This window comes from Alligator mississippiensis, chromosome 3 (genome assembly GCF_030867095.1).
Source record: "Alligator mississippiensis isolate rAllMis1 chromosome 3, rAllMis1, whole genome shotgun sequence".
Lineage (NCBI taxonomy): Eukaryota > Metazoa > Chordata > Crocodylia > Alligatoridae > Alligator > Alligator mississippiensis.
The window spans coordinates 130,257,367-130,401,545 of record NC_081826.1 but is presented as its reverse complement, the minus strand read 5'-3'; the positions used below and the strand labels follow the sequence as shown (position 1 = coordinate 130,401,545).

General features: G+C 44.4%; 2 protein-coding genes across 3 annotated transcripts; both read right to left on the bottom strand.

The window, feature by feature from the left end:
* Positions 1 to 15,110: 15,110 nt before the first annotated feature.
* LOC109285929 (uncharacterized) lies at positions 15,111 to 18,797 on the bottom strand. Its single transcript, XM_059724403.1, has 6 exons — positions 18,479 to 18,797; positions 17,934 to 18,049; positions 17,482 to 17,760; positions 16,987 to 17,066; positions 16,263 to 16,559; positions 15,111 to 15,749 (listed from the first exon to the last, which is right to left on the bottom strand). The coding sequence occupies exons 1-5, from the start codon at positions 18,483 to 18,485 to the stop codon at positions 16,316 to 16,318; spliced, it is 726 nt and encodes a 241-aa protein (XP_059580386.1). The 5' UTR covers positions 18,486 to 18,797; the 3' UTR covers positions 15,111 to 15,749; positions 16,263 to 16,315.
* Positions 18,798 to 29,466: 10,669 nt separating this feature from the next.
* Positions 29,467 to 124,047, bottom strand: CAP2 (cyclase associated actin cytoskeleton regulatory protein 2). 2 transcript variants are annotated; one of them, XM_006273051.4, is made up of 13 exons: positions 123,946 to 124,047; positions 105,593 to 105,725; positions 97,555 to 97,655; positions 73,431 to 73,508; positions 58,519 to 58,662; positions 58,221 to 58,306; positions 55,526 to 55,631; positions 40,308 to 40,497; positions 38,822 to 38,997; positions 36,516 to 36,639; positions 36,204 to 36,286; positions 33,083 to 33,223; positions 29,467 to 31,063 (listed from the first exon to the last, which is right to left on the bottom strand). In XM_006273051.4, exons 2-13 carry the CDS (start codon positions 105,714 to 105,716, stop codon positions 30,980 to 30,982), a joined length of 1,437 nt encoding a protein of 478 aa, XP_006273113.1. In that variant the 5' UTR covers positions 105,717 to 105,725; positions 123,946 to 124,047; the 3' UTR covers positions 29,467 to 30,979. The 2 variants fall into 2 exon arrangements, with proteins under 2 accessions (XP_006273113.1, XP_059580385.1); XM_059724402.1 differs by lacking the exons at positions 55,526 to 55,631; positions 58,221 to 58,306; positions 58,519 to 58,662.
* Between the last annotated feature and the right edge of the window lie 20,132 nt (positions 124,048 to 144,179).

Sequence of the window (144,179 nt, the reverse complement as noted above, 5' to 3'; positions counted from 1 at the left end):
GATTAAGCCCATTTGAGATAATGTATGGTAAGCCTTACCCTCTGAGTCTGCCCATGGGTACTGAACAACAGTTACATGTTTTAGGAGAGGGAATGATTAGAGAATATGTATGGTCTTTGGTTTCTGTTTTGTCTTCCATTCATCAGCAGGTACGGGACGTGCTGCAGACACAGAACCAGTCTCCTACCCCGGAAAATCGATTATTACCTGGAAGTTACGCTCTTGTGAAAGATTGGAACGAGGAACTACTTCGAGCCAGATGGAAGGGCCCATATAGAGTACTTTTAACGACCCCGACGGCAGCAAAGCTCGAAGGAATCAAGACTTGGATACATTCCAGTCGCCTAAAGCCGGTGGCTGAACCAGAACAAGAAGAAACTCCTGCAAACTCCGGGACCGGAGGCAGAGAACAGTGGAAGGTGGAGCCAATAAGGGACTTAAAATTCCTATTCAAAAGAAAGGAACTTTGAATAATTTGTCAATCTTTGATCAAGTTTTACAAGCCTTATTATGAAATTGTTCAAGGTTTTAGTGTGGGGCACCCTAATTTGTCCACTCCTACTTATAGGAGGGGAAAATCTTTTACCACAAGAATTTGACCCTCAGGAAAATGTCTGGATTTATCTGGCCCGGGAAATATTAAATAGAACAGACTTCTGCTTGGCAGGAGGGATCAATGCTCATCTGGTTTTTACCTCATGCTTAATTGCAGTACCTACCCCTTTGAAAATTTTACAGAATTATACTATGCTGAAAGATGTAAAGAAGGAAAATACATATCAGGATATATATAAGTAGGGGACTATTGTAAAAGAGAAAAGCAGAGACATGTTTTCTGTACGGGTTCAGGCAACAGCTAATGCTTCTGAATGTTTCTTAATAGTGAATTGTACCAGTAATTGCTTTAAATTGAACCAAGGTAGAAAAATCTTCTGTAATAAGACCAGTCAAATATCCTATGTATATACACATACCATCCTTCCTCAAGGATGGTTTCTGGCCTGCGGGAGAATGATATATTCATACCTTCCAGCAAATGCTACTGGGGGACCATGCACCATTGCCCGGGTAACTGCAGCTCTTCCAAGGAAGTCTGACCTAATGCACACTGAACAAACCCCTCTTGGTGGGAGGTTTAAACGAGCATACACTACTCTCACTGCTGATTGTGACGAGAATGATTCCCCTGGACTATTAGCTAAGGCAGAATACATAGCATTAGCTGCATCTATGGTGGGGGTTCCGGGTCTTGCTGTAAGTAATAGCAGAAATCTTAATGCAGTAGCCTGTGTTTTAGCAAAAGGACTAAATGCTACATCTCGAGCGCTCTCAGCCTTGAATGCTGAACAAAAACAACTAAGGGACGCTGTCTTAGAGAATAGAGCCGCTATTGATTATCTCTTGTTACGACACAATCTGGGGTGTGAAACCTTAAAAGGAATGTGCTGCTTCAACCTCACTGATAATTCTGTGCTAATTGAAGACAAAATTGGTGCCTTACAACGATTGACACAGACATTGAAAGAAACATCTGGCTTAGACTTTTCCTGGTTAACTTCCTGGCTTCCCAATTTTGGATGGTTGAAGCAGTTGTTTTGTATGGTTATTCTGTTTTGCTTTATAGGGATTATGATCTGTTTCTGTATCCATTGTATACCGGTTTGTATCGCATCTATCTTCAGGCCTAAGGTAAATCAAATGATTTTGCAAAAAAAGAAAGCTGAGAATACTAGATTTGTGTTAAGTCAAATTGAATGGAGCAATCATAATTAATAATAATTATAAATGCTCCAGATGAGGGAAATGTAAGGTTTGACCTAGAAACTACTATGCAAAGCCTAAGCAAAAGTGAATGTTGTGTGTCGAATGCCCATCTGCAATGATAAGGGGCAGACAGTCTTAGAGGAAGCTTGAAAACAAAAAAACAGAATCAGAGGTACTGGAGCAAAGAGCTCATTATAATACTAAAAATCACACCCCGAGGCGGGGAAGATATATGCTAATGGAACATATATGTACGTTAATGAGATACATAGCTAAAACACAGGTATAGAGACATGCTCAGTAAAGAACTCCTTGCGTCACTCCTTTATAACCAATTAGCAAACAAGGATGCCTATGAAGATTCAACCTCTGGTATATAAGGGGCTCAGTATTGAATGGGCTTGTGCTTGTCTTGGGAGATTATTCCGCTTGCACCTTTTATTGCTAGCAATAAATCATTTTTATACTTTCACCCCTGGTATCTTTATTGGCCTTTGCATACCGGGCACGAACCCAGACTTGAGCTGGGGCCCAACACCCTAGGTGGGCACCCTGCAAAGTTCCCCAGAGCTGTGAGCTCTCCTGAACTGGAGAGGGAGGCAGGTCCCAGGGGAGAGTCTTGTCTCCTGCTGGGACCTTGGTGGTCCCCTGCCAGTGCCCCGCACTCCCGACTCACAGCCCCTGCCCCCCAACCCTGCCAGTGCCCCCACTCCCCACCCACCCTGCCTGTTGGGGCTCGGATACAAATTTAATAAGATTTAATAAAAATGAGCCCCCGACACCGGAGCGGAGCGGGGAGCAGCCGCGGGCCCCAGGGCAGCCCCTCCCTGAGCCCCGGCCCCGGGGCTGCCCCCGCCGACCTGCCGCGGGGCGGGGCGGGAGAGAGGCCGGTGCCCACAGCCGGGAGCTGGGGCCGGGCCGGGCCGGGCCGGCGGGCACGACTGGAGCCGTCGCACGTCCCTGCTCGGCGCCGGGCGCAGGTTTGCTCCCCAGGAGCCGCCGGGCAGACGCGCGGGCAGCAGGCAGCGGAGGGCTCTCGGGGCGGGCAGGGGCAGGTTGCCGCCGGGCGGGGGGGGCGAGGCGAAGGACGCGGGCAGGCACGGGGCTTTGGCTCAGTCCGGCTTGCATTAGACTCACTAATACACGTTTCATGGGACCCACAATAAAAGTTGGTCAACTAGAAGTTAGCAGCGTGACCCAAAGCCTCTTGTCTGCACCAGGGCCAAGCGCTGGACCCCCGCCCTGGGCGTCCATGATCTTACCTACACGGGACAGTTTTAAGAAAATGCCTTCCAGTTTGGTCATTATTTTTGCAGTCATCCTTGTGAAAAGAAGAAAAAATATCATGGGCGTCCCAGTGTAGAAAGGGTTTCAATGAGCAGAGATGATTTTTTCAAGCTTTATTGTTGTTGGTAGTTGATGATTTTTCAAGCTTTGCTGACCTGTTGTTCGGTAGATGTAACAAAACATAGTTGACTGTCGAAACTCTGCCCCCATCAGTCTCGGTAATGGGGCAGTTGAAATGTTATGAGACCCAAGGGATATTTCCGCCCCCGCTAAACTTGCTTTACTGCAGATTTGGTCTGAAATCCTGCAGGATGCAGGGCTCTTCTGTTCAGGTACCTAGGAGAGGTCATCAAAACCTTTCCTTAATATTCATGGTCCTTATTGCTAACTCAAGCTGACTTGGGAACTCAGCTCCAAAAGGAACAGCAAGGATCTGGGAAAGTGTCTGCTTCCCCGAGAGAACAGGGACAGAAGAGGTCGTGGGGAAAATCCAAGAAATATTCAAGTTTGGAGAGGAGGAGTCAGCTGAGACTTACATTCACGTTTGACTTTTCAGTAAAATCACAAGGCAGGTGGCGAATTTGGATATGAAGCACTTGTTTTCATTACAGAGTTCGCTCAGGGTAGATTTCAAAGATTGCCCTTGACTCCCGCACCCAAAAACTCCTAGGTGGAAGGAAGGCGTGTTTCCAGCTTGGGCTGGCTGATCCATCGAGGGATATCGGCAACACTTCTCACTAGCACAGGTCACCGGTTGCTGAGAGAATCACTCTGTGCGTCTCAGATGCAGTTCAAATGCTGTTTGTGCCCTGGCCACTTTCTCTCCAGTTAGGTTAACTCGGGAGCTGCTATCTTACTTAGATGAACTCTGTGGGGAAGACATAGCTAAGGGTTTGTCTATAACGCAGGCTAAGAGGTAGGTAGGTAATCTAGAGTTTACCAACCCTTGGTTTCCTACCCTGTTGCTGTGCATTATCAATGCCAGCATGCTGCTGTTGGGGCCTGCTGTACGTGTCCGAGACAAGCCATACAGCTATGTGGGGCCCTATCCCACGAATCGGAGCCCCGCGATTCAACACTTGGAGTGGGGCAACTTGTCCGTTTTGCTCCTGGAGCTGCGGAGGGAAATGGACTACAACAGCCGTTTCCTTGCTGTAACCAGTGAATATGCTTGCATGCTGCTCGGTGCCAAAAATGGGATATTGCCCTCTGCCATTACCAGGACCGAAAGCTGCTACTTTTTATGCAGGTAGTGTTTTTTTCTTTATGTCTGCCCAAGTTCCTCCGAAGAGAAGATGGCAAGGAGTTCAGAGGTGATTTGGGGATCCACTAGAGATGGAGGCAGAGGGTGCAGACAGATGTTACAATGGAAACATGTTCAAGTGAAGCACACTTGGATCCATTTCCTGCAGGAAACTTCAGCCAGGGACCCCTGTGCCATCCTGTCTGCCTGGAGGGTGTCTGAAAACCCTGCAGCCTGCTCTGCTGCTCAACAGGGAGCAGTAGAGCTCACCCCCACTTCCAAGATGGGGAACTGGAAGGAAGTGGGAAGCAGACGGATAAGCAGGAGGGGTTGAGGGTCCGTAGCCCCATCATGAATGTGAGAATGAACCTTGGGTTATTTATTGTTGGTTGTTAGCCGACATTATTAGCTTAGTTATGCATTTTCCTTTTCGTGTCATTTATAAATTCATGCCTATAATTTATCTGTGTGTGTCTGTATACATTTGTGTGTGTGTATAGTATTAAGTACTATATCTAGTTTGAATAAACGCGCCCGCGCGCGCGCACACACACACACGCACACACACACATGTTAAAGTTTGTACATGTATATATCAGTTTGAACCGTGTCTTGCACTGGAGGAGGGAACCTCCAGGCACTCTACTTCTCAGCTGATACTATTTCTTTGGTGGGCTGGTAGAAAGGCTGAAGCCATTGGCACCCCAGTGATCTGACATCGTCAGCAGGACGCCCCTAGCATGGTGGACCAGGGTGACAGTACTATAGTATGGTATCATGTAGACATGCTACAGAGCACTAAAAGTGTATTCAAAAGCACTTTTAGTCTGAAGAGTTCATTAAAAACATCCAGGGAGCGACTGTGCTCTGGAATCATTTCCTTTTGCCCACAGCTGCATTTTGCGTCAAGCAGTGTAGACACAACTTCAGCCCCCGAACTTTCCCAAAGTTTTGTATACTGAAAGAATAACACGTTCATAAAATAATGATCCTGATTGCTATACAGACACCTGTAAATATTAGCTGAAGGGCATGTTTTAATGATTATAGATTCATAGACATTAGGGTCAGAAGGGACCTCAGTAGGACAGCAAGTCCGACCTGCTACTCTGGGCAAGACAGAGCACTGGGGTCAGACGACCCCAGCTAGGTGCTTGTCCAGTCTCCTCTTGAAGACCCCCAGGGTAGGGGAGAGCACCACCTCCCTTGGCAGCCCGTTCCAGATTCTGGCAACCCTTACTGTGAAGAAGTTCTTCCTAATGTCTAACCTAAATCTGCTCTCCATCAATTTGTGGCCATTGTTCCTAGTTACTCCAGGAGGTGCCCTAGTAAATAGAGCATCTCCTATTCCCTGCTGCCCTCCCCTGATGAAATTATGGCAGCCCCCAGGCCCTGCAGAGAGGACCTAACTCTCCTCTCCCCGCAGCGGCATGGGGGTTTTAGCACAAGCACATGGGGGGCTAGTGGCGGGTGTGGGCAGCACACCCTGTACTCTTCCTGTGCTATGAGGATCTCAAGGAGGTCAGTGGCTGCGAGCTACCCCTTGCGGTGCCCTGAAGCCGTGAGCTTCCCCAGCAGTGCCCTGAGGGGAGAGGCAGTGGGATGAGGCTCTTCTGCTGGGACCCTGGTGGTCCTGACCGCCGGCGCTCCCCAGCCTTCCCGGTGCTCCGCACTCCAGACCTGCTCCCAGCCCCCTCGCTTGGAGCTGCGCTGCAATCCCAGCCATGGTTTTAAACTTGGCATCATATTTTGTCTTCTTGCTGAAAGACAAAACCATGCCAAATTTAAAACCCTCTGACCTTCCCCCTCTAGTTTGCAAGTGGCCCAATTTCCTGCCTATCACAGGTGGATGGTGTCTTACCAGGTGTCTGCTTTTTTTTTTTTTTTTTTTTTGCACCAGGTCAAGGGCTTTGTTTTGGCTAGAGAAAAAGCAAGAAAAATGGTGTCCCTCAATCCTGACCCACAGCCCCATCCCCGTCGCTGGTGCCTCGCACTCCTGCCCTGCAGTCCTTGTCCACCACCGACCTGCCAGTGCCCTGCGCTCTGGACCTGATCCCGACCCAGTGCGTGGCGCCATGCTGCAATCCCGGCTCTGGTTTTAAACTTGGCACCGCTTCCCTCACGGAAGACAAAAACCACACCAAGTTTAAAACCCTGGGGGACAGACCTAGACCAGCATGGTTACAACCAAATACCCAGTCCAACAAAAAATAATGTTAGTTAACCAGATTCTTGCCGGGCCTGATCCCTAACAATTTTCGTCCTTTCCACCAGGGTGTAATGGCCAGATTGCAACAGAGATTGCATGGATTTCTCAGTGAATCCGAGTGCCACCTGATGGACAAATCGTGGCAGAGCAGGGAAAATGCCATTTTTGCCTGCATCTCGGATACGCATTTAAAACCTATTACGATAAAAATAATCCTGTTGGCACAATTTCTCACGCTAAAATAAAACATGTCAGAGGTGATTTAATTTACCATGATAAAAAATGACTAACACGATAAAACGAGGTCAGAACATCTACCTTCAGACACGATTAAACTAGCAAAATGGCGATTTTTGTCACACGGATGTTGGAAAAACGCTATGTGGACGAGCGCCCTAGTGAGAAGGTTTTTTCTCCTATCCAGCCTAAACCTTCTTTGCTGCAACTTGAAAGCATTGGTCCTTGTTCTGTCACCTGCCACCGCTGAGAACAGTCCAGCTCCATCCTCTTTTGAACCCTGCTTCAGGTAGTTGAAGGCTGCTATTCAATCCCCCCACAGTCTTCTCTTGTCCAGACTAGGTAAGCCCCGTTCCCTCAGCCGCTCCACAGAAGTCATGTACCTCAGCCCCCAAACCTTTTCCGTTGCTGTCCATTCGACTGTCTCCAACTTTTCCACATGCTTCCTGTAGTGGGGGGCCCAAAAGTGGACACAGTACTGCAGATGTGGCCTCACCAGTGCAGAATGGAGCAAAATAATCACTTCTTCAGATGTCCTGGCATTGCTCCTATTAATGCAGTCCAGTATGCTGTTAGCCCTCTTGGCAACAAGGGCACACTGCTGACTCATATCCAGCTTCTTGTCCACTGTAACCCCCAGGCCATGGGCGACTGATGCCACCTTAGTCGGCGGGACACGTGCCCCCGACCCTCCAGCATATCTACTCCACCCCCCAGCTTGGTATCATCCGTGAATTTTCTGAGGATGCAATGCGTCCCATCTTCCAGATCATTAACAAAACTTCCTATCTTCCAGATTGAACAGAACTGGCCAAGACCGAGCCCTGGGGCACTCGATTTGATACTGGCTGCCAACTAGACTTCAAGCCATTAATCACTACCCGTTGAGCCGGATGATCCAGCCAGCTTTCTAGCCACCTTACAGTTCATTCATCCAACCAGCCCATACTTCCTCAGCTTGCTTGCAAGAATGATGTGGGAGGCTGTATCAAAAGTGTTGCTAAAGTCAAGGTATATTATGTCTATGACTTTCTCCGCATCCACAGAGCCAGTTATCTCATCATAAAAAGTAACGAGGTTGGCCAGGCATGACTTGTCCTCGGTGAATTTATGCTGACTGTTCCTGATCACTTTCTCCTCCTCCAAGTGCTTAGATATGGATTCCTTGAGGATCTGCTCCATGATTTTTCCGGAGACTGAGGTGTGACTGACAGGTCTGTAGTTCCCTGAATCCTCCTTCTTCCCTTTCTTAAAGATGGGAACTATATTTGCCCTTTTCCAGTTGTCCATGGCTATCCTCCAATCATCACAAGTTTTTAAAGATCGTGGCCAGTGGGTCTGCAATCACATCAGCCAACTTCCTCAACACCCTCGGATGCATTGCATCCAGCCCCATGGACTTGCACATGTCCAGTTTTTCTAAATAGTCCCTAATCAGTTCTTTTTTGTGTTTAAGCTCATGGAAAAACGTCTCTGCAAAGTCAAGCTGGTCGCTTGCCACATTTACTGTTGTGACCCAGGGCCTGTGATGTGGAAAGTTACAGTAGTTGTCTGAAGAAAGCCTCAATTACCTCGTCCTCCTGGTCTGGTGGTCTGCAGCACACACCCACCATGACATCCCCCTTGTTGGTTTCTGCTCTAACCCTAAGCCAGAGACTTTCAGCAGGTCTATCTCCAGTTTCATACCGGAGCTCTGAGCAATCATACAGCTCTTTTACACACAGCACAACTCCTCCTCCTCTTCTCCCCTGCCTGTCCTTCCTGAACTGTTTATTCCCATCCATGACAGAGCTCCCTCCATGCGAGCTATCCCACCAGGTCTCTGTTATTGCAATCACGTCGTTGTTCCTTGACTGTGCAGGGCCTTCCAGTTCTTCTACTTGTTTCCCAGGCTCCGTGCATTCATGTGTAGCCACCCGAGGTGACTAGCCAATTGCCCTAGTTTCTCAGGCCTCCTCTGCTGAGGCCGCCTCTGTTGCCATCTCCTCCTCCTGCTTTCTCCAGGGCCCTCCACTTCCCCACTTCCCTCAGGCCTTTGTTCTCCATCTGCCAGTGAGCCTAGCTTAAAGTGTTGCTCCCCAGGTTAGCAAGGCTGTCGGCAGGATGTTGGCTGTCATGGTCCCTGTGCTTTGCCTGTGACAGGTTAGGGGTTCAGGTCTGTGTTGTTTCTGGGTTCATGGTAGTCTTCTGTAGAATATGGACTGTATAGGATGGTTTGCATAGGGATGATCCTGGTTCAGGCAGGTGATTGGACTAGGTGACCTCTGGAGTTCCCTCCCAGCCCTACTTCTCTAGGACGCTAGACTCCAGTTCTAGTGATACAGTATCATTTGATGACTTTCTGCCCACTTGGTTGTCTTTTTGATCTATTCTTCAAATCGCTAGTCATAATTGTGTTTGCTTTGATCTGAATAATATAGATCTGCTATACTAAGAAATCTTCTACTTTCTCTTTAACTGGAGAAAAATGTGTTGTGTTACATGGGATGAGGCACCACACCACCTGCACCCTGCTTTTCAAAGTCCTAAATCTGCCCATGGGGCTGAACGTGTCATTCTAGGGCTAGGTTAGATGCAGATTTGTACAGGATGATTTGGAGAGGGATGCTGCTGCTTCAGGCAGCAGGTTGGACTAGAGGTGACCTTTAGATGTCCCTTCTAGCCCTGGGCAGATCTAGGATAATGCAAAGGGGGATGCACATGGTGAGGTGCATCATCACCTAGAAAACAACACCTTCTTCTCCATTTAAAAATCAACTAAGAGCTTTACTAATACACTAGGTGCCTAGGGCTGGATAATTCAGTTTAAGGTGGAAGCAGAAACAGATCTAGTGTCAATGAAATGGGTTAAAAACAATCTTCAGGGCTGTAAAAGAGGACCTCCACTGCCAGAAGCAGCAAACAGACAACAGAATGGCAGAAGGGATAGGTTGATTGCGGGAAAGGATATCTTCATTGGAGCAACATCAAGCCCATTACCATGAAGAGAGAGTCAGTAACAATTTGGGTGAAGAGTTTAGAAGGGACCAGGTAGATCAGTGGTCTCCAACCTTTTAAAGTAGGAGATCACCTTTAGTATTTAGAAGCAACCCAAGATGAACCGTGTTCAATGCCCCGCTTCCTGTCCACCCAGCGTGTGCCCCCAGATATGTACGTTGGCCAGGCCGGCTGTACTGTGGGCTGGGGTTGGGACTGCGCTGGGCTGTGCTCAGGCCAGGTGGTGGCGGTGCTGGGTGCAGGACTACAGGGGTGGTGGCAAGCACCCAAAAATTTGCTGTAGCCCCTCCATAGCTCCCCCTAGCAGTGTCTCCACTGCTGCCCGATCCAAGTGCAGCGTGGCCCAGACCGCTGCCATGAAGAGCCCGGTGCTGCCTTTCAGCCCCTGCCTGCCCTCCTGCTGTGCAGATCCCGAGAGGGATGGGGTGGGGGGAGGCAGCACTGCACTCTACACAGCAGGGAGCTGGGCAATGCTATGCTGGGGCTGGGCAGGGGCACTGGGAGGGGGAGCTATGGGTGAGCTATGGTGAATTTTTGGGTGCCTGCGGCACCTCCCTGCCCACCCATAGCCCTGCTCCCAGCGCCGCCCAGGCTGAGTGCAGCAGGTACACATCTGGTGGCACATGCCCTCCAGGGCTGCGTGCTCCCTCCTTCCCGCGCCTCCCAGACGAGCCACTTGCGCTTCCATCCTGCACCCTGGATTTACAGGGCCTGCCCCTGCTCCAGCCCCACTCCCTCCCTCACAGCTGCTGCAGCTGCCTGTGCTGTCCAGCATTAATGGGGTGGGGGGGCACCTGCCCTCTCATCTGTGTGCAGTGGAGGCAGCTACCATTGCAGGCTGGGTTTTGTGCCCCGAGCCTCGCTGCAGCCCACCCGGAAGTGGCTCAACGCCACATGCTTTCTGACGCTGGGGTGAGTCTTGTCCCCTGCCTGCCCAGCAGCTGGACAGACGTGGTGCTGGGCCACTCCTGGGCGGGTTGCAGTGAGGTTTGGGGTGCAAAGCCCAGCCCACAGCGGTGGCTACCTCTGCTGCTAGGCACTTCATTTTAAACTTTGAGTAGAGCAGGAATCTGGGTTCCTAATCCACCAGAGCAACACCCCGGCCCGGGCCCCACGTCTGCCCCTGCTTCCAGCCCTACTCTCTATGGTTCTACCCCCACCACTTAGTTTGCTTTGATCCTGGTATATGCTTTTTTCATACTTCCCTCCCCTTTTTCTGACATCCCTACCAGAACGCTGTGCTTCTCATCATGAGACAGTGCTCCTATCTAAATGCATAGGAATAAAATTTCCTCATAAGGTTGAGACAGAAAAAAATCCAAGAGTGATCATACATCAAGTGTGGGCAATCAAGAGCCATTGTGTTAAGTGCTTGTATAAATATAGACAGCGAGAGCCCCTGCCTCTAAGTCTCACAATATAGGTACAGGAGAAAGGGTAAATACAGAAGAAACAGGAGGAAAAGCACGAGGTAACAATGCCACGATCATTAACTGCTGGGTATGACCACCTGGTCCAGTTGGCTGCTGCGGTTAGATGCAACCACTGCCCACAACTGCTTCAGTGCCACTGGCTCAGTTGAAATGGTCTCAGTCACTCTTGTTACCCACGTGCTATAAATAGAGGGGAAGCCAGCCCCCAGGCCCAATTTGGCTTCTGTGAAGACAAGCATTTCAAGTCCGTGGTCCTGCTTGTAGAAACTCCACTGCTCTACCAACGTAAAAGCAGTCAATGTCAATAGGCCTTGACCTTTCTGTGAGAGTATAGAAACAGTCTTTGCTATATAATAGATCAGGGCTTCTCGACCCCTGTCCTGTGGGCCAGGTCCAACCTGCAAAGCCATGTAATTAGGCCTGCAGGACTCCCCACAGGTCTGGAAAGCTGGGAGAGGAGCAAGAGCAATTTACATTGCCACCGCTCCCCTACCACTGAACTTGTCAAGCCCTGCACAGCTGGATTGGCCTTGCTGGGCTGGCCCTGAGTGGAAGGAACCAAGCCCTGTTTCTATGTGGCTGGATCAGGCCTGGCTGGGCCATTTCTGCACAGCTGCAGTGGATCCTGGGGCCTCTGTGGTCCCAAATGGTTATGGTTGGAGGAAGAATCATATAGCCATATATTTGGAAGGGCCATGTAATCCAAACCTCTACAGAAATACAAGAGTATTCCTCTTCAAAGATCCCTGCACGGTGCTTTTCCAGCCTGCTCTTGAAAACCTCCAATAAAGGAGTTTCAACACCATTTTTTGGCAGTTCTGCTGTCGTACTGTTCTAGGAGCCAGGAAGATCTTAGCTGCCATCTAATCTAAATCTACTTCAATTTATAGTCATTGCTTTGTGTCTTGCCCTCTGAGCCAAGGCAGAATGGGTGTTTTCCCTCTTTATGGCAGCCTTGCAGATTTTGAAGACTGTATTATGACCCATGAACCTTGGCTGCTGACAGACATGAAACAAAAACAAAACATGCTTTACTGGAAGAGGCAGAGCGTTAGTTTGACCCAGCTCCCCAGTATCTGTATGGAACGCATGCTTCAGTATGGCTTTTTGGCACTTTTATCTAGAGCTAATTCTGATTCAATCAGGAATTAATTAAAGGTGGTAAAACAGCACTGCTTTAGCACCGGAGCGGTACAGACGTTGGGTGAGCTGGGTCCGACTAATGTGCTGTCTCTTCTGTGCACGTGCTGGGTTTGGCACAGGGGCACATGGGCTTTAAAATAATGTGCCATCTTTGTTTTTTAAGTCTGTAAGCAGCACTTTTGTCCAAGCTAAATATGTCTAGTTCTCTCAACCTTTCCTCATAGGGCTTACTTTCCAACCCCTTTCGCATTTTTGTCTCTCCCTTCTGGAGCCTTGACAACTTCTCCAATTTCTGTCTGAAAGGTGGAAGCCAGAACTTCAAACACTCTCAGTGAGACATAACTGGCAGTGAGTACACTATCGAGCCTCTTGCACAATCGGATTATATTGCTGACGTGTGTTGATGCTGTGATCTACCAGCCCTCTAGCTCCTTCCCAGCAGTGTCCCACCCAGACAGTTAATTTCCATTCTGTATTTCTGCTGTTGACGATTCTTACCATAAGTGTAGCACCTTACATCTCTCTGTGCGCAACCTCATCATGTCATCTGCAGACTTGGCCTATTCCAGTATGCAGATCATTGATACATTTGTTAACTAGCACCAGACCCAGAGCAGACGCCTGTGGAACATCACACAAAACCTCCTGCCAATCCAACATTGATTCACTGATGATTTCTCCTGCTTGTGGTTATTGAGTCAATGATCTATGTGCCTTGCAGCAGTGCTATCAGGGTGAAATGTCTCCAACTTGCTTGTGGTGAGGCCATTGGATTATAGAAAAGGAGGGATGGAAGAGACCTTAGGAGGTCATCTAACCTAGGGTCACACTCCTGAATAAACCATCTGAGTCAAGTGCTATCTGCCTAGGCCACTCTTGAAAATGGAAAATACTTCACCACCTTCACAGCAGGAAAGTTCTTCCTAATCTCCAACCGAAACTTGCTGTGCCGCAGTTTGAGGTCATTGCTTCTTGTCCTGTCCCCTACAACTGCAGAGAAAAGTCTGTCTCCATCCACTTTATAATCTCCCTTCAGGTATTTGCAGACTATTATAAAATCTTCCCTTCAGTCTTCTCTTCTCCAGACTAGATAACCCTACTTCTTTCAACCTCTCCTCATTAAGTCATGCTTCTCACACCTCGAACCATTTTTGTCACTCTCCACCGGACTCGTTGTAATGTCTCCCCAACTTTCTGGAAGGGGGGTTGAATAACAGGACCCCACCTTTGAAGGTGGCTTTGCCCCCCCTGGGAACCACAGTACGCCCCGTCTTCACCCTGGCTTATCAGGGTCACCTCCTGTACTCTTCTTGGCGTGTTTATAAATTCAGGAGGCTGCCCTCAGACCACCAGAATGACCCTTTAGGTACTTTACTCTGCCTGGCTCATAATGGCAGTCTTCTGCCTGACCCAGTTGGTCTCTCTAGGGCCTGTCTGCCTCGCACTCAGGCTCAGTCCTGGGGCTTAGTAGCTCACATCCCGTCCTTCTAACACCTTGGGCTGAGAGCCTTCCAATCTATTTCCTCCCCCACACCAGACTAGTGGCACCCACAGTCCAATAGTGCAATCCATGCCCTCCCTCTGGGCATCTTCAGTGGGCTCCCATGCCTCATGGCTTAGGAACAAAACTCACCAAAGAAACAACCAAACGCATTGTGTGGGGCACTCTCTTGCAGTCCCTGCACAGCTCCATCCTTGAGCCCAGCCTGGCTCAGATCTGACTCCTCAGCTTAGAAGCTCCATTTCAATTCCCTGCTTGGCCCCACACCTTCCAGTAGCCAGGCCCGCTTTCCGGACTGGGCACAGGAACGGCTCCTTTCTAATGAGCAGGCTTAATGCCCCCGCAGTCTGCACCCTACTAGCAGGCTTACAACTCTGCAGTTTGCCTTCCTGCAGCTTTCACCCTGCACCCAGTAACAGAGGTAAGGGCCCCTGTTGCAGGGGTCCAAAGCTGGAAATTAGTCTACGTGAGGCCTCAGCAGTGCCAAATAGGGCAGAAAAATGACTTCCTTTGATTTTCAAGGGACACTCCTGTTAATACAAACTGGTGTGCTAATGGCATTTTTAGCAACAACAGCACATTGTTCACTCATATTCAGATTATGGTAAAGCCCAGGTCCTTCTCTGCAGTTGGTGCATGGACATTTTATGTGGGGACCTGATTTTGGCTTGGGCCAGGGCTGGGCAGTGGGCTTGGTCTGGCATGCGCAGCACTGAGGTCTCGTCCTGCATGGTGGTGGGGCCCCATGCAGGCTCACGGGGCAGGCTTGGCACAACTGTAGAGTCCTGGAGTCCTGACGGTCAGTTCTGTGCCAGGCGGCCAGCACAAAAACACTGCCAGAAAACGCCTCCTCCGCCCCTCACCTGGAAGCTGCTTCTCAGGCAGCTTTTCCTCTTAGTGGGACAGGCACACCCTAGTGCCCTGTCACAGAGACCGATTCACAAAGATTGCCCTCTTCCCACCCTGAGCCCAGCTCTCGCCTGCAGAGGCTACAGCCTCCCTTCTGCTCTGCATGTCTTTTGCTGACATGGTTTTCAAGATGATATCAGTTCTTGTAATGGGTGCGAGAGCACACCCCATGTTTAGCTAAGGGTGACCACTTCTTAGATGATTGCCTCCAGCTTTCAACAGCACACTGCCCTCCAACCCCCAAGCAGACGGCAATCAGAATGAGTAAACCAGATCCTAAAGCAGTAACTAAGATGCTTTCGGAGTTATCAGGACTATTAGTCCTGAAGTTCCTTTGTTGGCAGTAGGTCAGTCGTTATGTCCAGTAAGAAGAAGGGCAATCAACAGTTATCAGAAAAGGAAAACAATATTTAATTTATTACACTACAACAATTTAATATGACGGATAGGACACCGCATTTGCTGCTTCTTTCTCTCTCCTCCACCCAACGAGTATTCATGTTTTGGCCAGGTGTAGTAAGTCCTGCTGTTTGGAGAACTGACACCGCTGTGATTCTCACTGTGCCCCAATACCTCAGAGGAAGGCAAAAAAACCCCCACAGCCAGTATGATCTTCAAGGGGAACGGAGGGAAAAATTCCTTCCTAGCCCCAGCTGGTGACCGGCAAAAGCCCTGAGGCCTGGGATTGCAAAATGCCACACACACTGCAAGAGCTACCTGGATCCCGCAACTGAGGGGTCAGAAATTCATGACACCAGTTTGTTGCCCCCAGCACCTTGATGGGCAAAGTGGGTGGAAGAATAAGCCAAAGTCTCCACCCACTGGTAACTTCTCAAGTCCGGGCAGATGTCTCTCTGGGGAAAGGCTAGCTCTGACTGATTCAAGGGGTGTTCACATCAGTTGATGACCCTAGCGTGGTGGCTGATTCTGGGCTAGAGGTTCCCTCTGGGGCCGTCTTGCTGCCTGTGAGGCTCTGGATGGTGCATTTGCTCAGGGAGGTTCTGTCAGCCTCGCTGTTGGTTGAAGCTGTCACCATAAAGGATGAGAATAAGCAAAGGGTGATCAGATATGCACGTTGGTGAATTTAAGTCTTCTAAACAGAAGACTTAATGGTGATGGGCTGTATGGCTGCCCTGTGCTTGAGGCATAGTCAAATGCCTAAATGGTTTCAGCAATCATATAGGATGAGGGAGACCTGTTTTCTAGCCCCGTTCATCCATGGGGAGATGAACACACACTGCCTGGTGCAGGTGCTGTGGGAGAAACAGGGTCAATGGCCACTGGCCCCTGCAGTACCCACAAGCCCAGGCCTTTCCTTTGCCTTGAGCCTATCTTGGAGGTTGGAGGATCTGCCGCATGGTCCGAGGCTCTGAAAAGAGCTTTTCAGGTCTGGTACAGACAATACAGATGCCTCAGGACAAATCTGTCTCTCTCCTGACAGGGCAGGGATGCATCCCTGGGGACAACCTTGGGCAGCTCACAGGGCACTGGGCTCACAGGGCACCTCCCCAGAGCCCAGCTCCTCTGCACTGTGCTCACCTCCCAAAGGAACTGCAGCCTGCCCAAGCTGGGTGCGGTGGCCAACAGGCTCCTCAGCATGGCCTCCAGGTCCTCCATGTGCTTCTGCTGTTTGGTCTGGAGGGGAAGGATAGCCAAGGCTCAGTACCATGCAGCCTGGGGCTGCACTTGCCAGGGGACGGTGCGCAGGACTGTGTAGGGGGAGGAGGACTGACCCTGACATAAAGGCTGTTGTGTCTTGGGGACATCAGGCAGATCTTCAGGGTGGTCTGCAGCAGGCACGACTCCATGGCTGGCTCCAGGGCTGGCTTCAGCTCGCTGTCAGGAGAGAGGAGCCTGTGTGAGCCTGAGCTCTGTGGGGCTGGTGGGGGCACTGCTCTGGGCTGGACGGAGGTGCTGGAGTCGGCACCAGTTGGCAAGAGTGGAAGGAGGAGCTGACGTGGTTACGACCCATCTGAAGTCTCCCAGCCCATCAGCATCTGGCCTGCAATAGAGCCCCCTCTCCCACTGCCCCTGTGACCCTGCTGCCCTCCTGCAAGACCCCCACAGCTATCCTCTCTTCAAGGCCCTCCTGATACCCCTGGAGGGAAATGCTTTTCAGTCAGGAGAAAGAGATGCCCATGCTGTATTGCAAAATTGTACAATAGCCACTGGGGGCATGTGATTTGGGTGGGGTGGGTGAGGAACTCTGACCAAGGCCAGAGCCAATATTGGGGCTGGAAGTGTTGGGCCGGGACACGAGTACCTGAGGCTGCAGATGGCAGCTATGCTGTTGCACAGGATCCTGTTTGGCTCTTCATCCTGTGTCACTGTCTCCATCAGGCCCTGCGAGACCCAAAGGACCATGTGAGATTAGGGCCCCACAGGCCTATCCTGCAGGGGAGACCACCCAGTGCTCCAGGCACAGGCAGATGGATCCTGCTTGCTATGGCAGGACCCCTCCCACATTTCCCTCGCACCCACCCAACCAACGTGGCCAGCCCTTCCCTTCCAACTCCCTCTCACACTTACCCCTGGACCCAAATGCTCACACCCTGATCCCACCTCAGCTGCCCTCCAGATGCAGGATTCGCTCACTGTCCTATATGGCTTTAGCCCAGAATTTCCCTTCCTCATGCTCACACGTCAAGGCCCGGGCATGCCTGCCCTCCCCTGTGCGCTCCCTGCCTTCCTGGCCTTGGGAACCCCTGTCTCTTCTCCCTCCCACTCTCCACAGTGCCCAGTGCATGGCCAAGCTCACCATGATCTTCTGTAGCAGAACCACTTGGCAGGTCTCCGGCTCCAGGGTGTCCTCTCCCCTCTGCTTGGTGGCTCTGCAGAGTGCGGGGATGGCGAGAAGGAAGCGCTCTCCATGCTTCTTGTCCTGCATCGCCCCGGAGCGGTATAGGAGGAAAGACAGGGTCTTGGCCAGGGACCTTCCCATCCTGCCCAAATCAAATGTGGGACTAAGACCCCTTGGATGTCCCCCTTTCCTTGCACTGGTCTGCTGGGGAAGCAGAGTGAGAAGCAGAGGCGGCACCTGTGATGGGAGGCTGGCTGTCAGACCAACGCACACAAATGGATGTGTCAGAGCCCGTGGGCTGAGTGTCTCCACTGGGGAGACTTGGGTTCATATGGTATGACTGCCATAAAGGCTGAATGTTGGGAGTCAAGGGTGGTCTGGTGGCCAGTTCTCTTAGGGGACTTTCCTACCTTTCCTTGGCCCTGGAGGTGCAGCATGATGTCTGTGAGGGCTTCTTCCTCCAGCATCATCACGTCTTCATCCTCCTGCTCTTCTTCCACCTCCTCGCCTTGCCGGTAGGGAATCACTTCACAAGGATGGAAAGAGAGAGGGTGACTGCTGCTGCAGCTTGGAGGGTGTAAAGGGGCACAAGGGGCGCAGAGATGCTTTCATCTTCCTTCTGGAGCCTAGGGCCCTATCCCAGAGCAAGTATCACACAGCCTCCCCATGCGCCGACTCTGTATTTTCAACCTCATGCCCCCATTACTAAGGAGGACCAGACTGTCCCTGCTTCCCTGGCAGCTGCTGGCCCCTGCACTGACCATGGTTCCCCCTATGCCAAACCCCACGGCGCCCTCCTGCAGGGAATGGTGCCCATGACCCTGGGATCACTGGAGATGTGTGGCTCAGGCCCTTTGTCCTGGCTAAGATTTGACTGCGTAATGCTGGGGATGGATGGATTGGTCTGAGTGAGCCCATTGTTCCCAGGTTTTTGGCACCCAGGCTGTCTCCGCACCTTTCATGGTGGTGCCATGGGGCGGGTTGCTCCCGGACTCCACAGAGCTCTCAAGGTCTCCCCGGGAGGAGCTGGAGCTGAGGCTGGGGCTCGGGCAGGGCTTGCTGACCTCCTGCCCCAGGGAAGCTGGGTCCCCCTCCGTGGCAATGCAGGGGGCCACCTCCTCTGGCCTGGTTTTAAGGCACAGCTCCTGGTAGCTGGGTGCCCTGGGAGGAGAGCTGCATGGCAGCCCTGCCTGGTGCTCTTCCTGTGCTGGGTCCCGCCTGTCCAGCCAGAGCCAGGGCACCTCCCTGCTTTCCAAGAGGGCTCCTCTGCCTCCTCAGTGTTTGTTCCAGGAGCTGCGGGTTTCCCTCTCCAGCACAGCAGGCATGTCCACCACCTGGTTTTGACTGTCTCCACTACACCAATTGGGCTGCTCTCCTCCTCTGGCACAGGCCTCCTGCTGCTGACCTCCTCCCCTGGGGACACCTTGGGCATCCTGTGCTTCAGCATCCACCTCAGCCTGTCCATCCTGGCAGGGAGCAGAAGCAGTTGTGAGCCACACATCAAAGCATCTTCTCCCTAACCACCTGTCTGCCCTCCCTGGCCACCTCAGCCAGTCTCTCTTGTCCAGGAGACAGGCAGCTCGCTCAGCTTTTCCCTCCCCATCCTAGCAGCTTTGGTCCTAGGGGTCTCAGGCTTTGAGAGCTGCATGGTCAGGGACAAAGACCTTCAGTTGGTTTGGACATGCACTTCCCTCCCACTGCCGCAGCCCACTCCCTGCTCCTGACTGGGATGGACTAAAACCCGGGAGTCCAGGCCTCCCCTCAGATGTGGTCTCTGGCTGGGACACAGGAGCACCAAACCAATGACATGTGCAGCCCCTTGCATGAGAGCTGTGGGTGCTCAGCAGCACCACAGGTTTAGGCTCTCACCGCACTTGTGGTTAATTGTGTCACACTCAGCAATCCCTTGCAGTCCAGGATGACTGCCTTATGTGTCGCGAAATGGCTGCTGAGGCCTATCCAGGACTGACAGACTCCGGTGCGCCTCGGGCACACGTTTCCACGGGGGCGGGTGGCACTGCGTTCTGTCTCCTGTTGTTGTTGCAAAGTTTCAAAGTATTGAGATCCCTGCAGCAGAGTCCTCCTCCATTTGGGGCAGCCCGGGGCAATGGAGTCCCACCACGATGTCAATGTTATGTTTTTTCAAATTGGCCTTAAAGAGGTCCTCGAGGTGCTTTCTCTGCCCTCCTCTTGAGCGTACACCTGCCTGGACAGCTGGGAGAATAAGACCCACTTCGGGATTCTGCAGTCAGGGGATGTGGCCGGCCCAGCAAAGATGATGCCGGACAATCGTTGCCTCAGTGCTCATGGTGTTTGCTTCCGAGAGGATGCTAATGTTGGCTTGTCGATCTTCCCACTGGATTCAAAGGATCTTCTGCCATCAGAGTTGATGCTACTCTCATCCTGTCACACTCAAGGCATAATCCCATAGTATCACACTCAAGGGGTAGTGGCACACTCAGGGTAATCCCATAGTATCTCACACTCAAGGCACAATCCCATAGTGTCATGCTTGGGGGGCAATCCCACAGTATCATGCTCAGGATGCAATTTTGTAGCGTTAGCTTGTTGCCAAGAGCACAAGTTCAGCTGCTAACAGAGAAAGGACCTGAGGAGTTCTGCTGTAAAGCATCTAAGAGGACAAAATAATGCCACAAATGCTGGTTAGAGCCACTAGCACAGCAGATCCAATGGGGAGAGTGTTGCTGAAATGTTTCCTATCGAAAACAGGTGTATTTTGAGACATTTTGTCTTTAGCAAATGCTTTAGTATAAAGCATTTCTGAGAGACAAGTTCATGTCCCATGTTCCTTTAAACAAGTTCTCAAATGACTACACGGGCTGCCTTCATCACACTGCAGATACCACATGCAGAAAGATTTTATGTCGGATGGAAGGGGAATGTTAATGTCCAGCTGGAACACAAGTAATCAAATCCTTCAATCCCAAACACCTTCAATTTTATTTCTTTATTAAAATGTGTCCCCTTCTAATCAAAAAAAGAGAGGCTTTAGGGGTTGGTCCCTTGGTAAGCAAGCTAACTTGCTTTCATTGTTCCTGTCACTTCACATACTCTTGTACATGACAGTCCCAAAAGCTATTCAATGTTATGCTCGTGTAACACAGGGTGGATAAAAATCAATCATTTAAAATAAATTAAAAATCAGATTTTTTAAAATTGGATTTTTTATTTAATCACATTTTTATTTTTGTTAAGATTTTTTTTATAAAATAAACTTATATAGTTTTAATTCAATATATGTTAAAGCTCAAAGATATCACCATGGAGTAGGAATTATAACTTCTAATTATATACTATTTGAGACAATATATTCATGTAACCTTTTTAGAAGAGTTATAAATAGGTCACAACAGGCCATGGACTGTATTAGGGGCCCAATCTTATGGGGTTCCAGAGGCTCCTCTATAGATTAGTAAAGATTAAAGAAAACCACTCTACCTAATGGGACTCAATGCTCAGTCTAGAAGATCCCATTAAGCTTAGTGATGCTTAGTTTCAGTTCTCAAACTGTGGATTTTTGACTCCAGAGATCACAGGCAAACACGGTTCTTTGGGGAGTTGTGATATCTTTTATTAGACCAACTAAATAGAGAAATTGTTCTTTGCAAGCTTTTGGGCACAAACACCTTTCTTCAGGCATAGGGAGAGTTTGTTGTCTCCAGAGATATTAGCATCCTTGTTAACAGCAGTACATGGAGATGAAAGATAATAGACCCAATTCCCATCATCCCTCTCATCTCACTGCAAGTTTGTGTACACACAGTCAAGCCCTCACCTTTCTCAACAAGAATGCACTTTTTGTAGAAAACTATGATTAAATCAAGGCTTCCTGAACAGTGATTTAAATCGTGATTTAAATCATGATTCAAATTGATTTGGTTTAAATCAACTCCACCGTGGTGTAGCATTGATTTCAGCAGTATTGCATGTAACATTATAAAGTTAAGATCAAGTGAATCTTTTGTCTGAAACTCTTACTAAGGTGAAATGACATTCTGAATTCAAACTCAAATTTAAACTGGTATAACAGGTTGTAGCTTACACTAAACATCTTTGGATTCCCTTAAACTCGCTTGTGAATATGGCCAAGATCACTGCTATATTGATTTTAATGTGCCCTGTCAACAAAGTTGTCGCTATTTTTGCTGCCACTTGCTGTCTACATTTCTAAGTTCATGTAACTGGATAAATTTAATTTTCCGTTTTTGTTCTTGCTCTCACACATGTGCTTTCAGCTGCAGATAGTGACCTCTGGTTCCTTGCAAATCACTTTCTGTTCTGAAAACAAAATTAGGCTTGTAATTATGAGTTTTCAAATACGAAAGGAGTTAAAATTAACTAGAGGCTACATATTGAAATATATACCAGGGCACAAAGGGAAGGTGTTAGCTTAAAACTGTGACTTTGCTGTTTCCCCTAGTTGTTTCTAACTCATTGGTCATCTTGGTAGCTATAGCCAAGTACCCTTTTCCTTCACTTTCTGTCCCTTTGTGTCTTTTCCTGTCTCCCTTTTTTTTACCTCTGGGCAAAACTTTCAAGTTTGAGAAACTGAACTGAGAGTTTTAAGGCAACTTCCAACTCAGCAGTCTAAAAGTATCTTTAGGCTAGGTGGCTTCTGAACACTATAACCAGACCACATGTTGTGTAATACAGTTCCATTAGTCTCATGATGTGCAGATAGATAGATCTGGTGATTACAGACAGGTACTGCAATACTTAGGTTTCCCTCTGAACAACGCCATTAGCAGAGCTGATAATGGTATCAGAAGACAAAACCACAGCTTCCCTTCATTGCCAAATTATGGAGCCCATAAAACGAGAATCATGCCCATAACAGAATTCTCTCTCTCTCTCTCTTTCAGAACAATCATACAAACCTTGAGCTGGTGCAACTATAGACATTTTTAAACTGACTTACTTAGTCTGCACATCCCTAAGGCAGACAGACTGAAACACATTTATATTGCAGTTGGATTGCTGCCAGCCCCATCAAGGTAAATCAGATTAAGTGTATCTAAATTAAGAGGTGGCACTTGTATAAATACATCAGTTTAAAATGGATTTAGCTGTGCTGATGTACATTTTCAAATACAGTCCACATCAAAGTTCAGGATGCATTTAGGTCAGTGGTTCTCAACATTTTTAGCCTCAAGGCACCCCTCGTTAGCCTTTAAGCACCCCTCAAAAATGCCACCTCTTAGTTTTCACTCATTTTTTTGACTACAGAAAAATAATAAGAGCAATTTTTCTGTTGCAAAGAACTCAAAGAGACCACAACAGGTCAGAATATTTTTACACTGGATTCCTATTTGAAATCTATGGCTGGGTCCACACAAGCAAGGGTGTACCTTTGCAGCAGCGCATATAGTAGCAGTACAAATTTGTGCCATAACTTTGTGCCCCAGCGCATGCCCCTGCCCATGTATTTTGCAGCAGGACACACTGTCCCACTGCTCCATGTGCTGGGGGGGGGCACAAGGTGCCTAAGCAGGGGCCAGCCATCCCCTGCACTGAGGTACCCTGTGCCCTGGTCAGCTGGGGAACAGCACATAGAGATTGGGGAGCAGGCAGCCCAAGACTGTGGAGCCCCCGCATTGAGGCACCCTGTGCCCCAGTCAGCCACTCCCTGGCTGGCTAGGGTGCAGGGTGCCTCAAGATAGGGGAGCAGGTAGCCCTGGGCTGGCTGCTCCTATCTCTGTATGCCTCAACACAGGGACTCCACTGCAGAATGCCCATGCTGAGGCACCTTGCACCCCAGCCAGTCATTCACTCCCCATCTGGCTGGGTTCAGTGTACCCTGAGATAGGGGAGCAGGCAGCCTTTGGCTGGCTGCTCCTATCTCCACATGCCACCACACTGAGGCACGTGGAGATAGGGGAGCAGCCAGCCCAGAGCTGCCTGCTCCCCCATCTCGGGGTACACTGCACCCAGCCAGATGGGGAGTAAATGATTACAGACAGGTACTGCAATACTTAGGTTTTCCTCTGAACAACCCCTTTAGCAGAGCTAATAATGGTATCAGAAGCCACAGCTTCCCTTCATTGCCAAATGATGGTGCTCATAACTCGAGAATCATGCCCATAACGGACTTCTCTCTCTATCTTTTAGAACAATCATACAAACCTTGAGCTGGTGCAACTATAGACATTTTTAAACTGACCTACTTAGTCTGCACCCCGTGCCCCAGCCAACCAAGGAACGGCTGGTTGGGGCACGGGGTGCCTCAGCATGGGGGCTCCACAGTATGCAGAGATGGAAGAGCAGGCAGCTCTGGGCTGCCTGTTTCCCTGTGTCTGTGTTTGTCCCAGCACTCATGACTTTGGCCTGGTTTGCGCCGCTTTTTTTCCAGGTTTTGTTTTGGGTTTTTTTGCTACCAGGAAATCCCAGTAGCAAATTTTGCCCTGGCACTCCAAATTAGCAGTGCTGAGCACTGATTAATGTGCAAGTCATGCAGTTTGTGTCTACAAACTACACATGCCTGCAAATCTGGATCCAGCCTCTGGGTTTATCGTGTGAATCATATTTGCATACCTAACAGTGCTAGCATTGCACAGCACCCTGCAGCACCCTTGAAAAGATCTTAGGGCACCACAAGGTGCCACAACATCCTGGTTGAGAACAATGGGTTTAGGTAAATGAACTGGGTATTTCTTACACTGTACAGATTGGCATAATGGAGAAAAATACAGGAGGAGAACAGAAAAGAGAAGGGAAGGTGAGAGGCAAAGGGAGGATAGAGTACTGGACAAAAGAAAACTACATAACATGACATAGCTGAAATAATCTTTTAAATGAGAGACTAGAAAGTCTTACAGAAGAGGAAAGAAATGTCCCACTGGTGAATGACTTCTACAATTGCATTGCTAGGTTTTTTTTACGAACTCCAGAAAAACAGTATTTTAAAACGACTATTTACTCATAAAAGAAGAAAAGAACTGTACTTTAGAAAAGAAATGTGAAAGTGCTACAATTAAACTCCCAATTCATTATATTCAACAGGTTTCTACATATTGAGTTCTACTGAAATTAAAAAACAGGTTTATATTCTACTAGCCATTCAAACTGACTGAAAGCCAGTAAGTTTAATTTTTCATGTGATTGTTACCAGTAAAAAGAAACCTTAACGCCAGCTGAGACCCTCAGTTACATCTGTACTACCTCACAGGCTTCGAACTAATCCATCAGTGGTTTTATACAGATGCAATGGATTGCAAATTGGAACACAATTCTTCTATCAAGGCAAAGAGGAATCCAGCTGTACTTTTAAATAGGAAATCAATTTGGTTCATAAACATATAGCTCTTATGTGTTCTCTGATTAATAACAACGTTTGAAATTGTGTGCACAGCTTTCTGCCACCTGCTGGATATATAGGGTTAATACCTCAACACTTCCAATTATATTTTGCTGTATTTCTAATAGACAGTATAACTAATTAAATGGAGGTGTTTACAGACCCTCTGTTTTAAGATAATATGAAACCAAACAGTAGCTATTCCATCTTTTTATAAACAATAGCTAAGGAATTATTTCATTTACTCCTTGTATTTTTTTCTTTCAGGGTTATTTCCTGTAATCAATCTGTATACAGTTTGGTTCAGATATTATTATGTAAGGTTGGAATTTATCTAGAGCTAGGAATTATTTCTAAACCCCTTAAAGTATGATGGCCTGCTCACATTAAAACCAGTGCCAAAACTCATGTTGGCTTTCAATCTAGAGAACCTACCCTTGTCAAACCCTACCCAAGGTGCACAACAGTGGGGAAGAAAAGGTACAGTATTTACAAAAGAGCTGAACTTCATCTAGGATCCAGGATGTTCCTGCCATAGCATTAAGCAGCAGAATCTTTATTGTGTGGCTTTCAACAAACTGGGTCATTTTACAAACTATTATTTAAACAGATGCCCACCTTGTGGGGGGAGGAAAATTATCACATTGTTGATGAAGAATCACACATTCAACTAAGTCTGATATTCATTAAATGTTGCAGCTATTTTAATAGTGCTATCATGGAATACACCCATTTGAATTGTACTGCCCTTCTCATTTTTCTTGTCCGTATCAGTGGGCACATCTACACATGCAATTAACGTGCCTGACTTTTCTGTGCAGGCACATTAATGCATTCATCTATCCAGAAAAGTCAGGCTCATTAATGTACTCCCAGGTGTATGTCTACATGTACAACTCTGTCAGGAGCGAATTGCTTCTGACAGGAGCAGGCCTGTCCAGGGCTGATCCTGCTTTGCTCTGCCCCCTGCAAGAGCCAGGAGGAGCTCCAGGCTCCCCTGGGTGTCAGCCAGGAGGGATAACAGGGGGCACGGGAGCCAGTCCCAATCTCTGCCAGGCAGGGAGAGCTGTGCCAGCTGCAGGGGCAGCTGTCTTCCTGCCATATGGGGATTGGGATGGGTCCTGGTCCCCATGTGGCCAGGACAGTTGTGCCAGCTGCAGAGGCAGCTATCTCCCTGCCATGTGGACATGGTGAGGACACAGCTGCCCCTGCAGCCAGCACAGTTCCCTTCACAATGGGGCTTAGCCCGGCAGCAGCAGGCCCCCTGCTACCTGGGCTGACCAGGAGCAAATTGCTTCCGATCTGTGTCTACACATGCGCTACAGCACATGTCTAGTACCTGTATGTGTTGGTATTAGGAAATGGTGCATTAGACTAATTTAATGTGCAGTAAGTCCTGCACATGTGTAGAAAGTGATGCTTTACTGTGCATTAGATGAGTCTAACATGCAGTGAGGTGTCTTTTGTAGATGCACCCTATATGCTTGTTTGCTAATAGAAAGTGATGGCAAGTTTGGCAAATGAAGCTAAAAGCTTCATTATGTACTCCCCAATTGCAGTATCCGCTGAAATGGATTCTAAGTAGCATGATGTGGCAATCAGAACAGGGAATAATCTTGATAAGCAAAATAGGGGTGTTACTGGGATGTAGGTAAGCTGGAATCAGGAAGAAAACTAGTGAGGCAGTACTGGATAATAAAAAACAAGTCATAGCACATTACGGTTGCACAAAGTTCATTTGCTTATGTCTCATCTGAAATCACAATCTATAGTTGCGGTATCAAACCTGGAGGAGGCGTTAAATGAAGACCAAGCCAGCAGACTGCTTTAATATTATCAGATCATTATTTTGCAGAACACCCAAACGTGTAGACATTTACACGCACGATTTTCATGAGAGGAGTATTCTCCAGAGGCAACAACACAGAGATTATATAAAGTGAAGTTAGAAGCTGTTTTTAAAATATGTTAAAAATGAGTTGCCATCATAGGTGAAAGGGCAGTCCAACCTACTTGAGGACTGATGGCAAGGAAGCTTAACAACTGTTTTTTAAAAACATATTAAAGGAGCTCGTGTCTGATATCAGCATCTAAGAGGATCATTTCTTCTGTGTCATTTCCACAGTATTTATGGAATATTTGCAGGAACATAATTCATTTACAGAAATCTGTACCACAGGGGTAAATATTCTCTGTAAATATTTAGGAGAAGAGTCATACAAGTATACGTCTCTTCAAAGAGTAATCACCTCTGTCCCTAGAAATTTTCAAGAGTAGGTTAGACAGACACTTGACTGGGATGGTTTGAGTCAGGGATGACTACCTTGAGCAGGGGGCTGAATTTATGACCTCATAGACCATATCCACACATGGCATGGACATTTGGTTTCCCAGGGATAACTAATAGCGGCATACCTTGAACCGCCACTAGTTGTCCCTGGGGAACACCCATGCCATGCACACTCTGGCACATGTCAAGTTACTCCACATGGGTGGTAAGGGAGGCTGTGGCCAGCACTGGGCTGGCCCCACCAGCCTTACCTGGGGTCCTCCTGCGGTTGCAGCAGTGGCAAATCTGCCATGCAGAACCTGGCTGGCAGCTGCAGCGTGGCTCTGGGTGGCCCAGCTCCGCTTTTGAGCAGCACGTGCTGCCCGTGCACGTGCTGCTCCACTTTTTTTCTCCACAGGTTTTTTGACTACTGGATATCCAGGGGTCAAAAAAACCCTCCACGTTGCTCGCTTGCAGTGCGGAGAACAACTGAACATGCAGTATGTGGTGCTGCAGACACGTTTGCAGTGTCACATACCACATGGCTGCACGTGTCTGGATGCATCCATAAGCTCCCTTCCACCTCATATTATTTCCTATGATCCTATTTGAGGTGAGAGCTGATACTACTAGCTCCCCTTAGGCATATGACTTGACTGAGTAATAAATTAAGGATGCACCTCTGCTTTCTGCTGATTCTTGAGCATTTACACCTTGTTTTGGGTCAGGAATTCAAATGTTTAGTTGGTATTGTGCTGCTGAGGAATGATATTTCTAATCTTAATATTAGATGCTAGATAAAAAGAGAATCTGTACTATTCAGATTCAGAATGCTCCAATATGTAATTAGTTCATTGCAGAAATTATTATTGTGCCCTGAAGGTAAATAAAGCTGTTCTGTCATGCCAATTATCCAATTTATTCTACTAGTGGATCACTCCCTGCTGTACGCCTCTGAAAATAAGACCCACAGCAACACACTCATGTTCATACAGCGAGTCAGTGGCACAGACAGATCCAGGATCGCAGCAAAGAGGGGTGGCTCCACCTCATTTGGCAGTGCAGCACATGCACAGTGAGTTCTGAGGTCACTGGCATGTCAGTGCAGCTCCTACCTGAACTCTGTACATGCCATGAGCTCTCTGGGCTCACCGACTGATTGGCATGGGCTCCGGTTGGAGCCCCTGCTTTCGCACTGACTGTAGAGTCCAAGAGGTGAACACCATCACTGTTCAGCCTCTCTTCTTCCTGTACTCCCTCTCACTGAATTCAGCAGTAGGGAAAAAGAGGGAATTAGTGGCGGCAGCAGTGCTCACCCCCATGGATCCAGAGCTGTATGAAAGCCAGAGCTCCAGCCAGAGCCTGCATTAGTCAGGCTGCTGCTGAGCTCAGAACTCATGGCACATGCAGGGATCTTGCAGAAGCCCTTCTTACATTCTGGTACGTGCACCACACAGCTGAAGGTAGGAGACAGGGGGCATGACCATGCTGTCAGACCTCCCCTGCTCCACAATGAATCCGCCTTTCGTCAGTCAGTGGCAAAGCTGAGAAAAGAAATCAAGGTTTACTGTGCGCACCTGCACAAAACGTTTACTGCAGAGCTGACCAATTAGCTCCACAGTAAAGTCTCCGTGTCTGCAAGTGCAACCCTATTAGGTCGCACTAAACTAATGAACTCCATTGTAAAAACAAGTATCATCCTGTGGTGGAGATAGTTAGTGTGCCGCAACCCACATGCAGACACTGATGGGGCTGGCTGGGGCACGAAGGTGCTTCAGTGTAAGGGCTGCCTGCTGGCTAGCCCTGCACTGGAGCAGCCTCATGCCCCAGCCAGCTCTTCCACAGCACATTGAGCTGGGTCAGAACAACTGAGCCCTGGGCACTCTGCCAGCCAGGGCTGCTCCAATCCAGCTCAACGCGCTGCAGACCCAGGCACATATTCAAATGCTGCACCCGGGAGCAATACACTCCTGTGTGAACTGCGCCAGAGTTTATTGCTTCGAATTAACTGCACGTGTAGACGTGCCTGCTGACTCCCACTGGACCATGATCATTTCAGTATACGTGCCATTGGGTTTGTCTAGGTGCACTAAAAGATGAGGAGGTTAAACCATGAATTACAGAAAGCAGAGGTTTCTGCTAAGGCTGTATGTATTAAATTATAAGTTTGTCTGTTGTCCCACTACAGAATACACACACTATTCTCTGGGAGGAGTGAGGTGGGATATGGTACAAAAGAGTCTCAGTCAACAGCAGGGAGAGCTGCCTCTGCTCCTTCCAACTTTCTCAAATGGCATTTAAGGAAATAGAAACCCATAGAAGGAAAACATTTTGAGGAAGTACACACTGAACAAATCACTGTTTTTAAACATGTACAGTTTCCTTTTTTTTTAATTTCAGAATAGGTTTACTGTTGAAAAATGGTATGTACTAAAGCCACCACATTATACATATAGATAAAATATCAGATAGCAAAATCTTACTGTATGAGCAATTAGTTGTAGTACTGTATAGATGATACAATCAAAGATATTTAAAAAAACCTAAATGAGTTATGTACTTTGAAAGGTGCATTAGGCACAATGTGCATCCTGTAACTAGCTTTGCAAGCATATAACCATGATTTCACTGTTACAAAGTATTACAAGTGATCAAAAACATGAGCTGATTTTTAGTACTATGTGCTGAAATTGTACAAATGTATACAACACTCCACCTTAGTGTTATAAAAGCATGTACAGTAAGGACTACAAAGTAGAATCAAGGAGTTAAACTAAGAAATTATCCCTTTAGTTTCGATTCAGAATTAATACGGAATAAATCTATGGCTTTACTTCATGGACGCATGTGAAGATTAATATGCAAGTCTTGCAAGTGGCGGAAGAAGCAAAACTTTATCCCCAACAAATATGACCTACTATATAATAGTTCAATGAAATACAATTAGTATGAAAACCAGTTCTAAGGCATCTGACATATGGCATGTGCCTCAAATCACAAAATAACCCCCTCTCAGTCATCAGAGCCAGACGTGAGATTATGTATTTGTTAAGGGGGGAAAAGAACCACAGAAGAAAATAGCAAGAGAATGAACCACAAATAGAGGAGATGAGAGAAATCAGAGGAGTGAAGAACTTCTAAACAATGTCCCGAAAGGCTTTAGCTTAAGTAACATCTTCTAAAAAGGATTATAAATCTACAATTAGCAAAACAAAACAATTAGTCTGTGTAGAGTGAAATAAAAACTTGGCTGGTTGAAATTTGAGGGATATTCTACATAGACATACTAGAAAAATGTTTGATTAAAATATCCTGCTTTTATTTTCCACTAGCAAAATGTATTGCTGAGAGATGTACTTTTTGCTGTTTTGAAATAAAAACCATGATGGTTAGGACAGAGCTACAAGAATCACACACTTTCTAGGGATACATGTTCATCACATCAGACATGAATCATCTAAAAGGTAAAAATAAACATCTTACTGTTTTAAATATTATTTTTGATTAGCAGAAACATAAAAAGGAATGCATTGGAACATGATTGTAACAGAGTATACCATGCAGAATTTTGGCTTATTGTGTGCAGTGTACAAGCCAATGATGTGAATGAAGTATTTTGTATTTTAATCCCTTACATTTGCATGACATGAGGTCGAATCAAAATTATAAATGAAGGCAAACTGTGTAGAAACTGAAAATATCAGAATACCTATGAAAATCATGCCGGACATGTTTATTGTTTTTAACATAGGATCTGCTGCTTGAAGACCTACTACAGCAAGCATGCTGTACTGCTACTTCTAGTTCTTTATGCTGCTAAAATGACCTTAGTCTGTGATCATGGCCAGCAGGTGCTGTATGGCATTAGGAAGTTAACACATAATCTCTGCAGGTTCAGTGACCAACTTGGAGCCATCCCATGCTGTCTTGAACTGTTCAGGAACAGGAAATTCTTTCTGGTAAAGGGCAGAATCAACAATGACAGTTAGATAAACAATGGACATTTTATGCAAACTGATGGAATACTATTAGTGCAGCATGATTGACAAGGCATTTATAACTCAGCCATGCGTGGATTAAGGAGAGGCCTTCTTCATTACCCCAGGAAGCGGTTTCAATGCCACAAGGAGAACAGACACATTATTACCATAGTTCATATGGCTTTGTTAATGCACTGGTTTGTTACAGTGCCCCTCTCCCATTATTTGGAACAGCTAGGCAAATGAATCTTGTTTCAGAAAATACTCCAGATTCGATAAACTGCCAGTCAAGCTAACTCAGTGGGAATGCAGTAAAAAGAATTTAAATTTGAATATTTAGTGACAAGGCTGATAAGAATTTTAAAGAGGAAGATGATATTCTGAAAAGCAAATGCTGTGGCCAATCCCCAGGATTTGTGGAAGGTTTAATCCCTAATCTCTGGCTAATTATTCAGCAATTTTTCCTTGACAGGCCATAGCGCCCATAAAAACACAACAGTGCTATTACTTTAAAAGTGAGGCGTTCCAAAGGCCATAATATCCCCTGCAAAGCAAAGTCAATAAAGCAGGACTTGACAGGAAACCTCCCTCTGTTTGTTCAGTGTGTATCTGTCAAGGCATACAGGGACACTGCTGGAACCCTTGCCTCAATCCTAGCACATCTTGTATGGTAAAAAATATATGCCACTTCTAAAGTGTGGAGGAAAAAGTTCCTTCTTACAGACTTTATTAAGAGTGCTTCGGTAGACTTCCTCTTCTGAAGTAACTGGATAGTCATCCTAAAGACACATTCATTAAAGGGCTCTGAATTTCAGAAAACGTTAAATACCCATCCTCTGGAAATTAGATGCTTTATGGCATCTGAAATTGGGCTTCCAAAATATGGAGTTATTTTTAAATATTTGAACATGGTGCATGGTTTCTTTCTATTGTCCTTTCTCCTTCTTTACAAAAACAAAAATACATAATAAATACATACATAAAAAATCCACTGAAGGAAATTCCAGTACAAAAAAGTTGTAAGATCAAGAAGAATGCTTGGTTAAACCTTGTACTCACAATTTTAAATCTGACCATTTGAGGGGGACAGTGGGTGCAACAATGCAGTTCGACAATAATATCAATTTCTATTGTGTGTACTGAATAATGCTAGCAGCAAAAGAAAATGCTGTGATACTACAGACCTGACCGTAGTTGAAGAGCCTTAGCAGACACGAGTAGGAGCCCTTGCTTCAGGCAATGTACATCTTATATTTGAATGGCTTTCATACATATATGTTATAATGTACTGTATTGTATTTGTACACTAAAATACATTGCAATATATTATAACATAGTACAAAAATGTTGATCTTAACATTGGGTTTTCTATAATTATGTGTATGAGAGTGGCTTTTTTGGTTTTGTGGGGGGGTTGTTTGTTTTAAATGGGAGATTATATTTAGAATCATAGAACAATAGGGCTGGAAGGGATTCCAAAGGATCATCAGGTCCAGCCCCCTGAATAAGCAGGAAAGACATCTGGGGTCAGGCGACCCCAGCCAGGTGACCGTCCAGTCTTCTCTTGAAGACTGCTAGGGTAGATGATTACACCACTTCTGGGGGGAGCTTGTTCCATAGTATGGACACCCTAGTTGTGAAAAAGTTTTTCCTAATGTTCAGCCTGAAACTATCTTCCAGGAGTTTGTGGCGGTTGTAGATACCTGTTTCATTTAGGATAAAAACTCAATTGATATAGGAGGACATAAAGGCTCTTTTAATGTAAGGAGTTACCTTTCACCCTGGAAAAAGATATCCCTTGATGACTCATGACTGAGACTACTGGTATATAAGGGAGGCTATATTTCTGTGTATTTCTGTCTAGAAGAGGCTATATTTAAAGTTTACTATTTAAAAAATCTGGCACCTTTTGCTGGAAAGTATAAAAGGCTAATAAACTACAAAGACTACAAGTGGGGGAAGAACTGTGACAGTCTTTAAAAATATCCCACTTACATAGTCACTGTCTTGGGGGATGAGGATGTTCATTTCAGAGGACTTGGCACTCACAATCTCACAGTCTAAGGATTCTTCGCTGAGGTATATGTGGCAGCCTTCTGTCTTATTAATAGAAATGGTTGGCACTTTTCCCATCACCTGAGGAGGAAAATATATATCTAATACCAAATCCAGATTATTAACACTACTAGTAAAACAACAACAAAAAAACAAACCTTCTCCACCTGCCAGGGCTGTCTTTGTTCACTTGTATCAGATGTATATCAGCTGTCTGTATGATATTTTTATTTGGAAGCTTAATTATATTTATTCTGTTCCTTTGATACGCTAGTAGAAAGCTGCTGTGTCAGTGGTTCTCAACCTTGTTAGACTCGAATCAAGGCATAACTCAGAAAATGCCAGCTCCTAGGGCACCTATACACGTGCCAGACATCTGCTCTGACACATGCTAATTAGCCCACTCCAGCAGCCTCCCTGTCATGTGTATTCAGCATCTCCACGCTTCAAAATGGTGGCGGGGGTGCTTTAACTTAAGCTTGTCGAACAAGCTTAAGTTAAAGCATCACCGTTGCCATTTTAAAGTGTGGGACACTGAATACACGTGGCACTGTGGGTGCTTTAATTAGAGCGGCTCTTGGAGACACTCTAATTAAAGCGCCTCCACCTCAAGCCCGGAGCATATGTAAAGACACCCTTAATTTTCACTCCTCTTTTGACTATGGAAAAATAATAGAACAATTCTCCTGCTGCAAAGAACAAAGGAAGATCACAGCAGGGCAGAATGGGATTACCACCATGGATTTCTTTTTGAGATCTCTGGGTTTATCCTGTGAATCATGCCTGCACACCTAACAGTACTGATACTGTGCAGCTCCCCATGGCACCTTTGAAAGGATCTCAAGGCACCAGAGGGTGCTGTGGCACCCTAGGTGAGAAGCCATTGTGCTAAGATTTGCAACTATATTAAATTTTTCCTCCAGACCCCAAAGTTCTAAAATACCAAGTATTAACTTAAACATACATACAAACTGAAGTCCCCAACCCTAATTGTCTTTACCAAAGGGGAAAACATGACAGAATCCATGTACAGTCCCACTGACACATATGTGCAACTGCAAGGTTCCTCACTGAGATCCAGACTTCCTTATTTCCAGTGATGCCAAATACTCCTGAGCTAGAGAACCACTCCAAAAGTTTCTTGCTGCAGGCTGGAGGGGTCTCCAAGGTCTTAGGAAAGGGGTTTTCCCTCCAGCCACACTGCAGCTCTAAATGTACACTGAAATCAACTCTCATTAAAATGATAAAGGTGCTTCCTTATATCCCTCTAAAAGCAACTGCAAAGGCTTTCTTGGAGGGAGATGGGAAAACAAGCCTGCTCTTGTTTACAATCCTGCAGAACTCAATATCTCTACAGGGCAGGCTGCCTGAGTCACCACTTGTCAATATTCCTACTCCTCTTTCCACCCCTCCATAACTGAAACTAGAGATAGCAATATACTCTGGTCAGCAGATCAGCCAGGAAGAGGTTATTCAAAGTCATCACACTAAAACAGTGTGTGATCACTGATAAATACAGAGGTCATCCAGTGCCTAACAGCCCATCATTGCATCCAGCTATCTTTGACTTTCCAATCTGAATTACCAGTACCCATTTGCAGCTAGGTCAGCTGAGGGCAGCCCTTAGACTAAGTGCAGAAGAAAGCTTGAACTCATGCCTCTAGAGCTGTAGCAAGAAGTCTTAACTGCTTTGCCACATGTGAACCTTATGATAAGCACATACATAACAATTTTAAAAAGTGTCCCCTTTTCATTCCTGTTAAGACTTCATTTTCAGCATCAGTCTCCTACTACAATGATGATCACCGAATCATAGAAAGTGAGGGTTGGAAGGGACCTCAGGAGGTCACATCTAATCCAATCTCTGCTCAAAGCAGGACCAGTCCTACTAGATCATCCCAGCCAAGGCTTTGTCTAGCCAGGTCCTAAAAACCTCCAAGGATGGAGAATCCACAACCTCTCTGGGTAGCCTGTTCCACTACTTTACTACCTTTCTAGTGAGAAGATAATATCTAATACATAATATCTAACTAAATTTCCCTTGCTGCAATTTGAGACCATTGGTCCTTGTTCTGTCATTTGCCACCACTAAGAAATGAACATAATCAAGGGTGCCTATACATCTAATTACAATGCATCACAGCAGACTTGATTAATCGAGTCAGCTCTGACTCTCAATTAGTCAAGTCTGCTGGCATGTTCTAATTAGGAGACTCCAGCATGTTGCAGTGTCTCAAGTGTTCAGCATCCCATGATTCAAGATTCAAAATGGCAGCAGGGGTGCTTTAAGTAAAAACTTGGGGGCGCTTTAGTTAAAGCACCCCATAGCCATCTTGAAATGCAGGATGCTAGATACACATGATGCTGCAGCGTTTTAATTAGAGTGGCTGTCTATGAGCCGCTTTAATTAAAATGCCCCCTCCAACCCTGGAGCATGTGTATAAACAACCCAAGTGTCCATTGTCACATACAGTCTCTTGTCTCATCTTTGCAAGTAGGCCATTGCAGCTAGGTTGATTGTAATGTCAATCAATGGGTTGTATCATTTTAAGTAGAAGAATCAATCACTATCAGTGGGGAATGTTTGCCTAAAGATTAGCATCAAGGTGGGAAATAATGCATTTCTCCTGTCATACCAACAAAAATGCTGGAATACTTACTGGCCACATCTACATGACAGCCACTGTATCTAACCTAAAATTAATTGAATAAGCTTGAGGTAAAGAGCCCGCGCCATCATTTTAAAGCACAGGGACGCTGATACATGAGATGTGGACACTGGCTAGAGGCTAGTTAGCACACTCCAGCAGACTCTATTAATCAAGTCTGCTCCAATGCACTGTAATTACAGCACTCTGGAGCAGCCTCCCAGCATGTTTACAAGCACCCACAATCAAGAGTCACTCGCAACCTTTTTCTAGGCAAGTTGGAAGAATTTCATGAATCTTAAGGTAATTTCAATAGCATATGGTACACTCTAGATAGTATAAAAAATCTCTAATAACTGAATGTTATTTTAATTTTCTTCTTTTTAATCTTTGTTTTCCAAATGGCTATTTACCTGAATCTGAATATCTCTGGAATTGATCACTTCCACAATGCCCACGACATTGTCAAACACGAGGCCAAACTTTTTGCAGTTGTCTGAAGAAAAAACAAACAAATGAAGGAAAATAAAAATTGCTTCTTTAAAACAAACAAACAAAAAATCATCTTACATTACAACACTTATACTCATTCCTGAAAAAAGTTAGATATGTGAATAACTTTAAGCATATAAGTAGTTCCATTAAGCAGAATTATTCGAATGCATAAAGTTTACTTGCACGTGCCAGTTTTAACAAAATGATTTCATATGACACTGTCCACTCACCAACTGTAATGGAATTTATTTTTCCTTTTATCTGTAGTGTAGATTTGTTGCACTTAAAAATGTATGCCACTTGCTTGAGTTCGGTGTCAGTAATAACAAGGTCATTCTTATCGTCTTGGTATTCCTGGTTTTTTTTAAAAATGCATACGTTTGTTTAATTGATTATTGTCTTAAAGCATCAATAAGAGAGCAGATTTTAACATGACTCATCTTCCAGTAACTGCACTTTTAATTCAAAGGGAAATATCCTAGAATCATAGAATCACAGACAATTAGGGTTGGAAGGGACTTCAAGAGGTCATCTAATCCAACCTCCTGCTCCAAGCAGGACCATCCCCAACTAAAACATCCCAGCCAAGGCTTTATTTATCTGGGTCTTAAAAACCTCCAAGGAAGGAAATTCCATCATCTCACTGAGCAACCTGTTCCAGTGCTTACTAGCCTCCCAGTGAGAAAGATTTTCCTAATAGCTAACCTAAACTTCCCTTGCTGCAACTTGAAACAATTGCTCCTTGTTCTGTCATCTGCCATCACTGAAAACAGTTTGGCTCCATCCTCTTTGTAACTACCCTTCAGGTAGTTGAAGGCTTATTAAATGCCTTCTCAGTCTTCTCTTCTTTCCAAACTAAATAAACCCAGTTCCTTCAGCCTCTCCTGAGGAGTCATGTATCCCTGCCCTCTAACCATTTTTGTGGCCCTCCACTAGACTCTCCCCAATTTGTCTGAATCCTTTCTGTAGTGGGAGGTCCAAAACTGTACACAGTACTCCAGATGTGGCCTCACCAGTGCCAAATAGAGAGTAAGAATCACTTTCCTCGATCTGCTAGCAACACTCCTACTAATGCAACCTAGTATGCTGCTAACCTTCTTCCCAACAAAGGCACACTGTTGGCTCATATTCTGCTTTCTGTCTACTGTAACCCCTAGGTCCTTTTCTGAAGAGCTGCTGCCCAGCCAGTCAGCCTCCAGCCTATACTGGTGCATGGGATTGTTTCATCCTAAGTATAGAACTTTGCACTCGTCCTTAATGAACCTCATGAGATTTCTTTCAGTCTAATCCTCCTATTTGCCAAGGTCTCTCTGAATCCTAGTCTTATCCTACAGTGTATCTACTAATCCCCCCAGCTGGGTGTCATCTGCAAACTTGCTGAGGGTCCACTCCATCCTCACTGAAGGCTGACTGAAACTAACTGATGGTGCCCATGAGGAGACCTTGAGTGGGAGGTGTGCAGAGGGCTTAGTGCTGTGGAGTTCTGCATTTTGGAGAACTTAGTACAGACCAGGTCAAAAAGCCTGTTTATTTTGGAATTAAATATTTATACATAAAACTATTTAAAGTTACACCAGTGCAGTTGCTTGGTTACCACTCAATTTTAGAACAAGTAGGCGCCTTCAGAAAGAACAATTTTTTGCCATACTATTACATAATGCATCGGTGTTAGGTGTGGGCAGCACAGTATACAACAATGATTAGAACATGAATACGTCTCCTTTCATTTGTAATGTACCAAGGGCTCAGTGACATCCTACTTCAATAAAAAGACTCTGATTATACCAGCAGTTTCTAAGTGTTTTTAAATTAGCATAGGCCAGTCGATGCAAACACTGTATATATTTCATGTGAACTGTGATCCATGGAAACAAGAGCTCATGATATTCCAATGCAAACTTACAACTATGTAAACTACATTTTGTCTTTTCCTTCTTATAACCAGCACAGCCAAGCAGCCACATAATTTTCCCTGAATAACTTATTTGCACGTCCCTACAAAAACCAACACCAACATCTTTAAACCAATCAAACTATTTCTTCTACAGACTGGGTAAGAAGATGGAGAACAAATATTTTCTTTGTTTTTAAATAAATGAATAGGGGACGGTGATACTTAAAATATAAGTACTTAAGCAGCAATATTCCCATCTGCTAATAGAGGGAAATAACATTCCCACTGTATCATAAGAGTATCATTCACATATAAGAACACCTTGCAAGATGAAACCTTAATAGCAGTTCTCTTTAATTTTTCTCTCAGGGTCCTTCAGACTGAGTGAAGAAATGAAGTATTGGTTCAGGAATGTATAACTATATTCTCCGATTTAGGTAAAATATTGTCCTAATCTCACAGATACATGAACTAACTCTAAATCCTATAGAATGTCAAGGGCTAATCTGTGGCCAGATGGGGCAGCGGAGAACCACTCTGTTCTAGGAAAAGCACTGAGATTGCCATCCCTCTGAGGATGTTGCCTGTGCAAGTGGTCATTGTACATGTGTAAGATGCCTCATAGACATGACCTGAACTTACCACTCTCCATTTTTTTCCTTCTAGTTCTAACACAGGTGAATGGCTTTGCCGAGGAGGAGTCTTGGGAGAAGTGGGGCTTGGCGTATGACTTTTTGTAGGAGAACGCACTGGTGGACCCTGGGCACGTAGACTAGGATTCTTGTGAGTCTTCTGGTCATCAGAGACATGTCGGAGTCCTAAAAAATTGGAGGCACTCAAATGAAAAAAATCTCTTTTCCAGTGCTAAGCTCCCAAGAAGGTTGATGTGTAAACAGGGAAGAGAATATTTTAATTAGTTTGGTTATAGCAGTATTAAAAAATTCCCTACACTTTTACTTTAAGTATTTACCCACAAGGGGAATTATTTGTCCTCATACCTTTAAAAAAGTTTTAACTAAAGTTATTTTACTGTAGATGGCCTGTCACAAAGAAACTCAGCAATACCTACTGGCATCTATCCACACGCAGATCTAAATACTTGTTATAGCTGCAATGAACCATGTACTGTGCCACTTCATTCATTTTATAGTTTCATCTGTGACAATTAAATCCTCTCTCTCACCCACATTTTGTATTGCAACCCCTCCCCATAAGACCTTGTGCTAAAAGTCTTATTTCATTGCATGTATTTCACCTCAAAGTCATATATTCTAAATAAGATTGTCTAGTCTTATTGGAAAAAGCTTAAAAGCTGTACCTACATGTACTGGCAACATTACAGACTAGTATAGTAATAAGCACCTCTTTATCTAACACAATAACATTTCAGTACAAATCAGCATACTGTGTGTGACTTTGCAGAGTGGGCAAATTCTGGTCTATGTTACATCTGGACACTGCCACTGAAGTCAGCATGAACAAGAATCACAAACTTGAGTGTTCATAATCCTTTCCTTTCATTCCCATTCATCAGCTCAGCAGCAATGATGGGGGGTGAATGAAGTCTTATCAATTTATTTGGTTTCTATGGTCTAATATTTGTCAAGCATTCAGCCATAAGTCCTTTTCTTGTATCTACAGTGCCACAGTTTCAAGGTGGTCTCCAATCCAAGTGCTGGCCTGGCCCATGATACTTAAGACTTGAATCCTATTTTACCTTTATATACTTATATGATACTTACAGGGCTGCTTAAGTGAAATTTTTGGGACTTATGAAGAATTTAGATTATCTTTCCACTTGCGTTCCACTTTCAGTTCTACAGGGCTATTTTTTGATGTCTGTAATATGGTGCCTAAATTCATACTGAGCCCTGAATTTCAAAAGTGCTGAGTACCTTCAGGTCCTACTTATTTCTATGGGAGTTATAGGTACAGAGTTCTGCTGAAAATTCAGCTATTTATTTGGGTACCTCAACCTGAATTTAATCATCAAATTTAGTCTTCTAAGCTCAAAAATGCTGGCCTGGCAATCTCTAGGTGTGACCACAGACAGAATTTGGCTAAGTACATGTAGCAGTAGCTCTCTCAGTTGGCCAAATAGTGACAGACTGAATTATTTTCCTCTGACCTCTGGTAATTGCCTCTCCCTGGTTAAGCTGGGCAAATAAGGCTGAGCGAGATGCAGTTGCTTCATCCTTGGGGTTTTCTGTATCAAAGAGAGGAGGAGGTCCTGGTGGTGGTGGTGGAGGTGGAGGCAGCGAGACGCACTGTCCACTCGTTAGAATGGATCGCATAGACATTGTTGATGCAACTGGTCCCTGTAAGAAAGAGATGGAAATTATTTTCAAAATAGAGTTTTAGGGAACACTTCGTCATTTCTTCCATTCTTGGACTTAGATTTTGACCAGCTTAGACTCAGGAAGACTTCTGGCACCAATGAATGAACAAGTATTCTTTCTCATATATAAGAGAAAGTGTTTTCTTTCCCCAAATACTCAGATAAAATAAAACAGAATGCTGTACATTTAGCAGAATCCAGACAGATATCGATTTTGTTTTTCCACACACACAACATACAACGCTTTTGACAGCCATCTATGTACCGCTAAACTGTCTATGAACAATGTTTGGTGCTTGCATCTTTCTTGCAAATATATAAATTACAACATAGTGAAAAATTATGGTAACTCCGGCTGGTGAAATTCAATGCTGCACCTTAGAAATTACAATTTGTCTGGTTTTAAAACTTCTAAAATTACAAGCATTTCTATCGCAACAGCTGCCTGGATTATACTGTCTATGGACTGCATTATCAAATGAGTTGTTTTGGTAAGGTTCTAACTAAGATTTGAGATTTCTAATTTGTATGACCAATGGGGACCACAGAAAGAATCTAAAGAACTGTTATTTATTTGTTCTATCTTGCCACTGAGTGTCACTCTGACTCCAAGAATCATTCCTCTGGGCAGCACTCTACGGAGCAGGGCATAGACTACTGTAAAATTTTAAGGACCCTCTGTGATAGATGAGATTGGCTCTTATCAGTATGGTTAGGGATACAGTCATTATGAGCGTAATTATCTATATATTCACTAGACAAACAAATACATGAAAAAATAAGAGAAATTTAGTCTGAACTGCCGTAATTGGATTCCTTTTTTAAAAAGTTATGTCCAACTAGGCATGCATGTTATGCTGATACTGAAAAGTTAAAAAGTTAGTATTCTTGGTTAGATTTAGAGGGTATTTAACCCTTTAAGGTGCTGTATATTCCTGTACTCCATTAACATAAAAAGAATAAGTGACTGAATATCTCATTTTCTTCATGCTTTTGTCAAAAAAAATGGAAGTCCTATCGAATAATTTTAAAAAAGAGTTCAAGGCACTGTAAAAAATACTACCCTTTGATCCCCCAGTAACAATGATCAGGGGGAATACAGCATTTTTTCTTGCTGTAAAAAAAGATGGGCCTGTCCCCCAGTGACTACATCATGTGATCATATTCTAGTTTCATACCCCTGACCCTCCCTGGAGTAACATTAAAAAAGGAAGCCATAAAACTGCACTGGTTAAAGTTGTATCTTTGCCTGTTGTTATGTGGGAACAGAGTAAATACTCATGATGGTGTTACATATTTGAGTTGAAAGACTGTTAGCATCCATGGGACGTTTTTCTGCTTAATATATGGGTAGATGTTTTCATACAGATAATATTAGAATTGTACTGTCCACATCTGTGGAATACTATCTATATGCAAAGAGAAACTGGCGCTTGGGGCAGTATCAACGAGTAGGGGGCACAGTCATCTCTACAGGGATCCAAGCTCTCTTCCGGATACGATTCCTGCTTGCTGACAGTGTTGCTGATGCCTCTGGAGTGAATGTAACCACAGATTTCAGTTCCAACATTGTGCATGTCAGTGAGAACAATGCCCTCTAGAGCCAAGCAGCATGCATGTATGCAGCGAAACTAATTCCAGATGTACATCACTGTTGTACACATTAAACTGTTGTTTGGACATGGGAATTATTAGCTAAGAAGGAAGAACTCGATAAACTTGATGACTAAAATAACAGGAACAGCATGAAACTCAGCAGTACCAAGCAGAAGACTAACAAGAATTACTGCTATAAGCTGGGAGCTCATCAGTCGGAAATGACAGCAGAGGAAAAAGATCTTAGCTGATAACAGGAATAACTATGAAACACCAATGCAATGTGCCTGCGAAAAAGGCAGATGCAATTCTAGGATGTACCAGGTGAGGTATTTCCAGCAGACAGAGAAATATTAATGCCATTGTCTAAGGCATGGTGATCCTCATCTGGAATACTGCAATCTGATCACCCATGTTCTACAGAAATTAATTCAAACTGGAACAGGTACAGAAAAGGGCTGCTAGAAAGATCAGGGGAATGAACAGGAGAGTCCTAACTCTCATGAACAGAGACCAAGAGTGCTCAGCTCGTTTCATCTAGTAGAATGCCAACTGAGAAGGCGATATGACTCCATTCAATAACTATGTCTGTGTGCTAAACACCAGGGAGGGAGAGGCACTATTTAACCTAGTGGACAACATTGGCAAAAGGGTAAATTGTATAAAATGGCCACAAATACATTTTGGCTAGGAATAGGAAGAAAGTTTCTAATCATGTAAGCAGGGAGATTCTTGAAAAACCTTCAAGTAAGTGTAAGTGAGCGATGAACTTGGATAAATTCATGATTGGAATTACATCGTGTTGTTGTTTGTAATGCCAGGTGACTGGACTTGATTCAGGAGATCTGTATCTCCTGTCCTATGTCTCTGTGAGGCTGAGTCCACACCAAAGCTGTATTACAGTCCACAGCCTCAAACAGTAGCCATTGCAAATAAAGTCTGCTCTGGACAACGCGGTAGCCCAAAACATTGAGTTAAGAGATCCATTTCACTTCCACGGTTGCTCTACCTACACTAAGCACATATACTGCGGCCTTATACACACCCAGTGGATTTAATCTGCAAATGACCATTTTTTCTGCATCATTTCTCCATGCTGCTGGACTGCTTTTCCATCCAAAAACAGACCTGGTCCAGAACCCATTGGAGTCTACAGGAATCCTTTTATTAAGTTCAATAGGTTTTGGATCAGGCTCTATAGCACAGGGGAGCACAGTGGCAATTCTGTCAGAAGCAGAAAATGTTGCATTAACTGCCAAAATTATGTTAATACCACTATATATTTGTCTATCCAACAATACATCTGAAATGTTATTTTTAGCTCTTTTACTCTAGGATATTCTTACATACTGTATATTATGTTTCTTGCAGTAAGTAAAGGGTCAGAAAGCTAATCGTTTAAAACCAGTGTAGCTTTGTATTCTTCCTATTCTGTAGTACGAGCAGACAATAGAGGTGACAAAAAACCTGCACTTCCACTACTTGTCTAGAATTGGCTGCAGTTCTCAATGATTAGGGATCAAAAGGGCAAATTTGTTGCAGTTCCTTTTCTCTTAACTAGCATACATTTCGGTAGCCTGGGAAAGTGGAGCCAAGAATATGCCAGGTCAAAGACACAAAATTTACAGTAAACCTCTGTGGTAAACTTTTATCCTGCCACCCCAGATTCTCTCCTTCACAGCCATGAAACTCAAGAGCAGAACTTACTCCTGTCTTTTAGATTCTTAAAAGCTAATTTCATGTTAGTGTTATTCCAGCTAGTTCCAGTTATAATTCAGGCCATTAGGATATCCAACAGCAACAAATCTCAGACACTGGATTTGCTGATAATTAGCTCAGGACTGAGTTTGCTCCATTATGCATGCACATCTCAGACCCCAGAGGGATAGAGTGTACGCCAAATACAGTGAAATCACAGTAGGGAAAGAATGGGAAGAAATAAAGCAGGCCCATTTAAATTAGGTGGCAAAAAGAATTGCACTGCAAACACCGTAAACCCTTTTAAAAAAAATATTTTACTTGACCAACTGATATCAAGCAAACTCTCCTACTCGATAAAGTTCACACCAAGAAAAAGTGCTCATATGAGGCCCTGCATGCCTTAGAAATCCTGGATGCTTGTGAGCAAAGAGACAGGGGGCAGGCAAGCTGACAATGTTTAAGAAAGGTCTCCTCTCTCGCATACCTGGCACACTGGTGCTGTATTGCCACCAAGCAGGCAGCTTTGGAAGGGTCAGGGCCTGTCAGTTGTGCTCATATTTAAGAAAACCTGTGCAGGTATTAGCATGGGGGAGCTGTTCCTATAGGAGATGAAATATTAGCCATAGAGGGGGTTTATTATGGGAGTGATATCACCAACATTGGAGTTGGAGGGGGGGTGGAATTCTATAACTATCCAATTTCCACTAAGTTCTCTTCACAAAGTCCTTTTTTGTGCTTTGTATAGGGTGGTACATGCATGACCCTTTGGGAATAGGAAAAACAGCACATTATATACGCACAAAAGTTCATCTTTTCTAAGGCAGCAGGTGCTTAAAAGCTTTGCTATTTGCAAACAACTCTTAGATTAACTTTGAGCAGATGTTAACAACAATGTATCTTCACACAAAGAGTATTTAAAAGCCATTTGACTAGCAAGGACTGTTATCTGCAAGCCCCCTTTCTTCTAGGTTTATTTCAGCTGTTTGCCGTGGTAACAGCTGCTCCCCTCCGCGCTGTGGTTTATATACATCAACTCAAGTTGTACTCATGGACGCTTGTTCTCATTAACATCTTTGGGTGGTCAGTTTTCACCACTTGCAAGTGCTCGCCTTATTTAAAAAAAATATGAGGGAAATCAATTAGTTAAAATGACAATTTTATACAAACATGTGCTTCCTTTCAATATACTCCTATCTCATTCACTTCAAAGCCAACCTCTCTTCATCAGACAGTAAAAGCAATACTAACATGATTTAAATCTCGCCTTCAAGAGACTTCATAATTGAACAAGGTGCTTGTGTAATGTCCTGTGAATAATGCAAAGTCTGGAAAAATCCAAAGGCTCTCAAGCTTTTTGGATTTCAGGCACTCCTCCAAAACTTTTCTGAAAAGTGTACACCCAATTTCAAAAACTAATTGATATGTTACAGTGCTTACATCCTCGCAGAAGGGGCCAGGCAGTGGGAGTGGGGGAACAAGCTTGAGGCTGAACTTATTTGCTTATTTTCTCACATGTCTGGGCACCCTTCAAAGAATCTGGCATAGGTGACTGGCCTCTCAGGGGGTACAATTTGGGGGCAGGCCTGGGGGCAGGGCAAAACCCCCACACTCACTCCTATACTTCTGTGCTGCAGCTTAGTGCCCCCCCCCCAACACACTGCCAGCCCGCACAACAAGAAAGCTGCCCCGTTCTGAGTGGTGCTGAGTTGGGGGTCAATCTCAGGGGGGACATGTGCCCCTCTGTACCCCCTCCCCACCAGTCACCTGTGATCTGGCAACACCCGAAGATGCTTCAGCATCTGAGTTAAGAATCACTAGTCTAGAATGTGCCTTTACATAGCTTTAACAGCTTGGTAAGGGACAAAAAAACTCCACATTTTCTTGCCCTGGAATTTCTTTGGCAGTTTTCTGTCAGGGGAACAAACTGTTCCCTGCTACAAACCCCATGTAGATCAGGACCAACAGCAAAAGACCTTGGGCCAGATTCTATTCTATGACTAGGTGCATAAGTGGACTTGGGCACCTAGGTGTGATTTTCTTCCATCCTGATTGAGTCCCAGAAAAACAGTTAATGAAAAATGCAAATTGTTCCTCCCCCTGCTTGATTTTTTTCTTGCGACTGAATTGTAAAGTTAAGAAGGCAGCATGTTAAAAAACTAAATGTGTTAATGGATTTTTAAGACTTGAACACGGTGGAATAGACCTGCGCAGAAGTCAACTCAGGCTCCCAATAGGTAGAACAGAGCCTGGCCCCTTATGTCTTATATACTGACTCGGCATTCTCACATGCTTACAAGGCTCCTGCAGTTTATAACTTCCTAGGGGAGATCATTCAAAGGGGGATATCACCCTCCTGGCCTGGCCACAGGGGAAAGAGGAGAAAGTTGCTCAAACGCAGCTGACTCCCCTACACTGTATCGGGGGTAGAGCGGGATGAACTAACTTTATGTGTCGTGTGCAAATCTAGAGGGATGTCTGGACCCAAAGCTGTTTTTCTGAAGTAGCCATTCTATGTAGATCTTGGTAAATAATTTAAGCAGTACAACATGCCAGAGAACTTCAGCATTTGGTATACAACAGCAACAGGCACAAAGAACCAAATTCATCTTCACTGTAACTCCTTTGACTTCACTGGAATGATACCAGAGACAAATGTGGTCCTTTATTTCTTGTAGTTTATGTCCTGATTATAACAACTTCCTTTTTTTGGGGGGTGAGGGGGGAATAACATCTATAAGCTTCAACTGCACATGTAGGATGCTATGGACACACAACATCAGTATTTCATCTGTGCGCCACTTGCTAAATACAATTCAAGATGTTTTTTATATCTTTAGACTTAAATCATTAGGGACAGCGTTCTCAACCAGTGTGTCATGACCCAAAAATGGGTTGCAAGAATATTTCAAAGGGTTGCTAGCAAGTTGCAAAAAGTGTGGGTTTCACAAAAAATGCGCAAAAGTGTGGGTGTCCCCTTGCAGGCTGGCAGCATTCCAGCCTGAAAAGGGCCAGCCAGACAGGGTTGTGGGAACAGCCCCAGCAGCCGGATGAAGGTAAGTGTATGGGGAGCAGGGGTTGGAGGGCCAGGGCCTGGGGACTATCAGGGTTGGGGAGGCAGCCTGTGCGTGCGTCCGTGCATGCGTGCGTGTGTTGGGGTGGGTGGGCAGGTGCCTGCTGACACTGAGGGAAGGTGGCTGCGTGGCCAGGAGCTGAAACTGGGGGGGGGACGGACAGGGACAGACGACTGTGGGTTGGGCACCAGCAGGGCCATCGGGGTGTGGGTCAGGACAAGCCATCGATCTTTGCAAATGGGTCCCAGTATGAAAAAGACTGAGAACCGCTGATCTAGGATCCTACCATAGAGAGAGTCTCTTTATGTCCATTACAGGATTTACAGTCTCCTGGACCATTCTTGTTGCCACTTCCCAAAGCTCACGTGCAGGCAGTCCTAATCACGCTCCAGGCCCATTTGTTCCCTATGGCAGTTGGTCAGAATTCAGATGTAAAGAACCACAGAATATTGTTATTATGGTGATGTTCGAGTGCCCTAATCAAGTGAAATCATCTGTGGTAGGCACCATACAAGCACAGAGGAAGACACAGACATGTATCTATATTTCAAGGTTTTTTGTATAATGTATTCTATTTACAACTACAGGGAAGATGGTAGGGTGAGAGTACTTATGCAGTGGGAGATGGTTATGGGGCATTTAAATGGGAACACAGCTATTACAGTTTTACCAATTTCTTTTACTGAGGAAAGCAATGGGTGCAATTAAATTTCTAAATGCCATACACAATTAATTATAAATAGCTATATTAAGTTATACACGGATACATTTGATTAACATATGTGAAAACAGGGGCATCTAACTGTAGGTGAAGAGACAGGTGGTTACGGGAGGCAAGCCCTTCCCCCTTGAAAAAAGTTTGCTTTTCAAGGCAGTTGAATAAAAATCCCAATTGGGGATGGAAGGTGGGGGGTTACATTCTCCTTATAGAACAATACGCCACCCTTTTTATAATCTTAGTTACACACCTAAAATGATTACAGCGCTCTATACTGTTCTTTTCATACATGTGGACACACAAAGATGAGGATCATGGAGCTCAAAATATCAAGTATCAGCCTTTGGGAACAGGTGGACTATGACATGGACACACAGATCTTTTGTTAAGGTGTTTCTTCTGTAAAAGTAGCTTAGGAGTACAGCCCTATGAACTGGAACATTTCAGGCCACCTGTCTGCAAGTATTCATGCTGCCCAGTGATACGCAATTTACAAGATGAAACAGCTGACATGCAGGATCCACAGCCTTTTGTGAATTAGAAAAAGAAAAAAACCCCCTCTTATTCTGATTCTTGGCAGGATTATGTATCAGTTTGGCTCTTAAGCCCAGAAGCCCCCTTTTAACACACCAGTGGCATTTATCTTCTGTTCAGAATTTAAGTTCATGCTTATATCACCACTGAGTAATAACAGCATTCAGTCACCCCATCAAAGACATTCTGCTGTGTCTGGGCCATCTACATCAGTCTGAAGCGGAATGCTGATATGCTATTGCTGAGTAATTTGTCTAATAGGACCACTGAAGCTCATCCATAAATACCAAAAAAAGATACTCAGAACTGTATACATTTTTTACGTAGAATCTAATTACTGGAGCATCATATTAAATTCAAAGTCATCTTGGATTTGGGTAAATACACTACTGTTGAAAAAAAAGTATCTATTTCACAGATAACAGAGATGAATGCTTTGGCTCATAATCCTCAAGTACTGTTTCTTTCATAGCACTTATTTGATATATAGGAAGCTACAGCAAGCTCTCCTTACTGTCAATTGTTTTCATGTCATAAAGTTATAAGAGCAAGAATGTCAATCTGCCCCCAGCCCGTTCATACAAGCCTTTTGCAAACAAACTTTTACGAGACATTCCTGCTGGTTTATACTACAGCTGTTGAGTCCTCTTCTACACAGACAGACACACAGACAGACACGGCAGAGATCCATAGCTCAAGAGGATCACTCTCTTTAAACAAAAAGAGGCTCTTGCAATTTCATCTGTGACAAGTAAAAGAAGAAATAGGTTACTATTACAGCTGCACACTTGAAAGTCAAAAAGTATAATAAGAAAACCTGACAACTAACTGATCTTTCAGATAATTTCTGAAACCTCACACCTTCTAATCAATTTGCTGAACCTTAGAAAGCATCTTTTTAGCTAAGTGATTGCAGGGTGAATGCTTTGGGATCATAAGGACAAGAGCATTCTTTTTAGTTGGATGTGCACAGTACTGGTAATATTAAGAGTTCTGCCTCCGCATCATGAAAAAATATATAGAATAGTATTTTAAATTATATTCTATTGCATGGAGCAGCTTTCCTGCTAAACACACATATACTTGTGTAAACATGCTTCATTGTGACCATGCCATATTTTTTCAGTAAGCACATAGCCAAGATTTAATATTAAGCCTTTTCATTATATTTTTTAAAAGCAGTAGTTACATAAGGCCAACACTACGTAGACCAAATAGCAGTATACTTCTCAAGCAGTGATATGTGTTTCCATGAGAATATTCAAGGGACAAGGTAGAACTCAATAGATTGACAGAATCAGGACCAATGTGAGTAAGGGTGACAGAATAGGTCCCATTATCAGAATCTTTCAAAACCTAAAACCTCAAATTACACCAGCAGAAACATAAATAATATTATGAAAGCTAACTGCTTGCTTGCATTTTCATTCTGTCATGCCTTGCATTAACGCCCTTATCCTGTATCCTCATAAGTTATTGCTCGTGTCTGCCTCTGTTGCAGATGCAAGTGACTAGTGCCAGAGACAGGGATACTGAATGAAATGCCCTAATGCTTGGATTTAGTCTGACACAACCCCTTATCTCCTTGATTTTGTATGTTTTGCAAGCTAATTATGAATTGGCTGAAATTGGTAGTTGCTACAGTTTATCCAAGAGTCCTTGCATCTCCTTAAAATCCCCACACATAGGGTTTTCATACATATTACATAAATTGATATATATAAATATAAAAGTAAAAGTAAACTAGAGATTTTTATATATCATATATATAATACACAGGGTGGGTGTGAATGTGTGTGTGTATATACACATATGCACACACACTCCCGCACACCTAGGTATAATATATAATATTATTATATATAGATATGCCTGTGTATATCTCTAGGACTAGCTTGCCTACTTTTGCCAGTGTTCTGTAATATTCACAGGAAAAATTACTAGCATAACATGCATTTATACCTATACACTCAAACTGGTCAAGAATCCCTTGTGTGTACAAAGCATTTCTGCATAAACATGTTCGTTTACAGACATTCATCTTTGTCAATCCCAAGCCAAAGTACCACATATGAGAATGACACAGTCTGCTACAATTAGCAATTTAGCTTAGAATATCCCTTTGGACCTACCTAGGACCCATATCCTGCAAACACCTATGCCCATGCTTTGCTTTGTGCAGTACAGATCTGATCCTGGGTCAACAAAAAACAATGCCAAATCTTCACTGACTAAAAGAGCAGAGGAACAGATCCTGTATTTTGCTGACTGCACCAGGAGAACAAATTAATGTAAAGTAAGGTGGAGGCATAAATGTTTGCAGGATCATGGCCTAAGATGGTCAAAAGTTCCTTTCTGCATGCTGTATCTTTGTGACAATTACTTTACTTGTGACCAGACTCTTTGGATATAGACAGAAGTTACACATAAACCAGTTTCAGTGATCAGAAACTGGTTTAAACCTGTAATAGAACAGAAGCTCAATGCTCATAAACCAGTTTCAAAATAGCTAAAACTGGTTCAAGATAAACCTGGTTGAATGTAGTATCAGACTTAACTGATTTGGGTCAAACCAATTTATGAAAATTCTGTCCCAGACCCCCTCCTGGTTCAAGTTAAATCAGAGTCCCACTGCATCCCAGCATGCTTTCCAGCCCTTGGCTGGGCTGGGCTGTCTGCCCCTCTGCTTCCCAGCTGGAGCAGTGAGGGCTGGCTGACAAGAGGCTGAGGGAAGCAAGCCCATGCAGCCCAGGCTACAGGGTGGGGACTGCCCTCGCCCTCCCACCCCGGCAAACCCCGGCTGGGGTCTGGGGCCAGGGAGGGGGGTTAAACACTGCTTCCCCTACTCAAACTTACTGCTGGCTGCAACTGTGGATTACGAGTCCCAGAGGCACCTGGAAGCAGGAAAAGGAAGTGATGATGAGCAATCCTTCAGAGTCCTGCTGCGGTAATTCTGGACTGCAAATCCCAGAGACCTCAGGGACAGCAAGAAAACGAAGTGAACACACAGCCAGCAAACCTTGCTGTACTGCTTCCCTCGGCTTCTGGCCTGAGCCACTGCAGGCATGTGGCTGCATTTCCTGAATCAAAGGTAACTGTCTGTTCACTTCTGTTTCAGTTTAATCTGTGCATCTCAAACTAACCTGAAAAGACTGAATTGATTCAGCCTTGAGTTTTTTGACTGTCAGTACCTAGCCTTTGGGGTATCACTTCTAAGAGCATACAGAAACATTCAGAGACAAAATGCTGCAAAACCAGTAAAAATCAAATTACCATTTCTAGGACTAATGGTTAATATTGAGAGTGCCTTTTGCCAATCTTAATAAAAATATCTAAACAGCAAAGATGTGTCCTGATGTATTAACTTCTGATTTGTTTGGCTCATCGACATAACAGCATGTCACGATTTATATATTGCATCAATATAAAAACTTGTCTGGAATTACATTTCTGAGTCTCATTAACAAATGATATTCTCAGAAACTCATTTCAGGTACAAGGATATGCCCAAACTGAGTAAAAATGACACTGCTTCAGATGTAGTAAATGGTTTCTAGTGGTGATGGATTGAGCACTCTCTGTGGATAATTTATGTTATGTACATCTGCCTGTATTTATATTACAGCACTCTGATTAACAATTAAACAGAGGAAATAGAGAGCCTCTGGTGGTGATTGAGTTGTTCTCTTAAGATCAGTCAAATGAATTCTGTAGTAGCTACTGTTTTGGCAAAGACTACAGATACCCACAGAGTTGATGATGGCTCCTATTTGACAAAATGCCAATGACATAGCTTTGTCTTATAATGTTATTTTTAAATTTGTAAAGTTCCATTATGTAAAATTAAAAGTGTTTCTTTTATATAACAGCAGACACAAAAATTGGCCCATATTCTAAGCCTCATTCTGCTAACAGAGTAATATAGTTCTTTTAGTCTTGTCTTATAATCACTTCAAAACTTAATTCTTTGCACACCCACTAAGTAGATTAAAATAAAATAGGACATAGAAAGGGTGTAATTTTGTGCTAAATGCAGAGAGTCAAGTTTAACGCTTTAAATCTTTGCTAGAGAAAGGCACTTATATAGAGCTGGCTAACTTCTCAGATACCATCAAAAGTTTTACCTTTAATTTTGTTCAAGTTAAAAAGCATATGCAAATGATAGTTTCACCTTTGAATTTGCACCTCACTGACACAGGGGTTGGCAACCTACAGCTTGTGAACTGTGTGATCTGGCCTGTGGAGCCAGGGGCTTCTGTGGTGTTTTAATAAAATGAGGGGACTTTAACAGTATTTCTATAGCAAGGAGCTTTGCCTGCACAGCTGCTGGGTGGTAGCATTGCAGGGGAGGAGCACTGACGGCAGAAGTGACATTGTGGGCAGGTTGGAAGAGGCCCCTGCTCAAAGCTAAACTCTATTAAAACAGCCCACTACTCCGAAACACTGCCAACTGCTGCTTTAAGGTCTTGCCCAGTGCCCAGGAAAGACTGCAAAGTCCATCCCTGGGCATTAGTAAAGTTAAACACTAGCCACAGCTGTTGTCACTAAATAGAAATAAGGGTATGTCTACACCACAGGCACTTTCTAACAACTGGCTCAAAAACTGCAAGAAGTCTAGATGTAGACTTGGAGCTCAGCATGGGCTAACCACTACAGTGTTAACCCAGCTTCTTGGGTGGGTTTTGCAGCCTTTTCTGAGTTCCACATTGTCGTGGCTAAACTACCCAAAGGGGCTAGGTATGTCTACACTTTCCTAGACCTATCCTAAGTTTCATGCTGCTTGGTGTGGACAGTGAATGCATACGTCTCAGGACACATGTGAAGAATGACTGTTCCTTTCTCTGGGCAACTTTAACTCCCATGCACTACCATGAGAGTCAAATCAGGATCTTTATGATTATTCCTAACTACCTGACAGGTGTAATGTGGCAGCAATGAGTTTGTAATATTAATATAAGTCTCAAAGGAGATTACTTAGTGGGTAGGAAGCAGGTGAGGTGTCGATCATTAGAGATTAATATATTTTATCACATGGAAATCATCTCCATATATGTAGCATTTATTTCAGGAAGATGAGGTAATGTCTCCATATCTGAAGTTAAAACTTCTATTTCAGCCCTTCTACGTCTCTGGACTGAAAAACTGGTTTGGTGTGAACATTTAATTATGTTATTTAAATTAACACCCATATTAAACCTGCCTTTTCTGCCTACACAGAAAAAAAAAATCTATGACCAATGTTGCCAATTTTTTAAACCTAGGAACCTCCAAAAGCTAGAGAACTACTAATGCAATTTTAAGGCTTAATATACTTTGAGTCACCTCAGGAATTCCACTAAATAGGTAAGAAAAGTAAGTTAATTTTATAACTCCAATGTTATACTCTTACAATTAAATGTAGAACGTGGATCAAAATCCTTGCTTGTGTGTTACACAGGGTACATTAATCTTAAAGTTTAAAGTTCTCTAAAAGAAAAAAGTAGATAGATTGCTAGGAGAGTATTTCGTGTAGTCCTACTTCACAAAGAAACACACTGAAAGCTTAGATATACTGTGCATATGTACATACATGCAATATATTCACAGCATGCAATTAAACGTCCTGTATATTTATAGACTACTAGAGAATTGCCCGTCAAGAATGACGGGGGGGGCAGGGACAGAATGCCACCACCCAGCACCCCGCGTTGCCACTGCTCTGCATCCAACCCCATGCCCCTTCCCTCTCCCCCACTCTGCGTCCACCTGGCCTGCTCCACTGGGGTGGAGCTACCACCCCGCGTCACCGCTGCCTCCCTGGAGCAGGGTGGGGGGAAGCTTGCCCCGCCATCCCTTCCATCTCCCTCCGCTGGCTCTAAGGAGCAGGGGCAGGGGGTGGGGTTGAGGTCAGCACTGCTGGCCTACTCCCTTCTCCCCCTGCTCCATCCTCTCCATCATGGTGGTGCTCTGTCACCACCACCTCCTGTCTGTCTCTGTGGAGCACTCTGATTGGTTGTTTACAGACAACCAATCAGAGTGCTCCAAGAGCATTATGGACAGACAGACAAACAGATGGACTAAGCCCTTTATTATATTAGAACTGTATGTGTATGTATGTGTCCTTTGTGTTTCTCTTTCTTATTATTAAGCATTCCTCTTTCTCCTAAGTCTTTTTCTGCCATCATTCCACCTTCCATTTCACTCTCTGTCAATCTCTTTCTAGTTTATCCTCCCTTTTTAATCTTAATGTTGCTCACTCTTTATATCACCTAACAATAGAGCCCAGAGAACCTGATCTCTCTTCTTTTCCTCCACAGCTATTGAGGACTAAGTCTAGAATTGATCTACAGAATTTCTCCACCTCTCAAGCAGAACTGGCCTGAAGAGTCTTTCCATCCATCTTTCACACCTGTTTCTGCTTTTCACACCTGTTCTCAGCTGAAAGTGCAAAGAATGTCACTTAGCTGTTGACTAAAAACAGTGAGTTGCTACTATGACCTGCTCTATCTGGGAGAAGCACAGTTGTGTGGGAACACAGCCAGCCCCACTTAGTCTCTAATTTCTGTACAGCATAAAATTTCTAGGGAAGGCTTATCCTCCCTGTGTCTCTTAGATCATGATGGTCAAGCCATGACAAAGGAAAGGGAGGGGCTTAAAATAAAAGGGAGGAAGGTACAGACAGTCTAACAATACAGCTAAAACAGGGGGTGCTCAACCTTTTGGTGCTGTGGGCTGGATGAGTGGCACAGGCCTGGATGGGCTGCATGTGCCAGGATTAGGTCCCATGCTGTCTCCACCCAGCCCACCACTGGATCTGGGCCCATGCCACCTCCCTGGGGCCCCTGTGTGTCTGGATTAGGCCCCAGGCCATATCTGCATGGTAACCTAGCATGCTACCTGGCTGGTGAAGCCCCTCATGGGTCTGTAAATTTGGCAGCAGGGGAGTTGCAGTTGTTGCTGCTGCTCCCCCAAATTTTCAGACTTGTGGGGACCCCTGAGGGCCAGATGGCATGGCTCTGTAGGCCAGATCTGGCTTTCAAGCCAGGGGCTGAGCACCCCAGTCTAAAAAAAAAAAGGAAAGGCCTGAAGCCAGTGTGAACCAAGCCTCATGCGCATCTGCTGGCCTCCAACCACTGCACTCACCATGGTCATTTTATCTGTACACTTAGTCTTTGCTAATACCAGACTGAAAGGCTGTCTAACAGCAACCCATTCCCAGCTTTGCACAGAGGATCAGTGACTGATGTTACTTGATTCCTTGCTTTATCACAGTTTTAAATACAGAAATGTTTTTCTTATTTTTGCCCTTTCTCTTCCAGAGATGCTGTCTGGATTCGCTGCACCTGCCACAAGGAGAATCTGTTAGTGATATTTTACCATTCCAGCAGCAAAAAGGAAAGAGCACTTACGGTTTTACTCCAGCTGAGACCTGTGGTATGATGCTCTTTAATGTAAGCTTGGAGCTCAGACCAAATGTTCAAGTATGACTTCACCCAATCAACATGACGTGAATCACTGTAAAGACAGGAAATAATTGTGTGTGTGAATGTTTGTGTTTGCCCACAGAGCCTTGTTCCCCAATGCTTCAAGTACACTACGGATTGTGTCTGTCACTGGCCACATACAATTAAGTCAGAAGACTTCTCTCAAGCAAGCAGCACAGCAAACATTGAGGCCTGGCAGATTGATGAGTCCTAAAGTCTTTAATGAGGGAAAGATTAGAGCATAATAGGGCTCTAAGACAGACTTCCTGCAAACACATCATTTTTTCTGACCAGGCTCAAAGTCAATAAAGCCAAATGAAGCCCTGCACCAGATATCCACACTTGGCTATATTTTGTGCTGGCTCTTGACTTCAAATACAGCTGTCACTTCCTTACTGCCCTCAAACCAGTACGCTCTCTGAAACCTGCCCCCCTCCCAGAACTTTTAATAGGGACCATGAAAACTCTTAAACAACACAATGTATATACACAACTTCTCATAATGGAGAACAGGTCAGGCAGCGAAAATTTCATAAATGCTTGGGGTAGACAGGCTAATCTCATGTTTAAAGTTTGTTAGACTCAAATAAGTGCAAACCAAGCTTTTTTAAAACAGGAGCCTAAACTTAGGCTCCTAAATCATTCATTTAGGGTGTATTTACATGTGCTTCAGGAGGGACAACACACTTTAATTAGAACAGCTTCAGGGTGAGGAGGGGTGCTTTAATTAGAATGTAATTAAAGTGCCCACAGTGTCACATGTATTCAGCATTCAAAATGGCAGTGGGGGCACTCTAACTAAAGCTTATTTGATGAGCTTTAGTTAAAGCACCCTACCGCCATTTTAAAGCATGGAGACGCCGAATACATAGGATGTGGAGGCTGCTGGAGCATGCTAATTACCACACTCCAACAGACTTCATTAATTGCATTGGAGCAGACATCTGGCACATATATAGATGCCCTTAGGCACTAAAGTAAGTGGCCCAACTTTCCAAAATTCCATGTGCTTGCCATTGGCTGTAATGGGACAGAAAGTGGGACTAAGAAAATGCCTGGAAGTAACTGATTGTGGGCTCAAATCCTTCATGGTAAAAATCCAGTGAAAAGTAATGGCTGAGAGACCCTGACCCTCAAAGGTTTTTAGCTGGTTAATTCCCAGCAAAGGCAATAGCTAGGGACCTCTGAGGACTTGGGCCTAAAGGCCTGGTCCAAAGCCCACTGCAATGAGTGAAAAGCTTCCCATCAATCCAGTGGGAACTGCAAGCAGGTCAAATGTGCAAAGAAACATTTTAGCCTGACAAATTAAGCAAAAAGAAAAATAAAAGAGAGAAATGAAGAATTACCCAAACTAAGTACCTATGGGCTCCAGCAAGCATTCAGAATTACAATTTTAAAAGCTTTGCCAAAACTCATATCCATGCACTGATTTTGCCCAGGGGAAATGATTAGATGATCCATATGCTATTTGATCTCTGCTGAGCTTTGTGCAAGTATCACCTAGACCAGGGGTTTCCAAACAGAGGTACACGTACCCATGGGGGTATGCAGGACATCTCTGGGGGGGTAAGTGGGAAAAATTGTGTAACGGCAGATTTAATTTTCATTATAATAATCATTGGCATTAAGGAGTTAAAATATGAAAGGTATGCTGGTAGGGCTATGCAGGCAGCTGGTAAATCTGGAAGGGGGTATACAATAAGAAAAAGTTTGGGAACCTCTGACCTAGACAGATACCAAGGCTCACATCTGATAGAACTGGGTTTACATGAGCCTAATTTACCCTGTCAGATGATGGCCAAGAAAAAAGCCTGATCTGCCCATAATGATATGATGGATGATACTGGAATGATAATACAGTACTAAGGGCCAAAACCTGACCCCTTTGCAAAGGTGAAATCAATGGTATTTGGGCAAAGGTTCTCTGTAGGGGTGCTCAGGGAAGGTACCAGCCTCTCTCTTGCAGCCTACTAAATGCATATGAATCTGCTCCATGGCTGTTACTGTAGTTACATAAGATCTTTAGGGTCAAGGCCTTCAAGATGACCTGTGCAGCAGTGAACAGGGCATGCTGTCAGTCTGGGGCAGCTAGGCTTTGGCTGCAGAGCCAGGTGCAGGAACTAGGTGGTAGAGACAAAAGGTAAATTTTCAATTAGAAAATGTCAAGACAGTTAGGGAATTCAGTCCTTCCAGGATACAAGTCAGAGTAGTGCTGTGGCTGGCAGTGTGTGTGTGTGTGTGTGTGTGTGTGTGTGTGTGTGTGTGTGTGTGTGTGTGTGCGCGCACGCGCGCGCACACATGCATACATGCACACTTGCGTACACTTGGCCCAAATGCCAGCACAAAGTTGTAGAAGTCTAAGACCAGCACTGTGAGTGCTAATTTACAGTGTATGAGTGCTAATTTACAGTGCAATACACCACGGTACCTAAAGGCAATAGGGAAGGAGTGGGATACTGAAATTAGAGCCATGTTAATCAAATTAGTAATAGTCAAATTGCACTAAGTGCTTTTCAATTTCCAGAACATTTTTTGTGGTGGGTCTTCTCTACTCTCTCGCAATACAGCTAGTTCTAAGCTGTCCTCAAAACAGTGAGGACATTCACATTCAGCAACATACCTGTTTTTGTAGTCCTTTAACACCCTGTTAGTATAAAAGGTAGCAGCATCGTTCATCTCCTTGACATAAGGGCCTGGTTTAGGAGACTAAGAGAGCAGGACCATCACCCAAGGATAGCAGGAAAAAATGAAAGAAGAGAAGACGTAAAACATTAGTCACAAACCTCCACCAGTTGACTGTAGAGATAAAGAGATAGGAAGGCAGAGTTACACGATATTGCCAGTATTATTTGTTTTGGAGGTATTAGGGTATTAAGATGTGTGTTTAAAGATGCTCAACTTTACTGTGAGTAACTCACCGCTGCTATCCAGCCAAGGGCCGGTATGCTTTCACTGACAGCGGAGAGGTGATTGAACATTTTGCTTCCTCGGTTTCTCTCTCTGAAGTTCTGGATTTCCTGAATCTTGTCTGATATTGGTTTAAGAAGCATTGCCACCTCATTCTGCAGCAAAACAGAGAACTACTGTTACTTTGGGAAACCACGGCTACTGCTGTAACCTTGACAAACACTCAGGATTCTGTCTGCAGTGCCATCAATTTGAGGGGAGGAGATTAAGGTATTCTTTAAATGCAAAGCATACAACACACCTTCATCTCATTAGAACAGCACAGACTAATGTGCACTGCCACATAGATCCCTGTCAACTTCAACATGTGCTTCTTGAGACCCTGAACATGAAGTGATCACATATCTTGGTGTTACTGGGACTGGTATGGTTTTTCATAGGATACCCCAGAAACTTCTTCAGAATGCAAAATGACCTGGTTTATCCATCAAAATTATTTAGCATCTTTTTTGAAAGAAATAAAAGTTATTTTTGGAGACCAGCTTGGGAGCCCTGCAGGTAGGGTGTGCTCGGCCAGGAGGATGGGATTGGGGCTGAGGGTGGATGGGTAGCAGTGTTCAGGAGCGGGATGGCTGGGTGGGACCAGGGCTGAGATCAAGGGGGCAGTGACACCTCAAAACCACGCTGAGAGCAGATTGTGGCTCTGCCTCAGGCTCGGACTCCAACCCCAGCCCACACTGTCATCACTTTGCAATCCTGGCCCTGGCCCCACCTACTCATCCTGCTCCTGGACACTGCTCCCTGCCTGCCCACAGCCCCATACCATCTGTCTGGCCAAGTGCACCTTGCCCACGGGGGTCCCAGGCTAATCTCCATACAGACCCCACCTGCCTGCTCCATCCAGTGCCTCCAGATCAGTCTAGTAATCCAGCACTTAGGGAGTTTTGATGAGCTGTTGTGGGTGGGGTGGGGAGTGCTGACCTGGCCCTCAACAGCTCACTGAAACACCCCAAGTGGCCCTCCAGCAAAATAACTACTCACCCCTGGATTAAACCAACTGAAAGATACTGATGGACAAACAATAATACATCTGCTTAAATGGGGCAGAAGAATGCTAGTCAATTCTGCCAGCAATCCTGGCATGTTTGACTCTACAGTAGAAGGAATATGGATCTGTTTGTGCTGAGGATCCTAAAGAATGATCTCTTTATTGCAATGGATATTAAAACAGCTGGTAGTTATTAAAGTGAATGTCTATACTGTATCTGCAACAAAAAACAGTTCAAAGAGATGAATCAGAACAGTCTGGTTGGAAAAGTCTTTAACATGCCTTTGGCTTGTGATACATAAAGTTTCTTGTCATTTAACACAAGGCACAGTTGTTTAAAAGTAATCTAAGAATCTTTGTATAAATACTTGATGCGGTCCTATTAAACTATCTTTTTTCTGGAATTATTAAAATGAATCAGTTAAACAACTTCAAAATACTAAATTTAATTCTGGTCTCTACACTTTAACCTTACTCTTATAATTATTAGTGCCAAACAGGACTCTTTCTACAGATACTAATAAATAGCCCCTAAATGCATTGCTATATTGGCTTCTGCTTTAGTCTACATTGCAAGGTTAAATGGGAGCAATAACGCTTTTGAATTGGCTAGCCAAAAACTTTCCAGAAAAGTCATAAGATACAAAAGAGTCTGGATGCTGGCTTCAGGGAACTGTTTAACCCTTGACACTAAGTCATACAAAATTACACTGTGCATCCATGAGCACTGTTATCTCCTTACCCCTCCTCATTTGTCTGCAAACATTTAACTTTACCCAAAGGAAAGATCCAGAGCTGCACTGGTTTAGAGGAGCAGGGCCTGAGAGTGGGAGTTCAGGTGAAATCCTGAGGCAGTGTCATCAATCTGTGCAATTTTATTCACATTCACCATATTTAGTAGTAATCTCTACCATCTGGAGCTGGGTAATCAGTTGTGCTGAAAAGTTGGAAAACATGGATACTAAAAGCTCAATCCAGAAGACAAATAAAAAGAACCCAACATGCATTTCTTTCTAAACTGCATGGTTTTTATGCTGAGTTCATAGTGCTTGTGGGGCTTAACAATTGGCATTTTATGCATGGAGTTGGCAATGCTGAGTTCACTCAGTTCCACAGTGTCTCCACAAACCATAGCTCCGCTATCTTTTTTCCATGCAGTTACATAAAGTCTATCATGCTTATACTATATTTTTACCTGCGACTGTGGAGTTGATTTCACACATTAGGGAAATTGCTATCTTTGCAAGTAGTAGCTGGGATCTTCCCCATCACAGATTCTAAAATACAGTTTCCCACACCTCCATCAAGGAGTAAAGTGTAAGTGAATTAATGCAGTCAATGGGGATCATGGGAAGTCACAAACAAGTTCCTTGTGACAGACCCCACTTGTCATCCCGCTGCCTTTGAACTATCGTGGTGAGACTGGTCCCTGCTAAACAGGTTTAGGACAGGCCAAGGCCCCTGCGCAGCCAACCTTCACCACTGGGGCCTCAATGCTAACCCATCCTGCACTTATGGAAATTTACAAACAACGCTGCACATCACTGAGGAGTGTCCCCTCTACAAACGAAGAGGTGGATTAATAACTTTGAACTCAGCTAAATAAGAGGCTATCGCTTGCCCTCACAGATTTGCAGTTGCTAAATAAATAAATGCAATCAATGCATGTGTAGGAATAAAATAGGCGATCTATTGTGATCATCAGTGAGATGAAAAGTGTTATGGATAGGTAAGATCATCCCAGAGTTTCTGGCAACCGGGGCAGAGGTAAGATAGTTTGGGTCCATCGACTGTGATTTTCTCCATACTTTCCAATGCCTGAATTCCTTTTACGGGCAAAATGCAAAAGGGATTTTTTAAATAAAATTTATTTATTTGGTTGGTTTGGATTGTTTTGTCTTTTGTATACTTTGGTAATCTCAACAGGGTAAGCAGTGTGATAGAATAATTATTCTACTTAATCTTATTAATAATCTGATTTGCAGGAGTGCTCACATCAAGCTGAGAAATTACTTTCAGAAATGAATCAAAATAAAACCAAAGCAAATAACTAAACTCACTTAAACCTCCAAGAAACTGCAGCCAAGGGAGGGGGAGGGATCTCTGTCTCCAGTAGAGTTACAATTTTCTTTTTTTTTTTCCTAGCAAAATATTTCCAGCTTTCAAAAGCAGTTGCCAAACGGATCTTTTTGGACAGCTCCTCTCCATGAGGTAAAATTCCCCCCATTCTTGCACAAAAGGGCCTTGTGTGCCATTTAAGGTTTTAGTCTGAAGGGGATGGAACTGAATCTCCTCTGCATCCGCTACTGCAGCCTCTGGGGCCAAAACAGCATCTGTTGCCCTCGTGCACCAGGAAGGAAGTAGGTTGGGATACTGAGTACGTGTAAATGCAGTTTCAGGAGAACCTCCATCCTGACCCAACAGTCCTCCAAACAAAAGCTTATTCAAATACAACTGCATTTAGGGCTCTTTTGCTGAATTTAATGGTATAGTCCCCACTGACCTTAATAGCGCAGTATCTGGACCTTACCATTCTGAGACAAATCTCAGGAAAAACTGCAGGTCTTACCAAATCAGTGGCCTATTGCTAGCTGCATGTTATTCAGCAATGACTTAAACAACATTTAACATATATTTCCCTTAAAAACCATACAAAGCCCCAAATTCATAAGGAACGCTAGTGACTGATGCAATTGCTCTGCTTTAAACACTGACGAGTTGGCCATTTTAATTTTAGGCATTACAATTTAGGAGACAAATTGGAGAGGAACAGGATAAATGTGGATGGTATAAACAGAGAACCAGGCTGAACAGATTTATCCTGTAGGCTGGAGTCAGTCTGACTATTTTTATAATTAGAATTGAATGTTACAGCACAGTGCATCCCCCCTGCTATAATTTAGCTAGGCAAATCTACAGTACATCCAACAAAGGGGCAGACAGGCCAGGAAGGGCTAACTAGCTGCTCTCGTGCCCTGGACAAAACAGGAAATATTCCATACCCAAGAGTCAAGAGTTCCCCAAATGAAGCTTTTGATTTGCTTCAAACCAGTTGCTGCTATAGATTATCACAGGTTCTGTTTCTGTGGTAGATGGCAATGCATATAACAGAATTTCAGTAGTGTAACTGAAGGGAGTAATCAGGACAGCAGCCCTGGGCACCGTTTTGGTGGGGGAGGAGGGAGGCACAAAAATAACCAACACGGCCACAGAGTGCAGAGCTGTCCCGTTATGCCTCCGCAGAATTTTGCCAGCCAGCTTGACATGTCCAGAATGCTTTGTTGGAAACATCTTGAGTTTGCTATTCCTCAGCTGAATCCACAGCAGGGCTCAGGGATGTTGGAAGTTGCGAGTCCCCGGCCCCAGGGCTGCTCGATGAAATGGTAAAAAAGTGCGTTTTCTACAAAAATGCGTTTGTAGAAAGTTTCAGTCTGTTTGGTGTTGTTGCTGTTTCAATCCAATTCAGGCTGGAATCAAAATTTCATGAAAAAACCTCCCCATTTCTCAAAAACCAGAAACCCTGCTTTTCAGCCAGCTCTCCCTACAACATCAAGACACCGGGAGAGTTAAGTATGGCTTGAGGTGTTTGCTCATGTGTGCATGTGTGTGTTTGTGCCTGCATGTGTGTGCAAATACAACTACCAAGGAAGCATGGGTGGATCTAGGAGAGGAGGATGGGGGCTGCAGCTACTCCTCCTTTGGCCATGTGATGTCAATGCAATGAATACATTGAGCCCTTAGCTGGTCAGTGTGGCCTTCTGCCCAAGCTCTGCCCTTGTAGGGAGGCAGCTGATCAGTGCAGGCTCTTTCCAGAGCCATTACTTTCACTTGCTGAATGCACTTCATAGAGCCATTCCTCTTCCCCATGCCACATTTGGGGTAGGGGAATGGGGGAAATGATCATGGCACCCACCCTAAGGCTCTGGAGCCATGCAAAGCAAGGCAAGAGCCCATGCAGACCAGCTGATAACCTCATCTGCATGTAATCATAGAAGGGGAGTACAACCACACCACCACATCCCCACCCTACCGTAGCACTCAAGAATATGAGCCAATTTAATTTTGGGGCAGTATAAAACCCCCCAAAGAACATGGGTTCTAGTAGACAGGGGAATCTTACCATTGCATCAGAATGGCTTAATGGAAGCTTCTCTTGCATTAGTGCATGAATAAGAGCATGACTGCAGGGACTGAAAACTGGCTGAAGGACTGGAGAGAAAGGGCTGTAATAAATGGAAGCATTTCAGACTGGGGCAGATCTCCAGGAAGGTGAGAACAGATCACAGATTAGTATTCTCTATCTTTATTAACAATCTCCAAGATGTAATAAGTAGCATTTTTCTTGAAGGGCAAAATTGCATTCAGTCACTGCCTGGGTGTCCTAAACAGCAAAAGGATGCAAGGAGCCTCCTCTTAGATATGCCTGGTCCCTGAATAAGTTTGCAGGTTAATCCTGGCTTTCAGGGACTGTCAAGTCTGCAAGACGTTCATGTTGCTGCTGGTGCTCTTGGGGCCAGCACTTTCAATGGTTGTAAAGAAGCAGGATCATGGTCCCACTCCACTCTGGCACTATTTAAAAGAGCTGATGTGATGAGGTAGGGAGTGGGGAAACAAACTTTGCACCTGTTTTAAGGGTAGTGCAGTGACTGTGGTACTTTCTCTAGACCAGGGGTTCTCAATCTTTCTGCATCAGAACCCATTTGTAAACATCAACAGCCAGTTCTGACCCACAGCTCCTGGCCCTGCTGGTGCCCCTCACTCCCCACCCACAGCCCCCTGCCCTGCCCCTCATTCCCCACCCACAGCCCCCCGGCCTTGCTGGTGCCCTCACTCCCAAGCCACAGTCCCCTTCTCCCCTGGGCCATGCTGGTGCCCCTCATTCCCAACCCACAGGCCCCTGCAGCCCTGCCAGAGGGGACCCCCCAGCTGCCCCCAACCTGCTCGGGACCTTTCCTTTTGGACCCCGTGCTTTCCCATGTTTTGCTTGGATTTGCTCACGACCCTTTCGAATATTCTTGCGACCAACTTTTGGGTCATGACCCACAGGTTGAGAAACAATGCTCTAGACCAGCATGGCTTCCCACAGCTACATGCAATGCTCCCAGTGCAGGGCTGGATCTTAAATGCATCAGACTTTTAAGCTGCATGTGCACACATTCCCCACCCCCCCACCCAACATGGGAGGTTTTGCACACATCAGCAATACTGCCCATGGTGGTTAGTTACCTGCAGAAAATACCACATGTGTGCAGCTGGTAAAATGTAATCAAGTGCATCAGAGGAAGTTATGGGAAATATATAACAACAGCTACATGTTTGGAAAGCAGCAATGCCTTGAAACAAAATAAAACAAAATTTGGGAGAGCAGCTGACATCAAATTGGATACGAGTCTGCAATGCTGACCAATAAGGAGCTCACAAATAGGGACCTACTGTATTTGGGGCAGCTGCCCACCAATTTCACGGGCAGAACACAAGGCTCGGCAGCCATTTCGTGGGCAGAGTACGACAGGCCCCCCATGCCTCTGATCAGCTGAGGGGCCCAGGTGGCCCTGATCCTTACCACTGATTGGCTGTGTGGGCTGCCTGTCATACAGCCCAGCCAATCAGTGGCCAAGGAGGCAGCCATCTTGCTGGCAGCCCTTTGGACAGGCACATCTTCCCTCACCCCCTCCCCATCCTGGCAGGCCCTGAGGATGGCTGGCTCCCTCTGGAGAGCCAGCATTTTATTTTCAGTAAGTTTCCCCCACCCCCATGGATTCCACAGATTTCACGGGCATTGCCCACTTTTGTGGATTTTACAAAAACTATGACATCGCATTTTGGTAGGTCCCTACGTATAAACTTTAGTGACTGCCTATACAAGGGTATAATACTCAGGAGCTGAACATGACACGCTATCAGGGGTCACTCTCCATGTGATCTTGCCGAGACCACGTACAGCGCAGAGTTTTAGGCTTACTGACACCAGAAATGTGCCAACAACTAAGAAGGAATTTAAAGAACAGGGCAAAAAAAAAGTAATGTTGCAAGGAGCTGCGTGCCTCCTGTTTGGGGTTCAAGGCTCTCAACTCCCATTTATAATACACTAGTATATTATTTTATGTAACATAAAATCTCCAGTATTATTTCATCCACTTTTGTCTACACACACATTATATATTAACCGTTGCATGGGGGTTTTTAAAGACACTTGAGGATCAAATGCTATTCCTGCCTGCAGAGGCACAGCCCTAGTGACATCAATAACATGAGTAAGATTATAGCAAAATTTGACCCACATTATTTAGTGTTGCTGAGCAATCGCTAAAGAGGTCAACAATTTCCTTATCTACAGTAAATAGGTAATGGTGGCTCACAATGGCATTATTAGTAGCACAATGGAAATGGATAATAATAAGCAAAAGTAACATTTTAATTAAGACCAAGATCCTGTTGGCTTGGGGAGTAGTCTTCCAAGGGAAATGGAGAAGGCCCTGTCACTGTAGTCATTTATGAAATAAATGGAGAAAAAATCCAAGTTACAGAGAGAAACTGTACTGACAGCTACTGGATGGCAGAAAAGCTTCCTCTTCATTTCTACGAACCAATTCGGAGACCGAGTAAAATCCTCCACTGGGGCATCCCCATTGACTTTAAGGGAAATGACCCTTTTAAAATCTTCAGGTTTGGTTCCTACAGTTTTAATTCTAAAGCCATCAGTTTGTTGTGAGTGTTTGAATAGAGTTTATTATGATTTGCTTTTTTCTAGATGAGCCCAATCCCTCTGCCCTGAATTACACAGAGAGTCTGAGCACTAAAGGAAGGTATTTGACTGGAATGTTCGTCTCCAGAATGTTAATAATCAGACCAGCTGGGCATTGGCAGCCATATGAATTCAATCAGCACTTTTTTGGCGTGTGCCTGAAATTATATTCTAACACCTTTTATAATCTTAACTGCACCTGTCATTTAAATCTGGTTGAGAGTATCTCTTATCACAAGTTTTTTTTGCATTGATAGTTGTGTTTATTTGCAAGGATGATACCTCTTTAGTTTGCAGGAAGATGGGAATTACATCAGAAATACTGTAGCATAACTTTAAATGCAGGGACTTAATGGCAAGATGCACACTGTTACATCATAAAAACCAGAATAGTTGTTATAACTGTTCCCTGATGAACAGGGCAGTAACATATCTCAGTCCACAATTTTTGCTGCAATGAGTTTGCCATAGATATGAATCTGATATGGTGTATATGTATAATCATTCACATAAAAAGTAGCCCATTAACTCCTGCCCAGTGGGAGAACAATGGTTCAAACAGCATATCAAAATGACACTCAAAATGATATCGTGGTTTTTAAAAAATACTGAACATTTAAAGTGAAAGGTGGCATATAATTCACTGTGCACTGAATATTTACTGCTATGACCCTGAACAGTATTTATGTATTTGATACAATCTGGGGAGGGATCATAAAGTGTTGTTAAACAGATAAAGTTCCTCAGGGTAATTAATAATTTTAAAGTGAGTACACCACAAAATCATATTGTGTTTATTCCAGAATTATATTTGGATATTTGGATTAACATACGTGGAAATTGGAAATTCAGATCAAAATTGTTTTATGATGTTTATTGGTTAAGAATATACAATTATCTTTTGAATGGTTCAGAAAGCATATAAACAGGAGCTCTCAAAATGCTTTTAAAATAATTTCCCCAAGAAGAGAAAACAGTTACTTTTATCTCTCCCCCTCTTTCCTTCCCCTTTTCACCCTCCACATGTAAATAATTTATGTCAGTCAGTTCTTACAGTTTTAACATTTAAACTGTGGCGTCAGAAAATTATTTCTAATAAGTGGATGAGCTAAAAAATCACATCTTTGAAGAATGAGTCTGCATCCAGCAGCCATTAGCTGGGACACACAAACACTAATATCAAATGATAGTTTTGTCATGTGATCTTTTCCATTGCACACACAAATATAGAACATGACCATAAAAAGTAACAGAGCATGCACTCTGCTAAGTAATTTATTGCAGTTGATGCTGGACTGGTATGCCAGCTGGAATTACCTTCTCTGCTCCTACTATTTTCACATATACAGATGATAAAGGCTCTGCACCACAAATTCCAAGAGGAAAACATGCAGAGACTATTAACAAGAAACAAATCTGAACAAATCTAAAGTTAAACAAGCTTAACTATTAGGACATTTGCTAGTGTCTCAGTGACCTCAGATGCTGAAGAAATTAAATGTGTATCAACTTCAATATTTCCCGAAATAAAAGAGGAGGAAAATCCCTGCCTCTACATATATCTTTCTCCATCTATTGACCAGTAAGCCTCCTTTTATATCACAATAGCCATCTTTTCATTTTCATGCCTCCTTCACTAAATTTTTAAGTAAAAAGAATTGAACTAATTTATTTTTTTCAGGGTTTTTCCTCTTTTTTTTTTTTTTTGAAATAGTGCCATGTGCAACATCTCAACATGACAGGAACTCAGTAAATCCCTTCGGTCTCCATGCCGCTGTCTGAATATCTACAAAGCTACTATGCCATAATGGCAATTCACTGGATCATTCACAGCTTTACATTACTAAAGCAAACAGTCTAGACAGCTGAATGACAGAATTACTCTCTGTTCTCTTGCATTTACAGATATGCTGTCATCTTCATTTGCTTTTCTCTGTTCTGTGCATTCTGATACACGAATGATTAGCTTTCCTGTTTGGATTCCACATTGACTCTGTAGCTTTAGGCTAGAAATACAAGCAGAATGAGATGACATCACACTGATATAGTCACAGGGGATCCTGATTCCTTTTATCTCCTGGACTATGCAATGCTTACCAGTTTTCAGATGTGGTGCAGAAAGCAATCTGCAAACCTGTGGCTTTAGAAACACAAGGGGTTTTTTTCTCCCCCATCACTGACATGCAGATATGAAAGAAACAAGTATGGTACGTGGAACTACACTTTATATTGGAAAACAGTATTCAAGCTGCATCAAAATATGTAAAATAGCAGCCTTCAGCAGTTTTCAGGTCTGCCCACAGCATAGCTGAGTATAAATCTTTGCAAATAACTGTGTATGAAACACTAAGAATGAACAATTATACATACATACATACATACACATACACACACACACACACACACAAGTGTGTGTATTTCTTTTTAACCCATATGTGTACATAAGGCAAGGTACACAAGACTGGGACATGCCAGCAAAAGTGCAACTAAGACTAGCCCTTGTATTGCCAACTCTGAGCCTTGATTGTGAATTTTTTTAATTGCTGGTGCTTTTCTTAAAGTTACTGCTCCTGGAATGGATGATTACATGCAAACCTGAATTTTCTTCATTTTTTAAACAAAAGCTTCTAGTACTCACAGTTACCAGGAAAAAGCCTGAAAACCTAACTTAAAAGGCTCAGAAACCAGTAGGCAAATAAAAAGAACCCACAGAGTTTTTTATTTTTATTTTATTTTGGTTATAAGCCAGTCTTTTTTTAGACGTCTTGGGCTCTTCTGCTACAGCAAGGCAGAAAAATGTTGCCAGCAGCACAACAGTATTCTGAATTGAGCAGGAGTAAATTCTTTAGGGCAGCATGCATCCTGTTTCTCACTGTTAGCATTACATTTCCAATGCAACACTCTACACCTGTGCTGACCAGAATAAAACCTCTAGGTTAGGGACAGATATTCAAAAAGACTGAGCCTGAATTGATTCAATCTTTGCAGATTAGTCTAACCTGGCTAGGCTGAGCTGGTTTGTAACTGGACAGACATCCCCTCTGGACTGAGGAAATTCAGACACATGCCTGCAGTGGCTCAGGTTAGAAGCCTGAGAGCGGTAGAGCAGCCCTCCCTTCCCTTGCACAGAACTGAGCTGAGTGGGGGGCATGGCCAGCCCACAGCATGACCTCTGATTAGGGAGGTCTGCCTGCAGCATCTCAGGCTTTTCCCCACTTGCTGCTCAAGGGGCGGGAGTGTTGCCAGACCCCCGCCTCCTGCTAGCAGAAAGGAGGAAAGGAGGGGGTTGCAGTGCATGCATCTGTTGATGATATGGAGCTTTTCAATCTCCATCCCTGCTTCTTTATACTCTGTGCAGCAAACTGACAGGCGAACAAGCCGGCAGGGAGCTGATGACAGTGTTTATCACCTCATTAGCAAACCAATGGCCTCTCTCCATTAATTCAAACTCTTCTTATACAGCTTACCATCTGACCTGTTGATTAGCTCCAAACAGTCCTAAGCGGTCACTGTTCTGTCTGCCTGCCCCAGTGAAATTGGAGAGAGACACACACAGACACCTCTCAGCATTAGCTAGCATACCACATGCATAGGGTCCATGGGGCTAGGGTCTGTGCTGTGGGAGATAGGAGGGAGGGAGAGGAGGATGCCTGCTTGTCCAGCAAGCAGCAAGGTGGGGGGTAGGGCACGGGGAAGCCAGGCAGACCCTGCTGTGTCTGCAGTCTCTGATAGAGCTCTGGCCAGGGAGCAGAGGAGAGGGGCCTGCTCTGCTGTGGAGCAGAGAGCCCTGCCCAGCCCAGAGAGCATGCCAGATGCTGAGGGTGTCTGGGTTATCTTAAACCAGGAAGGGGTCTGGACAGACATTGCATAAACCAGTTTGACTCAAATCAGTTAAGTCTGATTCAGCCAGGTTTATCTCAAACCGGTTTCAGCCATTTTTAAACTGGCTTATGTGCACTGAATATCTGTTCTGTTACAGGTTTAAACCAGTTTTTGATCACTTAAGCTGGTTTATGTGTAATGTCTATTGCTAGAGACAAATTAAATTTCCCTTCATCAACTGACTGTCCCAGTTAAATTCTCCTTTACTTTACTATTTGTATCAGTCTTGTTTGTCAGGTCTGAAGAACCTTCTGAGTACTAATTAACCCAGGCTTGTACAAAGGCTGTTATATTACTAGAACAGTTTATTATTCAATTGCAACAACAGGACACAGATAAAAGATCTCAGTAGTCCCCCAACAGACCTGACCAGGGGCTAACCCAGGGGGCACGACAGCATAGCCACACACCCTTTCACGAGTTCATGACATTTGCAGTCTCTGGCAGGAGCTACACTGATGTGGTGGTGAGCTCAGACAACTCACAGTCATCTAAGATCAGGGCAAGTGGGGTCCAACCACATCCTGCCCCCTTCAGATGAGCTCAAGCTGTGCAGGTACCACAATGAGCTCAGCTGTGCAGACACCACAAATTTGAGGGGCACATGCCACAATCCTGGATCTGCCCATGGACCCAACCATTCAACATATTTCCAAGGTTCAGATACCAGCACATCTATGAACTAGTAGCAAGGTAAAGCTGACCTTGGGGGAGCTAATTCAGCACAAATGCCATGCCAGAGAACACATCAGACCTTTTGACTTCCCGATTCCCATATCCAGTACTGCCCCCTGCAGATGGATTTTTATTCCTAAACTGAAACAGCTAAATACAGAGAATCATCTTGACATCTAAGCATCTAACCAGACAAGCAAAGGCACTCCCAGATAATCAGTTTTTTTACTGCTACAGGTGCTGGGAATTTAACAACACTACATAAGAATATAATGGGGTTCTGGGCCAAAGAATGAGCAACTGTGTATTGAAAAGGGGTGATTTACCCGTGATTGTGAACAGCTTTGTGCAGGGCTGGCTACAATTACATGCATCAGCACCACAAACAATTGTACGAGGACCTACTCTACTAGGGAATCTGCATGTTTTCAGGGAGTAAATAACAACCCAGTTTTGCCCTCTAGGAGAAAGGGCAGATGGAAACCCAAGTCAGACACTAGCCGTTCCTTGCTCAGGTCTGTGTAAATTAGAAGTCTGTCTTAGAGTCTGTCTCAAGGCTTAGCCTTGTGTTCCCCATGAGTGGCCGTGCCATTGCTACTTAGAATATCTTTTTTTATTTGTATCTATATCAACATCAGTGACGGTAGTCCCAATAAAGCAACCCAGCAGCTGGGAGTTTTATGGAGGGGTTATTTAATCTGGTGAGTTATGGATTAAGAAACTGAAACAAGGAGTCAAAATCACAGGCCCAGGACAGACTGTACACATGGACTCTCACTCCCTGCATGCCACATTAAAGAGGTTTTGAGGACGGCCTCATGGGAGGGTTGGGTACATAGTCATTGCATCTGAACAATGTACAGCACTACCAGCCCAAGCCTCATGTTTTACAGAGGCTGCAAAAGGACTTCCACAGCAACTGCAGGTCTGCTCCATGCTCAACCTCCTAATATGTGATGACATACTCAGCTAGCGGCCATTACAAAAAACCCCAACAACCTGACAAAGAAACTTTTCCTCCTTCTCCTCCTCAAAGTGTGCATCTACACATGTGCTTTAATGCACAGAAGCCTATTTTACGGCATATTAAAAAGTGTCATGCCAAAAACCATGCTAACACACTAACATGCAGTAAAAACAGGCTACTGCTCATTAAGCATCACTAAAAAAGCATGCATTTTCACCACTGCTCGTTAGGGCAGCCTAATGCCCATTTATTTAGTACCTCACATTAGAGGTACTAAATTTAATGCACAGCAACAAAAGCACATTAATGAACATGTAGACACACCCAAACTGTAGTATTTTTCTCCTAAAATTAGTCTAACCAAGACCTCAGACAGAAGAACAGCCAGTCTGTGGGCAATGTTAACTTTTCAATACATAAAATATCTTGTATCCCTCTAGAACCACATACAAGAGGTTTGTTCCATGGAACAGAATAGATTTTTAGCTTTCCCAGGAGAGAGACAGCTCTTATTTCCAGTCCCAGAAAGTCCCAAGTTCCCTTTAATATTATGATACTTTTAGATATGGAAAAACTGTTTTTGTTAACATGAACATTTTGTATGACTTTTCCCAATTTTCAAGCAGTAGAATTTGAGAGAATTTACACACTGCATTTTATAGCTGGGGATAGTAGGGGTTGCAAAAAGTACTCCTAATACAGTAAAAGTTCTGTTAACTGGCATCTTGCAAGCCGGCATGCTCTGTTAACCGGCATGCCAGCTTGTGAGACAAAGTGAAACCGGAAGTGCCCACTGCGGTACTCCCGGTTTCTCCGATCCCCCACAAGTAAAGCAGCCTGCTGTGCTGAGCCCCCACTGCCTGGGGGCATAACAGGCTGTGTGGAGCTGTGCGGGGCCTGCCTCCCTGTCCCACAGGACCTGCGGGAGGGGCAGCGATGTGGCGGGAAGGGTGGTGGGAGGCCCTAGACTCAGCAAGAGAAGTGGCGGCCTGGGCCACTCAATTAACCAGCATGTTTTGTTATCCGGCATCCCCCATTACTGGGGGATGCTGGATAATAGAGCTTTTACTGTAAAAGGTTAAAAAAAATCAAAGGTCTTTTCTACACATGAAAATTATTCCAGAATAAAGTGGTATATAACTTTAAAGTAGAACAGCTACTCTAGAACAACTCCACATGGGAAGACTTGTTCTGGAACAAATATTCTTTTTCTGGTTTAGTTTCATCTTCCAAGAAGGATTGAATCAATTCAGAAGGCACTTTTCTTCCAGATTTAAAGCGTCCACAGACGGAGTCATTCAGGAACAGCTATTCCTGAATAACTCAGTGTGTAGACAGGCTCGACAATATTTGGAAAATGTATCATATGTCTGACATACAGCATAAATAATAGTTTGGCTATATCAGCACTCACGAGCTGCATAAAAGCCAGCTGTAGTTTTGCCACTAGTGCGTACTAAGCCCACCACAAATTCATGCCAATAAAGTATTCACACCAGACCATTGCACATTTCCTCTAAATACAGAGTGAAGAATTTTTTCTACATACATGCAGCAAGATGTTGTAGTATGTCACCTCTTAGGAAAATTAAATAGACTTTCTTACCTCTTGAGGCTCTTGATACTGAGAGGCTAACAACAGGAAGGATCTCTGTGCTTGGAAAGCAGCACGTACCATTTCTGCCTGGAAGAGGAAGAGGAAGAAAGTATTAAAACTTGATCTTGGAGGGAAAATATTTCAGCAGTAAAATTAACATAATATTGCTAAGCATTATTTCTTACGTCCTCCCTCTTCCCCATGCAAACTTTAATCTATATTGTTGGTGGCTCAAAGTCAAGCGTGATGGCGTAATTCTTTCTTTCTATGACAGTCCAAATCACTGTACCAACACAGAGCAGTGAAAATAGACCAATGGTTCAGTGCATCGCAGTGGTTGTCAACCTTGTTAAACTTAAGGAACCCATTGAAAATGCCAGTTTTCACTCTTTTTTGACTCTGGAAAAACAATAGAGCAATTTTTCTATTGTAAAGATCTCAGAAAGACCACAACAGGTTAACATATTTTTGACACTGTGGATTCTAATCTAGGCTGACCTTGGGAAACATATACAAGTGTTTGCAAACTTAACAGTGCTAATATTGCAAAACACCCTAAAAAAGGTTCTCCCAGGACTCCAAGGTGTCATGGTACCCTGGAGTGCTGTAGCACCCCAGTTGAGAAACATTGATTTGTCTACAAACAATTTGTAACTATAAGATTGATACGATTTTTCCTTCTTCAGATTACAAAATATACTGACCAGACTTGCATACTTTGAGTTCCATTTGGAAAAGTATTTACAGAAAGGCTACATCACAACCCTTCAGAGAAACCTAAGGTTATTCCCTAAACCCAATGTCTTAGAATACCGAGGCCAGGGACAGAAATTATACATAAACCAATTTGTGATCAGAAACTGGTTTAAGCCTGTAACAGAACATAAGTTTGTTGCACATAAACCAGTTTCAAAATGACTGAAACCGATTTAAGATAAACCTGGTTGAATGTAATTTCAGACTTAACTTGATTTGGGCTTTTCAACCCTGGGCTGGGCTTGGCTGTCTGCTCCAGAGAGCAGGGCTGGACTTGTCCATCTCCCTGCAGCCACAGCTCCAGCTGGCTGAGAAAGGGGTGGAGACTGCAGGCACAGCAGTGTCTTCCTGGTTTCCCCCTGCCCCACCCTCCCCTTGCTCACTGCTCAAGCAAGGATCCCACCTCTCCCACAGCAGGGACCCCAGTGGCATGGACCCTAGCTGGCATTTGGCCATGCCACTCCCATGCTAGCTAATGCTGAGAGATGCCTGCGTATGTAAGTCTCCAATTTTACTGGAAGAAAGGCAAACAGAACAGTGTTCACTTAGGGCTTTTGGGAACTAATCAACAGGTCAGCTGGTAATGTCCCCCCTGTTCTTCCTTACAAATGCCTTGGAAAAAGCTGTTTAAGAAGAGCTTGAGATAATGAGAGAGAGGCTTTTGTTTTCTTTGTGTTCTGATAAGCTTCCTGCTGGCTGCTGGCTTGCTTGCTTCAAAGGCTGCAATCTGTCAGTTTTCAACAGGGGACAGAGACAGGTGTGAGAAATGATCTGATTTGCAACACATGGAGCCTATGAGTGCTGTCAGTTTGCTGCAGACAATATGAAGAAGCAAGGAAAGGGAGATTAAAAAGCTCAGTATCATCAACAGATGCATGCACTGCATGCAAGCAATCCTCTATTCCCCCCATTTGCCTCAGAGTGCTAGCCAGGGGCCAAGGTCTGGCAACACTCCCCGCCCCTTGAGCAGCGAGCGGGAAAAAGCCTGGCAAGGGCTGCTTCCCCCTCCCCCTTCAGGTACAAAGTGGCTGGGGACTGTCCAGGCCAGGGTGGGCGTTTAATCATAGTGTCCTGCCAGGGCCTGGTCATGCCCCCACCCCCCCAGCTCAGCACTGTGGAAAGGAAAGGAGGGATCACTCTAGCACCCCCCAGCTTCTAGCCTGAGCCACTGCAGGCATGTGACTGCATTTCCTGAATCAAAAGTGAATTTCTATCCACTTGCAAATCAGTTCAATCTCTGCAGGTTAGACTAACCTGCAAAGATTTAATCAATTCAGGCTTGGGCTTTTTGAATGTCTGTCCCCAGCCTGAGTATCCTCCACTTCCTTGGAAGACAACAGAGGTGCAGAAGTTCAGCTCTTTCCAGGATGTTCTCAGCCTCTTGCAGAAAGAAGTTTTATATGTTTTAATACATAATATCAAAAATTTGCACTAACTAGAAGGATGCAAACTAACTACTGACAGGGAGATTCAATGCAGACATAAAAGAGTTAATAAATTCTACACAGACCTAAATAAGAACTATGAAAACTATTAGATTAACTTCATAATTGTACATTTGAATAAGAATGTACAGACCAATACTTTGCTTTTCCTTTATTGTTCAAGTTTCTCCCCCAGTCCTTTCTAAAAATAGACCAAAAAATTAAATGTACAAACTAATGGGAATATAATTCTGGCTTGAGATTTTAAACACGTGTAAGTACAGAATGTCAAGGTTATAGCAACAGTAAGTCAGCCACACTGTGCATGAAAGTTAACTTTAACACTATATCTAGTAATGCCAGATACTCTCTGAGCCAATTTAAGTCTGTGCTGTAATGCTGCTGATTTCAGTGGAATTACTGTATGCCAAGGATGCCTTCAGCCCCAGAGACTAGACTGCTGTTTGAATTATAAAGCTCAAATTCTTGGCGTGAGCATTTAAATCTCAACCAAAAGGTTGCATTAGCATAGCTCTTGCATTTAATGCAGCATTTAATGCAGTATCTTCTCATGAAGACCTTCTGCTGTCACTGTTATCTGATTCTGTCTTCCTCTAATAACAGTGAAAGATAGGCCTCCTGGAGTTCTACTCTGTCTGGAAGTGTGCTGCTGTCATTCTACATATCCCTTCACAGTAACACAGGAGATCATTCATTTTATACTAATGGTCTTGTATTCTCAGTTAGATACCTTTTTATTTGCCCCCTAGTCTTTGAGTTTCTATTTTACACTTCTCATGGCTACCTACTAGTTTTATCAAAAACAGAGACTGCTCAGCTTACAAGGAACTGATCTTGAATAGGATTCCATATGCAATGGGAGGCAATCACACTGCACTGAGCCTGGGGTGATGTGTCCCCAGTAATTTGTGTTGTTGAGCACATGGGCTGTGACATTTTGGATCAAGCTTTGCTACTTTTTTTAAGCTTCCTTCAGAAATAATATGAGTCTGCAGGTCACAAATGTATGAGTAACCATTGTTAGATTTGTGTTAACAGAATGGGATATAAACTTACAACTTTCTGCAGGGTGAAATAAGCATGTTTTGAAACAATAGCTAGTTGACCTCCAGAAACTTTTAGCCTCTTCATGTCTGTGCATATAGATTTCACAATCAGCAGGGTTTATACCTTCAACTAAGGAATGTTACAGGGGAAACAAGTTCCCCAAAACATTTCCCCTTCCTAGCAATTTCCTCTACATTTCTTCAAAAGTTAAATAAATATTACATTACAAGAGAAGGGGCAGTACAATTAACAGAAAGGGTATGGGCCTGAATGCTCCTTTATTCTAACCTGTACCCTATTTCCCCTGTATTCTAATTCCAGTTCTGATGTGGGTCTTTGGGCAGTCAACTCTTCTGCCTCAGTTTTCCCACCAGTCAAACAGAAATGAGAGTACATTGTTACTAAGCACTAGGGCTGTGCAAAGCTTCGGTCCCCGATTCGATTTGATAGAGATTCAGCCCAATTCGGTGGCCGAATCTCTGAATCCGAATCGAATCAGAGGACCCTTTAATCTCTCCAAATCAAATCAGAACCCCCTGAATTGATTCAGAAAGATTCAGAAAGATTCGGCGATTTGGACATAGACACAGCTTTAAATGTTTTTTCTACATACCTAAAGGTACCAGGTGGCTCATGAATGCTGTGATGCTGGGGTGCATGGAGTGTCCCACAGAAGCACGGGGGGCTGTCCCTGGCAAGCTTGGCAGCTGACCTAGAAGTGGACCAGAAGCACACCCACGGGGGAGTGTGCCAGAGGCCCACCCCCCCACCCCTGCACACACCCCCCTCCTTAGCTTGGTGACTGGTGCCTCCTGGGTCGGGGGGGCACCCAGGGTCCCCCCATGGCTGATTGCCAAGCCAGGTGGGTGCAGGGGGCCCCCTGTGCACTCCCTGGTGCACCTGGAAGTGGACTGGAAATACTTCCCGTCCACTTCCAGTTTCACCACTGAGCACACTGGTGGCCCCCCTGAGCTCCTGTGGGACGCTCCATCTGCCCCAGCATCGCAGTGTTCATAAGCGTAACTCAAGGTATGTAGAAAGAACATTTAAAACTGTGTCTATGTCTGAATCACATTGAATCTTCAGATCTGGATTCAGTCGAATCAAATCAGAGACAGTGATCCGAATCAACAAATCAAATCACTGTCCCTGATTTGGGATGAATCTGAATCGGGCCCTTTTCACACACCCCTGTTAAGCACCTACTTTTGGTGGGTTGCATGGGTTAGTGAGTACGAAGTGATTTGAAGAGGAAAATTGCTACAAGTAGCCTTACAAAACCCCAAGCCTTTCCTGTTGAAGTCTTTAGTTCTTCCATAACCTACAATGAGAGAAGGAGCTGCTCTTCAGCACAATCCTAGTGATAATTACCAATGACAGGTCTCATAACTGTGCAATCTAGTTTGCTGGTGTACAGAAATTAGTACAGAATCCTGTCAGCCGATTCCTGGGGAAACAGCTGCTCAGACGCACGCACATAGACCAGAACAACAAAAGAACCCAGCTTGCAAGAGCTCCCATATAGATATCGGAAAAAGTGGCTGGATTATAAAGTAAGATCAGTTCCTATTTAGTGCCAATGGGAACTGTTGCCTGTGAGCAGATTTGAAAATCTGATGCAAATACAACAGAGTAAAACAGCATAGAGCTAGCTCTTACATCTATAAAGGCTTGCACCCTGGTTTTCACCAGAACTTTCAGAAGGCACTATGAAAAGCAACACGTGTACTCTTAGCTCACATGCTTGTCAGCTCCAACCAAAACAGCTGACTTAAGAGATGAAATAAATGAACCCATAAGGAGGACTATATGCTGTGTTGTATTTTTAAATGCTATTGGAAGTGCACCTACAATTCCATATAAGTGGGCTCATGCTGGCTAAAATTTAGGCTGTCATCATTACATATGTCTACAACATCTGGACTGGAGGGTATTTACATTTTTGCAGCGGCTGGTGGCAACACTGTCTGAGGAGGGCCTTTGGCTCAGGAATTCACATCTCTTCTTGATCCAGCAAAGTCCCTGTCTTTTTAGGCCTGGTCTACTTCAGAGGATTTTACTGATTCAAAGAACTGTCACCCCACTCTCCCTCCAGCAGGCTTGTAAAATGCCTCATATCCACACATACACATTCCAAATGGTGTACAGAAGTTCCAAGACCATTTGGATTAAACTTCCTTTTAGTCAATCTAAAGACTATTTCAAAACAAACTGTTATAGAGCCAACCTAGAGGGACGCTACTGCCCTAATGACAAGGGCTCAGCCCACACACTCACAGTACACCTGTAACTTTTTAAATATTTCCCACAATTCACTACTCTAGGAATTGTCACAGACTACAGGAAAGGTAGGTGGGGAGGATACCACATTGGAAGTGTGCTAATGTGGACACATTTATTCAGAATGTGAATTGAAAAGGAAATACCAAGCCATTTACACTTAAACCAGTTCTGTTTGAATGCGTCTGTTCTCTAGTGCAAACCTGGCCTTGGATGTTCTAAATCAGGGGTGGGCAAAATATGGCCCACAGGCCAAGTCTGGCCTGCCAGGCCATTCTATCTGGCCTGCAGGGCCCCTAAAATATTTAGAAAATATATTTTTATCTGCTCCTGGCTGCCTGTCAAAGATGACAGGACCCAGGGACAGGAGGACCCAGGGAGAGCTGGGAAGAGCCAGCAACAAAGCCAGCCCGGCCCTGCCCCCCAACCCTCACCCCCCAACCTGAAGTCTCTGCCTGCCACAGCTTTTGGGCTGCTCCAGCACCATGTGGCTGCATGGCTGGACCATGGGAGCATGGGGCCATGCCAGTACCCCATGGCCAGGAGCGGAAGGGAGGGCATGTGCGTGTGTGTGTGTGTGTCCATGCAATGAGGGAGGGGGAGAGAAAGACAGAACAATGAGGGAGGGAGAGACTCTGTGTGTGTAGGGGGGAAGGGGGAGAGGGAAAGACTGTGTGCATGTGCGTACGCACGCTTATGTTTGTGAGCAGTGAGGGAGGGAGATAGAAAATGTGTGTGCGTGTTTATGTGTCTGTGTGTGTTCACAGGGTGAGTCCTACACACACATCCCATCATACACATGCAGACACCAACACCCACGCCCCTTCTCACATCCTCCCCCACACACAGCTCCCCACAAACCCCACACCCCACATATCCACACACACACCCACATGCTCCCTCACCCCAAACTCACACCCACACCCTCCTCCACACCACACATACCCACACACTAACTGCCCCCCCACAAACCTATTCCCATGCCCCTCACCACCCCCACAATATACAGGAGTAAGACTTCATTTTAAGCTATTGTGCAATCACCTCTATGTACACTACACAAACACATGAAAACTAGGACAAAAATATTTTTTAAATCAAATTAATGAATGTAGATTTCAGTTTTTAGAATATAATTTGGTATTTTTCTGGTTCTGAGATGGCAAAACCCCTTGCTGAAAGGAGTATTTCTGAGGGCAAGGGGAGGGACTTCTGGTGGCAAAGGTCAGGGGCTAGGGGGCGGGACTTCCAGTTACACGATGGTGACCCGGGGGCAGGGCACCTGTCAAGGGGTGGGGCTACCCATCCAGCCCTCGACAGCTTTCCAAAACTCAGTAAGCGGCCCTCCACCCAAAATAATTGCCTGCTCCTGTTCTAAGTCCAGCTCTTGCCCCAGGAATCCAGGGCTTTGATATTTGAAGCAGTGTAAATTCTGCTTGTACATTTAATACAAACACTTCATTTAATATGGACACTGTTAGCCAGTATGGAGTTCCACTAGCCACAGAAAGGAAGCAAATTCCACAAATAAACACACATAAAAACCCCAACTCAGCTAAAAGAAGCTGATTATAACCCAAGTCTTTTTCAAGTTAGGAAGTGAGAGACTAATTTTCCAGCATGACCCAGATACCTCTCTTTATATGCTCTGCATTGGGTTCCTGTCTGAACTTACGCATTCTGCATTAAAGAGTCATTGGACAAAATGTATAAAATGTTGGGAGCACAGGCCATCACCCAGAGCTCTCCCCTCCTAGGTCAAAGCCCTCCCTACTGAGCTAGAGTCGTACGCCTTGCTTGCTCTCTTTCTGGCCTGATGAAACTCGCATTTCTTTCCGCTCAGTGACCCAGTTTAAACAGGAGGAGAGGAGAATGGATCCACTTACCCCCTAATGGGCTGGTCAGAGCACTCTCCTGGAAGGTGGCAGATACAGCTGGAACGCTTGCAGGCTGGACTCTCACTTCCTGGGCAAGTACATAGACCACCAACGTACTGTCAAAGTTTAGCGGGCACCACACACCTTGTCCTCCAGCTGTGTTTTAATATGAAAATGGCTGGGCCTGCTGTGCTCTACTGTCATGTTGTGCTCTACTGTCATGCTGACTGAATCCAGCTTCTCAGGGGACTTCAGCATGGAGACGTCCGATTTGTGAAACCCAAACAAGCCCTGAAAACACTGGTATCTACGGACACTCAGACATCTGAGCAGTTATACAGAGATTTTTCAGTCATTCTCTTGTTATTTAGATGCCTAAATTCCACCTCAGTTGCACTTTAGGGACATATTTGCTTGTTCTATATCTGGCCCTTAGTCTCCCTGCACCTTGATTTCCTACCTGCAAAATAGGAATATAAGCACCTCCCTCCCTGTGAAGGACCTGGTAAAGATGAACACATTTAAACTGGCGAGGGCTTAGCCACTATGGCAACAGGGTAACATAAATACCTAGAAACCTGCAAAATATATAACCAGGGCCTGACATCACCTAACTGAATTAATACTGGCTTAATGAGATGCCACTGAAGACAGATTATTCACATTATAGCAAAAGACCACACTGACAGACTGATGACCATGGCATTACCATGAGCTCATAACCCATTCTTTCCTTTAAAGAAGCAAGCCATCCCCAGAAAGAGACCATGGTTTTGCCTCTTGGATGTTTTTCTGCTTTCCACAGTCCCTTTGCGTATGAAGTGTCTCTTCTTTGAAAAGTTTGACTTGATGATGCTTCAACAGCACAAGTAAGACATGGAGAAAGAATGGAGCTTTAATTAATGATGGACATGAAAACTATTCAGCACAGCTGTAGAGACAATATTTATATTGTACTGCTAAATAATTGTTTTGAGGGCTTTTTTTTAAATGAGCCAAGTGCTAAAGAATTAGGAGTTCTCTAAACACTCCGTTTCTAACCACACTGGACCAGGGAGAAGAAAGAGCAAACAGAACTGCCGTCTTCCACTGATTCACGTCACTAGGTGGAGAATGAACAGGCTGTTTTCCTACTGATTTGAATGGAGACAAGTTTCACCCCAGATATCTGCCTGTATATTTTCCATCAGATACTTGGCCTACCGCCAATCAGTTGTATTTAGTCATGTTTGTTTATGGCAGTGGTTCTCAAACTTTTTACACTTGAGGTACCCCTCAACAGATTCAAGGCACCATTGGAGAGACTCAAGGCACCTCTTGATAGACTTAAGGCACCCCTCGGAAAATGCCAGCTCCTACTTTTCACTCTTTTTGATTACAGAAAAATAATAAGAATAATTCTTCTGTTGCAAAGAACTCAGAAAGAACACAACAGGTCAGAATGTTTTAATACTGTGGATTCCTATTTGAAATCTATGGGTTTATCTTGTGAAACACATTTGCACACCTCATGGTACTAGCATTATGTGGCACTCTGTGGCACCCCTGAAAGGATCTTAAGGCACCTCAGGTTGTCATGGTATCCTGGTTGAAAATCACTGGTTTATGAAAGGGGGGGATAATATCCACAGCAGTGGCTATTTTGGTATTTTGGTTAACATTTCCCACCAGCTGGTAGTGATGGTGGACACATGAGTATTGACAGAGTTGTATGTATCAGCATCATCATTAGTGATGAGGAACTTTTAGCAATAATGCCCTTGTGTGGATGTGGCCCACAAGTGAAAACTGCCTATAGTAAAGCCCTGCTTGCCTGTCTGTCACCTTCCTTATTTATTTGAAATACACATTATAGGTAGGAACAGGAGTTTCTCACTCATAAGTTACAGAAACATACCTGTTCCTTGTTTCCCACATAGTGAAGTTTCCTTGGAAATCCTTCAACTGTTGCAAATGTTGCACCTTTGAGATGTGAACTGTTTTAAATCAACTCAATGGAACGTTAATTCGAATCCAAATGAACATCAGCATTACTATTTCATTATTAATTCTGGTAGCAAGAACATTTGGTTATTTTGTTTGTCCATCAGCATTGAAGGAAAGGCTGAATACTAGCCTAAAGCAATAATGGGACACTTACTTATTGTCAAGCATCTCTGGGGTGAGGAATTAGAGTGCAAATCCTTCAAAGACATTTTTAACAGCACTTGCCTCTGCCCACCATGGAGAATGAGAAAGTTAGAGCCCAAAGCCTCAACTTTTTGCTGGGACCTAAAACCCAGTATTACTTCTCTAATCTTCCCGAATCCAGAATGCTTCAAAGTCCTTCCATAGTAGTCAAAATTCGCAACTCTCTCCACTTCAACTCCTCTCAACTTCTATAACGAAGTTGTCCATTGTCCTTAAAAAAGTCTAAAGCACACTGACAACTGAAAATTCTGAAGCAGCTCAGAAAACTGGCAGAATTTAACATGAAAATGACCAGTCCAGACAATACCTGAAACATGACTCATTTATAGAATAAAGGGCTTTTTAAAATACCCTTCTTCCTCGAATTTGTTTTAAGGGGCCAAAGAACTCAAGGCTGCCACTTAAGTTTCACACCTACTACATGCTGTCTGAAACAGAAGCTGGGGGCAGTATTGGGATCCTAGAGTGCATGGGCTCAGACCTTCAGCTTGTGTAAATTGTTTTAGCTTCTGGGTGTGAATTATACAGCCCACAGGGTATACTGGTGTTCCATCTGACCTGCCAGACTACTGGAAGTTGGGAAGAGATGGGGCCAGGAGCTGAGCCTGTCACAATTGGGCTCCTGGGACCTGGCCAACATGGCCATCACCGGGGTGGTGGGGAAACAAGGGCTGTCTTTGTTTGCCCTGCAGCCACCAGACCCCTACTGTTGCCCTTGGACCTCTGCTGCCACGCCTGGCCCCACAGATGTGGCCCAAGAAGAGTGCCAAGGTCTGGATCCACCCTGGAGCTCGGGGTGAATTTGACACCCCTGCTTAAGCTGAATGGAAGTCAGTGAAGTGATGGCAAGATACACCACCAGCAGATGTGACACACAGGACTTTTTATATATATATATATATATATATATATATATATATATATATATATGTATATAAAATCTGATAGAGAGAGACAGAGAAAGCGTGTCCATTCTTTGGCTAGTAACATATTAAATAATTTCCTTACCTTCAGAATTTTAGAGCCCAAAATTCTGCACTTTGCAAGTTATAATTAGAGACTGTCATAAAAAAAGAACACCAGATGGTTACAGCAAGCATAACTTCCAGGTCTACATGGAAAATACATTGCCCCTGACAGCAGCACCTTCAGACATCCTCATTGCTGCAGCCAACACTGGAAGCAGTGCCATTGCATCCAAATGGTGCCACAGGAAGCTAATTAAATTAGGAGCTGGGTAATTGGCACTGTCACTCTCCAGCCCAAAGGGCTGCATTGCTACTTTATGTTTAGGATGCAGCCTGCACAGGGCAGCAGCTTATGCTTAACAGCATCACTGCCTCAGTCAGTTAGTTTGTGAGTATCCCACAGAGCCTCTCGGCACAGTCCGAGATAGCGCTCCACTCCTGAGCCATACTATTCTGGCACTCTCACTGTGAGCCTCCCATCGCTCAGGATGGTCTATCACAGCAAGTGATATGAGCTTTGTAATTTGGATAACAGCCAATAGCTGCTTTCATTTATGATCTGCCTTCAGTTTGAACCCAAAATTCCTGAGGTGAAAAGCTAATCCTATAACACAGTAACCACCTAGAAAGCATGTGATTTTCTAAGTGGAAAAATATTTAACAAAACTACTTTACAGGAATAACCTTCGGACCCCAGGTCAAAGGTTATGGGGAATAAACATAGCACAGATGTGATTTGTTTGGATTTAGTCCTAAGGTTAGAAAGGGATGGAGGGACAAATGCATCACAGCCTGCAAATACATCTGCAGAGTGGTGAAGAAAGTTGTCTTCAAAAAGGTCATGTGTGTCTCTTCTTACTGGAGGCAGTTGTGACTGGCATGACAATGGAAAAGGGAATCACGGGCACTCCAACAGTTTAACAGCAGAAGATACTGCATGCTTATGCTTTCTTATTTTCCACCAACATTTTAATGTTTCTAGTACTGAACCACACTGGGACTCAAATTCTATCTCTAGTAGGAATTGCATGCTTGCATTAAGAACCACATGCATTCATTGAACACATGAAATTTAAATAGTTAAAAAAATTCCACACAAGATACAAACTGCTCCAAGACTTAAAAGAGGCTGGAAAAGGCATCTTTAAATCAGGCTCACCTCATTCTTGAAAACCTGAATGCAGAATTCTACATTTTCTTTTGAGACCTGATTGTCCCGGGCTGCAAAGTTACCCATGCAAAGGCCTATAAACCCATGGAGCTTTCCCTCATGGGCTAGGGACATGGTATAAGTGAATGGAAACCAGTTCAAATCTGTAACACAATGGAAGTTCAGTGTGTATAAACCTCTTTCAAAATGGCCGAAAGCAATTTAAGATAAACCTGGATGGATGCAGTATCAGACTTAACTGATTTAGGTTAAATTAGTTTACTGAACTTCTGTTCTTAATCCCCTCCAGATTCAAATTCACTCACCATCCCCCAGCATCCCAGGATGCTTTGCACCTCCCCTGCAAGCACCCGCACCTGCCCTTGCAGCCTGGACATGCTAGCTTTGGCCCAAGCTGTCTGCTCTAGCTGAGCAGGAAGGTGTGCTCTAGTGCCCCCTGGCTTCTGGCCTGGGCCACTGCAGGGATGTGGCTGCATTTCCAGAATCAACAGTGAATGTCTGTTCACTTGCTTATTAGTTCAATCTACATAGGTAGACTAACCTGCGAAGATTGAATCAATTCAGCATCAGGTTTTTTGACTGTCTGTACTTAGCACAATATCTATGTGGCATTCTTGAGCTGGAGAGCGCTAGGTATATATCCTGCAAAATGAATAGGGACCATGGACCCTCAAATTAACAGACCCTTAGAATCCACCCTGACTCTGCTAGAATCAATGACACTACTAATTAGGGCTGTCTGAAGCTTTGGTCGCTGATTTGATTTGGAGGAGATGTTCCCAATTCAGCGGCTGAATCTTTGAATACGAATCAAATCAAGAAGCCTCCGATTCAATTCAGAGAGATTCAACAATTAGGACATAGATGCAGCTTTATATGTTTGTTTACATAACTCAAAGTACCAGGCAGCTTGTGAATGCTGAGATGGTGGGGTGGATGAAGCGTCCCATGGGAGCGGGGGGTCCCCAGTGTGCTCGGTGGTGGACCTGGAGCGGACCAGAAACACTTCCAGTCTACTTCTGGGTCTGCTGTGGAGTGCACGGGGGGGACACCCCCTCCCCCCGGCTCAGCGACTGGTGCCCCCTGGATCTGGGAGGGCACCCAGGTTCCCCCCATGGCCAATTTCCAAGCCAGAGGAACGCAGGGGGGGGTCCCCCGCACACTCAGTGGCAGACCCAGAAGTGGACCGAAAGTACTTCTGGTTCACTTCTGGGTCCATCGCCAAACTCCTGTGGGATGCTCCATCCACCCCACCATCTCAGCGTTCACAAACTGGTACCTCAAGGTATGTAGAAAAAACATATAAAGCTGTGTCTATGGCCAAATCGCTGATTCTCCAAACTATAATCAAATCTTCAGATTCAGATTCAGCTGAATTGAATCGGGACAGTGATCGGCAAATCGAATCACTGTCTCCCGAACTGGGCCGAATCCAAATCCGAATCGAATACAGGCCACTTCACACACCCCTACTACTCATGTAAGTAAGTGTGTTAGAATTTGAATATTTGGCTTCCAAATATGCCACTTTGGAAGAATCTCAGGCCCTAAATTCAAGCTTAAATATTAAAGGCTAGGGACAAACATTACACATAAGCCAGTCAAAGTGATCAGAAACTGGTTTAAACCAGTAACAGAACAGACATTCAGTGCATTTAAACTAGTTTCAAAATGGCTGAAACTGGTTTGAGATAAAATTGGTTGAATGTAGTATCAGGCTTACCTGATTATGCTCAGACTGGTTTATGCAATGCCTGTCCCAGCACCTTCTTGGTTTAAGTTAAACCAGGGTCCCCCAGCATCCCGGTATGCTCTCTGGGCTGGGCTCTCTGCTCCAGTGGAGCAGGGCTGGCCCTGTCCCTCCACTCCTCAGCCAAGGAGGGACAGGCAGGGATGGATGTTTGGCCAGACGCTGGCCCAGAAATGAGCAGGGAAGAAGTTTATTTCCCCTGTCTCTCCTCTGTCCCACCAGCATGAACCTGCACTGCTCCATGCTGGCTGCTCCAGCAGCCTTGGCTGAACTGGCCAGAGAGGGGTTTAATTCCACCTGCACTGTCCCACCGGCAGAAACCCGAGCTGGGTCTGCCAGGTGCTCCCCCCTCACTACTGCAGCCAGATGCCATCCAGCATGGCCCCCTGAGGCAAAGGGGCAGGGATGGGGGTTATTCCCCCACTAACTCCACTGCCCCCAGGGGACCACAGCTGGGTTTGCCCACCCCAACCACTGCTGCTGCTCACTTCCTGCTTGGGGCAAGTGGCGAAATAAGCCTCTTACTGCCCCCTCCACCAGAGGGAGGGGGAATAAACCCCCTCCTTGTCCCTTGCCTGAGAGGCCCTGCCAGCTGGCATCTGGCTGCGCCTCTGCCCCACTGTTACAGTGGTGAGGGGGCAGGGTTTTTGATGGGGGCAGCAGCCCCTGTCATGGTGTCTGGGGAGCATGCGCCTCTTCCTGGCAGGGGGTAGCCAGGCAAGAGCAGGACCAGAGCCCAGCCAGCAGGGCCCCTTCTGTAGAGGGGCAGGGAGTGAAGTTATTCCTCCCTCTGCTCCTGAGGCACCACAGTGGCACCCAACTGCTGTCACTGATGCTGCTCGCTCTGTGCCCAGGGCAAGTGGTGGGAGGGAGGGGGGCCGAACGCCAGAGGGGGCTTATCCCATCACTGTTTCCTGGAGTGTGAGCCCTTTCCCGGTGGGGGGGGAGGCACAATGCAGGGCAGGGAAAGCTGCTGAGGACCGTGGCAGCAGCTTGGAGGGCTCTGGCCCCCTCGAAGCTCCAGTGCTGCCAAGTGCAGTCCACCACAGCTCTGTCTGCCCCACAGCACTGCTGCCTGCCGGGAAGAGGCTTGAAATCCCTGGACACTGTGAAAGGGGATGCTGCTCCTATCTAGAACTCTGCTCCCTTGTCACTGTAGTGGTGGGGCAAGGGCACAGCCAGACACCGGTCGACAGGGCCCCTTGGGTGGGGGGGCAGGAAGTGGGGTTATTCCCTTCTCTGCCCCCAGGGCACCTCAGTGGGGTCTGCCTGCCCCCCCCCTCCCGCTTTCCTGAAGCCAAGGGCCTGCTCTAGCGCCCCCTGGTGCCTGACCTGAGCAACTGCAGGCATGTGCCAGCATTTCCTCAGTCCAGAGGGAATGTCTGTACAGTTGCAAATCAGTTCAACCTAAGCAGGTTAGACAAGCCTGCAAAGATTGAATCAATTCAGGCTCTGGCTTTTTGAATGTCTATCCCTAGCCAAAAAGTTCAAAGTCACGGCATCTAAGAGCTTGATTAGGCACACTAAACTGTAGCAAGATTCTCAGAGGGGCTGCTAATTACCTACAACTTCCATTGGCTAGGAGGTCCTGGTACACAGCATCTCTGAAAAAGCAGAATAGTTATCTTAGGTATTTAAGTATGGGTTGAAGTACCCAACTTGTTTAAACAATTTAGGCTTTTTTTAGTACAGACTACAAACCTAATGAGCATCTCTTTTGCGTGTCCACCCTCAGAGCCTGTTACATTGGTCCTTTTCAGGAAAAATGCAGAAGTCCAAATTCACCTGTCAGTGGGCACATCTACATGTGCGTTTTAACGCACATTAGTCTATTTTAATGTGCATTGAAGTGTCCCAAAAAGTGCTCTTTACCTAATGAGCACTGAAATAGTTAATGCACCTTTTACTTGTACCGCTACAGTGGAGGGACTAGATTTAACGTGCATTACCTAAAGCGTGTTAATGAACGTGCAGGCATGCCCAATTACCTGCCAATATACATCCAAAAAATCACTCCACTGACTTCCAGTGGAGTGATTCCAGGGCCACAGTTATGGGACTGAGGGCAAAATCTGAACTAATGTCATTCTTTAAATAGGAGACTATAGAAAGTTTTCAGTTGCAGCTACTTACTTCAGAGTCCTGGTTTGGGGGTAAAACGTGACATTAACATTTGTAAAACAAACGAGCAAAAATTGTATTGGTCTCTCTTTACCAAGAACAAATTAACTATAAAATGATGTAGCTTAGTTGATAGATTCTATATGCTAACAGTGGCAATAATAGGATTATTCTACCTTGATCAGTCTCCAGCATTCAGGAAAGAGCACACAATACACATTTACAACACCACTCTTTCCATGACACCCTGCACCCCTCCCAGCTTATTTAAAACAACATTCAAACGGCACGTTGTTCTTTCTTATGGTTTGATAAGGCTCATTATTCACTAAACTCCTTTTTACTAGAAACTGATGGAACAGCCAGATTCTGAGCTCATTGTTAGCATTTCTGCTGACTACAAAGCACAAACCTCTCTGTTTCCAAACCAAGCATTTCTTTACACACAAACAGCGGCAGCCAACAACTAAAAATACAGAGAGGCAAGGGAGGGGAAAGGATTGTGCAGACACATGGCTCTTGAAGAGAATGAGACTAAAAATTAATTAAAAGGTTTGCTCATAGCCCATAACAACAAATGACTCCAATCACGCACACACACGCACATACCACTTGTTACCAAAAAAAAAAAAATGAGCATGAGAAGTTGTATTATGCACAGCATGAAGAGTTGGGCAATAGCTCTAAGATGAAAAATTATAACATGCCCTCCTTCATTGTGAAAGCCATTAATACCACAAAGAGTTACCACCTAATGTTGGTGCAAGGAGCTGGGAAGGACAAGATTCAGGGGGGTTCCCTATGCCGGGAAGAGCGGGTAAGGTTACCTTTGGCATTTTCTCTCAGATTTTTCTCTTCAGCTGGAACAGGGCAGCTTTATTTTTCTGGCCAAGGCTCCATAAGAAGCACAGACTGTGCAGCCCAGAAGGAGTAGCAGTTAACCTGGCTTTCACATACTTTTACACCTACACAAAATTTTGGGCAGAAGAGGTTCATACCTAAAGAGTCATGGGAGATTCTCAGCACTCCCTTATGGGCTGCAGATCACAGGGCACCAATATGACATACTTCCCCCATCTTCCCCTAACAAACCTCCCATGCTGTAGCTTGTATTCTTTAAGGAAGTCTTAAGTTGCGGATACCTGTGTTCACTTTCAGCTAGCTAGGTGCTACAAGCCATGCAGCTTAGTGTAGGATGGATGCAGTTTAATGCAGGCTGCAAAATCCACCCAAGAAGCTGGGTAAATATACTCCATTAGCTCTTCCCAAGCTTTGGGCTGCCATGGCAATGCTGCTAGCATGACCACAGCTAGTTAATTTAAAGCTAACTCAAGGTGTCCACACATACCCAATTAAAATGGCAGCCACAGTGAAGACTTACCAGTCTTACGACTTCCTTCTGCACTGGGCTCCTCCCTTGGCAACTTGGGGACTTTATGCCACAGCCATTTTACCCTGTGTGAAGGGACTAGAGTAGGGTGAAGATCTCACCTCCCCAGTGAAGGCAATAACTTCACTCTCCTTTCCTGCTCAAGGCACGAAAAAGCTGAGCAATAACTTCACTCTCCTATCCCATGGTTTACTTATGGTCTGCATGAAAGTTTGTGCTAAACTTGAGCTCATTTCACAATCACTTATTTTTTAGTTCAGTAACATTACCATTGTCTTCTCTTCTATCAATTCCTTTTATTCTTAATACTGCTGTTAAGAAAGTTTGAATTTAGCGAAGAGTTAATCCAGACTGGCGTATTATTATTATTGCTACTGCTATTGTTCCTTATTGCTTGCACTGTGCTAATGCCCAGAGGTGGTCTTAACCAGGACTCATACATTTTTCAAGGTTAAAAGGGGTGATTATGATCCTCAAGACTTAGCAAGGTCCATACAGTTGCATCAGGTGGTTTTTGCATCAAGCCCACAATTTCTGGTTGAGTTACAGCATATTTCATGCTTAATTAGAAACTTCTAGGAGCCAAAAATATACCACATCCTTGAATAAATTGTGGCAGTAGTTAATTACCCTGACCATCAAAAATGTGTCATCTATTTCTAAACTGAATTTGTCAAATTCAGGTTCCAGTCACTGAATCTTGTTTTATCTTTGTCCAACACATTAAAGAGCCCTTTAGAAGTCTTCTTCAAAACTGACCAAGTTCTCTTAGCTTTCTCTTGGACAAAATAAAATTGAGCTTCTTTAGTATCTCACTGTAAGGCACCTTTCCATATCTTGTTCTTATAGATCTTTGCTGAACTTTCTCTAATTTACCAATATCCTTTTTGGGATCATAGGAAACTAGGGCTGGAAGGGACCTCCAAGGTCATCTAGTTCAGTGCCTTGCTCAAGGCAGGATCATCCCTGACTGAACCATCTCATCCAAGTGTCTGTCCAATCTGCTCTTGAAAATTTCCAGGGATGGAGATTCCACTACTTGTCTAGGTAGTCTGTTTAAGTTTTTGACCACCCTCATGGGCAGAAAGTTTCTCTTAATCTCCAACCTAAATTTCTTTTGCTGCAGCCTGACGCCATTGTTCCTATCTCTATCCTCTCCATAAATCACCCTCCAGGTATTTAAAGGCTGTTATCAAATCCCCACTTCAGCCTTCTGTTCTCCAGGCTACATAATAACCCTAGCTTTTTCAGCCTTTCCTCATAAAAGTCATGCTTTTCACGCCTCTATTAATTTTTCTTGCTATTTATTGGACTCTCTCCAATCTGTCCACATCCTTTTTGAAGTGTGGGGCCCAAAAATAGACATATTACTCCAAGTGAAGACTCACCAGTGCTGAATGCAGTAAAAGAATCACATTCCCCTATTTACAAATGACACTCCTGTTAATACAAACCAGTATACCATTGGCCTCTTTTGCAACAAGAGCACACTGTTGTCTCATATTCATCTTACAGTTTTCTGTAACTCCCAGATCCTTCTCTACAGTACTGCAGCCTAGCCAGTCATTCCCTAATCTGTATTTGGGCATGCAGTTATTCTGTCCCAAGTGCTCACTTTTGCACTGAGATTTGCAAAGCATTTGCCAGCATCCTTTCTTATGTTACCAACAGAGAAACAGACATGATCTCTACGTGGTAAGGTTTACAATCTAAAGTACAAATCCTGCTCATGTTTATGCATAGATTTAATTTTGCTGCTTCCCACAAATAGTCCCACAGGCTTCAGTGTGGCTGTTCACATGTTTAGAAAGTCTGAATTGGATATACAGAGTCAGAGCCTAGTAGGATTTTTCTGCACCCTAAATTGGTCCCGATTAATCCTATGCGTGGACACTCATATTCTAGAACACAGTTTTTCAATCTGTGGTATGTGTACCCCTGGGGGTACGCGAGACACAGGCAGGGGGTACGCAGGTACCCCAACACTATCTCTTTTGCCCTCTTTTCCTCTCTCTCTCTTGCCCCTTCCTCCTCTCAAAACTATGGCAACAAATTCGGTGTAATTAAAAAAAATTAAATTCCCCAGTAATAATTTGGTGTGCCGTGCTAGGGGCTCATCCCTCCTATCTTTGGCCTACATCACCTCTACCCAGGTACGACCTGAGTTGTGCATCCCTGGTGTAAAAGGTGGCAACCCTACCCACACCAGATCAAACATCTGTCATATCACGGCCTTATATACACAGCCCTTCTTCCAACATATGGCACACATTAGTCTGTAAATATAAAATCCCCTGGAAAATTGAGTGTCAGGGTACTTGTTCAAATTTTCAGAAGTTAGGGGGTACTTGCTACTTAAAAGGTTGAGAAACACTGTTCTAGAACTCTGTATGTAGCCCCGGTTATTCTACAACTACATAGCTACAAAAGCCCTAGAAACAGGTTGTATAGAGTTGTTGACAGGTTTAATTGTTTCTGGTTTTCAGTTTTTAATAGAAAATATCCTCTGAAGCATCCTAACGAGTTTTTCCCCCCTTAGTGTACAGATGCACATTTCTGGGGTCAACAATACTCAGCTAAATGTCCAGTACACACTGCACATGTCTACACAAGACACTACTGAGCAGTGGTTACTGCATATTTATTTAGTACTTGTCACGTAAAAGATGTTTGCTGAAGCTACTGTGCAGTAACTCCGGTTACTGAGCATTTATTTAGTACTTGCTTATACAAGTACTAAATAAATATGCAGTAACTGGAGTTACTGCACAGTAGCGCCAGCAAACACTTTTTAAGTGATGTTACTGCGCAGTAGCCTAATAAATCTGCACAGTAGAGTATTAGCACTGTCTGTGCTGTGACATGCTACTGCACAGTATTATTCAGCTAGTGTGCAGTCAGTGTCTCATGTAGATGTGCCCACAGACATCCATTTCCTCAGATTTTAAGTGATACCAAGACTTTTATTTTCTTTTAAAAAACACAGGAAGTTGGAAAAGAGAGAGAGAGAGGGAGAAAATAAGGAGAAAAAATACTTCATAATATTGCAACATCAATGGTAAGAAACAAAGAACCCAAATAAATTCCCCCTGCAATCAATCCACAGTGACTTCAGAGGGGAGTCAGTCTACATCGATCATAAATAAGGAAATTTGTGAAGATAGTGTTTTACTGCATTTGCATTTCATGGCACCAGTATGAAACGTGCAATGTAGCTGAGTTAGGATTACTAAAGCAACTTTAACCATGAGAAATTTCTTTTCTTTTTTTTAATCATGAGATTTCCACCCCACTTCCACACCCCCGCTAATGTGGCATTAAAAATAGTTTTGGCATTTGCTCTCTTATTTTAAAAAATATTTTTACAATGTACAAAATATTCATGCTTATATGCACACATGAAGGGAGGAGCGCTGGATTAAGTTGTGTGTGTGTGTTTTTTTCTTTTATTCTTTTTTTCCAGTATCCTGAAAACTACTTAGTACAGTGCTTACTTTCAGCCAGCAGAAATACTTCACCCTGGAAACGCAGACAGCCCTATGCATGTTTCTCATTGGACCCATTTACATCACCCACTGCAGTGCTTTGAGCCCTGACTCAAACTTTTAGCACAGAGCCTGAAACTACAAAGCCTCTGAGCACAGCAGGATCAACATAAGAGGACATTTCTGCATTTTGTCACCCTGTAAGCACATTACATTATAAATGAGGAATCAGCCATATAACGAGTTTGACAGTCTATTGTCAAATTAGGCAATATAAATTGTAGCTGTGTTTTTGGCACACCCCAGAAAGGACTGTTGAAAATTCATGGCTATGAAAATCCACTGTCTCTTCTACATACCCCCTATAAAATACAGGATAATTCGTCTATAGGGAGTTTCATATATTTTAATAACCAAGATCTACTCAAGACACACATTTTATTATCTATTGTGTTTTCAGTAGTTACTACTTGGAAGAAATTAGGAAACTCTCCTTCCTTCATTTTAATTAAGAAGCTCAAGAGCCTGCAATTGAATTTGCTTTGTGCTAAGCATGGTGCATATACATTGTAAAAGAAAGTCCATACTCCAAACAGTTAAAATCTGCGTAGACAAACTGTCTGAGGGAATGCTGGCATCCCCATTTTACACATACTGAACAGGGGAACAAATTGCTTGTCCACCGTCTCTTGTGCCAACCAGCTCTGCTCAAACTCCTCTACTGGATTCATGACATACACATACACTCAGGACCTCTGTATGGGGATGTATACAACCTGCTCTATAGTCTCTGCACTACTTAGAGACTCTCCTGTGCCAGAGTAATATTCAAATAGCCAGTTAAACCAGCTTGTGGCCCATCTGCATTACCACAGCAACAAAACAGGGCAGAAGATCTAGCCTTTAGGGTTTAAAAGGGTATGTTTTAAATCAGCAACATAAAAATCTTAGCCCCTCTCTCTCGTCTTTCAATGTAGTTAAATACTTGAATTCAGTGGGCTACTGTGATTCAGAAGTGGATGTGCTATAATTTGAATCAGAAACTCCTTTATTATTTGGACTAGGTATATACAGAACTCGTCTTTAACGGTCTAAGCTTTAAAAAAATCCACTGTGTTGTTGTGTTTAGCAGAGCTTGCTGAAGCTAGCTATCATTTCTCTTTCATTTTGCTTCCTTTCAATAGACTACTTAGCATGCAGCAAGCTAAGAAACAACACACTGCAGCAGGCATTAGTTGTGGCTGCACTCTTCTTTTCATCAGGAACACAAACCACACAATTCTTACAGCAACCAGCATGAAAAGCCTTGAGTTAAATCCCTTATTTATTTAGTGTACTATAAAGTCCCTACTCTCTCATATTACCATTCTGATCAATCAGGTATGTGAGGTTTTCCAGGCAACAGGTGTTTTTTGAAACAAAATACAACCTTCCCTTCAGCTCATTATGTGAAAGAGACAGCAGCTGCAGGCATAATGCTTAGGACACATGGTCTATAAGACACCCAGAAGAAAAACACCCCTTGTTCTACTTGTTAAGGTAAAGCACAGATGTTATTGCAGCACTAAGTAGAAGCATAAGGCGACCATGGCCTGTTGTAAATTCAGATTCTAAAATTTCAGAATAACTTAATAGGGAGTAAATGTAATCACTAATTTCTTTACACAATGGAAACTTGCTAATGTATCATCCTTTAATTCTGAAGAAATAGCCATTACTTCTTTTTATTTATTTATTAATTATTACAGTGGCATCCATACAATGCTAGCACTCAGGGAAATTAAATCCATTTACATTTAACTATTTCAACTGAACCAAATTGTCTATGTCAAATGGTAACCAGAACAGGGCAGACTTAATCATTCAGCTGCACCCAATGACTAGATATGCAGTTCTGTAGAAGAGATTCAGTTGACAACACTAGTGGATTTTTTGGTTTGTTCATTTGTTTGGTCTGATGCAATACTACATTTGACCATCTTTAAGCAATGCTGAAGAGGCTTCCTTTCATGGAGGATTACAGTACTGTGGTTTAGTTTTCACTCGCTGTGGGCACACAGGCAGTCACCATAAACCAGCTGATGTGCAGTAGAGCCCCATCTCTTTTGACCCACCCTGTGGTAAACTGTTCCCATGTCCTAAAGCCATCTAACTTAGGTAAGTTTTATATTGCTGTGCATCACCACAACTTCTGAGTGCCTTCCATGTAAAATCAGTCATCAGCATTCTTCCCTTTTCATGATCAAGCCTGTAATGGAATAGGTTTTTGGTTTTGATTATCTTCCAGATTATCAATTCCCTCCATACACGTACTTTTCTTTGGCAGGCAGAGGTTTAAGGGTAGAGCTAATCATTGTGTTGTGAGTGTTGTCGTTATGGTGGAAAGGTTTTTCCAAAGAGAAAGGCCCTGAAGTATTTCTTAAAAATACTCAGACTCTGAATTTCCCTGCCCTCCTGGTTCCCTCTAATTTTCTATGTCTCTGACTGAGAACCTCTTACTTTTTGGACCGTTATGTCTAAAATTATATAGGAAACATGGCTGGAAGCACAACCCCAGAACTCCTTTCCCTTGAGCAGACTGTCTTAGTGCATTTTAGATGTAATGTGCTCGGACACACAAGCAGATAAAACATGCACCCTGTCTTTGCAGCCTGAGTGCACGCATTTCTGTCTGCAGGGTTTAGGAATATGGAAGAGCAGCTGTGATTGATAAATGCATATGAGGAAAAGGCAAGATCACATAGACTTATTGAGATGTGTGAAAATCCTGAGACTCCTTCAACTCAAATCCTATTTACTGGAGACCAGCTTACTAATTCTGGGAGATGAGCCTCCTATCTGCACATAGCTTTATGGCACTGCAGGTCAGGTATTTTCAGATGGATTTACCCTTTGCCCCTCTACCTCAAAAAAATAATGTTAAAAAGGTAAGTTTAAACAAAAGCATCCTGAAGGTAAGATAGTATAGAGGTGTCACTCTATAGAGTGGCTTCATTTACTCTGAACTGACTTCAACTTTATAAAAAATTCCTCATTGCAAGATTTATTGCAAGAAAGAAAAAAAGGGGGAGGAATAAAAAATAGGAGAACAAGAGACAGAGAAATAGATGACAACTAGCTTCATAAATTAATTTCAAGTAAGATAGGTCATGAGTTATAAAAATAAAAATATGCAAGGATACAAATTTTCAAAAATAATAAAAAACCCTATAAATTATTTTAAACCAGATTGTGCAAATTAATGCTCTGTGTAACTCCATGATTTTACTGTTGTCCTGTTACCTTTCTGATGATCTCCTACTTGTCAAAAGTTGTCTTTAATTAAGCCAAAGTGTACACGTGTGCTCAATTTGATGCCAGAATGGACTATTTGCACTGTTCACTGTTTAGAGTCTCCATGAGTTTCAGCAGCAGAAGGGCCTTAAGTCTTCTGAAGGACAGACTTCATCATTCTATGTGTTCATGCAGCCAGTACTACTAGTGCTCTGTAGCTACATTTGACTGAGGCCTTCAAGCATTGCTGCCATGCTACTGGAAAGGTAAAACAGCTGCAAAGATTCCGCTCCTGCACAATTAAGGCAGGTATAGATGACCCAAAGGTATTCTGAGACAGCTACAATTATACTGGAGTGAAAATAGGTAGATATACTCACATGTGTCTTCACATCACCTTCTAGAGTCCTGCTATTCCTGAGAAATTCAGCCACACTCCCATTCAACAGTCTATCAAAGGCTTCAACATATGGTGCTACACCTATGAGAGAGAGCATTTCATTATAGTTGGTTCATAAAAGGTTGTAATTTATAGCACTGTCCTTTGCAGTCTAAGGGAAAGATATTGCAGAGATGAGGGAAAAATGATTAAATTTAATATATTTCAGTCCCCACTAATTTGTAAAATCAGTGAAAACGAACAAATAATGGGAATTTCCAGAACAACAGATACAATAAAGCTGCAAGCAGTGTGAAGATTAACTGTATGTTAACTGTATATTGTATGTGGCTAGCCTCTTCTGTTCTAAGATAACTGGTGCCAAAAATAAACACTCTCCAATACTTGCATGATAAACATAGTTTAGATCTTTTTATTAATGAAGTGCTATTAATGTACATAAAATAAATGAGATCCTTATAAAAATAATCTTTATCTTTAGGGGGGCTGTTAGGAAGACTAAGGCAGAGATGGAACTGGGATTAGCGACCCAGATCAAAGACAACAAGAAGTCCTTTTTTAAATACATAGGGGGTAAAAAGAAGGTACCAGGTAACATAGGGCCTCTGCGGGATACGCTAGGAAATCTGGTGGTCACACCAGACAACAAAGCTAATCTCTTTAACAATTTCTTTGCCTCCATCTTTTTGAGCAGGGACAGGGGCATCCCCCACACTGGGATCCCCAATGGACCCAGGGGAGGCACTGCCAGGCCCAGGGTCAGTGAGGACCTAGTCAGAGAACTTCTGGTGGGTCTAGACGTGTTCAAATCAGCAGGTCCTGATGATCTCCACCCCAGAGTGCTGAGGGACTTAGCAGAGGTCATTGTGGGACCCCTGGCACAGCTTTATGAGCACTCGTGGTGCTCTGGCCAGGTGTCGGAGGACTGGAAAAGGGCCAGTGTGGTCCCCATTTTCAAAAAAGGGAGGAAGGAGGACCCAGGAAACTACAGTCCCATTAGTCTTACCTCAGTCCTGGGGAAGCTCTTTAAGAAAATTATCCAAGAGCACATCTGCGAGGGACCAGCAGGGGAGATTATGCTTAGGGGCAACCAACATGGGTTCATTCGAGGCAGGTCCTGTCAGATCAACCTGGTGACCTTCTACGAAAAAATCCTTAGATGAAGGTGTCGCAATGGATGTAGTCTTTCTGGACTTTAGGAAAGTCTTCGACACTGTCTCTCACCCCATTCTCATTAAGAAATTAGATGACTGTGGCATCAATGCCTACACAGTCAGATGGGTCACAAATTGGCTGGAGTGCCGCACCCAGAGAGTGGTGGTGGACGGGTCTTTTTTGACCTGGAGGGATGTGGACAGTGGGGTCCCCCAGGGCTCGGTCCTTGGGCCTGCACTGTTCAAAATCTTCATCAGCGAGTTGGACGAGGGGGTGAAAAGCACCTTGTTCAAATTTGTGGATGACACTAAAATGTGGGGAGAGGTGGGCATGCTGGAGGAGAGGGACAGGCTGCAACTAGATCTGGTCAGGTTACAGGGGTGGGCGGATGAGAATAGGATGGAATTCAATACTGACAAGTGCAAGGTGCTGCACCTGGGGAGGAAGAACCAGCAGCATACCTACAGGCTGGGGAACTCCCTTCTTGTCGGTGCAGAGGCAGAAAAGGATCTTGGTATCATCACCGATTCCAAAATGAACATGGGCCGCCAATGTGGGCACGCGGTCAGGAAGGCTAACTGCACCTTGTCATGCATCCACAGATGCATCTCAAGCAGGTCCAAGGAGGTGATCCTCCCCCTCTATGAGACACTAGTCAGCCCACATTTGGAGTACTGCGTCCAGTTCTGGGCGCCGCACTTCAGGAGGGATGTGGACAGCATTGAGAGGGTCCAGAGGAGGGCCACTCACATGATCAGGGGGCAACAAGGCAGGCCCTATAAGCAGAGGCTATGGGACCTGAACCTGTTCTGCCTCCACAAGAGAAGGCTGAGAGGGGATCTGGTGGCTATGGGAGAGTCCCTGTTCCCCCGAGCACTACCAGGAGTAACGAGGAATAACGGCCATAAATTGACCAAGAGTAGATTCACACTAGATATCAGGAGGCACTACTTCATAGTCAGGGCGGCTAGGAGCTGGAACCAACTTTCAAGGGAAGTGGTGCTCGCTTCTACCCTGAAGGTCTTCAAAAGGAGGCTGGATAATCACCTAGCCGGGGTCATTTGACCCCAGCATTCTTTCCTGCCCATGGCAGGGGGTCAGACTTGATGATCTACTTAGGTCCCTTCCAACCCTACCTACTATGAAACTATGAAACTATAATCTGTAATGAATAACTGCTATGTTTAGTCATCCTACCAGTTCCTGTAGCTTTGGTTGGTAGATGTTAACAAACAGCAAGCCGTGGGGCTTTACTTTGGCAATAGTGCAATTCTATGATAGGGTGGGAATGGTTAGTTACTTTCTGATCAGTTTAAACTTTGAAGCTCGGTGTTTTCTTGTTTTCTCATCTTTGTTGGCCAAACTGTAAATTCTAATAATGATAAAATTTCATTCAGTCATTTGGGAAAAAAGAACAGTGCCACTAAATTATTCATCTTGATTAGTATATATACCTAAGTACACCACAGAAGTAGGAATGCCATTTACAATAAAGAGTATACTACACTGTCTTCTAAGGCTGACTTGAATCATCTGGACAACTGAAAAAAACAGATATAAGAGCCACTTTTTATATCCAACTGGTTTTCTGCATGGCTTTACATATCAACTAAGGGAGAGAAATAATCTTTTCCAGGCGGATTTCCAGTCCTCCTTGACATGTCCTCATACCTCTCGATGGCCCTGATCCAGCATGTGTTAATTTAAGCCATCCATGGCCTTTGTGAACCTGGGTGACTAGAGATCCCAGATCCATAACCATGAAGGCTTGTTTAGCAGTAGCAGCATTTTGGCCCTTTGATAAAAACTACAGGCTTAAGCCATCAGAATTCAGAACTGCCTGTACAAAACGTATTGTGGTTAGGCTGCTTGAGGGGATGTCAAATTTGTCTTGTTCTCCTTATGTTACTTTTTTTTTTTTTTCACCTTACATTCTAAGGAATTTTGGCGCTTCCATCCATTTAAAACGTTAATTCGCAAGGCCTTTGTATGTCCTACGATACAAAGTTTTCAATGGTGGGGAAAGAAATGTTTTCCAAAGCCAGTTCAGTGTTCTTTGTCAAATCCATGCCAGCCTCAAAGACACTTGTTTTAGCCTTTCCTCTGCAGCACAGACTCAAACAGAATACACCAGCTGCACTAACAACACACAAAAACAGAACATAGCTAGGCCTATTCTTAAGAATCAATTCTGCTGAATTATGAGAATATAAACTAGAGCAGGGGTTCCCAAAGTGTGACCTGCAGACCAAGCGTGGCCTACAACCCCTTTTCATGTGGCTTGTCACCCAGGATTGTCCCTTTGGGAGCAAAAGTTTGAGAACCCCTGACCTAACATTTCTAGGGCCCTTGCTGTAATTTAACAACTCTTTGATTTGTCTGCAATCCTGCCACTATAATCTTCAGAAATAAAATGGGTACTATTCTCTCCCCACTGTGTTGCCCTGCATGCTAACAGTATAAATCTGAAAGATATAAGTGAGCCCAGAATGAGCCCCTTGCACATTCTAAAGTAAGTAATTTATAAATTCTTTGAATCATTAATATGGAAGAGAGCAACATATTTCTATTTCTGCCTAAACCCTCAGGGAATTTCAAGAGCAGGAAATATAACTAAATACCAAATTTACTCAATTCTAAGATGACCCTGAATTTAAGATGACCCACCAATTGTTAGGTTCTATACATGGAAAATGTATACATTTGTTATAATTCCCCATGTATAGAATCTAATTATTGGAGAGTCATCTTTAATTCATCCTCCCCACCATTGCAGGAGGCAGGCAGTAAGGGGGGTAGGTGGTGTGGAGAGATCAAATAGCTTGCCCCCTGCTTGTGTCCTCCCTCCTGTCACCTCTGCCTCCTGCCTGCCCCCTCACAGCCTTGGGCCCACATTCCCCTTCCCCCTCTGCCTCTACTCCATTTCCTCCCCTTCCCTCCCCAGGCTTTCCTCCCCCTCCTCAGTCTCTGCTCCCCACTCCTCCCCTTACACTTGCTCCATGTCAGCAGCCTCTGTCCCCATTGTGGCCAGGTGCACTGAGCATTGCCACAGGTCAGCTCCTGGAGTAGCTGTACAGGCTGTGCACTGCTGCTGGGCTGGGACTGTACTCGGTGTCCAAGGCTGCAGTGTGGATGCAACCTGCCAGCAAGGAGTAAAGTGAGGGAGGGAGAGGAAGGCAAGGGAGCAGAAGCTGCATGAGGAGGGGAGATGGGTAAAAGGGTTTTCTTTCCTACATTAAATGGAGGAAAAAAACCTCATCTTAGAATCAAATAAATCTGGTAGTAATTTTAATAACAGCAACCTGGTAATGAGCTCCTGTTCTAAGTGAGGCAGGAGAGGGAAAGATGCATCCTTCTTGTAACAATGATGTAATTGGTAAGACATTAAAACTGCTTAAAATTGGAAAGAAAACCTACCCAGAAACATAATAGTACAGGGATACATAGCTGTGCTCAAGCTACCATATACAAAGCAATGGACCAAAATGAGAAATATCACTGGAAATTGGAGTATCCTTCCCATTCCAGGATTAGGGCCTATGTTTTGAAAATATATAATATTTAGTAGTAATTTTTATTCCAGTTTGTGTGTGGGTTAAATGTTCTTGCCTGACTACGTATTCAGGCAATTTAGTTTATACATTCAGGAACAAGTAAAATTCTAAATTCAGTTATACAGCATATCACTAAGTATGGTTTGGCCCTGTGGTGTGGGGAACACATGTAAGTAGGTTCTGATACTAGCTTTCTTTCTCTGTTCTTACGAGTTGCGCTTTGTAGATGTACTTCTGCGGATGCAGCACAAAAGACAATCTGCATTAAAACCAAAACTGAAATGGCAGCACTTCGCAACAAAATGGTTATGAATGAGCTCAGATAAGTTTTAATTGATCAGGCAATTAAATGCAGTGACTATGCAGTGAAATCAAGGAAGCTGGGGGGGAGGGGGCTCTACATTTCTGAAATGCCAATCTATTCAGCAAAATTTGTATTCTGGCTTTTCAGGAATGCTCGTTACCTCTTCTAGTTAGAGCTAGCAGGCATTTGCAACGCATGAAACCTCTACAATAATATCAACAGTAATATGGAAAGAGCAGGGAAGCTTTGAAATAAGGATTATATTTAGGGCAGAGATTTCAAAGATAAGGTTCACAGGCCAGATCCAACATACAGAATCATATCAGGTGGCCCATAGGACTCCTGAAGGGACCAGGAACTTGCAGGTGGGGTGAGAAGAGGTGGGCCTACAACCAAATTCCTGTGTATGGAGCCTTGTTGGGGATGCCTGTTGTCAGTGGAGGGGCAAGTGATGGGTGCACTAATTGTTTCAGGTTGAGAAGTGGTAGAATCATAGAAAATTAGGATTGGAAGGGACCTCAGGAGATAATCTAACCCAACCCCACTCAAAGCAGGACTGTCCCCAACTATATCATCCCAGCCAAGGTTTTGTCTACCTGCGACTTAAAAACCTCTAAGGATGGATATTCCGCAACCTCTCTGGATAGCCTGTTGCCTTGCCTTACTACCCTCCTAGTAAGAAAGTTTTTCCTAACCAAAGACGAATATACCTCCTCTGCTCGTGCTTGTAGGGAGGCAGTTAGACGCGCCAAAGCTACCATGGAGCTGAGGATGGCATCCCAAGTAAAGGACAACAAGAAATTGTTTTTTAGATATATAGGGAGTAAAAGGAAGGCCCAGGGAGGAATAGGACCCCTGCTAAATGGGCAGAAACAATTGGTGACAAACAGGGGGGACAAGGCTGAACTCCTCAACGAGTTCTTTGCCTCAGTGTTCCTAAGTGAGGGGCACGACAAGTCTCTCACTGGGGTTGTAGAGAGGCAGCAGCAAGGCACCAGACTTCCATGCGTAGACCCTGAGATGGTGCAGAGTCACTTGGAGGAACTGGATGCCTTTAAGTCGGCAGGCCCGGATGAGCTCCATCTGAGGGTGCTGAAGGCACTGGCTGACATCATTGCAGAGCCACTGGCGGGAATATTTGAACACTCGTGGCACACGGGCCAAGTCCCGGAGGACTGGAAAAGGGCCAATGTGGTCCCCATTTTCAAGAAGGGGAGGAAGGAGGACCCGGGCAACTATAGGCCAGTCAGTCTCACCTCCATCCTTGGCAAAGTCTTTGAAAAAATTATCAAGGCTCACATTTGTGAGAGCCCGGCAGGAGAAATTATGCTGAGGGGAAATCAGCACGGGTTTGTGGCAGGCAGATCGTGCCTGACCAATCTAGTTTTTTTTTATGACACAGGAGGAGGGGTGGATGTTGTATACTTAGACTTCAGGATGGCCTTCGATACGGTATCCCACCCCATACTGGTGAACAAGTTAAGACGCCGTGACGTGGATGACTACACAGTCCGGTGGGTGGCGAATTGGCTGGAGGGTCGCACCCAGAGAGTCGTGGTGGATGGGTCGGCTTCAACCTGGAAGGGTGTGGGCAGTGGGGTCCCGCTGGGCTCGGTCCTTGGACCGATACTCTTTAATGTCTTCATCAGCGACTTGGACGAGGGAGTGAAGTGTACTCTGTCCAAGTTTGCAGATGACACAAAGCTATGGGGAGAAGTGGACACGCCGGAGGGCAGGGAACAGCTGCAAGCAGACCTGGACAGGTTGGACAAGTGGGCAGAAAACAACAGAATGCAGTTCAACAAGGAGAAATGCAAAGTGCTGCACCTAGGGAGGAAAAATGTCCAGCACACCTACAGCCTAGGGAATGACTTGCTGGGTGGCACGGAAGTGGAAAGGGATCTTGGAGTCCTAGTGGACTCCAAGATGAACATGAGTCAGCAGTGTGACGAAGCCATCAGAAAAGCCAATGGCACTTTATCGTGCATCAGCAGATGCATGACGAATAGGTCCAAGGAGGTGATACTTCCCCTCTGTCAGGCGCTGGTCAGACTGCAGTTGGAGTACTGCGTGCAATTCTGGGCACCGCAATTCAAGAGGGATGCGGATAACCTGGAGAGGGTCCAGAGAAGGGCCACTCGTATGGTTAAGGGCCTGCAGACCAAACCTTACGACAAGAGACTAGAGAAACTGGACCTTTTTAGCCTCCGCAAGAGAAGGTTGAGAGGCGACCTTGTGGCTGCCTATAAGTTCATCACGGGGCCACAGAAGGGAATTGGTAAGTATTTATTCACCAAGGTGCCCCCGGGGGTTACAAGAAATAATGGCCACAAGCTAGCAGAGAGCAGATTTAGATTGGACATTAGGAGGAACTTCTTCACAGTTCGAGTGGCCAAGGTCTGGAACGGGCTCCCAAGGGAGGTGGTGCTCTCCCCTACCCTGGAGGTCTTCAAGAGGAGGTTAGATGAGTATCTAGCTGGGGTCATCTAGACCCAGCACTCTTTCCTGCTTATGCAGGGGGTCGGACTCGATGATCTATTGAGGTCCCTTCCGACCCTAACATCTACAAATCTATGAATCTATAATATCTAACCGGTCTTTCTAATATTTCCCTTGCTGCAACTTGAGACCACTGCTCCTTGTTCTGTCATCTGCCACCACTGAGAACCAACTGGCTCCATCTCCTTTGTAAGCAGCCTTCAGTCACAGTGGTTAATGTCATCACTACTCACCCCACCACCTGAGTGGGTCTGGATCCAGCCTGCAAGTAGCCCTGCAGTTTAGATCTGGCCTGAGGGACCAAGGAATTTTGACACCCCTGGTCTAGGATACTAATTTATGATTATGATTACCCCAGGAAATTTTCCAGAAGTCTTGAAAGAAACTGCTCTTTGTTAACTCACAGCTCCAAAAGGGCTTGTTCTCTCTCATTGAACATAACACATGCTGCTCTTACAAGCTCTGTATCTAGCACTCCCAAAAATTCATAAAAGAACAACACATACCTCCACTGACTCCATTGACAGCTTCATACTCCACTGCTGAAGACCTGTGTGAATCCGAAAATAGTGATTCCAGTCGAATAACAGCTTTTTCCAGCCTCTCCATCAACACATGAGTTTCTGCCATTCTGAAACACTAAATCAGAGATGGAAATTTTGTTAGTTGTTTCAATGAGGGCACAGGCTTTTACCACTATCATCGTTCTGTCATTCTTTATGGTTTTAACTTCCACCAAATTTTAGAATTTGACACTTCTGACAACATTTTAAACAGTACCCTCTCATATCCCCCAAAATTGCAGACCACATTTTAAGAGTCAAATATTCAGAAATGGCTTCTATTTTTAATCCTGCAAATGGAAAGAAAAAATGCATACCAGTGCAATTTTGGTTACCTGGACAGCCTGATGGCACCTACAAATTAGAGCATGAGATGCCCAATTTAAATACAGATAAATGTTGGCATAAGGTTGTGCCTACTATTTACAGATATTAAATACAGATCCAGTTGAGACTGGACTGAAAGCTAAACTTTGAATGTGTACCCTCTCTCTGGATTTTGAAATGGCACTTTCTTAGATCCTCCTGATGCTTTTATACTTTGCAGTAAGATTCTGTTCCAGTCATCTTACTGAAGATTCTGCATTAATAAGCAGCTAAGAAGGTCTCTGCTTTACTTCTTCAAAGTCTGACTTTTCATCAGTTTATGTGTTTTTCTTTTCTTTAATAAAGTATATATTGTTAACAAAATGCATCACTGAATATAAAAGCCTGGTATCCGCTTTTCCACAAACATTATTTAATTAACAGCTTCCATGCACACATTTTTCATTTAATGTTGTGAACTTTTCACCCTGCTAAGTGACGTACAAGGAATGCACGTGTTATTACCTAATAAAATGTCACTGCTAAAAGTGATAATCCTTACAGATGCCAATAGTAATATTAGATTCCAACAAACTGCATTAGCAACCAAAACAAACAGAACTGTGGTTCTCAGAAGTCCCATTTACTGCAGGGAGTGCGCCTAAACTGCTATTATTAGAAGGTAAAGCAATATGAAAAGAAGCTACTATCATTATTATTACAATGTTTTCTTTTCCTTTAAATTTAAATTAAATAAACAGCATATTAGCTGTTAGAATCCTGCACCAAGGTGCAGAATAGTTTTGCTGACTCAGAAAAGATAAGTCTGTTTAGCTTAGTCTTCCCTACTTAATAGTCTCAGGGGGTTTTACATGTGAACTATATGAAGAGAGGGAAGATTTCACAAGGAGAAACATTAGAGCCAGCCATTCTCAAGAGAAAGGGTTAACTAAAGAGTGTTCTGTCCTTATTTGTATTAAAAATAAAGGCATACCACAGGGAAGGGGTAAGTTTGAACTATAACCAGAGTGCACGTTGTGCTAAGTGCAGACTGGACATTCAAGTTTGCTCATTTTAGAAATCTCCATTGTTCTACTTTGCAAAATTGATTTGAATATCCATTAGTAGTTCAAAAATATGTATTTATTGTTTAATATAAACACATCTTTTGATTATGGGGTAAAATAGTATCAGGAGAGCTTCCAAAATGTGCAGGATTTTTTGAAATTTTTTATTAATAACCTTTTCTTAAATAAAAAAATAAAAGAAATTGCAGATTCTCTTCACTCCATGTTGTATCAAATCTGAAAGAGTAAAAAAAACCACTACCAACTTCAGCTATAAAAGCTCCTAAACTGAGTTTGGGCTGACTCAATTTGGGACAAAAATACCCCAGACAGGCTCCGGGAGCAGCATGAGACACGTGGGTGCAAGTCCACTGCGCCCCCACTCCCTGAAGCCCCTCAGCGACCCCCAACTGCCATGGAGCGCCCCCGCCGACCCCCAGCTGCAGTCGGAGGGAAGCGGGGCCGTGGTGGGAGGGACTAGCCCCAGCCTAGCCACAAGGAGGCGGCTAAGCTGGAGCCGAGGGGGGTCTTGCCCCACCCTGACCCCTACTTGGCCCAGCCCCCCAGGGAGCCGCGCGAACAGACCGCACAAACAGGCATGCTTGTCTACCCAGCGCATGAGTTAGCGCAAGAGTTCGCGCAGGAGGGCGAGTGAGAGGGCCCAAGGCCTTGCCTGTGAGCCCCCCAGGGTAGGCATTCCCAGCCGCAGCCAGCCCATCAGTGGCATGACACGGATAGGCACATGACATACCCCTCGGGTCCCCTCGGGGTCTGCAGCCCCCCCGGCTCCTCAGAGGCCTCCACCCAGATGGAGCCTGTGGTTCCAGGCTCCATGTGGACGGTGCCCCAGGCTCTCAGCTGTGGGGGCTGCCTGTCGCTTTTTCAGGCTCTGGGGCCCGAGAGCATGGCTACCTCTCTTTGTAAGGTCTGCTCCCTACTGGGGTCTCTGGTGCACCAGCTGGAGGAGCTCCAGGCCACAGTCCAGACAGAGACTGCGTGCTATCAGGGACTGTGAGCAGGAGATAGACTCCTACTGCCAGGCCCTCCTCCCCCAGGAGGCGGAGGGTAGACCACGGTCTCCCACTGGGACAAGGGAGGACTCGGGGACCTCCCTTACCGTCCAGCCCAGCGGTTGGACCAAGGTGGTCAAGGGCCCCAAGGCCTGCCACACCAAGGCCCCTGCACCGCTGGAGCTCAGCAACAGGTATGAACCTCTTGCAGCCCCAGCAGAGCCTGCCAAGCTGCCAGCTCCCGCAGACAACACGGGCACTACTGTAGCTACTGCCCCTGCTCTCCCCAAGACAAAACAAATAGTGTTTGTTGTGGGAGACTCTATCCTGAGGGGGACTGAGGGGCAATCTGCTGCCCCGATCCCTTAGCCCAAGAAGTCTCCTGCTTCCCAGGAACCCACATCTGAGACATTGCGGAGAAGATCCCTAAACTCCTCCAGCCCCACTGACCACTATCCCATGCTCCTTATCCATGTGGGCACCAATGACACGGCTCGGAGCACTCCCAGCCGGGTCATGAGGCGCTACAGGGATTTGGGAGCAGGGCTAAGGGTCTGGGGGCACAGGTGGTGTTTTCTCTGATCCTCCCAGTCTCAGGCTATGGCCTGAGGAGGGGGAGGAGGATCCAGGTAGTCAACCAAAGACTGTGGCACTTGTGTCATCGGGAAGGCTTTGGCTTCCATGACCACAGCCAGCTCTTTGGTGAGAAAGGCAGTGAGCTGCTGAGAAGAGACAGCTTCCACCTCTCTCTGGTGGGGAGGAGGCTCTTCTCAGCCAAACTGGCTGACCTGCTCCACCGGGCTTTAAACTCAGCCCGCCAGGGGACGGGGGGACTACCGCCACTGCTGGCCCGCTGAGCAACCCTTGCAAAGCCAGTAAGCCAAGGCACTTAAGGGATCTCACCCCTGCCCCAGCCCTGGAACAACCAGTAGGCAAGACAAGGGCCCCCAAGGGGACACTTGCCTGCCTGTACACAAATGCCAAGAGCTTGGGGAATAAACAGGAGGAACTTGTCCTCCTGCTTAACACAAATAATTACGATGTCATAGGGATACCAGAGACCTGGTGGGACTCCACCCATGACTGGACCACGGGTATAGACGGCTATATCCTGTACAGGAAGGATCAAGTAGACAAAAGGGGCGGGGGTGTAGCTCTCTATGTCAAGGAGAGATACACGTCCCTGCAAGCTGACATTGGCGAGTAGGGTGGATGGCTGGAGATCCTCTGGGTTAAAATCCATGGGGAACATGGCACAGGGGACACGATGGTGGGAGTCTACTACAGACCTCCCACCCAAATTCAAGAGCTTGACCAGGAGTTCACCAGGGAATTGGCTGAGGCTGCATGCTCCAGGTCCACGGTTGTCATGGGTGACTTCAACTACCCAGACATCTCGTGGGAGGAGCACTCAGCAAATCAGAGCGGTCACAAAGCTTCCTCTCATGCATGGATGACCTCTATCTGACACAAGAGGTCTACGGGCCAATGAGAGGTAAAGAACTGCTCGACCTGGTACTGGCAACCAGGAACAATTGAAAGGAAGCTCGGTGACAGCAACCACAAGCTGATCACCTTCACCATCTGCCGTAAAGCTGGCAAGTCAGTCAGCAATACAGAAGTCCCTGACTTCAGGAAAGCTGACTTTGACAAGCTCAGGAGGCTTGTCGGTGAGGCCCTAAGGGACCACAACAAAAAGGGGAGGGGAGTTCAGGAAGAATGGTTGCTCCTCAAGGGAACGATCCTCGATGCACAAGCTAATGCTATTCCATCTTGGAGGAAAGGCAGCAAAAGAGCACAGCAGCCCCATTGGCTCTCCAGAGAACTAGCGGACCTCCTGAGGCTAAAAAGAAAGGCCTACAAAGGATGGAGGATGGGATCCACCTCCAAGGAGGAATATTCCGCACTGGTCCAGTCCTGCAGGGAGCAAACCAGGAAAGCCAAGGCTGCAACTGAACTCCAACTACTACAAGTATCAAGGACAATAAAAAGTCCTTTTTAGATATGTGGGGAGCCAAAGGAAAAGCAAGGGCAACATTGGACCTCTGCTGAACCAGATGGGACAACTGACAACCGATGCCCAGGAAAAAGACAACCTATTTAATGGGTACTTTGCATCGGTCTTTCATCAGTCCCATGGGACGCCCCTTCCCACTATGGGACAGGGAGGCCCGGGTGAGGGAGTTTCCCTGCCCTCCATCAATGCTGACCTCATGAAGGAATACCTTGAGAGGCTGGATACCTTCAAGTCAGCTGGCCCTGACAATCTACACCCCAGGGTACTCAAGGAGCTGGTGAGCATCATAGCCCAGCCCCTGGCAGAGATCTTCAAGAACTCCTGGTACTCTGGTAAAGTGCCTGAAGATTGGAAGAAGGCCAGTGTGGTGCCTATCTTCAAGAAAGGGAGGAAAGTGGATCCGGCAAACTACAGGTCCATCAGCCTGACCTTTATCCCAGGGAAGGTCTTAGAAAAGAAGAGGCCATTCTTAACAGACTGAGCAATGGCAACATCCTGAGGGATAGGCAGTATGGGTTTGTTGCGGGTAGGTCTTGATTGACCAATCTTATTTCCTTTTACAGCCAGGTGACCTATCACCTGGACAAGGGAGAGGAGATTGACGTCATATACCCTGACTTCAAAAAAGCCTTTGATCTGGTATCCCATGATCACCTCTTGGCAAAACAGGGCAACTGCGGCCTCGGATCCACCACGATCCTCTAGCTGGGGAATTGGCTCTGTGGTCGGACCCAGAGGGTGGTGACTGATGGAAGTCAATCGTCATGGTGCCCTGTGACCAGTGGGGTTCCCCAAGGCTCTGTCCTTGGACCCATATTGTTCAATATCTTCATTAATGATGTGGACATTGGAGTCAGAAGCGGACTGACCAAGTTTGCCGATGATACCAAACTCTGGGGTAAAGCATCCACACCTGAGGACAGGAGGGTGATGCAGGCAGATCTTGACAGGCTCAGGAAATGGGCAGGCGAGAACCTGATGATGGTGTTTAACACTGAAAAATGCAAGGTTCTCCCCTTGGGAGGAAAAACCTGAAGCATGCTTATAGTCTCAGCAGTGCTACGCTGGTTAGCACTACAGATAGTTTCATAGTTTCATAGTAGCTAGGGTCAGGAGGGACCTGAACAGATCATCTAGCCTGACCCCCTGCCACAGGCAGGAATGAATGCTGGGTTCACAAGACCCCAGACAGGTGATCGTCCAACCTCCTCTTGAATATGCCCAAGGTAGGGGTGAGGACCACTTCCCTGGGAAGTTGGTTCCAGATTTTGGCCACCCTAACTGTAAAATATTGCCTTCTGAATAGATGAAAGGGACTTGGGGGTCATGATTGACCACAAGATGAACACGAGCCTTCATTGTGATGCTGCAGCTAGTAAAGCAAGCAAAATGCTGGCTTGCATCCATAGATGCTTCTCAAGCAAATCCCAGGACGTCATTTTCCCATTGTACTCGGCCTTGGTGAGGCCGCAGCTGGAGTACTGCATCCAATTTTGGGCTCCTCAATTCAAAAAGGATGTGGAGAAGCTTGAGAGAGTCCAGAGAAGAGCCACGCGCATGATCAGAGGTCAGGAACACAGACCTTAAAACGACAGGCTGAGAGCTATGGAACTTTTTAGCCTGGAAAAGCACAGGCTCAGGGGTGATCTGATGGCCACCTATAAATTTATCAGGGGTGTTCAGCAGGATCTGGGGGAATGATTGTTCACCAAAGCGCCCCAAGGGATGATGAGGTTAAACAGTTATAAATTCCTGCAAGACCATGTCAGGCTGGACATAAGGAAGAATTTCTTCACTGTCCGAGCCCCCAAGGTCTGGAATAGCCTGCCACCGGAGGTGGTTCAAGCACCTACATTGAACGCCTTTAAGAGAAATTTGGATGCTTATCTTGCTGGGATCCTGTGACCCCAGCTGACTTTCTTCCCCTCAGACAGGGGGCTGGACTCGATGATCTTCGGAGGTCCCTTCCAGCCCTAAGGTCTATGAAATCTATGAAATCTATGACTCACATTGTAATGAGGACCACCTTCTGCCTAAGCCAGTACTTTAAAGTACTCCAGCTCTCTCCTGTTGGTTTCCAGTACACTTTTGATCCACCATTGTTCGATGACAAGTTCTGTGAAGCACCCACTTTCTAAGGTCAAATTTTCAATGAATATATGCACAAAATTATATACAACTTATAGCGTCTACTCCTGCTAGGTGCTCACTACCTCCTGTAAGGTGAGCTGGGCAGTGAATCAGACCCTCACAGAACTGAATGACCAAATGGGAAGTGAACATTTTGTGCAAGTGGGATCATTTCATGAGATAAAGACCCTTTCTGAGCTTTAGTTATTCTTTGCATGAGTTATAAAATTGCATGTGGTTCTCTTCAAAGCTGCCATCAGCATCAGGACACCAGCAAGACAGTCTTGTTTTTACTGAGTCTAGCCACATTACACAGAATTAAGAAGTGTTTCTGCTACATGCAACAGGACTGTCAGGATTTCAGGGTTTTTTTTAATGAGAAATGCAGCTGCTATGAAGTGTTCACTCATTAGGTTCAGTATGAATACATCTATTTATCAGGGTATTTATATTTCACTCATCACCATGCTATTTGCATCAATATCCATATATATGTGCATATCTATGCATAGTATATACTTTTCCCACAACAGTTATTTGTGCTGTAGAACTGTGTCTGAATCTTGATTTGTCACTAATTATCTAAGAATAATCAATCATCATTTAGTGAGAAATTCAGTTGAATAACACAACTATATTCCATATGCACTGCATTTCATCATCTATTATGCCTGAGACATCCCAGAGCACTGTACAAACTCAAAATACAAGAATTCTCTACTGAAATTAAGACAACACCGGACACCAGCACAACAATGTATGCTGCTCTACAACAGATCGAAAACCTTTTTATCATTCCAGGATGCACATATTTTACTTATGTGCACCCTTACCAGCATGTCTCAGTACCTACCAATTGTACATTGCTTGTACCTGTATTCAAAGTCTTGTCTTTTTATACCATCATCCCAACTTGCACACTGAACAGTCAAACTGATATCCTATAGCCACAATGGATCTTTGGAGGTTTTACTCTGATGCAGCCAGTCAGGTTCTACAACACTATGTCCCCCCTTCTCCCCAAAGTGATTGTGTTCAGCAGCACCCAGGTAAACAGTTGAGCACCTTGTCTCACTAGGGCCTTCCATTAAGAAGGTCTCTCAAGTTACAGGCAAACACATCCTTTAACCACTTTAAAAGGGGAGGGAAAGCTGCTGCTTGGGAGTGTGCATCAGTTCTTGTGATCTAACTACTACATATGCACGATCCTGCATTTGAGCCTAAATTTGACCCTGAGTGAAACAGAATTAAAGTTGCAGTGGTTTTGCTACAGTCATATTGTTATGGCTGCATAATGCTCTAATGTTTGTATTATAATAGCTTGTATCAATATCTTTTGATATAAATACAATTGTTACATTAGCCTATACCAAGGATGGGCAAAATGTGGCCCGTGAGGCCATTCTACCCGGCCCGCAAAGCCATTCTATCTGGCCCATGGGGCCCCTAAAAAATTTAGAAAATTAATATTTATCTGCCCTTGGTTCCTGTCAAAAATGGCAGTAGGATCCAGGGGAAGCCCGGCGGGCTCCTGCAACAGCAGGGCCCACCCGGCCCTACCCCCTCAGCTGAAAGCCCCAGCAGGGGCTTCTGGCCTGGGACTACATGGCTGCCCCAGCTGGAAACTCAGGTAAGGGGGTGGAAGGGGGGGGGGCAGAGGAGGACGCCGGGCAGGGAAGGAGCCTGGGGAAAAGTAGCCAGGAGAAAATCTGAGCGTGGGGTGGGGGGGGTAAAACCAGCCCCTCGCCCATCCCGTGCCAGCACCCCACACTGTAGCCACTTGCAGCCCACATGGGGCTGCCTGTGCCTGCTCAGGACAGCCCCACGTGGGCTGTGAGCGGCTGCAGCAGGGAGCACTGGCTATGGAGCGGGGGAGGGGCCGCTTTTCCCCCTCACTCAGCACCAGCCTCTTCCCTGCCAGCGAGCAGGGGGTCGGGGCTGTGCATTGTCCCCCACCTGTACTGCGGGGCTCGGGGCCACTGGGAGTAAGCAGGTGCAGGAGCCAGCGGGAGCACGGGGCCTGCACCGGTGTCCCGGGGCCAGTGCCGGTGGGTCCCAGCCGGCAGAGGCTCTATAGAGCCAGGCCAGCTCCCCCCTCTCCCTGATGTTGCAGCCCAGCCCAGCTCCACACACCCCTGCCAGCCTGTGCCCTGCTCTGGGCCCCACCGGTGCTGGCCCTGGGACGTTGGTCCCACAACATTGGGGCATTGGTCCCACGGTGACCAGGGGGCAGGGCACCTGTTAAGGGGCAGGGCTACCCATGCAGCCCACGACAGCCTGCCAAAACTGGGTAAGCAGCCCTCCACCCAAAATAATTGCCTACCCCTGGCCTATACCAAAGGTTGAAAAAAACAACACGTGCCTCTTTCAGTAGAGACATCATTTACCTGCCTGGGCAAAGAGCCCGGAATAATGGCTTAGAAAGGTATTCAATGGTGAGGTTAACTCAGATACTCACCGACAAAAATTTTAGTATCAAAACTTCTCTAATTCTATAAGACCACAGATCTGGGCAATTTACTGTGAGTTATGTTTCCTTTTGGTGTCACAAGTGGGTGGTCTTGAGATAGACCCAGTAAAAAGGGAACTTAAAGTCAAGTAGTTTGGCTCAGCCTCTGGGAAATGGGTGGAGCTTATTTTGTAGGCAGACCTAGGAGGAGTTCTCCCCAACCTGACACGTACCTGTAAGTATAAGTTGGCAATAACCCAGAAAAATAAAACAGGTTTGCAAAGGAAATCCTCCGCCATCTTTCACCTAATGGAGCTCTCATATTAGCAGAAGCAGAAATGACAACCTACATGGTGCTGCTTCTGCCATCATTCTGTACAACTTAGAAAGAAAACCCTCTTGCTTCATTTTAGGTAGAAAAAAGCTGCAGCAAGGCCACAGGGAAAATGAATGATATATATACCAATGAACAAGAAGAGCAAAGATGTTGGTTTTGGACATAGCACAGATGGTGTTTCCTAAAACGTAAGTCTACTTTGGAAAACAACTATAAAAAAGTAATATAGGGTGTCTTTTTCTTTGTATTCTTTCATTGCCTTATCACTTACTCAAATAAAAGCGAATGTTTTTTACCTAGCTCCCAGCCCTTCAAAAACCAAACTGAGACCTGAAAAATCAAGCCACATCTTTCTTATATAGCCTCATTACTTGAGATATGACAAGCCAAGTTCTGCCCTCTTGTTACACCTGTGCAACCTAATAAATCGTGATGGGGAAGATGAAGAACTTGGAGCCAGATTTAAAAAAAGGACTTGGTTGCCTAGAGCAGACCTTCAGTACCTAAGTCCACAACTGTAATCCATAAAACCCTGCTCAGCAGCCACCTAAATTGGAAACACTTCCCTACAGGCCTGCAAGTTCCTTTGGTGCCTGAAGTTCTGCTTGTGCTCATGGCCAGAATTCCCCTGGTATGAACAGTTGGGGTCCTAATTCTTGCCTCAGCCCTACTGAGATCCAGAAATTAGGCAGAGCACTACCTGTGTTCAATCTGGTGGGCATGCTCCAAACATACTTGCAAGATTGGGCCCTTCACACATGTTACAGTTGCTACTGCTTTTCTTTTAAAACAGCCAAGATAGGAGAGCATGGTGGTGCCAAAGCTATCACGTAATAGCCTAGTAGTTAGAACACTTGTCCAGGTTCACAATAAAATTCCACTCTTCTCTGCTGGACAGGGTCCAAGCCAACATATCCCACTTCCCAGGACAGTACCCTAACCACCGGATTACAGGTTTCTCCAGGAGAGGGAGGGGACTGGAGGTGGAAAGGTAAGGGAAACTCTCCATGCTTCCTACTGAAGCTGTGCCACCATATAAAAAGGCCCACAAGATTCCTGGAGTCTGAAGGAGACGGCACAAGATGAAGCCTGACTGTAGTTTAATGAGTCAAGCACAGAGCTAGTACAGAAGAGACCTGGGTTCTACTCCCAGGAGTATTTCTGTTTTGTTAATGCAACATTTAGCATTGTTTAACATAGGCAGCCTGTGAGCAGAGGCCAGACCCTCGTCTCCCTTGTAACCAGAGGACTGTCCTAACCCTGAGCAAGAGTCAGGCTTCTGTTGCCTGCCCCCCGGCCCATAACTTGACCAGCTTCAACAGAATAAGCCTCGTTCAGCCTCCAACCAACTACTCATCGTGTTATAAAGAGGCTGATTTCTGCTCAGTTCTTTAAAAGAAAGCTTATAGGAGCTTTTCTTCAGAAGAGGATCTCAGGCTCTGCATTCAGAGTGGATAGAGGTCCCTTCCTGCAACCCAAAATTGGATGTCAAAGCTCCTGAGAGAGGCAGGATTTCAGACAAACTGAAATGCTTTCAGCTAGCACAAAGCAGCTCCCCATTCAGAGTATGTTAAATCACCTTTCTGAGGCACTGCTGGATGGAGCCAACTCACCTAGCTCAGGGGTTCTGGACTCCACTTGGCAGCCAGGACACCAACAAGACACCTATATCCTCTATGAGATCTAGCCATTATTCCCTTGCACTGCTTATTAAAAAATCTCAGTTACAGTCCTCAAATTATATAGTAGCCCATACATTTCCACTTTCTTTCTCAGAGGCTCTGATGTTACTGAGCTACAAAATATACAAAAAAGTACCTCCAGTATTGGAGAAACATAGCATCGCACATCTGCAACTGGCTCTATTAGAGATTGCCAGTAGCATACATCAACCTAATTCGGGACAGCCTGCTTCATCGAACAATTAATATATTTATATATGGCACATTTTAATGGCAGGGGAAACATTGTTACATGTTCCTGAAAGTCTTCTCAAATTGGAAAACCACCCAATGGCTTATTAATTGCCATGAAAACACAGCCAATGTGAGTTGGAAGTACAATGAAGCAATTACTTTGCAATATGGTTGGACTGCAACCACCTTCAAATTGTTACAGGTCTTCCAGCAATCCTTACTGAGGGATGCAAAATTGCTGACGCTCACCATACTACTTATGCTCGTAGAATAAAGCCCTCTTTGGCTAGCCAATGGTCTCTGGCCCTAAGAATTAATTCCCAGCTGGAAAGCAAAGTCAGTCTAAGAAGCATTACTAGCTTCTGCTAATTAAGTGCAGCTGAAACTGTTTAGCCTTATCACTTCAAAAAGATTTAGGGTATTGTCAATTTGCAATATATGAGGACTTCTGCAATAAAGCCTTATCTAGCATTTGTGTTCAAACCCAGCCTTTGGTGGGCTTTTCCTCCTTGCTACAGGTCCTATTAGAAAGCTGCTCTTAAGTATAGAGAAGAAATGAATAGAAAATTGTGCTATATTTAAAATACTCTTATACTTTTATAGAAAGTTGATTAATTCTTCTTGTCAAAACTCTGGCAAGCTTATTTGCTAATATGGAAAAGGCACAGGCAAAATGTGCATGGATTTGTAGCATTCCACCCTCCCCCGCTCCTTTGGTCAAAATTTGGAACTGACAAATTGTTAATTTACTTATTTTGACTAGTTCTTATGTAGTACAGCTAATAAAGGTGCATTGGTTTCTACACTGATGAAACGATGTGCTAGAAAAATTTACATGCTACTAATGAAAATGTGTCCTTTTGAATAAAATATTCATAACATACTAAGACAAAGTCCAAAAAGACTTTTTTTTCCCCCTTCCCTCATGAAATTTACTCTTTGGGGATGCTATTTGGCCAGAAACCTCTATGGAATCACTGGACTTCTTATTCTCTTTCTCCTTCCATTTCAATCCAAGCTGTTTCTTTTCTTAGCTTAGTCAAGTTGGTAACCAAATTTAGTCCTGCAAGCCAAGATATTGCATGTGTTTTGGGTTTTTTCCTTTCATTTTTTTTTCTTTTTCTAACAGACTTAAGCTTACAAAAATAAACATTGGGTGAGGAATGGGGCATTTAAAAAATACTGTGAGATCTTTCATTTGGAAAAAAAGGCATACATCCTGGCAAAATGGACGATAAGGTTGCAAGTGTTATCTTATACTCATTTATCATATCCCAAATTTGCCTCCTACTTAAGAGGCAAGCAATAATGCGTGTCAGGCTGCGTCTCAGAAAAACCTATATGCTCAGTGTGCTGAGCTCCTTGAAATATTTTAGTGGTGCATTGTTTATTTGTGTGTACATGTGTCAATTGCTTTTGATATATACCTTCATTTTCCAATTGCATGTGTGTGAAATCTCAAAAATCATTCCTATCTATAGTTGAATAATTCTTAATATTTTATCGATTGTGATCAAGAAGACAAGTTCCTTATGTAAGAGTAATAAAATAAGGAAGTACTGTTGCTTATCAGTCTGCATAAGCATGATTGACTTAAATAACCAAGGCAACCCAGTTTCCTTCTAATCTCTCATGCCACCTTTTATGTCACCATGCTCAGAGTTCTATCACCCGTATTTGTCATGTTTTATTTTCTTCTCTTTGTGACCAATGAAGTGTAAGATTTTAAGTACCTCTCCCATCAATAGATACACAGTTCGTAGGCACCTCATTTGCCGTGTATTAGCATAGTGCTTTTCATGTAATCAAACATTCCACAAGCCTTGCAAGCCACTTAACTACATGCCACAAGTCCAATTACTGTATATAAGCAAACATCCTTGCTAAACTTGGAAAATATTCTGCTTGAGGTCATAGACATTGGTGTTAACTCAAGTGAAGCAACCACATGTAATAAGACAGAACTAGGGGTGGATCCAGAGCAGGGTGCAGAAGTGCTGATGCACACCCCCCACCCCTTCAGTTGATCCCATTGTTAGGAGAAGCATCTGGGGACTTTTTTTAAGTTGCTGAAGCAAATAACAATGTCCCCCTCCCTTCTTCTCCACCTACAGCAGCATATCCTCCCCCTTCCCTTTCCCCTTCCCTACTCCCCTCTCTCACCTGCTGCTATTGCTGTCTCAGGCTGTCTAGTGGGCAGGGGGGTGAAGGGGCAGAGGCATTCCACAGCTGCTTCTGCCTGCTCCAGTCAGGCTGTGCAGAGAGCTAGGCTCAGCCAGGGGCAGCAGCAGGTAGGTCCCTCCTCCCTGCCCTGTCCCTTCAGGTGTTCCCTGCCAGCCCAGCAGCAGGTGCGCGGGAAGCGAACCCACTCTCTGCATCCACTGTTGTCTCTAGCTAAGCCTGGATTCATATGCAGCCCAGCTGGAGCAGGGCAAGAGCAGCTCTGGACTACCCCCTTCTCCCCTGCCCCAACTCAGCTGAGGACAGTGAAAAGTGGAGGGGAGAATGGGAAGATGGGGAAAGGAACATGCTCCTGAGCAGAAGGGAAGGGAAAGCTTTGTGTATGATAGCATGAACCCGTAGAGTGCTCCTATATGCCCTGCCCTTGTTATCCTGACTTTGAATAAGGTGGGAGTTTTCTGCAAATGAAGGTGAAATAATAGCATCTGGATCAAAGTGACAAGACTTGTTTCATTTCTGTAAAAATATGGCTAAGGCAGTTTTACTAACTAGAACTATTTTAATAATAGAGATGCACAGAGAACCACTGGAAGTATAAACTACATCAGAGGTAGCCAAACTGTGGCATGTGTCACAAGTGGCAAGGGCTGCCTGTGTGTGTGTTACGGGACAGATCAGGAACGGACAGGCAGCACAGTGGCAGATAGGACAGGGAGCACAATGCAGAGTAGCAGATCAGGCAGGGGGAACAGGACAGGGAGCACAAAGTAGAGCAGGAGATCAGTCAGGGAGTACAAAGCAGAGCAGGAGATCAAGTCAGAGGAGGGAATCAAAACAGCCCTTAAAGAAGATGCAAGGCTTACGGCATGCCTGCCAAAAAGGCTGGTACCCACTGTACAAATTTTACATTCAAGCATGAATTTACAAAAAATACTGTGATAGTTACCCATTCCTTGTAAATCAGGACCTTAGTTCATATCACATTTCAAGCACAACACAGCTGATAGCACAATCCTTCAAACACTATGCTAGGGTAGGAGTTCAGTACTGGCTCAGCTAAGAGTACCACCTGTTAACTTGCCAACACTACTTATTGCTTCTTAGTTCTGGTTCTTAATTGGAGGTCTTAAACATTAATTACAATTCAATCCAGTCTTATATAAGAGCTGAGAGGTAGCATGATCATAGTTGTTGGGTACTATTGGTCATCCTGATCTGGGTCTTCTCTATGCATTTTTGCCCAAATTTCTGAGTGTGATATTTCCACCTGGACCCATCTACATGTTTCTGGCAGTTCCACATCACTCCATACAGCAGCTATACTGTCAGTGTGCACAATGCACCCTGGGAAGGCACCAGCTGCTAAGCAGCTGGACAGAGCCAGCAGAAGGTGTGGGAGTGTTTACATATGCTTTGTCAGTTGCCTAACAGTGGCAGAAGGTTTATTCCATCCAGCAAAAGAAGGGAGGGTTTTGCTGCCAGCCAGAAAGGAGATTTAGCTAAGATTTTACTCAAAGTGTTTTAATTAGAAATAGAGTTCTGCCAGAAAATCTGTAATGGAGATTAATCTTAAGTCTTGTCTATCTTGATTACCTGTTCAGTTATTCTTTTCCCAAAATGGCTGCTCTGGTAGGAATAAAATCTTTATATGATTAAATTTTTCTTTTTCTGTAAGTATTAGTGGTTACATGTGAAATCTGTTGAATCACTGTCTTGCTTTAGAAAAGCAATGGATTAATATACAATTGCGTTAATAGAACAACTGTACAAAAATCTAACAGAATAGAACCTATAATAGGACCAGAACTTGCTTTCTTGGGGAAGAGGGAAAAAGACAGTGTGGGTGCATCTACATGAGATGCTTACTGCATAGTTGCCTAATAACACTGTGCAGTAGCATGCCTGGCAAAAACTGTGCTAATATGCTACTGCGCAGTAAGTAGTATTTGGCTACTGCAGAATAAGCATTGCGAAAAACCTGTGCACTGGCACTACTGCACAGCAGCACAAGTTACTGCACATTCATTTAGTACTTGGTTAACCTAAGTAACTACGGTGCATTAATAAACATGTACATGCGCCCTGTATGTACTTGACTGATTATTTGTCTTAACTAGGTCATAGACCCAGACCCTTAAAAGTTCTTATGTTTATTACATATAACCATTCCCACCCCCACCATTCCACCCCCACAAGAGGGTGAGTCCATGAGATGTTGAAAACTACCAACTAGAACTGGCTCAGTATCTTGCAAGAGTAAGTCACTTTCCTGAATGCATACTAGCCAACAATGGAACCTGCTCTGAATCAAGACACTGGAGTTTAGAGTGGTCCATGTACCATTGCAAGTTAGCATGTGAAGCCACACTGGAGACAGGAGGCACTGATGCAAGCAAAGATGAAGGCAGGGTCTATGCCAGGAGTAGGCAATGACCAGCATGCATGTCTGAGTGTGGCATGCAAAGGCATTTTGCTTGCCACGTGTGTGCCTTACAATGGATGGTGAATAACTGACTGGGGCTGCTCTGCCACAAGAATTGGGCCCTTCTCAGCTCCCCTGCCACCCACCGCTGGCATGCCATCATCTTACAAGTCAAGGTTGCCAGTGTTTTTGTCACTCTACCCAAAAACACTGCTGACCCCTGGTCTATGCTATTATATCTCTGTTGACTAGGAGTATGAAAAAAAGTCACGTCCCTAACTAACGCAGTTATGTCAGCAACCCACCTCCTCCAGATGTAGCTAGGCTTTATTTGACTGGATTTTTCATATTCAGAGGTGTTACAGCTATTTTAGCAGAAAAACTCTGCGGCCTGGTCTACACTACAAGGCCTTGCTGGCATCACAACATTGGCTAGGGTGTCATGCCTGCTAAATCATTGGACACGGCTATTGTTGTGGGCTTTTGTGGGCTTAGCCTATCACTACTTTTAGTGTTCCTTTTCTATCTTAGTTTGGGTTATGATTGGATGTTCAGTTTATTCTTGTAAGTAGAGGTTATTATGAAGATATGCATTTGGATTAGGAGATCAGATGAGCACAGATGAATAAACAATTTTTACTAAAGTTAATAAAAGATACCAAGGTCACTCAAAATGAATGAATATTCTAAGTGGTATTTATTTTTATTGAACTAAAAGCCATAATCTTATAAAGGATGAGCAAATGGGATGATATATTACCCTTCATGTAATGCGCATCCTTTTTCAATTTTATTTGAGAAAACGTCCTTTATTCATTACACTTGGAGTTGTGCCTGGCCACCTTCTAAATCTGAGCAGTATTCACTTGAGGGGGAGAAGGCTGATGAATCATAGAAAAATTCTGAGGACCATGTAACATTTTGTTATAGTCAAGATCTAAACTGTCATATTATTTTACACAGCTACCTTTCCTGTAGGCATACAAGTTGCTGAAAGGTTCCCCTTCCTTTTCTCCCATTCAAGTTTTTATTTAACAACACTGTAGTGTTCTACATTTTGGGAAATCCTTCTTTTTTAAGTTTACTGGGAAAGTTACTGTAAAAAGTATTCATTTTGCCAACCTATCAGTTACTTGCGCAATAAATACAGCTTTTATATAGCAATGCATTTTTATGAGATTTTTATCCAATCGCCCTATTTACAATATGCTTCTTATAATTCCTCACTCACTCTGAAATATGAATACTTTCCTGATGATGATTTCATAGAACAATGAAGCATGGTACCCGATGAATCAATGCCACTTTTGTCTGATGCCCTGCAGCATTTTTTTAACTGAGTTTTCACCATTATATAAAAACTGATTACCTTACTACCTATGTTCCAAGATCAGGATATTTTTTTCCATAAATAGGGCCTACACTGCATTAGTAAGGCATATGGACATCATGGAAATAAAGGGAGTCATATTTTTCAGGTTTCTTTGTTTAAAATGTATCTATGTATGTATGTATGTGTAGCGAGTGTGATGAAATGGGAGCCAATCTTGATATAAGCCCCCTATGACAGAGAGAGACTGTGGATTCACACTTGTCAAAGCCAAAGCTGTATTATTTTATTTTCTTTCAATGCAAATGTTTCTTGGCTATTGTGCCACGTGAATCTCTGTGGGAGTATTCCTTTAAAATGTCAAATCTATTTCCATGTGCGACACCGGAGCTCCGTGTTTCTCGATTCTCTTCCCCTCTAAAAATACCTTCCCCTGGCTCCGCGACATCCCGGCAAGCAGTGCCCTCTCTCTGTTATGCGCCCTTCCTTCTTTTTTTTACATCTGTTTTTAACACCTGGCTTCTGACACGGCTGCATCTACCGGCTAACCACCCACCTCAATCCCGTCACCTCCCCTGCAGGCTCCTGGCTGTAGGAGTTGCCTAGGCCCAGCCTGGTGGCTACCAGATGTTAAAAGCGGCTGAAGGAAAGAAGACAATCTTGGCTGTGCTGTCCTAATCAGTGCAGCATCACCTCACAATGGGATCCAGCCGCCAGCCCACAGATGTGCCTGCTAAGGTCTTAGAAACATGGGCTGCCAGAAGGGGTGGTGATGGAGAAGCAGCGGGGGACCCCAAACCAACCCACCCAGCATCCCCAGCCTCTGCTCTCCCCAGGGCGTTGCCCCAAGCATCCCGGGCAGGGCTCCAAGAGGGGACACCTTGCGCGGGGAGGGCCTCCAGCTGCAGCACAGGCCGTGCAAGAGCCGGGCCTCAGCAGCAGGCCAGGCCCCATCCCCCAGCACAGCAGAGGGAAGGGGAGGGATGACCCAGATCCGTGCAGCCTCTGCTCCGAGCCGGCCGGGGCTCGCGCCGCCTTCCCGCCCGCGGGCAGGGGCGAGCTGCGGCAGCGGCAGGGGCAGCGCCCTGCACCCCGGGGTGCCCCGCCCGGCCCCGCCCTGCCCCGCCTTACCTGTAAGGGCGCCCGGCAGCCGCTCTCGCTCCGACGGTCCGTGGCTGGGCAGCGGCTTCCCCCTGCCAGCCCGCCCCGCGCCGCCTCCTCCTCCTCCTCCTCCTCCCCCGCCTGCTCCCTCCTTCCCTTCCTCTTCCTGCTCCTGCTCCGGGCGAGCCGCTGTCACTCCCTCTCCAGGCTCCCTCAGGGACACGGCGGTGCCCGGCCGCTGCCAGCAGCTCCAAATAAAGACAAGTCCAGGAGGGGAGAGATGGAGACCGGCAGCAGGAAGGGGGTGGAGTATGACAATGGAGCGAGGCAGACGGGAGAGCAGGGCGATGCCTCGCCGCACGGTGTGTGACTAGGGAGGGCGAGGCTAGTGCAGCCTGCCAGGGGGCTTGGAGCTGGGGGGGATGGGGATGGGGATGGGGAAGCCAGGGCTCATCCTTCCCCGCTCCCCTGCTCCCCAAAGCCCGCAGGCTTGGGAGGAGCAAGGGTCTGGGAGGGAGATATCAGAAATCGTGGAGAAGTGGGGCTGGAGGGGACTTCCAGGGGTCATCTAGTCCAGCGGCTCCCACGCTCGTACAGATTGCGCACCGCCACTCGAGAATGAGGCAACCTGAAGTATCACCAGCACATTTTTGTCATATAAAGGAATTAGCCTTCCTGCCTTGCTCAGCCTCTTGAAGGCTCAGGACAAGCGTAGCGGCTTCTTAACCTAGCAGGGGAAACACCATGCATCTGTGTCCAAGAAGACAGTCTTCTTGAACCGCATCGCAGGAGAACTGCTCTTCTGGTGTGGTTCAGTGCCCACCGAGGTGCAGTGGCTCTAAGCCCACTTTATGGAAATGGGAGACTCCTCTCTTGCTTGCTCCGAGGGCCGTATGGCTATGGGCAAGCAAAACTCAGGGGCATGCAAACCCCAAGGCTCCAGGCTTGGGCCTGCACATAGGATGCCTGCCAAAAGACTTTGGAAATATCTGAAGCCCCTGGTGGGGATGGAGGAAGTTTGCCGGTTGTAGGGCCACTTACAGTTCTGGACTGACTCACAGATTTGGACTTGATTTGGTTTGGAACGTGAAACATTTCTTTAAAAGAAAAAAGAAAAAAGTAAGTGAAATTTGGGGCCATCTCACCCCCAAGCCTCCAGGCTTGGGCCTGACAGTAGGATGCCCGCCAAAGGATTTGGAAACATCTGAAGCTCCACATGGGGGTGGAGGATGTCTGCCAGTAGCAGGGCCACTTACAGTTGTGGACTGACTCATGAATTTGGAATTTGTTTTGGCTAATTTGGCTTGGAATACGGAAAATTTAAATAATAAAAAACCTAATAAATCTGTTAACAGGTACCCCAGGTTGTCTATGTACCACTGGTGGTACACGTGCCACAGATTGGGAACCACTGATCTAGCCCAACCCCCCTGCCTGAGGCAGGATCGGACCTAATCAAACCATCCTATACCACCCATAACCTACAGTCTTCCTAAAACTATCGTTGACCCTGGCACAACACAACACAACACAACACCCTATAAAGGTAAAGCAGGGGGACCACAGCAGTCAACATGCTGCTGCTGGAAAAGATTATAATACACGACTCAAGAGATCCCAGGTACAGAGCCATGTCCCCTGCTACAGAGGAAGGGAGAAACTCCCCACAGTCCCTACCAATCTGAGGAAAAATTCCTTCCTGACCCGAAATATAAAAATCAGTCTGACCCTGAGCAGAGGGGCAAGACCCTCTAGCCAGGAACCACTGGCTTTAAGTCCCAGCAGGAGCTTTGGCACGCCTCAGTCAAAATCCCCAGCCTTGGCAGCAGCCAACACCCTCCAAGAAAGGCTTAAAAAAACAAAAAACCCACACCTGACACACAAATTAAAAAAAAAAAATCAAGCAGGGGAAGAGGGGCTCCCCTATAACTGCTTACAAAGCCACCTGCCCTTTCTGTAGTGAGGTACACATACACAGTACAGCGGCCCTCTGAATACAAGAGAGAGGGCTAGATTCAGTCCAGCAGTCAAAGCAGTGGAGTTAGGTCTGGTCTGCATTGGACAAGTTACACGGGGTACAGGTCAGGGAATAGAAAGCAGAGCAGCCAATCTGGCAGGGGAAGGGGATGGAAGTGGCACTCAGGCAGGGTGGGGAGCCAAATTGTGGCATGCTTGCCGAAAAGGTTGGTCTCTATTGGTCTATCTTATTTTATGGATTGAAATAAGCTAAAACAGCATAAGGATGTTTTTAACAGCAACTGCAACCACGTGTGGGGGTGGGCTGGGCTACTGCTTTAAACTCTCCCTGGATGGTTCAAGCACCACCATGTGTGCAGTTGACAAGCCCTTATGTGAAGGGATGAATGTATCTCATTATTTGCTGTAAGGTAGCAACTAAATGTGCAGGCTTGCTATTGCCATTACACAGCACTCTTGACCAGTGTCCCAAATTAGTTGTAATCCTGTCATCTTCTGTAACCAAGGTCTCACTGGATTAAGCACATACAGTTCAATTTAGGGAGGGGAGGAAGTGGGATGTCTTTTTAAATACTACTTGTGTGTTTAGAAAAGTGGCTTATTTTCAAAAGGAAAAAAATGACTAATAAAAATATTACATTCATTTTTATAATCAAGCACACAGTTGGCAATTGTGGCAGCTTCCCATGCTGTGTATACAGATGTATTTAAAGAAGCCTGTATCTAAAATGTCTGATGATTTTCTACCTCCCAAGGTTAATATGAAATATAAATATTTGTTCTAATTACATAAGATTTCACTGTGACTGAGGAAATTTACATATTATTAATCAGGACAGGACTATCTAATCAATTCAGTAATTCAGCAGAGCTGTAGAGTTTGATAAGGGGAGCTATAAAAACATGAGAGAAAATATAAAAGGTCATTGTAGAAATAAAAAAGGCTGGAAAACCAAATTCATCTTGCTGGATAATGAACGGTTCCATTACCACCAGGAAGTCAATGAGATGGTTACAAAACTCTGTATACAGTTAAGAATATTATTGTGGCTCCTTGGCCTCTCTCAAACTCCCACTGAAGTCAACAAAATTACTCCCATTTAATTCAATGTATCCAATCATCCCTTCAGAGGGAAATAATAATGTGTGAGGTGAAGGACAAATTGCAAATAATATCAGTCAGAACATAGACACAGGACTGCAGTGAAAAGTAGAAATGAAAGAAAGATAACATGGGGGGAAGGAGCCCAGAAAGATTAAAGGGATTTATTGTATATATTTAACTCTAAAAGATCCATTTTAACCTTCTTTTGTATCCTGTTGAGGAGGGAGAAAAAAATTCTAACATTAATGGATTGCCAATGTAGTAAACAGAGGGTTCAAGATACTAAAATATATGTAAACATTTCTTCCTTCAAAATGTTAGAAAGTTAGTTTGAGACAAAAATGGAATTCAGTTAAACATCAAAAGCATTTTTTTTATCACCTATTATGGGTAGAATGCATCCAACTAAGCACAATGGTTATCAGCATCATCTATTGATATCACAGACTTTTAGAGATTAGAGATGGAAAAGCTCTAACAGGACAATCTTGGCAGTGCAATGTTGTCCAGGTAGATACCAAGATGGCAGGTGGTCTATAAATATTGTAGATTGTTCCCTACTGCGTGCCTTCTAGACCTTCGTTCAGCCTGATTTCAAACACGTTAAAGAGGAACTGTAACAATCAATAAAATGAATCAAACAAATAACTGGGCTTTCGTCACTTCCACTGGTGACAACAAGATCTGAAACTAAGCAAAGGAAATAAAGCGGTAAATTGAAAAAGAAGAAAAAAAAGAGCGTGATGTTATTGTAAATGATTTCAAAGTAGAGAAGAAAACTCAATAGCAATCAAGAGACCAAAAACAAAGATACTGAACATGTATGAATATTTTTTAGAGAAAAAGCCACATCTCCTTCTGTGACTATATAATTATAAAAACACTAAAAAAAACAGTTCCAAGGAAGAGGTGTTATAAACAGAACTAAAGACCTGAAAAAATTAGGTCTGTGTAGCTTATTAAAAGTTTATAAAATACCAGGAATTAAGCAGATGACTCATTACAGTTTCGGCACATCCAGAAAAATGATCAGAATGCATTAAACTATATTTGGTTCACAATAGATGTGATATGACAGTAGATGACACTGCCTTCAAATGAAGTCTTAGTTGTGTAAAGAAGGATCACAGGGTCAGGTTTAAAGGGCTGAGCACTCTGTCCATGACCCACCAAAGCATTTAGAAATTAGTTTAGCTTTCTGTGGGAGACTAATCCCACAGATGCCAATAATAAACAATAATCACTTTTCATTTTAAGTATGAGTTTTAACTGTTTTCTTTTTCTTTTGCTGAATAGGTGCCCAACAGCTTTCCAGGATCCACTCCTAACGCTTGAGAGAGATAGCAATACCATTTATACATTTATGAAGGGCCTGTCTTAAAATCCCATTGAAATTAGCAGGAATTTTACCTAAGCAAAAACTGCAGCAGTACAGTTTTTGCTAGAGATTGTCTTCTTACACTTTAATTCTGTATGAAGTGTGGCGTGTAGGGCTGTGTGAAACAGCACCGTTCCATTTCGACTTGCATTTCAACATTTCGACGGAACAGCATTTAATTTCAAATTTTGTTTCAACTCGAAACCACTGTTCCGTTTCATTTCATTGAAAAAGTTTCACTGTTTCAATGCTGTTTCAACATTTCGCCCATAGGCTATAATGGGGAAGCCCAAAACAGCTTATAATGTTGTCATTTCTGGCCCGATTTGGATGAAACTTGCAGGAGTGGTAGCCCCTTCTGCGGGCATGATGCCTGTCAAGTTTCAAGGAGATAGGTATAGGGAATTCAGGGACACTATACCTCAAAGTCTTGAAAGCAAAACTCATGTCACATATATGTGTTAAGCCACAGCAGGGTCAAAACTGCAGGCATGCTAGCCCCTGCTGAGGCCTAAAGCCTGCCAGCTTTCAAGGCTTTCAAGCTGCGGACAAGTAAAACTCGTGACACACTGTGTGTGTGTGTTAAGGCACAGCAGGGTGAAAGCTGCAGGCCTGCTAGACCCTGCTATGGCCATGAAGTCTGCCAGCTGTCAAGGAGGTAGGTGCAGGGGGAGTCTGGGTTCTGGGGCCCTGCACCTCTGGCTGCTGACAGGGTAAACTGGAACACACAGCTCAGTAACTGACACCAAGGCAGGAAGCAGGGCAGTTCAAACAATGCTGCCTTTTATGCAGTTTTTCCATCCGTCCCCCAGAGCACTGGGATTGGAAGAGACCTCAGGGACAGGTGACAGTCACTGGCCAGCTACACAATCAATAATGAGAGCACTCTTCTCCCCACTTCCCCCCTCTTCTCCCTCCCTCTCATTACTTTAGTTTCTGTTTCCCTGCAGGCAAGCCCAGCTTGAGCTTCGAAACTCGAAATGTTTTGAATTTTTTTAAACGTTTTGGCTTGCCTCGTTTCGTTTTGAGGCTGTTTCGAAGCTCTCTGTTTCATTTCTATGTCACTGTTTCGAGCTCAAAATGAGTCGAAACAGTGTCAAAATGAAACTGCCAGTGAAATTTTGCACAGCCCTAATGTGTACTACTTTACTGGATCACATTTAATATCACTTTCTATAATTGTTTTAATTTTACCTTTTGATTTTGACACAGTGCTGCCACAAAAAGACCTTGCTAATTTTATTCCCTTTCATAGAAGGAACCAGTTCTGTAATTATGCAGTGATCCCAAAATGTTCAATAGAGGCTGCTGTAGGGATAGTACATCTCAGTCGCTATAAAATTACAGCATTATATCCTATTAAAAGCTGCACCAGGATATTTCTAATCTGCATAAACATTTCTACATAAAAGAAAACTGAGAAAAATGTTAAGAATCCACTTCTCAATATTTACAATGGCGGACTAGGAATAAAATTGTTTGTCATACACTGGAATAATAGCTTTGGTAAAACATTACCAGTGGCATAAACCATATCTTAATTTAATGTAAATTTGGAAACAAACAAATAGGATTATTATGTATCTTGATTTTATCAAGGGTATTTTGTTGAGGCATTGCAGACAAAAGATCATTTGTTTTTTGTAGCAGTAATAATAATCTATTCTAATATTATAAAAGCCTTAGTCTGTCCATAATGCTTTATTCGCACTCTGATTGGTTGTCTGAAACAACCAATCAGAGTGCTCTGAGAGAGTTCTGGACAGGAAGCAGTGACGCAGTGGAGTGCTGCCATGATAGTGAGCCTGGATCGGCTGGAGCAGGGGGGTGAGTCCTGCCCCCCAGCCCTGCTCCCTGCAGGCAGCAGCGGCACAGGGTGCTGGTCAAGGGGGATGGAGGGGACAGCGAGGCAAGTTTTCCCCACCCCCCACTTCTGGGAGATGGCGTTGGCACGGGGTGATGGGTGGTGGCATTCTGTCCCCCTCCCCCCATCATTCCTGATGGGCAATTGGCTAGTATTAATATAATATTGATTTCAAGTCAAGTCAGTCCCAAGGCTGCTGCAATTATTGGGCACCTTAGATGCTGTAACAACCCTCCTCCACTCTAATAAGGTTAGCTGAGTTGCTTTGCAACATTGATGATTCTTCAGGCAAAATGCCCGGGCGGTGCCCATAGCCTCTCCAGGTATGGATGGCTGTTGGCTTGCAGGGAGCTCATCTGTCCTTTGACAGCTCTTGTTTTTAGTCCTGCTGGGTGTCCACACACCCTCCTCACCCAGGCAAGCGCAAGTGGGGGTGTTGGTTTAGTTGCCGACAACCTGACCATAAAACAGGCTGTACTGATTTACATGACACCAGATAACAGACCAAGACAGGCCTAGCCTGACAGAGAATATTGATTTCAAGGCAACATACTTTAAAACTGGAGTAATTGTAAATTGCTACTCATATCTATAAGATTTACACAGCACTCAGGACATATCATGATACCTTTCACATATAATGCCTGCAGCATAATCTACTGCCCAATGGAAGCCTGATACAATTAATTAATTAAAAGGCTCTTTGAAAAGTATTTTATAGACATCTTGCACGTATCAGATAGCAAGATGTGCAAGGAAGGAAAGAGATATTGTAAAAAAGTGGAAATAGGAGCAAACTAGTTATAAATAAGGGCAGAATGTGTAATCCTCCCTGTTAACCACCAACAAAAGGTTAGAGCAGATTCAGATTACCTCTGTTTTCATGTAGGACATAGTAACACTGCTTAGTTGTCTTGTTTACTTATTTTGTCTTGTCTTTTGTATTGTAAGCTCTGCAGGGCAGAGGCTTTTATTTAACACATACTTATATATTGGCTTGTACAACTGGGTCCTGGCCTGAGTGCTTTTTAGCTGCAGCTACATATAATGTTAAATAATAAACATGCTTAACTTCAAGCAGGATTGTAATCACATTCCTATTGAGCAGAGCACTTCAGCTGCCCATTTGTGTACAAGTGGTTTGTGGAACAGCAGTGTCTGCTGTAGTTCAGCATCTGCTAAGAAGCTTTCCTGAATCAACACCTTAATGAAAAAGGGTAATCTCAGGCCCTGATGTTGCAAATATGTATGCAGGTCAGTAACTTTACACATCTTAATTGTTCCATTATGTTCAGTGATGCTTTCATTGTAGTTAAAGCTACTTGTCAACATGTAGGCTGAGGCCCTAAATGTGCTTGATCTCAAATGAGTCATTCCTTGTAACAAAAGGATGGTTGTTCATTTATTCATACAAGTTATGGGTACTTATTCTGCTGCTAATAGTCCTGCCTTAAAAAAAAACAACCAAACAACCCCTGCCCCCAACCTCCCCAAAAAAACAAACAAACAAAAACCCCCCAAATCCATTGAGTCAGGATTACTTGAGGAGCAGGTACAGCAAAACCAAGGGAGTTATGTTTTCATAAGAGTAAGCCTAGTGTTACCTGCAATATTTGAATGAGAATTATAGAATCGCTGCTCAACAGAGAGCTTTAGATTTAAAGGTTCAGTACCTAGAAAAGTGGAAGTGAATACTTCCAGACCACTTTTTAGATGCACTACTGCCTTAAATCTGTAACCAGACTAGATGAGACAATAGCCCCAAAGGAATTCTAAACTGTTAGGCTAAGTATAGACAGTCAAAAAGGCACAAGGCTGAATCAGTTCAATCTTTTTAGGTTTCTCTAAACTACATAGATTGAAACAATGAACTGACATTCACTTTTTAAACAGGAAAGGCAGCCGGACCCCTGCAGTGGCCCATACCAGTAGCTAGAGGTGCTAAAGCACACTTCCTAGCCTGTTGGCCACTGCAGAGAGCTGAGAGCTGTGTAATTCCCCCCGCCCCATTCCCCACTTCAGCCTCTGGGTGGGCTGAGAAATGGGTGGGGGGGAAACCCACCCCTGCGGCCTGGCACCAGACCCCCAGTTCGTGTGGGGAGTGGGGGGAGGGCAGGTGAGGGGGAAAATCTGACTGGGGGGCCTTCCTTTGCCCACCCAGAGCCGGGAGCAGGGCTGGAGTCCCACAGCTATGTCCCCTCCACTGTCTCAGAGCTGGCTGAGAGGAGGTGAGGAAAGCCCTCACAGGGTCTTGGCTCAACTCCCTTAAGCCAGGACCAGGAGAGTGGTTGGAGAACGGATGTGTGGCTGAGGGACTCCAGCTCTGTTCCTGGCTCTGGGTTCCCATGATAGAGACAAGCCCCCTTGTCCCTCTTCCCTTCTGCCTCCCCCCTCCCCACCCCGTGCCAGGAAACACCCAGCTGGGGGTCTGGTGCTCTGCCAGAGGTGTGGGTTCCCCCATCCCTCTCCTCAGCCAGCCAGAGGCGTGCTAGTGCTCTGGCTAGGGAACAGAGGGGCGGGGCAGACCATGCTCTTCTGGAACAGACAGCACAGCCCAGGGCTGCAAAGTATCCTGGGATACTGGGGGACTGTGAGTTAACTTGAACCAGGAAGAGAACTGGGACAGAAGTTCCATAAACCGGTTTGGCTTAAATCAGTTAAGTCTGATATGATACTACGTTCAACCAAGTTTATCTTAAACCACATTCGGCCATTTTTAAAGCAGTTTAAATGCACTGAACTTTTGTTCCATTGCAGGTTTAAACCTGTTTCTGATCACTTAAACCAGTTTATGTGTAACTTCTATCCCTAGCCTTTAATATAACGAAGCGTTAATTTTTTTTTTCACTGAAGAATCCTCAGTGCTTGAGGAATCCTCGGCATCCTCTATTTGAAACCATATCATGGGCGACTGGTGCCTCCTGAGTCAGGGAGGGGGCATTTGCCCCCCTCCCAGCAGCCAGTCAACAACCGGGGTGGGGGGTCCCCCCCCCGTGGCCAATCACGCTGACCTGAAAGTGCCAGCGGCGTGACCAGAAGTGCCAGGGGCGCTCCCGGAAGTGCCAGTGGCGCATCTCCTGGTGCCTCCACTCCCCAGCCGGTGCTTTCAGGGGGGGCAACAGCACTCCCACCTGCCCCCCCCGCCCTTCACCTAAGCGGGGAATGCTGGCTGTCAGGGGGCGCACCAGCACTCTTGGGGGCGCACGTGGACCCCCGTGCACCCCTTACGCATCACCACTGGTCCATATTGATCTTTCCACACTTCTGGATTCCCAGATGAGTTGTTCAAAAGACTCTCACTACACTGGAGTTGTACAGCAAGAGAACAAAGTGAGGTACTACATCTGGTTTAGAAGCTTGATTATACTGTTTCTACTTTACACCTAGTTTCAGTATGGCATTGCAGACTGGTAACAGTAGGCCACCATAGCATTCCCAGATGTGAATTATTAAGCATCTAAGTAGTTACAACCAGTTAAGTGTCTGTGCTGTTAACCATGCCATTACTTGGGCATTGTAATCCAGCCATACCCAAGGAGCATGTGAAAATTTAGTGTTTTTCAGCCTTTCAGAAACAGCACCCAAAAATCTCACCCTTCTTATTCTTTTTGATTTACATATTGACTTACCTATTGATTTACCTTTGTAGCTCACTCAAAACATCTCATCCAGGAGCTCCAGGAATACTCGGGCCTTGTATATGGTTCAGGCATGAAGACTCTGCCATCCTATTTAGTGCTGTATTCTGCCATTTTTCTTCTTGCCCCAGCTATGTGGTGCTGCCATCACTAGGCAGCTTTATGGCCTGCTTATTGCACAAGCAGACACAATTCTCAGAATCATGATCTGGAAGGAAAAAATAACCACATGGGTTTATTACCACCAGAAGGTAAAGAAGTGGCTCACCAACTTCTGCTGGCATCACCATTACAACACTGTTACAGCCACTTTACTCATTTACTTCCTGAACTCTGTTCTTCTTCTTTGAGCATTGTTCACTAAGCTGTCCAGCACCATTCAAATTCCTGCCAACCACAGGCATTAAAGAAAATCATAAGTGAGGCCTCAACAATTAAGAAAGCTGTTTTAAAAGATAATATATATAAGATTGTTTTCTTGGCTCTCTGGTTTCTGAGGCCTGAGGGTGCACTCTACAATCGAAAGGAGTAGAAGCTACTACTACTACTACTATTACCATTATTTTTAAATGGAAGCTGAGATTTTAATATAATCACCTGACTCCAGGAGAAAGAAACTCATGAAACTGGGATAAAACATTTGTGATAAGATTTGTGATAAAACTGCAAGACACTCCAGCTTGTTTATGTGACTGCTGTAGCGTAAGGATGGGCAGACAAACTGAGGGGTGAGGGATGCCAGGATGGGATGTGCCTCACTCTCTCATCCCCTGCTCCCTCTATACTTTCTGCCTCCAGCCCCAACAGCAAGCAAAGACAGGTGGACATGTGCCAGTGAACGAAGGGCACCCTGGGAAATGTCATGTGGATTGACAATGGCTGGTGTTTGCTGCTCCCATGGGACATGTTACCCTATTTTTTTGCTGTCAAATATAAGAGTTTTTTGGGGTGCTTGACATGGGCATCTGCAGCAAAAAAAAAAAAATGTGAGCTATTGTTCAACCCAACAATAGCCTTTGGATACATTACGGTGGAGATACCTTTTCAGGCTGAATTACTTTCCTCCTTGCTTCTTGGCAATAGCAATTTGCTGGGTAGTATTCACACCACAATCTTGTACCAGGGTTCCACCCATTCCTTGTCCTTCCCCATCCTCTTGCTCTAGATGGATTAAAAGTAGGTGGGCATATGGTGCCTACAGATCCTTATGCACTCAAGCTGAAGGAGAATTACCTAGTTTTGCTTACCTCATGTAGGCTCATACGCCAGGTCACAAGCTAGTCACAAATAACTATCACTCAGTGACTAATTCCAGTGCAAGGTAATGAAGAAACACCCTGCCCCCACTCCAGCTGTCTGAATGTCCATCTCAATCTTTTTATTTAGGATTTTGTTTTCATGAAAGGGGTTGGACTGATCTGTCTTTTTTTTCTGTCTTTGTGTGAGTTTTCTCCACATTCCTTCACTGGTATCTTTCAATGAACACCTTGAAAGATCCCATCTAGGTGACAGGGAATATCTGCCTCAATGTCCTCCCTTCCTGAGACAGCAGACACAGATGCCAGGGTACACTACATTAATTATATTAATATGCAATTTAGCCAATCTAAATGGATGTATTTACCAGTGATGACTCTTTGCATGACTTGCTACCTCTGAAGATGTTTTTAAACAGAAATTGAATGTATGCTTAGCATTTTTTTCAGTGCTGAGTTACACTGCTCTTACTTTAAAAATGGCATTGTACTGCTGTAAGTGTCTTAACATCCTATAAATCAAGTTAGTGTTTCTCAAACTGAAGTCTGTGTAGCACTCATGGCTTGTGAGGCTAACTATCCTCATTTCCAAAGATAAAATCAAATTAAAGGACAATTAATATGCCATAAATACCTTGCTAAAGTCAAGACAGTTGTTCAGTTAAGATGCAGTCCATCCTTTGAAGTCTACTGTTCACTACTTTGTATTATAAAGGGCAAGTGAAAAAAAATAAGTAGATGACGTGGGGGATCGCTGAGGGTGCCATGGTCAGGGAGGTGCCACCCTGGCTGATCTCTACCCCCACCCCCTGCCCCCAACTGCTGCTCAGGAGGAGCTTGGCATGGGCTGGTGGCTGCAAAGGAACCAGCCATGAAGCTGGAGCTCCCTGCACCAGCCAGATCCTTGCAGCAGTGCCATGGGTGGGGGAGGCAATGCTGCTCATTTGCTCAGTGCCCAAAGGGGGACCCAGCCCAGACAGAGGAATGGGCCATGCTCCACGCTCCAGGCCAGCCACCACACTTGTTAGTGCAGCGCCCCCATCTCCGTTACCTGGCCGCCCACCTAGGCTGAGGAGCAGGGCTCTGGGTGTAGCTATCAAGTCCACCCTGCCTCGCCTGGCTTCAGCTCCTGCTCACCATGAGGCAGTGGCCAAGGGGGCTGGTGCTGGTAGGTGTAGCAGGTGAGGGCTGGAGCAGGTTCTGTTGCCAGCAGCCCCTGCCTTGCCCACCTTGGGCTACCTGTGCCACTGCCACCAAGATCTGCAGCAAGAGGAGGCAGCAGTAGCATCCACACATGCCCTGCAGCCCCAGTACTCCCCACATTGTTTCCTCTTCAGGCGCATCTATCTGCAGCTCAGGCTCTGGGTGACTTGTCTCCTTCTCTGGGTCATGGTGGCAGGAAACAGCAGGGGGAGCATGGCATCACCACTGCCCAACTGGACCATGAGAAGCGGTAGGGGGAGGATAGGGGACGTAATGACCCAGGCAAAGCTGGAGTGATCCTTGGGGTGGGGTGGGGCAGGGGCCAAAACACAAGTTTGCCCAGAGCACCATTTTCCCTAAAGCCAGCTCTGCTGGCATAAAAGTAGGTTTATGTAGCAAAGTTTGAAATCTTTTTCTCTTTCCAAACCATGCCTCTGTCTAATTAGTGTTTTCTCCTCCCTTGTATTTACACCAGCTGTGTAAGTAGTGTACCATGAGGGGCTGAATTCCCTTGGAAATTGTTTGCTCTGCTGGATAGTTCATCTTTGAAGTTTTCTACTAACTCTCCATCAAGCATACCATTCTAATATCTTTTAGGGAGAAAAGAAATTAACAAAGCAAAATTCTACAGTTGACTTGGAATCAAGTTGCTATGAATATTAAAAAAAATTTTTTTAAAGGATTGGTACAAATTAGACCTTCAGGCTCGATTCTGACTTCATGTTACCAGTGAACTGAGAGTGCTTCCTACTCACAGATCTTGATTAGCATAACTAAGGTTAGAATCTGGCTCTCCACATATTATGAAAAGTCATCTGTTTTATGCATTTGAGGGAAACATGGTTAGTCCTGGACTTTGCTACCTAACAGTATTTGAGAGAGGGAAAACCTATTACTTTCTAAAGGCTTGAATGCCAGAATGAGCACAGTATAAATACACAATAATGTTTGTATATACAACTGTATCTTTTTTTATCTTTTCTTCCCAGGTTCTAAATATTTTTTGGTAAAAATCTAAATATTTTAATAAGGCAATATTGCAGCCATGAAGAAACTGTGGCACACGGGCTCAACACATTCTTATTCTTTCAGTCTACTTACTAATGCTTAGTAAATCCCCAGAAGAGATCAGAGATGCAGCCTTTTCATTGCATCCACTGAGGTTCATTTGGAAGCTGTCAGTCTCACCTGCAGGAGGTCCTTTGGGTCCATTCCCCGGCTGTTAAACTGGGGTTTCTCCAAGTCTTTGTTGGAAAGAGATCCAGCTAAGTATACTTTACCTATGCAGAAGAGGCTTACAATTGCATCTTGTATTTCAGAGTTGTTTCAAAACCTTATATCTCATGGCAAAACCTTATATCTCATGGACATTTACAAAACAGTGAAGGGAGATAACTAGAACATTCAGATAACTTCTCTGAAGACAGCTTGTGGAAATTTATTTAGGCTAAATCTGTATTAAAGACATATGTTGGTTCTGCAACATTTAGAAAAATTAAAGATTAAGGCTGTGGACAGATGAATTTATAGTGCTGCAAGTGCTGCAGCACCTTGTAAATCTACTAAAACATATCACTATGAGGAACGTCCGTAAGTTCACAGGCCCCTAGCTGGAATGCCACAAAGGCATGCTCTTCAGGAAGGGGGTGATAAGGGTCTGCTTCTTTGCTCCCCCTGTTCCCAGAGGAGTCTGTCACAGAGCCCAATCACTGGGCAAGCTGTCAGACTCAAGTAGACCGTGGTGAGCTATCAAAGAGTCCTTGGGGATGGGGGATAGGGAAAGGAGCACCATGGTATGATGGGGGAGGGAAGAGATCTCTGTAATGCTACATGTTACCATACAGATGGCACATTGCATTACATAACATAGAGCTTCAGAGAAGTCTTGTTTCAAATAGGAACTTTTCTGTAGCACTTTGCCCTTTTAGTAGCATTACAAGCCTGATGCAAGTCTTTATGCCCACTTACGTTAGTGCTACTAACATAACATCTGTCTACAGCCTTATTTTATCTGAGTTGTCCAAACCTGAAATCTCCACCTCTCCTAGCTAACCGCTTCACTTAATTAGTAAGTAGCAGAACCTGCTTTTCCATTTTTGTAATCAGCTCTCTTGCTATCAGATTTTCCTGCTTGACCAGAGCAGTCTTCTGCAGCGTTTCTGGGCAACCAGCAATATTGCAAGTGATTAGGGCCGTGGCCCATATTGCAAAATGGAGCAATCACATTTAAAATATGGATCACACTGCATCTATACCCAAGGTACACACAGATCACAATTTGAAATGCTGAGGCTCTTTGCATGTAGCATAAAATGAAACTGAAATAAATAGGGGCTAAGAAAGAGGCAGACTGAAATGCCATTTGGGCAAAAGAAAAGAAAAAAGAGCCTTGATGTTAAAATATGTTAATGCTGGAGGTAGATGTATAGATTTACAGTAACAACAGCAGCCAGGAACACACACAATCTTTTGTTTTCTAAATTATGTAGCACAGCTTAAGATCGTTTACCAAGGCTAGTATGCTTTTAAGTTAGAGGTAGTATATTCAATGTGCACAACTTTCCTCTGAAGCATCTGTACATTAAATCTTTTCTTCTGTCTCAGTAAGCAAGTCTGTCAAAGTATATGATATTTTATGTAGTTCCATGTAGTACTTTAAACCTTTCTTATATAATTCAGCCTCCCAACTGAACTGTTGTATTCCTTTTGCATAAGGTTGGTCATTTTCCTTATTTCAGTAACAAAAGGATAGCTGGAAAAGCTAATATTTCTTACTCTTACTAATTATTCCTGTATTTACCATTACATTTCTTCTGTTGCTGTCATTGCTGATGTCAGTTATAAACGATTAGTTATTGCTCTCAACATGACTTATAACTGTATATTTTTCAAGGGGTGCCAGCATTCAGAATTAACAAACTAGGCTTACATTCAAATTTACCTATTGCTGATTTCTTATTGGCTGAATGCCAAAAAAAATCATAGCAGAAAAACAATTGACTTTGTATAATCTTAAAAAAAGAATAGTCAATTTTTTTATTTATTAATATTAATCATCCAGGTGACAACCAGTAGCTAGGATCCAAAGTTAGGTATTTAGATACCTAGCTTCCATTAAAAAAAATTCCAGTGTGAGATAGGTACCTAAATAAAAGGTAGGCACCTGAACACCTTCATGGATCTGGGCCTAGGTTATTTTTAGAAATTGAAAGGCCAAACATTGAAGTCCTGCTTCTATTGGCTCAAGATTTGCTGGTGTGAAAGTTTAGGAAAGTAGGGTCTGAATGGAAATGCAGTGCAACTTTAGCTCTCAGTTAGCTTTAGCCTATTGAAATTAGTAAAAGTCTCTACATTTACTTATATCTACTAACAGGGGTTAGATTGGATGTCTGGTCCAATAAGAATGTTAATATTATAGCATAGTGGCCTGTATGGTACATACAGACACAAAGATACTGCTATTCAAAAATCATAAATTTGATGGAAACAGGCAGATATTTTTGTGGGGGAAAAATTGTGAAGAAGGCATTGTTTGATCAGCCATAACTCGGCACAGTGTGGGGCTTTTGCTCTTTGAGGTAGCTGGAGGCAGAAATGATGAAGCATAAAGGAAGAGGAGTTGTCACTTCTATTATTTGATGAGGGAGGACGATCCAGTAATAAGGTGTTGGCCTCAGACTTGGGGGACCTGAGTTCATTTCCCTGCTCTGCTGCAGGCTTCCTCTGTGACCTTGAGCCAAGCCATGTCATGTGTTGTGCCTTGCTTCCATATCTGTACAATATGAAGTGCTGAGACACTAAGGCGATGGACTACGTAAATGTCTAAAATGGGCAGTAGCTAGATTTTGGTGACATCCAGAGTATAGCTACACAGTGCCATTCAGGGCTCTTCTCACCTACCTGTGAATGTTTTGACTTGTGTGTTAGACTCAATACAGTGCAAGAGGGAGCTGTCCAGAGAGAGCCAAGCTAGCTCTGCACGTACTAGTTCTGGAACCAGAAGCAGAATTGCCATGTTAGTTTAGCTCTGCAGAGAAGCAAGGCTTATTAGCTCAGCCACAGTGCTGTCCTAATGCAGCTATACTGCTTCTGATTCTGAGCTTGCACACACAGATGTAGCTCAGGTATCACTGCACCTTTAGTGGCTCCCAATGAGATTGTTACATGCACACAGGGTAAGACAGTCTTGATGCTAAAAGAACTGATGATCCAAATAGATAAGACTGGCCAAGAATGTGAGGAAGCAGAGACTGTTATTCTCCTTTGCAGATGGGGAACTCAAGCACAGAGGGATTAAGTCTTCCCATAGGAAGTCTGTGCCAAAGCCAGGAGAAAAATAGTTGGGCTTCATATTCCTCAACCTCTGCACAAGTGAGTCAGCTGCAGTTTTGGAGAATGCTGTTTGCCCTCAGACACCCTGAGTCTAGGCCTATCGACTCAAAACAGTAGCAGCTGTTATATATATGTGTGTTGCTCAACCACCTTGTTCACAAGTTGTGGATTTCATCATCCATATTCTCCCGGCTGAATTACTGAATTCTGAATTCATGATTGCTAAATTTCTATGTAACTGAAGTAGCTTTTACCCAGACTGACTACTTGGACTTGCTTCTGTGTTCAGTCACTTCTGGGCAACTTTCACGGACTTCAGAATGATGCAGGGATGTGACTGTAGTGGAATGAGATATATACAAATGAATAATGCCATATGGAGCGGGGCTTGTCTCTAATGGTCTTTGTATACAGCCCAATGGTGTCCTGTTGGTGCCAATAGGTGCTGCTGTAATACTGTTTGCTGTTTGTTGCCTCTGGAATTCTTTCCTTTGATTGTTTTGGTGCCTCTGCATTTTTCTTTTTAAACAATGGAAGTTTACTTCGTTTTTTCTTTTAACTCTCCATAAGAATGTTCTGTATATGTAGGGAATGTTGTCTTTTGGAAAAGGTAATATTTTATTTAATATTTTCATCCCAAGCATTGCATGAGGACATACTCATTCCAAGGCAGCATAGTTCCATTGACGTGGATAACGTTAAGTAAGCTTACACCATCTGAAACACTAGTCCTGCTGGAGTTGCTCCATGTCTCAAAATGACACGTCCCTTTTTCTATTTAAATGTTTGTTGAAACTACTCTTTTGATCGCTCAACTTCTGAGCTACACACTAAAAAACGAAATGCTTTACATATCTCATTTAGGGTTTAGGTTAACATTAGTGATTAACTCCCTCAGGTTCAGATCAAATTTCTAGAGTATCATTATACTACTAAAATGCCTCTGTATGCCAGGTTGAATTTGTTTGCTAGCAAACCACCTTAATACAGATTATAGCGGGCACATCTACAGTTGCCATTCATGCACAGCAATAAGCTGCAAAGTTTATTGTTCTGCAATTTATTACTCCTGGGAAGCTCCCAGATGTATGGTTTACACATGCACCTGGACCACAGCACATTGAGCCAGGTCACAGCAGCTGTGGCTGGCAGTGGCCCTTGCAGGTCAGCCTGCAAGTCTAGGGCTGCTCCAACCAAGCTGAATGTGCTGCAGAGGGGTTGGCTGGGGTATGAGGGTGCATGGGAGTTGCTAGCAGGCAGCCCCGGCACTGAAACACCCTCATACCCCAGCCAGCAGACTCAACATCTACACCGTCGCTGCTGCACATAAAAAAAACTCTGCAGCAATTTAATAAACTAATAAACCCTGCTGTGAGGTTTATTCATTTTGTGTACCCTAATGGGGGTGCATGTGTGGACCTTGAGGCATTTACTGTGCAGTTAATTAGTCAACTGCACAATAAACATCTTGTGTAGTCACGCCCAGTGAGTTATAATCACATTCCCATCAACAGCTAAAAAAATTAATAGAAAACTAATCTTAAGGACATGTTAAACAAGCAATTTTGTAGGACACAAAGATGGGAGCAGAACTCACAAGAATGTAGTGGGTTCATTGTCTTCCACTGAAAGTTTTTCTTTTAGAGTGCATTCAGTGCAGTGAAAGGAGCCAGACTGATAGCCCTGGAAGCTAAAATCCTGCACTTAATCACAGAACAGATATAAGTCAGAAAGCAGCAAATCGAGTTTTCTTGTGTTCCTTGACCTAGCCTGTAGAGTGTAGTTCTCATACCCGTGCTGTCCTTTGTCCCTTTGTTGAAATTTTTGCAGTGGTTACAGTAATATTTCTTTTGATTTGGTGTGGGGGTATGATGTGCAGAAGCCTCTATACTAAGAAGTGGACTGACACCATTGATTTCATTCAGGCCATTTTAAAAGTTTTTGAGGATTTAAAAAACACTTAGTAATTTCTATTCTTTGGGGCCCCGATGATAATCCAGCCTTAAATATTCACAGCCTTTGGACCTGGGGAATCCCTGGAAGGTCATAGAACCTGACTCCATGGCATGCTGATCTTTTCTGAGGAAAGGTCAGCCTGCCACACACACACCTGCCAAATCTACTGTTTGTCCGAGTAGACTAATGCTTTTTGGCCTTCTCTACTGATCTATGAAGAAGCTTGACCAATCTTTTCCTTTTGTGGTTCCAGGCACAATGTGTGTGTGTAGAAGGAGAATTTCATACTAAATCAGAGTGATCTTTTTGTGCTGGATATAGCTTTGACATTGAAAATGCTTAAAATGGTTCCTCTGACTTTCGGAATTTTCTCATAATTTCATTTATATTTCTTCAGACCCCTTCAAAAGGCACCCTAGTGCTGCTTCCTCTGTCTCAGCCTCTCTTACAGTTTCATCTCCATAATCTTGTTCCATCCCCTTAGAGTCTGAAATTTAAAACAGCCTTATAATCATTTAAATTAATCCGGAATGAGAAGTTGAACTTTCTGGCAAGGGAAAAATGATTTTGCAAGAGTTTTCCTATTTTTTATGGCACCTAGACTTTCCAATGCAAAATCTCAACCAGTCACTACCAGTCTGAATGTACTGAAAATGGCATGACATTTTCTGGTGTTAATTGGTCATTCATTTGGAAGATAGTCCTTACAGGTATATTTTCTTGTCATCTTTCAAATTCTTAGAACTTGTCAACATGAAATAATAAAAATAAAACTCAGAATATCCAGAACCTGAATAACAACATGATACTGTTTTTATAAACCTTTTCCTTTCTTACCACTATACTGATATTTCATTGCGTTTAATTTTGCTTCAAAGAGATTGCAGTCTAAAGACAATATCTATATTGTGCTTTGGATACACTTATATAATAATGTTATATAGTAATATAGTAACTAACATAATATTACTACTATCCTACTACGCATACATTACTAACATACTGATAGTTTATAAGGACATTGTTGGTTGTTATCCTCAGTTGCTATAAGTTATCATAGCTGCACTGAAGTCAGCATCTCCACTGGCCCACACCAGCTGAAAACCTGTACTTTTGTTAGAATGTCACTTTGAGGTAGGAAGGTTCATACTGCAAATACTTTACACTTTAATTTATATCATGAAAATGTGTGCAATTTTTCAAACCACTCCTTTTTTGTTATCTGGTGATGTTGTCTCACCATAGAAACCACCCAAAACAACAGTAATTTAAAAAAGTCATGTAGTGGCACGTTATGGATTTGCTCACCAAATTTTTCAGATGACATCTGCTACATTTCACAGTGGGGGTCCTTCTTTTTCCAGAGGTAAATGGAGCCATGGTCACTCCATCATTCTGCTATAGGACATATAAGAGAGCCATATTTAGTTGTCAGAGGGCTGGGAGTGGTATATTCCTGCTGGTTGCCTATTTAATTTTATTTTCATAAAATTGTGGTAGCCTAATAATTTAGGATTTCTTTTTAATTTCTTCCTCTGTTCTTTCCTACTGATCT

Coding starts and splice junctions, on each gene's coding strand:
- LOC109285929 (XM_059724403.1), bottom strand. Junction 17,761..17,933: donor ACCTCCAGGGCCAAGGAAAG/GTAGGAAAGTCC, acceptor CTCCCATCACAG/GTGCCGCCTCTGCTTCTCAC. Junction 16,560..16,986: donor GCTGCCATCTGCAGCCTCAG/GTACTCGTGTCC, acceptor CTCTCCTGACAG/CGAGCTGAAGCCAGCCCTGG.
- CAP2 (XM_006273051.4), bottom strand. CDS start 105,716: ATGGCAGAAACTCATGTGTTGATGGAGAGGCTGGAAAAAGCTGTTATT. Junction 55,632..58,220: donor TTAAAGGACTACAAAAACAG/GTATGTTGCTGA, acceptor CTGTCTTTACAG/TGATTCACGTCATGTTGATT. Junction 38,998..40,307: donor GGGAGAGGCAATTACCAGAG/GTCAGAGGAAAA, acceptor CCAATTTTTTAG/GACTCCGACATGTCTCTGAT.